Below are 131,550 nucleotides of genomic sequence, written 5' to 3' on the forward strand. Positions count from 1 at the left end.
CGCAAGGCAGAAAAATTAGGCTTAAAAATGAAAATCTACACTGCCCACGCCTGCAAAAGTATCAGAGAAATATATGTGCCACACATGTTCTCTAATGAAAATAGGTCTAGTGTGAAAAAATGGTTGAAAAGTGTGCACAAAATACAGGGCAATATTTTGACATTATTTATATGATTTATTATTATTTTTCCATATAAATATTCATATTCCATTTTTATATTCATTATTATTGGCAGTGACATACATTTTGTGATGGTGATTGCCCTATTAGTGCTTGGAGTTGATCACAACTTTGGCTTCTGCTTGTCCACTCGCCTTTTGAGGATAGACTACAGGTTCTCTATGTGATTAAGATCTGTGGAGTTGCCTTTTTGATTATCACTCTTGCCTTTTGACATGGTCCTCCATCATGCTGGAAAAAAAATGCACAGATCATCACAAAATTGCTCCTGGATTGTTGGGAGAAGTTGCTGTTGCAGGACATTTTGATGCCATTCTTTATTCAAGGAAGGGTTTTGGGGCAGAATTGTGAGAGAGTTGACTCCCTTAGATGAAAAGCATCTCCACACATGGGATGCTTCACTGTTGCCACGACACAGAACTTGTGGTAGAGTTCACCTTTTCTTCTCTGGACAATCGATTTTCCAGATGTTCCAAACAGTAGAAAGTAGGATTCATTAGAGAAAATAACTTTGCACCAGTTTTCTGTCAAATCCTTGTACTTGTCTGTCCTTGATGTTTTCCTTGAAGTGGCTTCTTTGCTGCCCTTCTTGACACCAGGCCATTGCCCAAAAGTCTTCACTCACACCCGCCTGCTGCCGATATTGAGCGAGCTCTGCACTGGTGGGGACCCAATTCCATAGCCGACTCCTCAAGAGGAGACAGTCCTGGCGCTGGACACTCTGGTGTTCTTTCAGGTGCAATAATCTTTGCAGCAATTTCCTTGCATGTCAGGCCATTTTGATGCAAAGCAATGATGGCGACACGTCTTTCTTTGGAGGTAACCATTAACCAAAGAACACACTAGCTTTTCATCCAACTATTTTTGTGCCATTTTTTTAAATACCAAGATGCACATCAATTCTAAAAATTCACATTAAATACTTATGCGCTCAATTGAGGCGGATACATTTTTTTTATCTGATGAGAAGACACACAAACTACGATGGCAACACATTTACCGAATAAATCCCTCAAAGCGCATCAAAAGACTAATGGGACATTGCCTCAACAGAGGATGTCATTTGATAACTGGAATAGCTTGCAGACCAATTTCATTGGACAGCATCTCAAATGCTGGTTTGGTCAACACTTTGAAATGATTTGTTATTCAATTAAGCATCTCACATGATTGTATTCCCAAACACCAGGCATCGGAACGGAAGATAATATGACAGTGTTTATTGCGTTTCGCCTACGCACTCTGAGACGCAAGTCATTTATGGCGTAGGAAAAAACAGCCAGTGAGTGCTTCCCCGATTGCCGCAACTTCCTTTTTTAATACAGATATTTTGTGACAATTAACCAGGAAATGATGGAAACGCTGCTTTATTCACTAATGTTGTAGGCTTATGCGATATTCCAATTTTGCACACAAGTTAAATGTTTTACTTTGATGGAAACATAATGATTGGAAGCACTTCTTTCTTCCTTTTATATCAATTCGTCTGCTCCTTTAATCCAATCAGAATGATTGTGATTGAATGAGTGATTTCACCTGACTTGTATTCGTTCACACTTTCTCATCTTCTGATGATATGATTGGTGAAATGATGAGCTGGTCCTTTTGTGCCAAGGCCAAAAAGCAGTTAAATTTGGGGTTTTGTGATGAAGTTATTTTTTTTTTGGACAATTACATTTTTTTCAATTAAAATGCATCTGATCACTCTGTACAATAATCTAGAAACAATGTGAATCAACACCACAAGTGATGCAGCAAACTTTGCGAAACACAAAATTTGTCACTGCCAAAACTTTTGGCCATGACTAAGGACATAGTGGCAATGATAATTTATTAGTGTTCATTTCAGTAAGCCAATGTGTTGCCAAGATACAGCCTAATTTAATTGGCGTCCTATCAAATGCTAAAGATAGCAAGATCGCTCAGGGTATTGCAACAAAAATACAAAGTAAGTTCAATGTCAATGCATGAAATCATTCCTGATTGGTGGTGTTGCATTAAATTCATCAATACAACTGGTTTGACTTAAATGTTTGACCACAATGGTCTCAAGATAATTTTACCCAAATCTGAGGGCAAGATGTTGAAAATGAATAGACAATATGCAGAAACCAAGGAACCAGAAAAAATAAATTGTTACCACTGCAATCGGTTCAATAGTTATTAAAATGTACATGATATTTTGATATTTTAGCCCTAAAAGCGTAATGTAGAACTATCACCTCAAAGTTATTTACAACAAAGTAATTTTATATTTAACTGCCATTATTCGAACAAATTAAACTGATTGTGAAGGTGATCTTCAGACCAACAGAAGACACTCCGCCTTCACATGCAGGAACGCCCACTGAGATGACATGGTGTCTAGACACGTTCGGCCCCAGACAGTTATTCATGGTGCTTAGCCTTAGACACACACACACACACACACACACACACACACACACACACACACACACACACACACACACACACACACACACACACACACACACACACACAGTGTTTGGTAAAGCTTCTTTCCTGCCCACATGGCACAGCAGAGATGCCACTCTGTGGCAAACAGACATTGGCAGCACACTTTCTCTTCTCTCTCTGCTGTGCCTGCCATCCCTTATTTACACCCTGTTTGAGTGTGTCTGTATGTGTTTGTGAAGAAGGGTATAGAAGGGTGATGATGAGATGTACAATATGTTGTAAACTATGAATATGCCATTGGCATCTGAAGCATAAAATGCAACTATTGATGCAACAGGTTGGAGACAGATGGAATTTTTATTTATTTTATTTTATTTATTTAGTTTACTTTTTTTTTTTCAGCAAGGAAGCATTAAACTGATCAAAAGTGATATTTATGTAAGACTTGATTTTCCTGCTAAGACAAAGACTGAGATAAAACTCATCCTGCAATAAAGCAATAAAATGCACCCTGGACAGAAGATCGCAAAGAAAGAGCATTAGACATTGGCTTGCCCAAACTTATCTCCTTGTTTATATATGCGTCCCCCCTCTCCCTCCTCCCTTCCTTTCCCCCTGATTCAAGTCACTAAAAGTTCAGTGAGAATGTCTATATATCACATAATGATGTAGGCTATCTTGTGAATCTATTGTTTTTCCTTTTCATGTTTGGAATAATTTTAAATGTCTCAGTGTGATTATGAGAAAGATTGAAAACTTAGGAGAATGCTGTTCTCCTCTTTGGGTGGTGTCTCTTCAAGATATCTGATAATTCTCCCCCAAAACCAGGTGTTACCCCCTGGGGTACACGAATAGACCCAAAACAACTATATGAAAAAAATAAATAAAAATTGTTTAAGCCTTTTGTTATGGTCTGGGTGTATAAGGGTACGTGGCAGAGCAGTTTTGGGGAACATGTAACCAGAAAACCCCCATGCAGTGCTGTGTCAGTGTCTTCCCGAGGCTTACACTCGGAACACACTCAAACACCACTGTGTGTCTCTTTATTTAAATTTTTTACTCTCAGAATCATCTTTGAGTAATTGGTGTCATGTAGTTATTATTTCTGAATTGGCTTTTAAACATCGTGTAATTGGCATGATACATTTTTACCTGACAAATAAAATGTTATATTTGATTTATCCTGCATTATTTCAATTCAATTTAACTTTATTCCGGACTCACGGTCCAATATAAATACAAAACACACACACACACACACACACACACACACACACACACACACACACACACACACACACACACACACACACACACACACACACACACACACACACACACACACACACACACACACACACACACACACACACACACACACACACACACACACACACACACACACACACACACACACACACACACACACACACACACACACACACACACACACACACACACACACACACACACACACACACACACACACACACACACACACACACACACACACACACACACACACACACCAAATAGAAAAAACAACAATTTAAATAGGCATTTTAAAAAGACAGCTGTACCAGTGCCTCCACAGCTTGGACTGGTAGCGGACTGGTAATTCGAGCTGTGACAAACATTTCACTCGCACTAGTCCATCTTGGTCGCTTAAAAAAGCAGACGACAAGCATCATTGTAGGCCACCTGCAGCCTTTGCAGACTGGCTTTTTTATAGTTAGTCCAAAGATGGGCCGTGAGAAGTACAATATGTCTTAAACAGAGTCATCTTAACATTGTCTGTACAGTGTCCAAACTTCCGTTCGAGAGTATTCGCTGAAAATCCACAGAAGTGGATTATATGAAATTCCACAGAAGAATACTGACCGTCATGGGGAAATCTCAGAGTCAAAATAAGATAGACCGATGTTGTTTATTCTATGTATCATCTTTTTACTATTTTAATAAATTTTACTCTAATTAATTTTATAACTGTATAATTTATCTCTTTTAATTCCTTTTATAACTGTTTTAATTTCCACTGCTTTTATTTTGTCTATTTTCTATGCAAAGCTCTATGAATAGACTGAACAAATGTTGAGTAACTGCTGTAGCCCAGCAGTGTTCGGACTAAAACACTACAAGATCATCTGCATACATCAGGTGATTCAGAACAAAATCCCCAGCCACACAACCAGTATTACACGCTCTGAGCCTTGTTGACAGTTCGTCCAAATACAAGTTAAAAAGAACTGGGGACATGATTCCCCCTTGTCTCACCCCATTACTAACTTTGAATGGAGCAGACACACTGTTCCCCCATTTGATCTGCATTGTTTGCTGTGCATACCAGTAGGTACATACATACTACATATTTGGGAACATCTTTTTGGATTAATTTAATAAATAATTTTCCGTGATTTACTATATCGAATGCTTTAGATGCATCTAAGAAACACATAAAAATGGAGGAGCTCTGGTTTTTATATTTAGCAATTATCTCTTTAAGAGCATATATACACATGTCTGTGCCCAGCATAGCTTTAAAACCAAACTGGTTATCCGTAGATTTAACTAATTTTGAGATCCTGTCCAGCAGGATTATTTCCATAATTTTTGACACTATGCTGGAATTGTCAGAACTGCCAACTTTCCCAGTTTTGTCTTTGACCACAGGGACTAACATGACAGTTAACAATGAGTCAGGTAAAAAAACATGTACAAGAAAAGCAGTAAAACGGATAGAAAGCAGTGGAGCCAACCTCGCACCTGCAAACTTTAAATGCTCATCAGCAACACCATCCAAACCACTAGCTTTATTATTAGACAATTTGCAAATTGCTTTAAAAACTTCAAGTGACAGGATTATATCTGTACTGTCAACTTCACTTACAGTATAGGACTCACTCTTAACACAATTAAACAAACTACTGTAGTGTTGTCGCCAAAGTTCTAAGATATTATCAGTACCTGACATGCCATCAACCACACATGGTGGAAGTCATGCCTTTCACTTCCTTTCAGAAGTCATGGTGTTTTTACAAAAAAGTTTCCTGGCCATTGAATAGTTCATAGTTCTCTAATTTTGACTAAGAAAATGAACAGCGTACGTACTTATATTGGGAATTGGTGACCCTTTTTTGCTCAAAAACAGGCCCATATCTTGGTCTACCTGCAAGTATCCACTCTTTGGAAGCTTCTCTTGCCTGATCATAATAGTCAGCTACGTATTCCAGCCTGGTTTCACTTTCTTTTTTGTTTTTAATCTTTGTAAGAGATCACTTGAATCAACCAGTGCTTTAACTATATCATCATACATAGAACAAATTTCTGATCTGTGTCTCGAGTTTTTAGTTATAATCTCTACAGGGCAGCCTCCTTTGGCAGGTAGATATCTTTTAGCAAGTTATCCGTTTTCATAGAATATAATATTTCTTCTCTTGAAAGAGTGGTCCAATCCAAGTAAGAAATACTACTTTAATTTTCGAAACTTTGTGTCAAAGGTAAGAATTCATAGTTTATTTGCATCTCTAATGGAATATGATCAGCAGTTGAAAACTCATATGGAATTTTCATGTCTGTTAATGAGGCGTGTGCATCTGCTGTAGCTATACAATGATCCAGCCACGAGGTTGTATGCCATGCTTCGCTTATATATGTAAAACTATCTGTGGGCAAAAGCGCTTTTGTTGACAGGATTAGCCCATTGTCTTCACAAAACTGGTTCAAGTGATTAGCAAAAACTGATTTACTGTCAGCTATATGTGAATTCATATCACCAACAACAAACACATTAGATAATTTCTTGTTCTGTAAAAATGAATTTATAAAAGCAAGTCTATTAAGATATTCAGTTTCATTAAGTTGACACTCATACGGGGTGTACACATTCAAGATAACACATTCCTTGTCATTTTGTTTTAAGTTAGCCATACACCAGTCCACTTCAAGTCTAATTATGTTAATACAAGAGTCAAGTCTCTTATCCCAGAGAATTGCCACTCCGCCAGGAATGCGCCCTCAAATTATTCCATAACTAATATCCACACTTGTCTCCCCAGCCCCATGGAAGTTATCATTTATTGTGTTTAGTCCATTTAGATCCTGTTTTGTCAGAAATTTCTCATGTAAACACAGACATCACACTGATCCAGGAGCTGGTCTATAACAACACAGCGTGCTCGGCCTTCTGCGCGCAGGCCCACGCGCAGACCACGATAGTTGTACGATACTACTTTTATTTTCATCCGTTCAGTATTAAGCCTCAGTGGCATGGGCAGACGAGGCCCCAGTCACTGCCAGACCAGCACGGTTTGCTTCAGCAACACCAGATCTGCTGCGTTGCTCATAAAAGCGGCGTACATAAGCGCCCACCGGCCAGATCTCTGGTTTATACATCTCCAACACATCATTGCATTCCGCCGACACTTTAATCGATGCAAATCTGTTATTAACAGTGGTTATTTTCTGGCACGTAACCTCACGGCCCAGCTGATCCCAGCTGAACCTGGCCTCGCCGTGCACCTCACACGCAGCGGCTCGAGTGGCCTCAGTCACCGGCATGGTCACGTCCTCTACCACCAGCGCTGAGCTGCCGCCGCTGTCACAAGTCACCTCAAACGCTGGTCCGCACATATCCCAGCCACCATCCCGGGCCACGCGCACTCCAGGCTACACACCTGGTGGTTCACATCCATTGTGACCGCACGGAGGTACGCACACACATCCACCTGGAGTTGTAGCGCATTCCTCATGGCACTGATGTCAGCATGCATCTGCTCCACTTTCTTTAGCAGGCCGCACACATCCATATTTGAGAAAGTCACTGGGGGTAAATCTTGTGTTTACAGCCAGTAAAACAGTTTCATCCTGGCTTAATGTTCTAGATTTCACAGCAAGAAAGTTTAAGATTTCGTCCTTGACTATTACTTTACCATCCACAGTCCTGTAGACTTCAGGTTTTAGTCTAGATCGACACAATGCTAGAGCAGCTGGAGCACAGGCTGACGCACCGTCCGCCATTTTTTCTAATTATCAGACTCATTATTCACATTATTCATTTTTTCTAGTATAGATTAATGTGGAGTCTGGTGTTACCTCAAATCTCTGTCCAGGATAGATCAAACTGAAGGCACTAATGAATGGAGCATGGAACACATCATTAAGGAGACCTTCTGATTTCTATCACTGACTTATCAAGTTGCAGCTCGCGACTATTAAGAAATTACACCTTTTGTTATGAGTAAGCAGAGAGCGACCGCTTAAGGGTAAAATAGTTTGCACTGCATCCTCTGACTATTTCAGAACTGTCTAGTTTGTGATCGTGAGCGTACACTCGCGACATGACATCTCAAAGCGATACCGGGTCATTTAATGAACAAATAATTGAAAGTATGGGATGCCCAGAATAATCAAATATCTAAATTAAATCATAATCAATATTTATGATTATTTTCTAATAAGAAACACAATCTAAATTTAATTATCATTCGAAATTGGAGTCAGATTAAGCGTAGAGCTAAAGTAATACTGAAACTAAATTCTAATAAATGAGGTGAACTTCACTGGAGCGCTAAAAAGACATACATTATACCTTCGCCCACACCGTTGGATTCCGTCGTTGGGCCAATGGGTGGCCTTTACATTTATGTTACAAAAACGTTCTATTCATCAAATAATTCTGATGTATCGTGCCTTCCACAGAATCAGCACAACTGTTTTCAACATTGATAATATTAAGAAATGTTTCTTGAGCAGCAAATCAGCATATTAGAATGATTTCTGAAGGATATTCAAAACATTTGACCCTTTGCAAAGTGTTATATATATATATATATATATATATACACTGAAAAAAATGATTCATTGAATTTACTCAATTTTTTTATCGTAAGTGGTTCCACGCAATGCATTTGTTTAAATGTAGGTACAATCAATTAAGTTGGACTTAATCAATTTTATTTAGTTACCTTAGTATAATTATTTTTTGTAATTCCACCCCTATTTAATCATGTTACTTCTACTAAACTCATTTAGTTGAATTTAATCAATTTTTTTTTGTAATTCCACCCGTTTAATCATCTTACTTCTACTTAAATTATTTATTTATTTTTATTGAGTAGTCAAAATTATTAAGCTAAATCTTAACCGTTAAACGTCTAGAGGTATTTAATTGACAGTATGAGGTTATTAAATGGCTTTCAAATACACAGAGAAATTACTTTAATATTTTAAACTTATCTTTAATGACTGCCATCAAATGTAGTGAACGTTTAATAAGTCCTTTTCTTTGTGAATAAAAAAAAAAAAAAATCATAAGTGGGAATAGGCCACAATACATTTGTTTTTGAATCATTAAAACAGTGCCAAAAGCTCAAATGTTGAAAAAAAGTGCCAACAAATAACATTGCATATTCATAAACATAAAAAATACATCACATGTGGAAACAGGCAACAGCACATTGTTTGTGAATCAATAAAACTGTACAACTCCTAAAAACAAAGTTCTCACATTTCATGCAACAAATTTCATGAGGCTGAACACTCATGCATGTTGCAAAATGATTACAGCATTACACTGTTTTTCAGTCTTTGAAATTTTGGAGGACAGCCTTTCAGAATCCATCTGCAGAATGACTTTCTGAACAAATTCAAAATAGTACTTGAGTTCTTTTGGGTATGCCAAATCAAATGCATAGATTGCACCCAGCATCATTGCACAGGCTTGTGCAAAAGATTTAATCTGCTCCAGAATCATTTCTCCTTCAATAACAATGCCGATGTCATCATACTCTCCAAGAACTCCCCTTTCCTTTTTAATCACGGTGATGCCCATGGTGATGTTTGCCAGGTCTTCCAAGAACTAATTTCTTTGAGTGTCCTATATTTAAATGACAAGAAACTGTTATTAGAAATGGTTTTTGATTCATAACTGTTTGAAAAGTCTATACAATAAAAGGAAATTAGGACCACAACATATATATATAATTATTAAAACAGTAAGATGTTTTAATTTTTTTTAAATATAAATAGAATATGCTGGAAAAGCAAAGAATCTGCAAGAGCTGCAGGATTTTTCTGAAGAACAGTGGGCAGTTTAACAGCTCTGGACAAAAAAGGCAAATAATTGTCACACACACACACAAAACAGTTGTGGATCATTTAGGTAGTCATTTACAAAATTCATACATTATATAGTGTTTGTGCTGGTATCTTAAGCACATTGCGTTTGTCTATAATTGTAACAGCTTTTATTGTTATTAACTAAGCTCAGAAAACAACTAGTTTGGGAGTATACCGGTACCTATTTATCGGTGAAAGACCGTCTCGAGAAGACCGCAGAAGATCAACGCCTACTACATCATTACCACTGTGGCCCTGCTAAAACTGATTTGCGCATGAAAAGTAGTAGGTAAATAACATGCTTGACGCTAACACTGGATTGAGCAACTAAGCAATAAACATGCCTTTGAAGAGTGCAAAATAATGTGCAGTGCCAGGTAGTAGCATGAAAACAATCTGTTATTTAAACTGATTAGCGCAAGTTTTAGGTGAGTTCTGAATCTGGACTCTTGCCAAATGTCCCATTATAATCAACTAACCTTTTATTTACATTGTGTTTGCACTGTTAGTTATGATGAAATCCTTTGTGAGCGCAAAAATCAAGTTGCAATGACTAGATCACAGCATTCACACTCTCATAATGTCTGTGATCGGCTACAATGCTCATCGTTAGGCTTGCACGATATTGAAGAAAAATGCAATATGCAATAGCTTGTTAGGCAATCAGTGGGTGCTTTCACTTAAGTCAATAATACAAAATAGGTGTGCAAGTTCCTCAAACCCAAACTGGGCTCAGGTGCAGGACAAAGGAGGCAAACTGAAGCAAAAAACTAAACGTAATGTCTGATGTCTAAGGAGCCGTTATATCAGTGTGCGGACATTACATTTAGTTTTTTTGCTTCCGTTTACACTTAAGCCTCACAGCAAAGCGTTCAAATCAGAGGGCTAGAATCAGGGAAGGAAAAACTGATTTTATTTCTAAATTATGGCAATTTTTGAAGTAAAATCATACTGACATTGCAAGTGGACCTTTGCAACATTTATAAAACAAAATAATGCAGTTCATGACCCCTTTAAGACCCCTACTATGAGTGATGATAATAATAAAATTGTTATATTATAATTATTATAATTTTAATTTATAATAATATAAAATTACTTACTGTGCAAAGTGTTGGAATAATAAAACTCCAGCAACTTAACATCCAATGTCGACCTAAGGTACAAAAAAAAAAACACATCCTTAACCAGTAAACAGATTGTTTACTGTAATGAATGATGCTTCATAATGAAACATTACTTACTGTGCAAATCGTTTGAAAAAAACTCTGGGACTGGACTGAAAACGTGAACCTGGAATCTCTGCGTCACTCATGCGCAGACAGCACCTCAAATGAAAGCATGCAAGCACAAAATGATTATTATTGTTTGTTCTGGAATCTGGATACATTTTCATACCACACCATTAAAGCTAGTGAAACTAGGGGTTGTCTCAGTCAGTAGTAAAGATTAAAAAAGCATAATGTAACCAAATGTAAATGCTTTAGCGTTGAGCATATTATATTATGCTTCATAACCACTATTTTCTTTAACCAGTCAATAGATTGTTAACTGTAATGAATGATGCTCCATAATGAAACATTACTTACTGGAACCTCAGTGTCACGCATGCGCAGACAGCACCTCAAATGAAAGCAAGCACACAATGATTATTATTGTTGGTTCAAGATATATACTGAACTGAACCACACAATAAAACTAGCGAAAATAGGAGATGTTTCAGTAGTAAAGATGTTTGCTTAAATCACAGGATCATAATTACAGGTACATATTTACAGGATCCCTATTGTTAACTTGTGTCACTGAAAGATTCAGAAATCCAATGCTATATTTTGAACTTTACCAATATGAAATTATCCACATATTATAAAATACTACAGCACACACAGTCGTTGACTGACAAAGTAACTTACAAGGAAGCAGAAACACAATCTCCCCCTCATTGCTTCAAAAACCCATAATCGCTAACTGAAGTTTTAATTTTTCGGTAACATGCAAACCGTATAACGATTAACTTAGAGGCCTTTCCCACAGAAGTCGTTTTCCACTCCATAGTTTTTCTATGTAAGCACACGCTAAATTGACGTGTTTGCGCCGCGAGTTCACCAAAGTCTTTTTCAGCCACTGAAAACGCCAGGCGCTCGGCTAAAAACACCCAGCTGCTCTAAAAGAAATAATAGATCAAATATTACCCGTCCAGAACGATTTATATCTCACGTGTAACCACCAAAGACACATTAGAAGCCGCAGCAAATTCTTTAAGGACTTAGGTATAACCAGATTAACCGGGTGTATAAGTTAACGTTAACGTAAACAGTCTGTTCGGAGGATGACGGTCTGGAGCTCAGAAAACGTTGAACAATTTTTAGGAGCTATCTTTATAAACAAAGACCATATTTGAAGTTTATAAAACTACATTCTCGCCTAAAATATCTTAAAAGTACATACCGTGACATAAAATCAGTAATATTTGAACAATTATGGTGTGCGCGCGCAAAGTATGTGACGGTCGCTGTGTGTTTTTGTCTAGCTGCTATAACGTTAACTTTACATGTTCTGAATCTGAACCAGAGCATTTTATACTCTTTATACAACCAACAAACTATGTATTGTAATAAACAGTGATATATAATAAGAATTATTACTTACTGTGCAAATGGAATGAAAAAACTCCACCTCCAAAAAAATTCAACTCCGACTCTTGCACTACTTGAAGAAGCTGACTGGAAAGGCGCCAAAGATGTGCGCATGCGCAAAGAACCAACTTATTTTTTTTTAAGTGACTTTAATTAATTCACATAGCTAGATTCAAAATGCATGTCATTCTCATAAACCACTGATTTTTTTAAAAATTAAAATCAACAACTAAATTTAAATGAGCAAAATTTCATTATGCTTAATTTAATTGGGGCCATAATCATTTTTTTCAGTGTATATATATATATATATATATATATATATATATATATAACATATATAGTGTGTGTGCATATGTAACTTGCTGTAGCCTACCTTCTCTTGCAGATTAATTTAGCAGACTAAAACAAAACCGTCAAATAATATTAGCAATACTTTCTGTTTTTTAAATCTGCTATATCATGCTGCTACTTATGGTTATGGCAACAACTTGCTTCAATGGAAATGGGAAAAACCTGGTGTGTGTCTTGTGTATATTTTTTGGAGCTGTGTGTGTCTCGATAACTTTAATTACAGAGAGTGTGATTATGAATGATTGAAGTTTTTTCCCTTCTCAGTTCTGGGAAAATCACTCCTGTAATTAGTTTCGTGAGAAGGTCAAATCTCAGTGACTGAAGGGAAGCTGCATAAGCCAACATTTTGCACGCTCTTGTGCTTTTTCATGCAGATGTGCAGCTGTGTTTAGACTTCTGATGGGTTAGGCTAAGCAAAGACTCAGCCAAAGATAGTGAAACTATATGCTACACCTTCATAGACAAGTCAAACACATTTGGTTTGATTGTTTAGTTCAAAACAGAGTTCGACTACACCCATATGCCTCCACATGTCTGTTTTTACATTATATGTGTGGGCACAAAATGCTGTATGTGTGTTTATATTTAATCGTGGTTCACTACTTTTTATATACAAAATGTATGGAGATAAAATTGTTTATCAATATAAGAATACAATGAAGTGTAAGTGCAGCATTGAGGTCAAAGTGATCCAAATAAAGCAGTATCTTCCCACAAGCTGTCAGACCGCTGAATGACCATCTGACAACCTACAACTGGACTGTCCACCATCTCCCCTCATTATATTCTCCTTCAGACCGATCTTTACATAGAAGCTACACTGCATTTACTGTCAAGGAATAGTTCAGCCAAAAAGATCATTCCAAACCTGCAAGATGTTATTTTCCAGGCAAGCAGCATTTGATTTATTTTACTCTTTTTCAGTAGTTAATAGTGACCGTGCTTGTCAAGACAAAAAAACATTATTATATTATTTATTATTTATTAATCATGTCCTTCAAAACCTGTAAGATTTTATTTTTCCAGTGTATGTTTTTTCCTGCTTATTTTCATTTAACAATCGTTTTGTCAAAGTCATGTTTAGTTCTCACTGTCTTGTTTAGTTTCAGGGTACGTTTACAACAACGATGTACTAAAAACTGAAACGTTTTTCCCTTTCGTTTTTCGCGTACAGATGACAATGTTGCGCATGATGTCACAGTTTTCACAAATTTGCATTTTTGTAGTTTACATGGAGATGATCAATTTTATTTTACAAAGTGACATCGCCAACTACTGGCCTGGCAGCATAATACAGTTTTTAATTTTTTTTATCGTTTTCGCGGATCCGTGTGAAGGGTGATCGTTTTGACAACGTTGTCGTCTCTACGCAAATAGCGCAAAGGAAAAACGTTTCCATTTAATACATTGTTGTCGTGTAAATGTACCGTAAGGGACCGTTTGGTGAGTATTGAGCACTGAAATTATTCTCCAAAGTTTTGCTTTAGGACCCGGTATAAGTGTAACAGTGAGATGGATGAGTCCGGGACTACACTTCCCATAAGTCTGTGGGGTAGCGTAATATTTATGTCTGCGTGTAGGCTACTATAAATAGACGCACAGTAGCATAGCGCACTCTCGTCTCATCCATTTATTGATTCTTCAAACAAGCTGTGCTAGTATCAGGTAATTTATGCTCAACTGCGTTTTAACAGTGATTTTTTTTTTTTTCATGGATGCATTTTAATCGAGAGTGCTGTTCCTGACCTTCTATGTAAATTTTAAATTGTTTGTCACCTTCACTTAATTCAATGTGGACATGAGGTTGAATATATGAGGATTATGGGGTTTTACCAAGCTAGTGACCTGTCAGGATCCACAAAATGATATTGTATTTGTTTTCAAATAATTATAATATTATTTATTAATCATGTCCTTTAAAACCAGCAATATGTTATTTTCTTTTGCTTATAACATTTCGTACAACATTAGTTTATAGTGTCAGGATCCACAAAATATCATATTTTTAAAAATAATTATTATATTATTTATTTTTATATATTAATCATGACCTTCAAAAAAATATATTTTTCCAGTGGATCACAAAATTATTTTTAAATATCCAAGTAAAGACTATACATTTTTTTGGGATTATTCATTATAATAATTTGTTAAACTTTTATGTTAATCAGTTTAATTATACTCAATTACATTTGGAGTTTAGACAACTTGTAGCCTAGAATAATGTCTGATAGTGTAATGTATAATGTATGTAGGCTATGCTATACACGACAAACACTGACATCCAATAGCTACACCTAAGAATGAAAATAGCCTGAGATTTATGTGTATTCGATCACAGGAGACTGAGCACTTTAACGTTGTTTTCCCTCAGCTCTTTGAGACAGGCTTGATGACTGTCAACAGCTCCTGCCTCGCGCAGTAAACCTACCCAATTTGCACACCTTCCCTTATCCTCTCATTGCTCTTCCTGTGAATTACTCACATCTCCCTCTGGAGCTGTCTGTTTCCGTCAAACACTCGCTGTCTCGCTCCCAGAGCTTCCCGCCTCCACGACGAGCAGCGTGGAACGAAACGAGACGATTTATCCTCAGACATAACACTGAAACGTGGGTGGGTCATTCCTGGGATTCGGTAATATTTCAACTTGGACTTTTTTAATTTTTGAACTACATATGATTACATTTCTAAATACCCCACATTATTAGGCACATATCAAACCTTCAAAAAATCATATTTTCCCATCTCAGGCATTAAAGACTTTTTATTATTTTCAGGGTTTTTTTCAGATGTGTACACCTTTTATTCTCAACCCCGTAACGGACAAAATTGAATTAGTTTAAACAGGATTTTACACAAAACTTGTTATAAAACAAACATCTACCTACCGCTCATGTGTCCCTCATACCAATTCAATGACTTCAAATGTAACATTTATGATAATTTTCACATTTGTATGTGATGGAAGTTACAAATATCCAAATTGTTTGTCCGTGGTCTCTTTATTTTAGTAAGAAAAAATGTAATTTAGATGTTTCACTAAAACCACAATTTTACTGTGTTAGCCCTTAAAGGTGGTATCAGTGATTTCAGGCCCAAAAATATTTTTAGCACATTCATCTAATCTTTCCTAACGATCCGCTAGCTGCCCGCCCCATAAGCATGCCATCAAAAAAACGCGTCTCTGTAGGCAGCCTAGGCTCTGAGATCTGCACACAAAAACAAATGGTTTAGCCAAACACTCAAAACCAAAACAAATAGTGTTCCAACCAATCACTGACAGGGGGAGGGTGTTGTGAGGTTTTGAGCCAGCTTTTTCTTCAGCTCTGACTTCGCGTGCAGCCGAGCACAAAACCTCACAGCACCCTCCCCCTGTCGGTGATTGGTTGGAACACTATTTGTTTTGGTTTTGAGTGTTTGGCTAAACCATTTGTTTTTGTGTGCAGATCTCAGAGCCTAGGCTGCCTACAGAGACGCGTTTTTTTGACAGCATGCTTATGAGGCGGGCAGCTTGCGGATCGTTAGGAAAGATTAGATGAATGTGATAAAAATATTTTTGGGCCTGAAATCACTGATACCACCTTTAACATGTCGGGTGGTAATCAGCAAGAAATGCTTTAATTTTTAATTGTCTTCCTTATTTTATTTCCCAAAAATATTAATGTGACAGGATTGAGAATACTGTGATGGGGTTGAATACTGTAACAGGGTTGAAAGGACACATTGGCCTACTTTTTATTTGTATTTGTTTAATACGAAAATCCCTCTTTGAGACTCAAACAAAACACTATTTTATTTTAGGGAACCATGTAATAAAGACATAGTCATATTTAGTTTTTTAGTTTTTACTTTATTATCTGAACTGCAGTGAGAATTTAAACAAAGAAAACTACTGCAGACAGTACGGTCGTTAGTAACTTTCAAATATTTTTGGTAAGAAAAAACAAAAATAGATGACCAAACAGAACCTTTTATCAAATGGTCACAATACGCTGATTTCACGCAGCCGTTATTTTGAAATCGAAAGCGAGGCTCCGGTGGGAAGAAAACCGGAAGTGTCGCCTTTAATCACAGGAGAGTCGTGAATGCGATGGCGTATTGTTGTGTTTAATGATGTTGTGTCAATTCTAAAAATGTACATACATTTCTTTCATACTTTAGACTATATACAGTGAAATTAATTTATAAATAAAATAAATTTTTTATATATAATTCAGAATGTTAAAACAGAAGCAGGAATGAACTATATACATATCCTATATTGAATATTAACATCCAATAGTGTAAATCGCGGCAGCAGCTTCAGGTTGGTAATCCAAGGCATTGTTGTTTATCTTTACTTCCGGGGTTCTTCCCACCGGAGCCTCACTTTCGATTTAAAAATGGCGGCTGCGTGAAATCAGCGTATAGGTCAATTCACTAGTGTCTAAAACATTCCTCAGTGCTGGAACATAAAACAAAACTGCCGCAGATAACGGCAGATTTGAAGGCCAATCTCTTCCGGCTGGCCTCGTAGAGATTCTGGCAAACCGTCCGGCGCCTCAGGAGAGGGAAGCAGTGCCCTACCAACACTGTCTACAGTGGAGGTGGGCCGCTGTTGACCTCAACTGGGGATGTCGTCGGACGGTGGGAGGAATACTTCGAGGATCTCCTCAATCCCGCCGTCACGTCTTCCATTAAGGAAGCAGAGGCTGAGGGCTCAGAGGTGGACTCGTCTATCACCCAAGCTGAAGTCACAGAGGTAGTCAAGAAGCTCCTCGGTGGCAAGGCACTGGGGGTGGATGAGATCCGCCCTGAGTACCTCAAGTCTCTGGATGTTGTGGGGCTGTCTTGGCTGACACGCCTCTGCAGCATCACGTGGCGGTCAGGGACAGTGCCTCTGGGATGGCAGACCGGGGTGGTGGTCCCTCTTTTTAAGAAAGGGGACCGGAGGGTGTGTTCCAACTACAGGGGGATCACACTTCTCAGCCTCCCTGGGAAAGTCTATGCCAGGGTACTGGAGAGGAGAATACGGCCGATAGTAGAACCTCGGATTCAGGAGGAACAGTGCGGTTTTCGCCCAGGCCGTGGAACACTGGACCAGCTCTATACCCTCTCCATGATGCTGGAGGGTTCATGGGAGTTTGCCCAACCAGTCCACATGTGCTTTGTGGATTTGGAGAAGGCATTCGACTGTGTCCCTCGCGGCGGCCTGTGGAGGGTGCTCCGGGAGTATGGGGTCCGGGGTCCTTTGCTAAGGGCTGTCCGGTCCCTGTACGACCAAAGCAGGAGCTTGGTTCGCATTGCCGGCAGTAAGTCAGACTTGTTCCCGGTGCATGTTGGACTCCGGCAGGGCTGCCCTTTGTCGCCGGTTCTGTTCATAATTTTTATGGACAGAATTTCTAGGCGCAGCCAGGGGCCGGAGGGTGTCAGGTTGGGGACAACACGATTTCATCTCTGCTCTTTGCGGAGGATGTTGTCGTGTTGGCCCCTTCAGACCAGGACCTTCAGCATGCACTGGGACGGTTTGCAGCCGAGTGTGAAGCGGCTGGGATGAGAATCAGCATCTCCAAATCCGAGGCCATGGTTCTCAGTCGGAAAAGGGTGGCTTGCCCACTTCAGGTTGGTGGAGAGTTCCTGCCTCAAGTGGAGGAGTTTAAGTATCTTGGGGTCTTGTTCACGAGTGAGGGAAGGATGGAATGGGAGATTGACAGACGGATCGGTGCAGCTTCTGCAGTAATGCGGTCGATGTACCGGTCTGTCATGGTGAAGAAAGAGCTGAGCCGCAAGGCGAAGCTCTCGATTTACCGGTCAATCTACGTTCCTACTCTCACCTATGGTCATGAGCTTTGGGTCATGACCGAAAGGATAAGATCCCGGATACAGGCGGCCGAAATGAGCTTTCTCTGCAGGGTGGCTGGGCGATCCCTTAGAGATAGGGTGAGAAGCTCGGTCACTTGGGAGGAGCTCAGAGTAGAGCCGCTGCTCCTCCACATCGAGAGGGGCCAGCTGAGGTGGCTCGGGCATCTGTTCCGGATGCCTCCTGGACGCCTTCCCGGGAAGGTGTTCCTGGCGCATCCCACTGGGAGGAGTCTCCCGGCTGGCCTGGGAACGCCTCGGTGTGCCCCCGGAAGAGCTAGAGGAAGTGTCTAGGGAGAGGGAAGTCTGGGCATCTCTGCTTAGACTGCTACCCCCGCGACCCGGCCCCGGAGAAGCGGAAGAAGATGGTATGGCATGGTACATGCTCTAAACTAATTTTCTACTCTCAACTTATTAGTTATGATTTTGGTAATAATTTATTTACTGAAATTAAATTTCTAAATTTAAATCATTGATTCAATTAAATGAATAACTCAACCCTGTCACAAAGTTTACAACCCCGAAACAATGACATATGTGACGGGGTTGAGTGTGATGGGGTTGAGTTTTTTTTGCTCAAAATGGCCACTGCTCTTAATGTGGTGTAGAAGAGTGGGACACATGGCAGCCAATGAAATAAGTATATTTTAGATTTTTATGGATTAAAATAAAATTTTGAAAAGTCATCATTTTCCATCTTAATTGTATGTGATGGGGTTGAGTTGTTAAGTTAAGCTTGACAGTACCCTCCCTGACTATAATACACCTCAAAAAATGAATAAAAAGTGTGATATCACTCATCTTCTTCTGCACCATGCTGTTGAAGAGAGCTGAATGATGCAACTTCCTGTGAATGATGTCACATATGGGTGGAGTCTAAATTCTTATGGGCGGAGAATGGTTGGCGTGACGGGGTTGAGTTCAGACTGAGGGACGTAACTTTATACGTTTTTTTTTTAATCAAATATCTTGCTTTTTTTTTTTTTTTTTTTTGCAAAGAACACAAATACTTGCATTATTGCCGAAAATTATAGACACTGTGCACATTTTATTAATTATTTTCCAAGTACAAATTCAGCAAAGAACCTCAGGGACATGACAAAATGCTTGCTGTAAGACAGAAATAAGATTTTTTTTAATGATTACAATTATTTAAATGCAATAATTATTTGTATTCATTATAAAGGACATACCAAAGTATTGTGAAAAGCTTTTAACATTTCATTTTGGTGAACCACCACTTTCAAAAATCTAGGGGACTGAAATATTACCGAATCCCAGGAATGACCCGGGTATTATCTTCTCTCTCTATACATGTATGCTGTAGATCGTATGCACGATTCTTCCCTCTGCGGACATCTTACTTTCGCAATCTTTGACATTATGATTTGCATCAAATTATAAATATACATTAAACTAGTTTATGTCATATCATGCTTATCCCTTAATTGTCCTTTAAAATAGCTTCAACGTTCTAAACTGTTATCCTACTTCTTTATAGCCTAGTTTTTCTCAATTGTATTTTCTCTTAAAACAATAAGTTCAGATCTCTGAACAATTAGTTTGTTGTTCTCAAAACAATATGTTTTGGCATGTGTGCAAAAGAGTAAGTTGTCTACAATTTGCACAATGACTAAATGCACATTGTTGAACAAAAGTGGTGAGTTGATTCTCAGTGAATTTGTCAAACTCTTTGCAACTTCTAAACATGCATATATTATATAAATATCTGACATGGAATGATTGTTATGTCTGCTAAATTGGCAAGCGACCTGCCATTGTAATTACATCACAATCTTACCAATCATGTTCGGAAGCATGGAGTTTGCCGATTTTTTTTTTTACACTGTAAAAAAAAAAGTTGCTGCCTTAAATTAAGTACAATCAACTTGGATGTTTATGTCATTTCATTATGATGGTGCATTGGTGCGGGCTCACACTATGACAAAAACTCATTGGCATTGGCCAATTTACTAAAACAGTAACTAGGTTTTGAAGCATTAATTCAATTTTAAATGTACATTTTACAGACAAGCAATAGAGTTCTGATGTTCCAGCAAACAGTTGTGACAGTTATACTTTAGAGAATGTTAAGCAATTGAGAAAAACTGTGGTAAACAGGGTAGTGTAGTTTAATTTTAAACCAACCTTTAATTTGAACTTTAACTCTGAAGTAGCTCCCCTGAAATTGGTGAAAATATAAACCTGCAGGGCAGATCGAGGCAGTTAGGATAAAACTCAGGTTTGGACCAAGAAATCAAACTAAATTTCAGAAGAAACACCAATTTGTTGGACTTGCTAGGTAAATTTTGCTTCAAACTAATAAAACAATTGGCTATTTGTAGCCTCTTCCTTTTCCTCTCATCTCTGCTCTGGATCTCTGTCCTACTGTCCTGCCAAGACAGACCCCAGTGGATGCCAACCGTAGACGGTGTGATTTCCACCCATGAAGGCCTCTCACTAAGTGCTATGTAAGCTGTGGTGAGCACCCCTCATCCTTTGGCACAGAGGTATCAGTTTCTGGGCTTCTGTGGAGCCACAGTGAGCGAGATCCATTTGCCAAGCCATTAAAGCATGAATGTGTAGAAACAAGCCTTTAATTCTTCAAGGGATTCTAAACTGTTCCTTTCCTTAGTCTCATATGATTGTCATTCAGGCCCAAAAGAATCCTGTGAAGTGCTGCTTTGAGATGTTCAATGAATATTCAGTGCTCAAATAGAATCTATGACTACACGAACAATTCATGTCAGGATTTAGGAGTAAAAAAAAATGATTTGAATTATTTACAAATGTATGTACCATTATGTAGAATTCAGGGAAAATTTTAATTGCTTTGAAACTTGGAAACTTAATGCAAGACATGCTCTTCCCAGTGTTGTTATTGTAAACTAACACTATTAAACATTGGAATAAAGTATAATACAATTTTTAGTTAAATATTAATTAAATAATCGTATCATCTAATGTATCTCTAAGTATACAAAATGTGCTGTGTATGATAATGTTTATTTGCAATTTATAATAAATTATAATAAAAAAATAAAAAAAATATTAAAAACCTATACTTTTGGTGATTGCCCCACTGAATGCTGGTGAAAATATCATCGACTTCCTGACCAGAGTTCTGCAGCGGTCAGGGTCATCAGATTGAAGATTTTACCATATAGGCTATATAAACAATACATTTCCATGTTGTAAAATTTAAACAAGACAGCATCTCTTACAAACCTCTCCATGTTGCGGTTGTTGTTGTTTGACGTATGCCTACCAACAATGTCATTGCCATAGAAACCAATGCAGATATTCCCAAAAAAACGAAAGAGCGGCATGGACACACAAATCAGATCTGAACATTTGCGATTCAGTGTGGACATCAATAATTTTAGATCTGATTCCAATTGGATACACAAATAATCGGATTTTGACGGACAGTGTGAACGTAAAGCCATAGCAGGCAACTACGCTGATTTTGTATGCTTGAAACACTGCAACTATATAGGCTATATTACTTACTTAAGTCATAATAACCTAGACCATCATTCACACCTGATCATGAACTTTAAATTTAAAGGGGAGAATTCATAACATATAAACACACACAGAAAAATAAATGTATTTCTTTTCATTCTACTTCCTGAAATAATAATAATAAAAAAAATGCTAATCAATATTCAATACAATTATCAGATGAAGTTGTTAAAAATTGTCAATAGAAGATTCAGTGTTTTCAAAATGTGTCTAGTTGTAGTTTGTTGAAATGTTTGTGGTCTTGTTTCAAGGCCTGAGCAGCTATTTTAATGACAAACAGAAAACGTCTCGGGTTACGACTGTAACTCTTGTTCCCTGAGAAGGGAACGAGACACTGCGTCGCAGTGGCAGGGGAAGGCGTGGTGAAGGGACGCAGGGTACGTGGTGTCCCTTCTCAGGGAACAAGGGTTACAGTCGTAATCTGAGACGTTCCCTTTCGAGGGAACTCGCACTGCGTCGATGACAACACTTTGGGAACAAGTACCCACTATGCCACAACGAGCCCTGCCTGTCCCAGTGTGGAGCTGCGCACAGGCACACTTAGAACAAGAGCACTAGAGTGTCTGGCGTAGAAGGGATGTCCAGGCTACAGAATCTGATCAAAGTATGAGGAGTGGCCCATCCTGCTGCCTCGCACACTTCTTAGATCGGGGCCCCTGAAAGTAGAGTCGAGAGGATGCCATGCCTCTGGTTGAATGAGCCCTCACGGCCAAAGGTGAAGGCAAACTGTCCACCTGATAGGCCATAGATATAGCCTTAACGATCCAGTTGTTGAGGGTCTGTTTGGATGCGGGAAGCCCCTTCTTGGGTGACCCGAAACACACCAGCAACTGGTCTGACTTCCGCTATGAAGAAGTCTTGAGAGCTCTGACAGGGCAGAGCAAATAAAGTCTTTCTTCATTCGCCGTCACGTGAGGTGGAGGATGAAAAGCCTGCAGAACCATAGGCCGTGTCACATTAGATGGCACTTTAGGCACATAGCCCGGCCTGGGATGTAAGATAGCCTTAAGATAGCCCCTCACCCATGAGATATAGAGAGTGCCTGAAGATCTTCTACTCTCCTCAGAGAAGTAATGGCTAATGAAAAGGCTACCTTGAGGGAAATGTTCTTGGCCTCAGCCGACTCCAGAGGTTCGAAGGGGGCCTTGACCAGCCCTTCAAGAACCACTGCCAGGTTCCATGTGGGAACTCTGGTACGAGCTGCAGGTCTCATCCTCTGAGCCCTACGGAGGAAACGTACGACCAGCTGATGTCTCCCCAAAGGCCCATCACCCAGAGGAGCGTGGAAAGCCGCAATGGCAGCCACGTACACCTTGAGTGTGAACGGGGTAAGAACAGCCGAGAAGCGATCTTGGAGGAGCTCCAGCACTGAAGCCAACTGGGCAGTTAACTGGGTCCACCTCTCTACACCAAGTGGAAACACATTCCACTTTAGGTCATACAATCTCCTCATGGAAGGGGCTCTGGAACTGAGTATGGTCTCAACCACTCCAGCCGACAGGCCAGCCTCTAGATACTGAGCTCCCTCAGGGACCAGGCCCAAAGTTTCCACAGGTCTGGTCGAGGGTGAATATTGAGCCCCCGGCCTGTGGAAGCAGGTCCCTCCTCTGAAGGATCTGCCAAGGCTGGCCTGCCAGGAGTGCTTTGATGTCTGAAAACCATACTCGGGCCGGCCAGTACGAGGCTACTAGAAGTAGGCTGATCCTGTCTCGACGGACCCTCTAAAGAAACTCCCGGGAGCAGAGCGATGGGGGGAAAAGCGTACAGGCGTAGCCTCGGCTACGTCTGTACCATGGCATCCAACCCCAATGGTGCTGGATGGGTGAGAGAAAAACACAGTGGACAGTGGGACGTCCCTCGAGACGCGAACAAATCCACTTCCACTGGGCCGAACCTCTCGCATATCGACTTCACCAACTCAGTGTGAAGTCTCCATTCCCCGGGCCTCAGCCCCTGCCTTGACAGGATGTCTGCTCTCTGATTCTGGTCCCCTGGGACGTGCATTGCTCTGAGAGATAACAATTTCCCCTGGGACCACAGGAGGATCTGATGCACCAATCTGGATAGAGGGCGCAATCTCAGACCCCCCTGATGAATCAAGTAGGAGACCACCGACACACTGTCTGACCGTATCAGAACGTGGTGACCCCTGAGGTCTGGGGAGAAGCTCCTCAGAGCCCTGAAGACCGCCAGCATTTCCAGGCAATTTATATGCCAAGAATGGTGCCGGTCCTGCCACAGACCTCTCGAAAAGCGGCCGTCCATGACCGCGCCCCAGCCAGTGAGGGATGTGTCTGTCGAAACGGTTTTCCTGCGACATGGCGCTCCCCACACTGGGCCTAGGGACAGGAACCAAGGTTTCTTCCATATGGACAGAGAACGAAGGCATCTGCACGTTACTCTGATCATTCGGAACAGATTTCCCCTCAGGGAAAACCCCTTGGTTTTCAACCACCACTGTAGGGCCCTATCGGCAGCAGGCCAAAGATATCACGTTGGACGCAGAGCCCCAACAGTCTCTGAATCTGTTTTACAGTGATGGCGCTGCCTAGCTTTATCCTGGTCACCATGGCCAGGATGAACTCGATTTGTGCAGGAGACATTCGTGCCCGCATCGTAGACGAGTCCCACCCCACCCCCTGGAACGTAGTCCACTGGGAGAGTGTCAACACGCTCTTCCTCGTGTTGAGTCTCAACCCCAAGCTTGAATGTGGCCAATGACGACATCTCGATGCCAAACTGCTAGTTCTAGAGACTGAGCCAAAATAAGCCAGTCGTCGATGTAGCACACGGATAGGATTGGGTACCGAAACCCGGTTCCAATAGAGAACCGGTTCCGACGTAAACGGTAGTATCGAGACCGAATAAGAACGCAACTTTCGGTGCCTGACTTTTTTTCACCGCCCCCTATAAAACATCTCGCGGCACGAATGATCCAATAACAAAACATCTCCAGTTAACCAGCAGAGCATTCATTTAGTTCGTTTGTTAAATAAGAGACGATCTAGCGCTGAACTGTGTTTTTTAAATGATCAAAGTGCTCGTTGCCGCTGCGATCAGTGGCGCGGATACAGTGTTTTCTCTTGTGGCTCGTGCACACCGCACTTTCTTCACTCGGACGCGCGCTTCAATATGTTGCAGAGATCGATCTATTTATGAGGCGTCCTTTATATGAGTATGTGCGCGGAGAGTTTGTGTGTGCGTGCTCGCGTCTCAGATGAGTATGTGCGCGAGTTTGTGTGTGTGTGTGTGCTCGCGTCTCAGATGAGTATGTGCGCGAGTTTGTGTGTGTGTGTGTGTGTGTGTGTGTGTGTGTGCTCGCGTCTCAGATGAGTATGTGCGCGAGTTTGTGTGTGTGTGTGTGTGTGTGTGTGTGTGTGTGTGCTCGCGTCTCAGATGAGTATGTGCGCGAACCCAAAACCTCTGACACTCTTGACTAAAGTTAAAGTTCAGCTGCAGTGTTCCTCTTCGGGTAAGTCTAGTATTTTAATGCCAACTGCAAATCTTGCATATCAAGTATGAAGTAGGCCTATATCAAGTAGCCTATATTTATATGAGGCTATAGGCCTACTATGTGTGTTAAATATTTCTGCTCAGTGTCAGATATTTCTCTGTTTTGTAAAAGTCTATAATATATAATACGTAATATAATATATATAAATAATATGAGAAGACAAAATTTTTATCTTAACTTAAGTGTTTTCGGCTACATCAGTAGCCTTTTAAACGGCACCATTTTTTATTTAATCAGAAATCAGAAAATCTTTTTCAGAAAACACACACAGGTATTATTTTTTTGATAAAGTGTGTGCGGTTTCGTTTTCTTAAGTACCGGTTTAAGAACCGTTTAAGCACCGGAACCGTTTGAAAAATACCGAGTAGGTACTGGTATCGGATAAAACCCAACCAATACCCATGCCCTGAAGCCTCAGCGGGGCCAGGGTTGCATCCATGCACTATGTGAAAGTGTGAGGGGAGAGTGCTAGGCCGAATGGAAGAACCCGATATTGGTACACTTAAAAAACATATACACTCCCAAAAAGCGAACCTCAGGAACTTCCTGTGAGATGGAAGGATGGAGACGTGGAAGTAAGCATCTTTTAGATCTATCGTGACAAACCAGTCCTCGGATCTGATTTGGCTCACTATAATAGGAATAGTGAGCATCTTGAACCTGAATCTCCTCAGAGACCGGTTCAGATGTCTTAGAACTAATATTGGATGCAACCCTCCATCCTTCTTTGGAACTATGAAGCACCGGCTGTAGAACCCGGACTCCCTGTCTGGTGGAGGAACATGTTCTATGGCCTCCTTTACCAGCAGGGAGTGAACTTCCTGTTCCAACACCCGACCCTGCTGTGGGTCTACTGCAGTCCAGACCACCCCGTTGAACTTCGGTGGGCGGACCTGGAACTGCAGCCTGTACCCTATTTCCACAGTGCATAGGCCCTATGGATATATATTGGGGAGACCTTGTTAGTGCACAAAAAATCTAAGCCTTTTTGACCCTTGCTGTTAACCAACCTAACCATGAAGAAAATTAATTCTGCCAAAACTATTGAGAGATAAAAAGCACACAAAAAAGATAATAGAAAATTCAAGACCAGCTTTGATGTCAGATTCCCAAAACCTTGATTAATTTTTATATTTAGGATGGATTGAGACAGACAGATAGACAGATATATAGATAGATCTAACTCCAGATGTGAACGTCTGGTTGCTCGGCACATTCGGCATCATCCAAATTTACCTGTCAAACCGTGAAACTCATCCAGCAATCGTCTTCGTTTCACCTTATTAATTTCTTATAATGAGTGCCCATGCTGTGAGCTGGCATTCCCTCAGATTTTTTCCCCCCTCCAATTAATCATTCCTTGGAACCTACTGTTTTTGATTAAGCAGCAGGCAGTTTGAGAAGATAAACATAGTGCTGGGCGAGGAAACCTTCTGCTGCACAATGAAACCACCCTCATATCAGGCAAAGAGCAGCTTTATTTTAATCATCTTGTCTACAGGGATATCTCTGTAAATGCCAGACATTCAGAATAAGAAAGTATAACGCCAACGTGCACCTGACAAGTTTCACTATTTCTGTTCCTTCCTGACCAGTCACCCAAAAGGCCAATGCTGAATTCAGGTGGTTTTATTGCTTTTATCATCCCACTTTGTGCATGACTGTACAATAATCCGCTCCTAGAAGTCCTCTTCGTAATACATGGCTCCTGGCTTTATTGTGCATGATTCATCCGTGATATATAAATCACTTTTAATTATGAAATACATGGAATTTAAGATCAAATCTGATTGTACATGCAGTTTAAAACATTTGTGTTACACACCATTTCATTTACCATTTATACATTTTTTTTATATTTTATAGATACATTTATACACTGCTGTTTGTAGTCAATATCTTATGCTCACTGAGGCTGCATTTATTTGATCAAGAATAAAGTAAAAACAGTAATATTTGTGAAATATTACAAATTAAAATAACTGTTTTCAATTTGAGTATACATATTCATTACTCCAGTCTTCAGTGTCACACGATCCTTCAGAAATCATTCTAATACACTGATTTGTCACATTCAGTTGTTGTATCAGTTTAATTTTCTTGGATTTTAATTTGTTTTTCATTGGGCAAATTCCAATCATAAGTGAGTATCCCTGTGCCCTACTCACTTCAAAGGACAGAGTCTTGGAAGTGAGGACTCTGGGTTTTTGTGTGTCACAATGAAGCCATTTGGAATGCATTTGGCGAAGGGAGCAATGAAAGACCTTATAAGCTTCACAAGGAATATTACTACGACAAAGCTAGGCAGTGACGACAGGAATATCTTATTATTGCTGTAAATATGATACACATAAATGTACATTTATAATTAAGTTTTTAAAATATGCTTTGTGTGTGTGTGTGTATGTTCCCGATCTGTTATGAACTTAAAGGAACACTCCGACTTTTTGAGACTTTAGCTTATTCACATTATCCCCCAGAGTTAGATAAGTCCATACATACCTTTTTCATTTCTGTGCGTTCTGTAAGTGTTATTTGACGCACCCACCGCTAGCCTAGCTTAGCACAAAGACTGGATGTAAATGGATAGTGTTAGCATAGTAATCCCAATAAGTGACAAAATAATTCAAACATTTTCCTATTTACATGTTGTGATCTGTATAGTCACAGCGTGTACAAAAAACAAGGCTATATGAGACAGAGACCATTTTTAATCGTATAAATACTGGGAACTATATTCTCACTCGGCGTAGGAGCACAGCTAGCGTTACTTGGGCGGAGTGATCAGCGCAGCACACGAGACGCCCTGTTCTGTTGATGGTTCCGTAAACAAAACAAACGTGACTAACTCGCTAGACGTGACTCATGATCATGGCTGACTTTGAGGAATTGTCAGACTCAGAGGAATTTTACTGTGTATCAAACCAAGATCCCGAACCATATAGGTTTGAGCCAGAATACACAGACGAGGAGTTACAAACTTTGGAAGCTGTAAGACAAGATGTCGAACAGATTGATGTCGAAGGGAGAATCAGAACGAACACGGACTGGTGGTGTAAATGTGGAACATGCCAACCTATGCCCACAGAAACCGAGTGTCTTTGTTGTAATGAATGGGACCGGGTATTGCCATCAATGTCAAGGGCTGATGACAATCAAAATATTTGCGTCACTTCCACGGAAGATTTCTCTGCCCTAATACACCCGGCAGTTGTCGTTTTTTTTCCCCAATGTGACAAGATCAACTGGAAGAAACGCCCCATGCCGAGTGAACCTAATGGTCAGCTGTCCACCAAGTAAGTGATTTTGTTATAATGATCATTCATAGTTCAATGAAATTGTAGTATTGCCATTGCATACAGTGTGTCTCGTGTGGGCGTCTCGTGTGCTGCGCTGATCACTCCGCCCAAGTAGCCACTCCGCCCAAGTAACGCTAGCTGTGCTCCTACGCCGAGTGAGAATATAGTTCCCAGTATTTATACGATTAAAAATGGTCTGTCTCATATAGCCTTGTTTTTTGTACACGCTGTGACTATACAGATCACAACATGTAAATAGGAAAATGTTTGAATTATTTTGTCACTTATTGGGATTACTATGCTAACACTATCCATTTACATCCAGTCTTTGTGCTAAGCTAGGCTAGCGGTGGGTGCGTCAAATAACACTTACAGAACGCACAGAAATGAAAAAGGTATGTATGGACTTATCTAACTCTGGGGGATAATGTGAATAAGCTAAAGTCTCAAAAAGTCAGAGTGTTCCTTTAAGCATTAAACACATAAATCAATAAACACATTTATCTTTTACATTTTATTTTACTTAATATGAATTGCATGAGGAAAATGTGTGTAATATATCACAACAAAACTACTCTTTATACTCAACTCTCCCGCCATATCTGGATTTTAAATGAATCATGAGGACTTGTCACCCTGGGTCACATGACCATAAACGATTAAATAACTTCCCATTGTATGCAGTGTTAATTTTGGCAGCCATTTTTGATTTAGTCTTAGTCTTCATCTTTAGACGAAAATGCTTATCAGTCTTAGTCACATTTTTGTCTTTCATAGTTTTAGTCTAGTTTTGACAATGAAAAGTCATTGCATTTTTTTTTTTTTCAACTTTTAGTCATTACTTTTAGTCAAACTGCAGTTACTGATATACATTTTTGTCTCTAGGCCAATTCAATTAAGCTTATGAGAAATTTGAATCAAGGTAACAGGCTGTATTGACATTGCACTCTTTAGCAGTGCACTTGTGCAATTCTACATATCCCTTTTCCTTAGTTCAGTGGTTCTCCCCTTTTTTAGAGTGCCATACCCCCTGAAGCATTTAACGTCCTTATGCGAAAACCCCCTCTCTTCCACTTAGACTGCAGTCACACCTTTTCCATTAAGGGACAATATTTGCCCACTTTAATCTTTTTTTCCAGTTAATTTTTTACCTTTATAAAATACCTTTATTAAATAAATAATGATTTAAATAAAACAATATTAAATAAATATGCAATGATGGTAAAAACGAAGTGATACTTTTAAATATTAAATTAAAATCGCCAGTAGGTGGCGGTAATTCACTGTCTGAGTGAGTCATTGAGTCATTCAATCATTCAGTAACGAAGTAATAGCTGTATTTATGAACGGGTCATTGAATCTCACGATTCGTTCAAAGCCACAGATTCGAGCCTGCATTTTGATCGCAGATTTAGTCACACAAACAGCGCAAGCGGCTCGTGACAGAACTCAGAAAGAATGAATGACACTTTAATTTAAGTAAAAAATCTCAAATGAAGATCGCTGAGCAGCAGCTTACGTCTCTGTTTTCAGATCATCCGCGTCGCGATATAGATATCATAGAGACGATATATATCGTAGGCTACACCCCTACAGCACTGGGCAAGTGACGGTTCCCTCAACTGTCCCGAGTGTCGTTCACACTGGCTCCGGGCCATCGGGCAGTCCTTATTGTAGATCCCTGTGTTGTCTCTCATTGTCTTGTCTTAGTCAGGGGAAAAAGGTTGTCAACGAACATTTTTCGTCATAGTTTTCGTTAACAAAATTAACACTGATTGCATGTTCCCTTCGCTAACAGTCTTGTGAAATGGCCCTTCTTGAAGGGACTCAGTTGTTCACTTCCATTTGGAAGGAACACACCTATAAATGGTGTCGCCCATTATTTCCTGTTTCCTTGGTTGTCTTTGCTACAAAGTAAGTTTACACTGGTTGTCATGGTTACTCATTGTTTCATTTATTTCACACACCTGATCCTTGTTTTGTTCATTGAGTTCACTCTGTATTGCTCTCAGTTGAGGTTGTCTGGTGTTGATTTTGCTCTAAAACACTGTTTAGTTTACTCTTGTTTAGATAGCTCTCTTTTGTTTTGTTTAATTACTGCTGCATTTGAATCCAGAAAAAAAAATGTCTTATTATTATCAATGTTGAAAACAATTATGCTTCTTATTTTTCTGGAAACCGAGATACATTTTTGTCAGGATTCTTTCAAAAGAACAGCATTTTTTTTTAAATTGATTTTTTTTGTAACATTATAAATGCATTTAGTCACTTTTAATCTAGCCTATTTGTTGCATCATTAGTGAAATAAAAAAAATAAAAAATAAAATGTGTTAGATACCCGCAAGTCACAGCAGCACCCAATGGACAAAGAAGCACAGAAATTTGAGTTTGTTTTTGAAATACAAAACAATGAATGTATGATTTAATAATAATGTTCTACATGAAGCAGCATCAGTCTGCACTTACTGAACACTGGTTTATGAATTCATTGAGAACAGATGAGTCATTTGTGTAAGTGCACTCCATGATTTTCTCCAATTTCTACCTCTTTCATCATCTGAAAAGGACAAAATAAGGCACAATAATACTTGTTCCTTTAGTCGTTGTGAACTGCTCTGCGCAACTGTGTACATCTTGTTTTTGTTCTTTACTGCTGCATCTGATTTCAGTGTACTGATTACACACAGAAGGCCTCATCTGCATTACGTTCTCATAGCAATTATAACCTCTCATTTTCCCTCAGTTCAGGTGTGGGAGTGTTTGCTTTCCACCTTCTCCATCTCAGAGCTTAGAGGCATGAGTATTCTGAATATATTTTATAGAAGCACAATCAAAATGTATGTATATAGTGGCGGATTCATTTCTAATGACTGAAATGCCACAAGCCCAAATTGTATTCGGCTGAACTTATAAGAATCAGTTCTCCAAAATGAAAATCTCTCAGTACTTACTCGCTTGCTTTCATGTTTATTTCCATAGAACAGAAAGATATTTTGAAGAATCATCACACATAAAACACCATAAAAGTGCCATAAAGTGTCAGTAACACTTTTCATTAAGGTTTCAATTGTTAATATTAGTTAACCTTAAGTTAACATGAATATGGCATTCATCAATCTTAGTTAATGTTAATGTCAATAATACATTTTAAGATCAAAACTTGTATCTGTTAACATTAGTTAATGCATTGTGAACTAATATGATTTATTATTATTAACTAGCATTAAAAACAGTTAGAATATACTGCTTTACTGTTAGTACAAAATTAGTTGTAAAGTTTTACCAAAATGTCAATATGACTAAATTATATAGAAAAAAAAATCTCCTTTTGTGTTACATGGGAAAAAAAATATCATGCAAGTTTGGAATGACTGAATTTATTTTGGGGGAACTATTCTTTTAAAAGTAAAGAAAAATACAGTAAAAACAGTAATGCTGTGAAATATTATAATCATTTTAATATTACTGTTTTCTATTATTATAATATAAATATATTCCTGGGATGGCAAAGCTGAATTTCAGCAGCCAGTGTGTACTTTCTAATTCCCATATATTAATCAACCAAAACAACTTCCAAAAAAAAAAAAAAAAAAAAAGAAAGAAAAAAAAAGACCAAATACTTAAATTCCCAAACACTTTGCTTGTATTTTTTATTTTATTTTTTAATTTATAAGAATACATTATCATCTATAATTGATTTTAAATAAGATTGTGTACGCTATATGTTTTGAACATATTTTTGGGAGGATGCACTTTCTTGCCATAATCAACAAAGAAATAACCAATGAAATGTAGAATTTCAGGACAAGTCTGTCCCAGACACGTTCACTGCAATTAAGTCAAAGCAGAGACATATGGAGAATAAAGGGGAGGGAGAGCAGGAGAAAGTGTCACAGGGACTATAGAGAGTCATTGACAGACCATATGAAAGACTGCTCATTATGTCCGTCTTAATTCACATGCTGTTTGTCAATAAAGAGCACCAGGGCAAGTCTCAACGCTTCTGCAGCTTACGATGTCAAAAGCCGTTTCTAACTCATTTTATTCAAATGCAAATTAGAGTAGAGCAAAGACTTCTTTTAGCCAAAATCAGCTATATTTTGGCCAGTATATCACTGATCAATAATAGTGTTCAAGCGGTTTAAATTGGAGGATATTATGGATATTCTATTTGAAGTTTGGTCACGTGAGTTAATGAAGCAAGATTGGTTAGTCCTCCACTATGAACAGATCCCATATAAAAGACTGGGAGATACAGGTAAAGCAGGTGTGTCCAAACTCAGTCCTGGAAGGCCACTGTCCTGCAGAGTTCGGCTCCAACCCCAATTAAACACACCTGAACCAGCTAATCAAGGTCTTAACTCTCAAGAACGTGTGTTGAGGCAAGTTGGAGATACATTCTGCAGGACCGAGGTTGGACACCCCTGAGCTAAAGCATTTCAGGAACATGATACAAATGAAATCAAGAATGGATCAGGAACAGAAGATTATTTTAAAGCAAATGTTTACCCAAATGGCAACTTCTGTCATTATTTACTCACCCTCATCCCAAACCTCAAGCTGTAGTTTTTCTGTGGAACACAGATTTCAAAACACCAAAAAGGACAATAAATACACCATGCATGTACCATACAAGAAGTCCATGTAATAACTTTGTGTAAGGAACAGACAGAAATTAAACTTATTACTGATAACTGTTTATATCGTCAAAATTCTGAAATTTATTTGGAGTTGCGAGATTAAAGTGGAAATGGACAATCATTTTTTTAATGGAATATTGCAGTGTTTATTATGAATAATTTATCCGGACACATACTTTTTTAATTGAAAAATCATGTCTCATAATCCAGCCTATATCAAAACAACTTCTCCCTCTCCTTCTCTAACACATTTACTGGTCTGAGGGCGAGACCTGTCACTCACATGAGATCCACCAATAGCAAACCACAACCCTCCAATCAATTCCAGAAGTCCCGCCCTCCATCTTTTCTTGTTTGAGAAGCCGTTTCACCCTGATATATTCACAATATGGAATATGAAAAATATATGGAAAAAAATATCGCAACTTCTGTTTCATGCCTAATTTAAAAATAAAAAACTGTCCTGATGATTTTTAAACATGATGTAACCAAGTGTGCCACACACATCATGAAAAGTGAAGCCAAAACATTTTGATCGCCCCCTGGTGGTTGGCTGCAGTATAAGTCATAAACCATACCCTCTCCATATAATCGAATGGGACATAAGCCAAATCTAATTACTCTTCAAAAAAAATTTTTCCAAAGATGGTTTCATGCATTTTAGTGACATATGTTCAAGTAAATAAATTTTGAACAAAAAGTTGAGAAAATCGTGTTTAAAAAAAAGAGACTACAACGTGCATAAGCAATGCTTTTATCTCTTGTTTCTGCTCCTTTTTGCTTGCGTTTTGATTTGGTGATTTGGTACTCTTTCAGATGATGCATGTACTCTACTGTAAAACAAAGAAAACCGGAAAATTCGGTCAAAGGCAGGGAAGCATTGTCTCATAAATGACAAAAAATGTTATCAGTGGTGGGGAAAGAGTTAATGTCAGGACAGACTTCATATTTAGCCTTTTGGTATACTGGTTTTTGTAGTGACACCATAGAATAACCATTTTTGGTTCCCCAAGAACCTTTAAAGAAGCTTCTTTTTTAAAATAAAATTAAAGCACCTTTTTCCTCTATAAAGAACCTATATTGGAATTGAAAAGTCCCATGGATGTTAAAAGGTTCTTCATGGAACCATCAATGCAAATAAAGAACCACTATTTTTAAGAACGTCAGAGTTTGGTAAATCTTCTATTGATAAAGATACCTCAAAGCTTTTCTGAAAAGAGTCTGCATGCAAACATTATATGATTTGAATGGACTGCATTCAAAGAGATTTAATGCATTTCATTCAGCAACGGGATCCATATTGTTAGGAATCCTTTGAATTCAAATCAACAGCACTGAAATCATGGTCAGACTGGTCCAGTTCATTACTCGTCTTCATAGAGGACTTCATCAATAAGAATATCATGTTCTCCCACTGGGACTTCAGCACACAGCTGCTCTTTGAAAGCCAAGGCAATGGTGTACGGCTTTCCCTTAGGGTGCGTCCTACAGCGCTCCAGATATGTGTCATAGAAACCCTTTCCTCTGCCAAGCCGATTCCCGTTCTTATCAAATCCCAAACCAGGCATGAGGATAAGATCGAGTCCTCCTGTAACAAAATTAGAAAGGAAAGAGTAATTAAATAAGATTATGTGGATTATGCAGATTTGTTTTTGGAGCTCAAATTACAACATTACAGCACAATACAGTGAATTTTAAGTTCTTAAGAACCAAAAACATGCAGGGAAGCCAAACATTCACTAAGTAGAAATTTAGACAGTAAAGACTAACATCTCTGTGCTTACAGACAGGTGTTTGAAAGATACATGTGTTTTATAGAATAACTTATTTTCATCCACATTCTTTTCTGTTATTTGTATGCATCATGCATGTTTCCTAATTGACAAATACAATAACCAATGCATGTCTATTTCTGACTTAGCGACTTGATAGTTGCAGATGCAATGACAGCTAATTAGTGGATAATTATGGTATTATACAAAAATGTTGCAATACAGACACTGCAAAATATGTATAAACTTCAATTTAAACAAATTTTATTCTGAAAGAACCGTTATTCTGACCTCTTGATTTGAACCTCTCGAGGAAGAAAGTAGCTTGTGTTGCAGTCTATGCATAGCCAAAAAACATTCTCCTTTTCAAACTCACACAATGAGCCTCATGAAATGTGAGCAAATTTCCGTTAACTGTTCATTTGTATGTAAAAAGTTCAGTGCAAAGGTTCGCTTGCGTATAGATTTAAAATATAGCCTAGTACCTACACTATACATTTCAAAATCACTCCCACTGATCATGTAGCCAAAAACACTATACAGTTTCATTTCACAATTTGGGCCACAACAACCATGAGTAGAACAAATGTATAGGTAAACTGTTTGTAAATCAATTTGTTGCAAATGAAATGCAAGTGGAACCAGTTTCTATGGATATCATTCATGCATCCAATTTATGTACAAATGAATTTACTTTCTGCTTGTGTAGTGAAGCAAACAAACATTACATATTAAATTCACACAACCAGCCTCCTAAAACACGAGCAGAGCGAATTCCTGCATTAACTGTTCGTGAACCCATATGTGCAGAGGTGTTGCATAAATGTAGCATAAATGTTACATTCAGTTCAGTACAAACAGATTTGTGTTCTGCTGCTGTAGCCACAAGAACTCTACATTTCTAATGAGCATTCATGAATAATCAATGATTTTCTGCATTTTTGTAAATGCATCCGTATGTAAATTGTTCTTGATTTAAGTACTAAAGGATTTACGTTCTGTCTACATTCATGAATAAGGCTCATTGGATATAAAGGCCTTACAAATTTGCCAATTTTGAAGATAAAACAAATGATAGTGGCCAGACAGTCTGATTTATGGTTTACATGAAATATGTTACGAGTCTGAATTTCAAACACAAGCAAAACCATTAAATATTAATATCAATGATCTCACAATTGCAGCCTGTTCCTGCACCTCATTCCATATTTCACTCTCGGCTCTGTTCTAATAAGCCTGTCTTCAACATTCATCAATAATGCATCCACGCAGAATTATTACATACACATTATTCAACTTGATACGATTGTGTTGATAAATCGCAAACAGTCGCTTTAAATAAAAAAAAGTGTTATTAATGAGCCTGAACCAATTAGATCATCTCCAATATAAACAAGACAAGGTATTTAATGTACAAGCCATCACAGATCATATTCTTATATCAGGTCTGAAAAACATGTTTCTCAGGCCTGCAGGCTTCATCTCAGAGCAATACCTAGGACTGCCCAATACCTCCAAATCAATCCCCGTTTTGTCGCCAAAGTGCATCAGTTCTTTGCAGGATTTCAAAAATTGTTCTGTCTTTTTATCTCTTCATCTCATCTATTTATCTGCCAATCCCAGTTCACGATCCTCTGGTGTAAAAGGTGAAATAGAAAGGATCTGAAGAAACACAGGAGTTTGCCGATGGGGATTCCACTTTTTTTTCTTTTTTTTTTTTAACATTAGATGAAGAGCACGCTTTTATGATTGCTTTCATTTTTTTCCAATGATAAACCTTTAGTCATATTGTGCTGCTAAAATGAGAAAAGAGATAAATTGAGAATATTCTGCTGCTCTTTTTGCTTTAAATACTTAAATAATATGATATCAATAATATATATATATATATAATAAAAAATTATATATATATATATAAAATGTATTTTAAAATGAGTACATTTAAATGCATTTTTTTATAAACTATATATACATTATTATATAATTATATATATATACACATGTACCGATCAAAAGTTTAAAATAATTGGAATAATTAAGATCTCAGACTCACCAAGGCTGCATATATTTGATCAAAAACACAGTAAAAACTGTGAACAGTAAAATTAATAATGGTTCTTATTATCAATATTGAAAACATTTGTCCTGCTTAAATTATTTTGTTGAAACTGTGATGCATTTTTGATCATTTGATGAATAAAGTTCAATGAACCGCATTTATTTGAAATAGAATTCCTTTAGTAACATGCATTTACAGTCAATTTAAAGCAAACTTGATTATTTAAAAGTATTGATTTGTTCTTTTTTTAATCTACTTACCACTTACTTTTGAATGGTAGTGTATCATGATTTCCACAAAAATATTAAGCAGCAATAAATTACAAAATGTAATAAATTGCATTTTAATTATATAAAAAATAAATAAAATAAAAACACATCTGTAATAAAAAAAAAACTAAGTATTTTTGTAATATTGTGAAATATTATCATATAAATGTAGCCTTGGTGAACAGATTATTATAATTTTTTTTAAATGTTCAAAATGAGTGCTCAAACTGTGGTGCATTACAAAAATTAAATAACATTATAAGTAATCCACAAATGGTAACTTACAACTAAAATTAATAAATACATTTTAAATCCTAATACTACCTAAATAAATTATAAACTATTCATATATAAAATGATACACTCAAAAACCTAAAGGATATAATATTGATAGCAGTATTATATCATTAAATTTTGATTTGAAACATCCCTTAACCCTAATTCAGCAGTAACAGTGTTTAATATCAGGAACTAACTCGCTTCTTATAAATAATTACACACAGATACACACATTTTTCAACAGCCACATTTGTGTGAGACTCATTTCATACATGATACTAACAGTTGCATCTATGAGATGGTTTTACAACTGCAAACGGAAATGTGAGAGTCATTTTAACCAGACAGCACAGTTCATTAAGTCCAAATGTTTGTTGGAATCTCATAAAAACTTGTTGATTTACAAGCGGCACCGTTTGACCTTAAGGGAAGACAGTGAGGTATGGAGTGTTATTGCGGGATTAAATGCTTTCGGAGCACCTCAATCAGACACACCAACGGATAGGCAATGAGGTGCACTTCGGTGGATTCAAACCATTCAGTCTTGTTAGCACTTAGTGTCACAGTGATGTACTACCAATACAAGCGTGCAAAGATTGGTCAGTTTACACACACAGATTTAATGCTTGTCCCTCCTTCAAACACACACACCTGACATTTTCATCTAGTCTCAGCTCTCTTTCATTTCTTTTTGTTGGCAACATTTAAAGTCAATGTCAATTTAATCATAATATTAACCTCAGGGAATTCCATACTTTTCCAGAATCAAATATCCAAACCTATCTGTAGATCTTTCAGACCATATTTAACATGGTTCATACAGCATTTGGTATATAGTACGGTCATCCGTAATATTTTTATTTTCTGAACTATCTTGTTCAGATGATTGGAATTAACTGATTCCAACAATATTGTTATCGATATTGTGTCGTTATCATTATAGTAGTTCTTTTATATTTAGAAAGATTTAAAAAAATATATCTTTGTTATCGTTATCGTCCTTGGTGTGAACGAGCCTAGGTCATTTTTTTTTATTTCATGTTGACTTTAAAGGCAAGTAACATTAAAGTCCAAAGGATGTCCCGAGCTCAAGGTCACGGTTTCACTCTGCGGGAACAAAATGCACAAAACACCCACCTTCCTCTCACACTGGGATAGTTCAGTGCGTTTACACCCCTCCTCATGCATTTCACATATCAACCCACATTTCTATCGCTTTCTCCTGAATGGCTGTATTTTTCATCCGCTCCTCTCTCTCTTTAATGCACATATACACAAACACCCCATAAAAATGTGTGTCTAAAACACACAGACTTTAATCTCAGAGTCATTACTTACTCAACAGGGGCGAGAGGCTTTGGTCTGCCTCTGCTGTCCTGTAACACCTGCTCAGTTCTGCCTAGTTTATATTCTCCACCACACTGACACAGTGAGACGGGGTGATTTCTTTCCGATTTGCTTTATAAAACAAGCATTTCTGCTAAATTTACTTAAGCTATAATTAGCCTGATGATAAATTACAGAGATAAAGTAAACAGTACAGTTGTATTGATGAACAATTGGGACAATTAGAAAAAAGCATTTCTTTGGTAAACATTAACAGTCCTCAGTCACAAACCCCATAAATACTAGCTGTGTGCAGGAAACAGCATGATTTATGAATCATAATTCACTTACAGCAAGTGAATGTGGGGGAATAAATGAAATATGATGGTAAGTTCCTGACTCAGGCGCTATAACATAATATACAACACGAGTCTGACAATAAACAACGTGTCAATTAGCCCACTAAATTACACATTAATGAAGAAATGATACACTCATTAAACCTGCTAATGCTTGAATTTCAACATTTATTTTCTTAATACACATATCTGGCCTTATTGTGCATGATTCATTGGGGCATATTATTGAAAAGAAACAAATACACCATCTCTAATTCCCTTCTGGTATTACCCACTTTTCACCATCAATTTATGAAGCAATTTCTGTATTAACTGAACTATGCAAAAATTATAGAAGTGTTTGATATATGACTAAATCACACATTAAGAAAGAATATTTTGGGATTACAGTAAAACTAGGTGCTGCTGTGGTCTTTTAGTCTATTTCTAAGCCGTAAACTCATAAGGGACTTTAAAAAACATGATTCGAGCAGTTTGGTGTAACTACTACTAGTCAGCATATAGCCTACAATTCCTAAACACTGCAATGCAGTAACCCACCTTTTCTATCTTGGAAAGTGCAAATGCTCAACCACAAAATGCAATATTAAAAGATCAAACTAAATTAAATATCCTAATGTTAATCAAATCTTGTGTTCTACTGTACAAAACATCAAAATCTGATTATACTGTAAGTGAAAATGAAGCCAAATGAACCTGTGGGGTGAGAGCACCATCTAATGGTACAATACAACACTTTCCTCACATTATAATAATATATATATATAATTATTATATTATATAATTATCAATTATAATAGCTGTGCGAATATGTGCTGTATTTTGAATTTATTTTTGCACATTTCATTACAAGTAAATTAAATAAGTTCAACAAGTAGAGGAGCTTGCCCACATAATAATAGAAGATTTCTTACAAACAATACTTTATTTAGAGGCCAGATGCAATGACAAAACGTTTGTGTATTATGTGTGTGAGCTCCTTGCCTTGTTGAACTTTGATGTGTTTATTGAGCTTAAGCAAAGTCATTTATCTACCAATTTTTTCAGTATTTGACACGGACCTTCTATGGCCTTTTGGCTATTTTTGCTGTTTTTAAGTAAATTAAATAACAAATAAATTCAGTCTGATGGAATAATTTCCCCTCACCTCAATACATGTTACAAACTGTGTTTTAGACTAAATTAAATGCAATATATCAGCTTATAGTTCCAACTAAAATATGATGAATTAGGTTGAGAATATAACTAGTCAACAACACAATATCTGGAAAAATGTGCAACATCCGGCTGTTTTTTAAACATGCATTTTATTTTACCTGTAATTAAAAAAATATATTGTAAGAGGGTAGTATGGAAACTTGTTTTTGCCACAGAATTAATAAAATATATTAAAGGTAAGTGTTGCTTTCTATCTCACAGTTCTGACTTTTTTTCTTGCAATTCTGACTTTATTTCTCACAATTCTTATTTTATCACAATTACGAGTGTACAGCTCACAATTCAGACATTTTTCTCAGAATTGATATCTAAACTTGCAATTAAAAAAGGTAGCTGGAAATTTTTATCCTCCAATTCTGACTTTTCTCATCATTGTGAGTTTATATCTCACAATCTAACTTTTTTCTCGCAATTCAGACTTTATAACCCACAATTGCAAGTTTATATCTCACAATTCCAACTTTATAACGAAGTTTATAACTCGTAATTCTGACTCTTTTTTTTTGTGAGATAAAACCCCTTTTTCTCCGCAGCAGAAACAAGCTTCTATAGGGCAGGTCTATTGTCTATATCTTCTGGTCTAACCCACCTGTATCTAGGGCTTCCTCTCTGTCTGTGTCCTCGTCTGCTGGCTGCTGGATGTTCCAGGACGTGAGGGGCAGCGTGTTCATGTCCTCCATGTCTTGAAGTCGTAACATGTCCATATGACTGCTCTTGGTGAAGTATCTGGGAATGAAGCACACTTTGCCCCTCTTGAAGATGTCCTTGATGATGTCCTCTGTGCGCACCTCATCATGCATGTTCAGGAAGACAGCGATACGCTGGCTGGACAGGTATTTGGGATGCCTGAACAACTAGACATAAGTTTGGATAGTAGTTAATAAACACAAACCATATTTACAATCATTTATTTATTTTGTAACATGCTTGACATAAATGTTTTACTGCTATTTATGAATACAGTAACATAGGCTGTGTTTCTTAGTTGTATTTTTCTCCATATAGGATACTGTATGTAACTACAATGTCTCTGTATGAAAATAGGTTAAAAAATGCCTCAATAAGGGAGTAGTTTTCGCAAATCTGATTAGGTTCATGAGAGTGTGTCTAACACATATACAGTCATGGTCAGAATTATTAGCACACTTGGTAAATATGAAAATATAAGTCTGTGAAAAAAACAAAAAAACATTGTTAATCCATTTGACTTTTTTTTTCTTCCAAAACAACAACAAAAAAAACAAAAATCACAAAAAACAATTCTTTCATTCTTCCAATTGAAAATGTGGGGAAAATCTCTTTATGAAATAATTTTTCTCCAATACACATTGGCCACAGTTAATGGGATCCTTTTATTGAATACTCCTTGCAACCTTTTGCCAAGGTAAGAGCTCTGAGTTTTCTAATACCTGAAGAGATCAGAGACCATTCCTCCATACAGAATCTCTCCAGATCTTTCAGATTCCCAGCTCCATATTGATACTCTCCTCTTCAGTTTTCTGTAGGGTTCAGCTCAAGGGACTGGAATGGTCATGGCAGAAGCTTCATGTTGTGCTCAGTGACCCATTTTTGTGTGTTCTACAGACCCATCACTGTCCTGATGGAAGATCCAACAACGGCCCATTATGAGATTTCTAGCAGAAGATGTCAAATTTAGATTTTTTTTTGTTTTGTTGATATTTGATAGAATCCATGATACAATGTATCTGAACATGATGTCCAGGACTTCTGGCAGAAATAGGCCCACAACATTAAAGATTCATCAGTATGGATCTGGATCAGTATGGATAAAGTACTTTTTATCCCTGTTTGCACCAAACCAATCTGGTGGGTTTGCTGCCAAAAAGTTTTTTTTTTTTTTTTAAATAAGAGCTGAGGATTTTTCTTGAAACCCTCCCAAAAAACTTGTGGTGATGTGGGTGCTGTTTGATATTTTTTAATGCTGTCTAACCCCAAGACTCAACTATTTTTTGCAATTCTCCATCTGTGATTCCTGAAGAGTCTTTGGCCTGTCAAACTTTCCTTCTCACTGTGCATTAAGACAATATAGACACACGTCCTCTTCCTGGCAGATTCGTAACATTTCCTGTTGTTTGGCACTTCTTAATTATGGTCCTGATGGTAGAAATTTGGAATTTTCAATGCTTTAGTTCTTTTCTAACAGTTACTTTCGGTTTTGTGAAGCTCAACAATCTTTTTCTGCACATCAGAACTATATTCTTTGGTTTTACTGTGATGGATGATTAAAGGAATTTGGCCTTTGCATTTCCTCATATTTATACTCCTGTGAAACGACAATTTCATGTTCCTAGTCACCCTGGAGGGCTAAAAACTGTAAATATGAAGAAGAAATAAACTTTTACTCATATGAGACTTTACTCATAAGAATTTCTAGGGGTACATACAGTTGTTGCCAACGTGTATTCGAGAAAAACATTTATTTCATAATGTGATTTTCTCCCCACATTCATTAGTTTTATTTGAATGAAAGGTTAGATTTTTGTGATTTTTTTAAAAACAATTTTTTATGAAAGATCAAAAGTATAAACAATGCAGATTTATTTTCACAGCATTCATTGATTATATTTACCAAGAGTTCCAATAATTCAGACCATGTATGCGTGTATATTATATATATATATATATATATATATGTGTGCATGCAACAGTGCTGTTAGTATTTTCACACACACAAAAAATGGTTTTAAGTCAGTTATTTATATCTTCTGCTGTAGTGTGTCAGTAGGAAATATCAGTTTACATTTCCAAACATAATCCATTTACGTTTACATTTCCAACCATTATAATCCAGTGAGATTTTTGTATCAGTCTGACAACAGCCGGTGTGATCCACACAGAGATCTGATCTCACCATCATCGAGTCCGTCTGGCATTACATGAAGAAACAGAAAAAAAACTGAGACAGACTAAATCCAGACGAACTGTGGCAATGGCTCCAAGTCGCTTGAAGAAACCTTCCTGTATTTATTTATTTAAATACAATTTGTATTATTTATTTAAATCTTATTTTTAAATGTATTTATTTTTTGTTTTTCTCTAAACATTTCAACCAACATTTCCCCAGCACTCCCTTGTGACCCCCTGGACCAAAGTTGGAAAACCCCTGTGCTAAAACGGTACAGGGACATTGTGCAAGAAAGGTAAAAATAAAAATAAAATAAAAAAGAACAGGCAGGAGACCAGGATGCAAAGAAACTCCTGAGTCATGTGCAGAAATACAGCTTATTTTATATCCAAAATCTCAAAAGGAAATTGGTGGTAGCAAAAAAGCTGTCAATAACGTAAAAAGTTACATACATATTCAACATATAATTAAAAAAGTTAATGTATTTGTGCATATTTGCTATGCTCTAAAATATTTGCAACAAAATAACATTTTTATGGTGGATATTAGGTAAAGTTGCGTATATGTAAGTAGAGATCCTATGTGCAAAGTACAATCTAACTACCGCCCCGTATATTACAAGACCACTGAAAGCTCGTGTCGCTCAGCTGACACATCGATAACATTTACCTTTTGTGAGACAACTCGAGACTGTCTGAGTTTCTCCTGATCGCTCACTGCAGCCACTCGACTCTTGATTTCTCTTCTTAAAGCTTGTTTTGCTGCACGCAAAGCTGCCATAATGAATCTGCACTGCTCAAATCCACTCAGACTGCAAACCGACACATTAAAATACAGATCGTTGTAATCATTGCAGCAGCTCAATTAATTATTAACTCGTGAGAAAGTGATAACATCAGTGGAGTCTGCACATGTGCGTGTAATCTAGTCATGCAGGATAGATTAGTCGTCCTGAGTTGGCGTGGCCAGTGTAAAAATGGATTAGCCATCCTGAGTGGGCGGAGTCAGTTTACAGCTCTTAAAAGTCTTTTGAAAACCCACCCTTATGTTGTTACACACTTGATTTACTTTAATTTATTGCGTGGGACACACAATAGGATTTTCCCCAGACTTTTAAAGACTTACAGCCTGAGTTGCCCTTCTCTTTTACTTCGTCTTTTTTGGCATACAATGAAAGTGAATGATCACAGACCATTTGCCTAACCTTTGGTGGCCTATGGTATTTATTTATCCTTTATTTTACCAGGAAGGTCCCATTGAGATAAAAAGCTCTTCTTCTTTGAAGTCCTGGCCAATATGACTGTACCAAATGTTTCACATAAACACACAACACAAAATACACATTAAAATAATAAAGTATATTTGTTTGTAACAACGACAGTGAGTACATGATGAGGGGATTTTATTATTATTTTATATTGTAATTCAGACTAATGGTATGATTCATATCATAATCATAATATGAAGCAATTTTGAGGGTTTTGTTTATTAAGTCATTTCACAGTTTACCTGGTAATAAATATATTATTTTAAAAAAAAAAATCACATGAAGGTTACATGCATGTTTGGATATCATACTTGGTTTTGTTCTAAAAGTAACTTTAAAAGAATAACAATACAATAACATTCTGGACTAAATATATAAAAAACATATTTTTTTAAGTCCAAAATATGTTTTTATAAACGAACAGTCCCAAAGAGACACATAGTACATATTCATTTGGAGTGTCACAAAGGGCACCTCTATACCTTTTAAACACATTGTTTAAACATGTGAAACGATGATATGTCACATGGGACAGTCTATACTGAAAACTATAAAGTCCCATCATGACGTCACTGGGTAGGTTAAAGTGGGGGCTGGAGTGTCAAAACTACAAACAGGCTGTTTCTCGGTGGGGGAAGGGAAGCTGGTGAACGCCGAAAACAATTCGCAAACATTTTAATAGTGCAAGACAATAAACCAAACTCTCTTAACCCAGCGATATTGATATAGTAATCGTCAGGAGTCGGGAGGTGAGTGTAAATGCGAATGTTAATCAATTGAATCAGTGAAACAGCTGCGGCGTTTTGTGATCTGTTAGCCAACTTGACAAGAGCAAAACCTGTTGTCGTATAACGTACTATGGTCGCGTGGCGAAAGCTACTTAATAATTACTTATTTATTCGTAAGAGAGCAAATAGTCGTTAGTTTAGAAAAGCTTTGTACCTTTGTCACCAACAAGCTAATAGCGAGATCATTAGTTGAAAAATTAAACAAACATTGTTGCAATAGTAACTAGTACGTTGTCCATTTGCTAATTTGTTCTATACTGCCTTTTAGTTTACAAGGTCTGTGCAAAAGAACTGTCTCTGTCTACAAGAAATCTGCATGCCAGATGTTTAAACTTCTGTTTATATCTTTAGGGAAGTCTGTGACGTTAATACATTTTTTTTTTTTTTACATTTCCCATATATTGTGAGTTGTTGCTGCTAATCCGTAACGTTAATGATCCCAACATCGTCCACGACATCAATCAACATGCACCTTTCTTTAACTTTACGCGTAAAATAAAGAAAATAGCGATGTCAGATACCTGACGAATCGTTCTTAAGAGTCGATTCCAATCAATGAATTGTTTAAACCAGTTCACAAAACGGTCTGAACATTTCATTTACAAATCAGACCGAATTGACCTTTAAATGAACTGTTCAAATGAACCGATTCGCAAAAATGAATCGGACTTAACATGACTGGAAGACTATCGTGATGCACGTGGGCGTGGCTTACAGTACGCAGCCAATAGGGTTTCAGTGGGCGTGTACGTAACCCTTTCTATTATTATTCAATGTGTTTTACGATGTCCAGCTTTCATTTAAACAGCTAGCGACGTTACTTTGTAGATAAACAGAGGCGCTCACTATAAACCATTTACCAGGTAAGGAAGGCAAACGTATCGACATATGAGCGAGATATTACGTTGAAATCTGCGTCTTGTGGTGTTGTCATTTACAGTATATGATTATTTAAACAAAGGACAGTGTAAGTAGTGCAAGAGTTACCGTGGAAACCTGATTAACTTACCCCCGTTGCTCAGATCCGACTGTTACAAGTTTTATTTGTAGTCAGTCTAATTGATAATGAAACAGACTCATTGTGATGGTGAAGACTATAGGCTTTGTACTAAACAGTATTTACATGCACTCAATTCTGACTGCAAACCTATTACAATGTAACGTTAGTCACATTTGTTTGAAAAATCCAGTTTCACAAAATTTGGATAATGTTTAGACCTGGCTTTATCACATTTGTTATTGGATCACCTGAGACAGATGTCCATTCTAATTGTAAGTTAAATGAGATTAGTTTCTGACCTTAGGAAATGAAAACTATTTTCATTGAGCAACTTCCCTGTCCCCAATGTAAAGTACAAGTAAATAATTTAAAGCGTGACAAGTTACACCCCAAAGTTTAATATTCAGTGTTAGTAGTTCATATTGAACTCGAGCAGTAATAATTATGATGGTCATGGTTAGCGTTCTTGATTTCTGTGATCCTGTTGCATGGAGCTGGAGAGAAACTGAGTGTCTTTATCTGACCTTTTGATCTAGTGTCAGGGCATGTCCCTTAATAACCTTCTCACTGGGCAACACATGTGAGCACAGCGGCTTACGGTACACTAGCCAGACAGTGTAGGTAGGAGTATGTTTTGAGTAATTTAATTGTTCTGAATCAACTTCAGTTGAATGCTTAGTGGCTTCAGTTTTTAACCTTTACAACAGAATTAAGCTCTTTTTCATGTCTCGTGTCAGCACTAGGTCCAACTTAAACCTGTTTGAAAGTTGATTTAAAGCTGCTGTTTGGCTTAAACATTGACTGAACACTGATATGTTGAAGCCTTGTGTTTGGTTTCACTCTAGTGCTACTGAAATCTATTGAGTGTTTGTGTAATGCTAAAGTCAACATGGAAGCAGTAGTGACTATTTTCTTTTTTGTTTCTAGTGTTATTTTGCATCTATATGGAGTTGTAACGTTACCTGTGTTAAACCAAAAGCATCTAGTGTGATCCGATCTCAAGTGGGCAGGCAAGACAGATCAGTGTTTATACCTGTTTTTTTTTATTTTTTTTATTTAATAATACTTTTATTAAAATGCATAGCCTATTTAATAAAACATCTGTCTGTCTCTATATATCTGTCTGTTTTTCTTTGTCTGTCTGTCTTGGTCTGTCTACCTGTCTGTTTGGATCTATCTGTCTGTCTCTCACTCTGTCTATCTAACGTTATCTATTTTTCTGTCTGTTTCTCTTGGTCTATATTTCTGTCTGTCTGTCTCTCTCGGTCTGTCTGTCTGTCTGTCTGTCTGTCTGTCTGTCTCGGTCTACCTGTATGTATCTTTCTATCTGTTTGTTTGTCTCAGTCTATCGGTCTGTCTGTCTGGATCTATCTGTCTGTCTGTCTCTCTTTATCTATCGGTCTGTCTTGGTCTATCTTTCTGTCTCTCTCGGTCTGTCTGTCTGTCTGTCTCGGTCTACCTGTATGTATCTTTCTATCTGTTTGTTCGTCTCAGTCTATCGATCTGTCTGTCTTGGTCTATCTGTCTGTCTCTCTCGGTCTGTCTGTCTCGGTCTACCTGTATGTATCTTTCTATCTGTTTGTTCGTCTCAGTCTATCGATCTGTCTGTCTTGGTCTATCTGTCTGTCTCTCTCGGTCTGTCTGTCTCGGTCTACCTGTATGTATCTTTCTATCTGTTTGTTCGTCTCAGTCTATCGATCTGTCTGTCTTGGTCTATCTGTCTGTCTCTCTCGGTCTGTCTGTCTCGGTCTACCTGTATGTATCTTTCTATCTGTTTGTTTGTCTCAGTCTATCGGTCTGTCTGTCTGGATCTGTCTATCTGTCTGTCTGTCTCTCTTTATCTATCGGTCTGTCTTGGTCTATCTGTCTGTCTCTCTCGGTCTGTCTGTCTCGGTCTACCTGTATGTATCTTTCTATCTGTTTGTTTGTCTCAGTCTATCGGTCTGTCTGTCTGGATCTATCTGTCTGTCTGTCTCTCTTTATCTATCGGTCTGTATTGGTCTATCTGTCTGTCTCTCTAGGCCTATATGTCTATCTGTATCTATCCATCTATTAATGCCCCCCTTCTCCCAACACAGCAAGGATGTTTCCTGTACTGTATGAGTGTGAGACAGCTGTAGAGGTAGTCTTAGAAACAGACCCTTACAGGCAGGTGCAGGGAGACAGTTAGAACATGTCAGAGGACAATCAGATATTAAGTGTCTTATTCACTCAAACATCTGCACAAAGTGTAATTCAGCCTTACACTCAGTATTCAAAGCACAGATCGTACACTCAGAGCTCTTTTAAGGTGAAACAGACCATTCGTTTCTCATGCATGCAATTGTCTGTTGTTTAGCCCAAAAAGGATAAATTCATGTATTATGGATTTTGCCGTCAAAGTAACTGTTACTCCAATGTGACCAATTTATTGGTGAAAAGATTTCTAAAATTGTACCACATACAATTGTGACTTTTTAATAGTAATCTCTTGTTTTGTTCTCTCCACAGGAAAGGGATATGGCTCAGGAGACCAATCAGACCCAAGTGCTTTGTTCTAATGGTTGTGGGTTTTATGGGAACCCACGTAATAACGGCATGTGCTCGGTCTGCTACAAAGACTCCTTACAGCGGCAGAACAACAGTGGCAGATCCAGTGATCCAGGTGAGTCAGAAGTCTCACAAAAATAGACTCCTTTCCAACTGTTCTGTCTTAGAAAGTACTGTTTTACTTTTACATATGTAAAAATACAATGGTATTTGATCATGTCAGGCAGTGGCATCAGTTCACCAAAAGCTAAGGAATGGCAAACACTGATAACATCATCAACTCTTACTCCCTCTACATGACAGTCCCACATATTTTCTTTCATTCCTGACTCTATACATGCTGCTGCAGCAGCCATCCTCAAATATCACAACAAGTACATCTACACATATTGAAGCCATTTGACAAATTGAAATGCATGAAATTTAAATTCATGCAAAGATATAGCTATAGCAGAGAGAAAAACAACCAAAATGCTGTTGACGAGAACACTTATCTTAAAATACTTAAGATCTTCTCTTACTTTTGATCAATTTAATGCATCCTTGATGAATAAACGGGTTCATTTCTTTTACAAAAAAATAAACCATTTTACTCCTCCTGAACTTTTGAACTGCAGTGTGTCTATCGCTAACTCTGAGATTTTGTTCTAATTACTGACACTCAACAGAACGTTTAGTCTCATAATAGTCTTACGTGTGTGTGTGTGTGTGTGGTGCAACACTGCCCACAATGAAATATCATTGGACCAAAATCCTGCTTATCTACATCAAAAAGTTTTTGATAAGCTGTAATTTCATAATCCTCTACAGCATTTAACCTTCATTCAGGAATGCAATGCCCCTGAAAACTTGTAAGTTATTCCGTCATGCCTGGTTGGGACACAGTGTCATACTGAAACGTGTCCCAAAAAACAAACCCTCACATAAGGAGAAGTTAAAATGGAAGTGTTGACATTTTGGGTTTCCTGCTCTTTCATTGTCTGCAGTGTCTTCCAGCATAAGCAGTAAAGGAGAATCTATGACTGTACAATCGACGTCACAGCATGAACAAAACAGGTACAACATCTTCCTCTTTACCACCCCTCCAACATTTCTCATAGCAGTTGTGTAAGTTGTTGTAATTCCATAGGATCTAGTTTATTTGTGCAACTTTTATATCAGAAGGGCTATTATATCAAAAGCTTGTTTTCAGCCCTATGTATCATTCTGCTCTACCATTTTATATGGGTTCCTACGCAGTTTGGAAAAGTATGGAAAATGTGGAATTTGTTTTGATTATTTTCCAGGTGGATAAGCATGGAAAATATGTGTTTCCAGACTATCAACCCTATTCAGTTGACTAAAATGTAAAATTAAGAATAAAAAAAATAAAATAAAAAAAAATCCTTTTGTGATTGTCGAACACAATTTAATAAATTCAAGGCACACTTTTATTATGCAAAGCTCTTTGTCTTGTACCATAAGCGAGTCTCTTTTGAACTTCACTAAATGAATGTGCGTGTGTCACTCAAACCAGAAACAGATAAAGGAACGAACAATCATCTAAATCAGACTGTACTCTGCTGTTTGGTGATCATTCAACATCAAACCATGATTACAGTATCAAACCGATGCGAGGTGAATATATGCAGTTTATAAAGTGTTTTATGTTTTGGTTACACTTTATTTTAGGTATTTTTTAAGTACTGAGTAATAATAATGAACTACATGTACTTACTATCGGGTTAGGAATGGGGGTTGGATCAGGGTTAATTGCATGTAATTATGCTTAATTTATAGTTGTTACTACATTAACTATATGTAACGTGTAACAATGACACTGTAAAATAAAATGTTGCCTGGGTTTCTTCTCATCATGTAAGCGCATGTTAACACTTCGAGAAAATCAATGGAAAAAAAAACCGGGGGAAATAAGAATATTTACAGATGACTGTCCTATAAACCAAATTTAATGCTGAAAATAATGCTGTATGAACCAACAAATATGGGCTGAAAAAACTTTGAGTGTGGAAAAGTATGGAATTTTGAAATGGAAAATGTGTAGGAAGTTTGAAACCCTGTTTATAACAATAGATATATTTGTATGGTTATCAGTGGGCAGTTCAAAGGTTTTGATTCTTTTGTTAAACTCTGGTATTACATATTGCATAACGTGAAGCTGTTTTTGCCCTGATGCCAGACTTGCTCATTTATAAATAGTCTTATTTTTTCATTTTCTGTCCATCAAATTCCAATTAAATTTGCAAAATATGCCAATCAAATGAGTACCATTTATTTGTAATGTAGTCAATTAACAGGATTATCCACAAATAGGCATTAGAGCATGGTTATTAAAATATTTTCTTATTTAATTTCCAGCTGCGATTATAAAATTATTCATCCTGTGATATAAGGTTTTGGTCATAGCACCCACTCCCACATGTTTTACACTGTTATGATGTATTTTCACTTATATAACAATCTTTTCTCATCATCATCTTCTCCAGTCAGTGTTTCTCAACAACAGCAGCAGTAGCAGCAGTTACACATAAAGACGGTGCTTCAGTAGCAGCTCAATCAGGCCTGAAAATGCCAGGTACCTTCCCTTTTTCACTTTGACCCGTTTATTATGTCATCCACCGCTCCAAAACCAGACACTGAACAGATTACCATGGCACAGAAAGAGACAAAAGCTCTCCAAAATTCCATAGAAACAGCCAGACATCATCTTTCAAATGCATCTGATTGTTTGCTTTGAGACCAGGCTACATTTGATTACGTCTTCGTCTTTTTTTTCAGGGGTAAACAGGCGTACATTTCTTTGTCTACTGATCATAAGACTCTTGTTTGTTACTTAATTAGGTAGAGTTGTTTATTAGAGAGGTTAATGATGAAAGTCACTAAATAACAGAGCACACTGGTTTACCAAACTTAACTTTTGCCACCAAACTAATGCTAGTTGAGTAGTTTCTTTTACATATGGGCTGTCCACATTTGAAATTGTTCATCCAGGGTCGTTCATCGGGTCTAATCCCTCTGCTGCACTGTTTGCAACACTGACACTGTTATTGATCTGAATTGAATCAACATTGAACTGACTTGAGCTGAATAATGGCACCATTGTGAAAAAAAGAAAGTACACCCTAATTTTAAGACCTGCCAATGTCCTGATACGTAAAACCATAGAATTCAAAAGGGTGTGCTTTCTTTTTCACATGACCGTAGCTCAATTAAACTCGTTTCATAATAGATGAACTTTGCAACATCAACACAGTTATTTAACTGAATTGAAACAATAAAAATATATATGAATCAGAACATAGCAGTCATCAAGTTTAGTACATCATGAATAAATATTTTGTAAAACCAACAAAAAAAACCCATTTAACCCAGGGTTAGATCGGTGTATACCGTACTAGTGTTAAAAGTCTTTGAGTTTTTGGACCCTTCATGCAGATTCTTTAGGGAAAATGACTGTGTATTTGTTTGTATAGAAGTATCGTGCAGTAAACTGGCGAGAAACGTTCAGGAATCCACCACGGAAAAGCTGCTTACGGCAGGTAGCTCTTCACTGGAGGATGGCACATCGAGAGGAAAGAGAAAGTTAGATGAGACTTCTGAACCCACAGAAGCAGTGTCCAGTAAGTACAGTTTTCATTGATTCATGCTTGCCATAACTTCCTAGTTATTATGAGAACACGCGCTGCTCCAGCACGTTCTGATCAGTAATATCTGAGGAAAAGTTTCAGACTCTAACCGGGTGCCAACTAAGAATTGTTGATGTTTAGAATCTCATTGAGATGTTCTTCTTGTTAGCAGCATTTCTAAATCTTTGCCACCTGCATTAAACTCTTAACAGCTTCAGAATTAGATGTCTCAGACCAGACCTCAGATGTGCCAGAGCAATCCAAACCCAAGAAGAACCGCTGCTTCACTTGCCGCAAGAAAGTGGGGCTCACAGGTATGCAAAATTATATACTATAGATTATTGATTTATATGTATACTCTATAAATGAATACTCTGAATACTCTATTCTGATTGGCTGGAAGGTGTGCATTAAAACCGTTTGATGCACAGGTAGTTCCAGTCGGTTTAAGCACTGTTCTATATTAATGCACTGCTTTAATTGAAGTGCACACGCACATACGTCACTCGCACACAGAAACGAGATATCGCTGCGCGCAAACTTTTGAAACCTTCAGCTTGACCATTAGTAGAACGATGCTACTCAATCAATCTCTCTCTCTCTTTCTCTCTCTCTCTCTCTCTCTCTCTCTCTCTCTCTCACTAATTTAAGCTGGCAGGATGCTAGATCTAATGAGTCGTAACTGATGAAAATACATTTTTTTTTTACCTTATGGTCAAATATTGCGCTGCAAACATCAATAACAGCTTTAACTTGTCAATGCTGGGAAATGACCATGATATAAGAGAAATAATCCATAGCTAGCTGTGCATTAAACGATTTGAATGCACTCTGTTTGGCGTTGGGTGGTTCTTTGCCTCCACATTGTGCATTAAAATCGTTTGATGCACAACTAGCCGTGGATTATCCTTTCAATATACGCACAAGGCTTTGGTACAAAACATTGTGAGCTACCTAAATGCTTTGCTGAGATTTATTTTATTTTATTTTTTTCCTGTATGAAGGTCTCTTGAGTTAATCTAACTTTTGTTTCTATCTAACAGGCTTTGACTGCCGGTGTGGACAGTTGTTTTGCAGCATACACCGATACTCAGATGTTCACAACTGTAGCTTTGATTACAAGGCTGATGCAGCTGAGAAAATAAGGAAAGAAAACCCGCTTGTCGTTGGGGAGAAAATCAAGAAGATTTGAGCTGAAGATTGCAGTTTTTTTTTTTTACCCTCTTTTCCCCACAAACACCCTTCACAAGATCTTGAATTGTGCATGCTACAATGAAACATTTACGCAAATTTGTTTTGTCCCTTTGTTTCATTTTACACCTCAAATTTATTTACTTACAAAATATGTTGGTATGTAAACCGCAGAATATTTATATAATTGCAGTAATTTAATTTGCATTACTAAATGGGTTTAAGTTCTCATGTTAAGACGACTTTTCAGGGTGGCTGTGTATTTCTGGTGATGAACAAAGCTTGCATGTTAAAACCATTGCCAGAATGTGTCTTTTAATTTAAATTTTCGTTTTTCTCAATAAGGATCGTAAGCAAGAAAATTACTTAATATAAAAGAATACATGTTTTTAATATACAAGTTATTATGTGCGTGACTGCGATCTCTGGTTTAACAGATTTTTTGCACTTCATTACAGACTGTGATTTACATTTTTCCTATAGTTCATTTATTCGAGTGAGTGAAAGTTGCGAGTGATATTATTTATGTTTGTGAATACACTGTGTTCATGTTGAATAAAAGTTGTACACGTCACACTGTAGTAAGGGCTCTAGTGAATCAATTTAGCTTAGTATACATGCCCTGTTTTGTTTAATTAACAGTTAATCTGTTAACTGTTAGTATTAAAAGTTATTGTAAGACTGTTGCTTAAACTACTGAAAAATCTTGCCTTTGGTTTTACGCTGCAGTGGTTTGCACATTGTGTAATATTGCTGTTTGGTTTCTGACATTACGTTGAATATAATCACTATATCTGTGATATCATTAGTAGCAATGGTACATCTTGTCAGAGGTAGATTATAAAACTTTTTTATAAAAGAAAAACAAACTCAGCATACGGAAAGGCTGAAGTGTATTGGTCTGAATGACTGGAGTAGAAAAGTGTGAAACATGACAAATTGTAATGTAGTACTTGCCTTGCGAATGCTGTAAATTATAATTTACATGATTTGTCTGTATGATTTTCACACTATGTGTAACCCTGGCTTGTATTTATGAACCATGAAACCCTCCATTCCTAGGACATTAGTGTGGTAATGAGAACGGGCATTCTGTGTTGGATGGGTGTGTATCAATGTTGGGTAAATTACTCCAAAAAAGCAATTAATTGCTAGCTACTGTTTACATTTTCATCATCAGTGTAAATAGATTACTGTACTAAATAATCTCTCTAAAAAGTAGTGCCTTATTTACTAATTATACTTTCTAAATCTGATATCAACTAGTTTAACAATACAAGGATAGAAATTAAACTACTAAAAAAACTTTAAATATAACGTTAGACAACATTGTTTTTAGGTTGTCATAAAAACAGTTTACCAAAAAGTATGTTCCTAGAACATTAGGAATTTGGGAATAATTGACTGGAGCTTAATTAATTGCAGAAAATTGTGAAATATGTCAAATTGTAATATGATTTGCTTAACCCTGGTTTTTAATTGTAGACCTAAAAGTAAAAAGCAACATATTTAGAATTTTAGGAAGTTAAATGAATAAATAAAAGAACAAGAATCTACATTCAGTATTGGATGGGTGTTTAGCCAATTCAGTCTATCAAAAAGAACTCTGACACTTTCTTTGAACATTAGGTCGCCACATGAAAACCGCTTATGATTGCTAAAATGAACGTTCCTACAACATTAGTAATTGTCTAAAAAATAATGAGAACCATACACTAACGTTGGGGTACCGTTCTGTGGTTGGTATTTTTACTGCTGAGTCACGTCGAATAGACGAAGAGGTCTTGACGTTGGGAGGATAGAAGGGGGCGTCTCTGATTGGCTCGCCGCTTCGACACGTGAGGCGGTAACTTTCATATGTCTCAACTGGGCATCTGGAAGAAGTTACTTGCGCTTTTGTGTACTCTGAGAAGTATTTCAGAATACCATTGTAACTTCAAAATGTCTTTCGTAAAAGTTGAGGAGAAAAGTGACTTTTCTTATCACAATTTGCCTTACGGAGTTTTTTCCACGCCAGATAATGTAAGTACACAGTTTGTTCAATCCCAAAAATGTCAGTATGTTTGGTCGAACCGAATTACTTAAGTCTTGTTGTGCAATGAGAGTGTGTTTAACATTATACAACTAAATGATTATACTTAGAATATTATTACTTGCACTTGCAATTCTGTGTGTGGACACAGTTGGTTTCAAGGGTCAAGGAACACACTGAAAATCAGGATTCAGAATCTAAAGTAAACCCTCTCTGTCAACAAAGCTTTATTTGGCATGATTGTCAGCATTTACAATATTGCCTAAGCATATATAGCATTTAAAGTATTAAAGTAGACAGTGCAAAATGATAAAACTATTTGTGACCATGTAAATTCCTTTGCACACACATCGCCTCCACAGAAGCACAAGATGCTCTTTGGAACGTGCAGAAGAACATTATGATTGTTTTTTGTGCTGCTGTCATAAAAGCAATAGAAAACTAAAGACACTCTGAAATTCATGCAGAAATGTTCTAGTCACAAGATCCTTTCTAACTTTATAACATATTTGGTTATAACAGCCCAGGCGCAGAATCGGCGTAGCCATTGGAGACCAAATTTTGGACCTTAGTGTTATCAAGGATCTTTTCAATGGACCAGCTCTTGGGCCCCACCAGGATGTTTTTGAACAGGTGAGCTTCATCAGTTTAGCTTTGTATTATGTGTTATTCTGCATGCTTACACTTGTTTTTTTCCCCCCAATCAAAGCCCACACTCAATGCATTTATGGCTCTGGGTTACGACGCTTGGAGAGAAGCGAGAAAGTGCCTCCAGATGCTTCTGGCCGCAAATGAGTCCACGCTGCGTGATGACGTCAGTTTAAGAAGCAGGTAAATGTCCCTCCCACATTATGGAGTCCATTTGTTAGTGTAATTTTATTGCATATTATGACTAAGTATGCACTGTATACTGCCTATAATAATAATAAAAATAAAAAAACAGTACACATTATGCAGCAACATTAAACATTTTAAATAGTAGTATGCATTTTATTTTATTTATTTGTATCATTATTTATTTTTATTTTGTTTATTTAACATTTATTTATTTAAATCAGGAGATGACCTTTAGAAGAGAAGCTGAAGAAAATTTCATTATGGCATATATTATGGTGTGTGTGTGTGTGTGTGTGTGTTCGGGCGCGTGTGTGTGTGTGGTCCTGGTAAACCCTACTTTAATAAAGATGGCAATATTTGAAATCCCTGTCTTTATGGGGACTTTTTTTCTGGTCCCCATGAGGAAAAAAACATATAAATCATACAGAATTATGTTTTTTTTAAATGTAAAAAATGCAGAAAGTTTTCTGTGATGGGTAAGTTTAGGTTTAGAGTTATAGTGAAGGGATAGATTATACAGTTTGTACAGTATTAAAATCATTATTTCTATGGAATGTCCCCGTAAAACATGGACACCTAACGTTTGTGATTTTGTGATCTCCAGGGCGTTTGTTCATCAGAGTTCAGCCGTGATGCATATCCCAGCTGAGATAGGTGAGTGTGATGGCCTGTTTTATACTCAAACTTCATATTTCCATATCATAGAACCATATTTCATCTATTACTCGTGTTTTATATCAACTCTGCTCCTCAATTTAGATTTAAAGTCGACATGAAATGCCTTTTGCAACTGTTTTACTTCAATTATCATTTGTATTTCAGAATAAAACAAAATAATCATCTAGAAAAAAAATATGGGCGGGACTTTATTTTATCCATAAGTAATTGATGGATCATCATGACATACCAGAATTAAGCATGGTGGTGTAGAATTAAAACAAAAGGGATCAGCCAAAAACTAAAGTTGTTTTAGAGGCAGAGCAAGTTATTGAAGACTTTTTTTTTTTTTTTTTACTTTGGAAGAACATACACTCATGAATAACACATAATCAACACTTTCATGCTGACTCTGAAGTTAAAACAGTCTTAAACAGTCTTTGACTACTTTATGAATTGGATCGTTTATGATGCATCATAAAACTAGTGTAATTTATGGTTATGTTCCAAAATGACCACTAGAGTGCACTGTTCACTAACTATTGCTTTCAGAGCCATTCAGAAACCTTAAAACCCTTTCTTCTCATGCCATAGAAGATTACAGCCTTGTTGTTTGTGTGTTATTTCTGTATTATTTTGGTATATGTTTTCTATGTGTGTTTAATAATCATATCATTTTCCTCAAACATTATTTTTAGGGTTTGTTGTAATAACTCTTACCTTAAGTATTAACTTAAGTAGTTACCTCAGCTTTTACTTTTATATATAAAATATGTATTTTGATATTACTGTTATTTATTTTAGTGTTTTGTAAACTTTATGCTTAAGACTCCTGTAAGAAATGTTAGATTAAAGATCAGAATTCATCATTCATTAAAGCGGCAGACGACAGAACGGCAGCGCCCCCTTTATAATAAACAGAACAATATCGTCTGCTGGTGTGGATGCTAATAGTTATTAATACAGTCTTTATAGTTACCTTTCTTGGTGTGAACGGGCCTTTACATTGACAGAATGTTAATCAGATTCAATGATTCAATTACCTCATTATTGTAATCAATAATGAGGTCGTCATATTATTTGAATACTGAATTCTTGATTGGTCTTTTCTTTCTTGCACTATTTACGCATATATTGTTTTGAGAGCACATTTAATTAATAAAGAAGGATCGATAGCTGCAGATACATAGCCAGATTGAGTCCCATACAAGTCAAAGATCTAGTGATTCTTGAAGAGAGATCAGAAGTTTCTGGATATGGGAAATTTGGAACCTTTTGTGAAAGGTGGTTTCATAATAACTAGTTGCAGTTCATACAAACATTAAAAGTTACTCATATATTTAATTCAGTGTAAATAATTTACTCTTTGTCCTGTAATTCTGACCCTGAATTATTTTCTTTCTTTCATTAAACTTTCTTCCCTTGCACCGGAGCTCTCAAATCACTTTTAGGAACATTGCATCAGAATTTGCATAATTTATACCACATGTCATTAGTTTTTCACGTGACCAATTACAAACCTAAAATTGTGAATGAGATTTAAGACCGCGAGGGGGCGATTATAAGTGAATAACTAAAATAAATGTACATTTCAGACATAAGTATAAAATTCATTTTCTCACACAAAGCGATCATACATCTTTGAAAAAAATGGATTAGTTATTAATAATAACTAAATAAAAATTTTCAGTGTAGTTTCAGTGAATTCTAACAGATACATGGGGGGACAAATGATGATTTTTCACTCCTGTCACTACATGTGTTTATTCCTCATTAACCCCCTTACTCATTTTCCATCATCTTTTATTCTCCCTTCTCTCCAACAGGCGACTACACAGACTTTTATTCATCAAAAGATCATGCCACCAACGTTGGAATAATGTTCCGTGGAAAAGAAAACGCCTTGATGCCCAACTGGTACGTGACAGGCCATTAATATTCCTCACCCTCTTAAATACTAACATCCGAAGCAATCGTGTCGCCGGAAACACAATCACATCATCACCAGCTCCTGCTGACTTCATATATTTCACTCATCTTTTGAGTTAGCGTTTGAGTTTTAAAGACCCAGCAAAGTTCCTGTAAGTTATTTCCATAAACAGTCTCCTTATTCTTTCCCAGCATACGCCTGTCAGGCTAAATAATGCACCTGCGTATTTTCCAGCTTGCTGTGAAAAACGTATTTTAGCAATAACTCTTCCCTCCAAAACAGAACTGTATTTCTTGTCACATTTTCACTTACAAGGCCCAGAGAGGGGGTAATTCGCCTGGAGACAGAACAAGGACTCGTGTGGAAATGGAAAGGGACGTTTTTTTTTTTAAATTTAATTTCAGTCACCTACCTGAAGTTCCCCTCGGCTCAGTCAATCTGTCACTGGGACTTTTCAAACGCGAGACACTCCTTCAGGAAAAAATTTGAATTTAGTCTGGAGGAAAATGTGTAGTTTGTTTACAAATGCGGGCCTCAGCTGGGGTTTTGTTTTCTGGGTGATTTTTGGAGTAGGATGAAATGTACAAGGTCACCCTGAAGTGTAAATTCTGTCAATATTTACTCACCCTCGAGTCACTCCAAACCCGTTTGCTGGTCATTTTTTTCTGTGTAACAGAACAGATTTTTAAATTATTATTATTATTATTATTTTGCTCTTTTCCATACAACAAACCATGACTAAACTCAAAGTTTATTTATCAAAGTAATTTTTGAGAAGAGGGACAGATATTATGCATTTATGTTTGTTTTGTGCTTTTGTTGTTTCTTGTGGGTCTAATACAGTGAAATGGTTGTTTACACTTGACATTAAATTACAACTGAAACCATACAATACAATAATTTGGGGTGATTATCATACATAAAAAAAACCTTATTAAATTCAAGCATTATCCTAACTGGAAAGGTATATAAAACCAAAAACAGGAATGATTTGAATTCACCTGCATTGAAAGTATATCTGACCATTTTTATTTGTAAGAAAAAAATGACATGACATTGAATATGTAGACTAGAGAATGCTTTTTTTGATTTTAGAGAGGATGATTTTCAGTTAACAGCTGATATTTATAAAACTTGCAATATTTATGAAACCATAAATGCATCAAATAATAAAACGTTGAAAACTACACAACACTGGGCAGTTTTTCTAGATAACTCTTAGCTCTTTTCCATTAAACAGATTATTTTACTTTACTTTCACGACCTATAGATGAGAGAGGTGTTGCTGGTCACATGTTGAGATTAGATAGTTACATGATTAAGAGAAAGAATGGTTATATAGTTCACCCAAAAGAAGATTTTTTTGAAAAATGTCTCAAGTTTTTTTTTTTTTTTTTTTTTTTTTTTCATACACTGAAAGTCAAAATTTTTCATAATATTTTCTTTTGTGTTCTGGAGAGCGAAGAAAGTCATACAGTTTTGTATTGGAACAAAAGAAAGATTATGATGTGTCGTGTTAAAGGGAATGACATATTATCCTGTCCTGTAGGCTGAGACTGCCAGTGGGGTATCATGGGAGAGCTTCCTCTGTGGTGGTCTCTGGAACACCAATCAGAAGACCTCAAGGACAGATGAGACCAGATGCAGGTAACCAAAAGACGTTTGACAAGCTGTGGACTTGTTAACAGAAGTTACTCACCTGTAAAGTAGCTTAGAATTGATACGATTGAAAATAAAATGCATGGTTTCTGTTTGATTGCACATTAAAATGCCATTAAAAATCTTCACAATGATTTTTGTTTAATTGGTCCTAAGTTACCCAGCTAACAGGGAACATTCTCAGAACTTTGGCTGACGTTCTGGCAAGATTCTCTTAAAGTTCTGATTTTTTTTCCCCAGTAATGTTAATAGAATGTTCATTCAAAATTATCTGGTCATTAATAATGTTCTCAAAACATTAGCATAAAAACAAAATATTTTGTTTTCTTTGCAAAATATTTTTGGTATATTTTTGCAGTTAAATGCAAATTGAAATATTCTCTGTTTGAATAATGTGTTGTGTATTAACATACAGCACTGTCAGCACATTAACAAAACACAATATGTGCATTTTTTATTATTATTTGCTTCATCATAGCAATGATTAATGGCATCATGTTTTATGAAGAACCTCCATGTGGATGATTGGGCTGTTTTGATATTTTCACTTACGTTAAATGATTGCTTTCATTGGTCAGCAAACCCGTGCCGTTCATTATTACAGCCTCACTTGAGAACTGATCTGACATGTTTAAGTGAGAGAACTATAAATTTGAGGTAAATTCAGTCTATAATGGACTCTGCTGATTTATCCATTAAAACAGCTGTAAATCTGTTTGTTTCATAACTATAATTCTCTGCAGCTCAGCCGCCCATCTTTGGACCTAGCAAACAGCTGGATATAGAGTTGGAGATGGTGAGTAAATGTTTAATGTGATATAGTTCATTAGTTTATTAGTTGAGCATGTTATCATAAGTTCTTGCTGATTCAGTCCTGTGCAGAAAATACTTATATAGTTCTCATTCCTCCCCCATTGTTCGTTTAAACAAGGCACATAATCTCAGGAGAAATGTCTTTACAATGAATGTACTTTCAGTGGAAATGTTCCCTAAACTGCACTCAATTTATTGATTTCTCCTTGCAGGTCTCAATGTTTTGCAGCTGTTGTTCGATATGCACTATATTGTATTTGCTCTGAAATGGCTCTAACTGATTTTCTATGCAACAATGAAACATTTGAAAACTGTTTTTCAAACTTTTATACACATTGCACCAGGTTTGGTGTTTTTCCTGTCACTTTTCCCCCTCTTAAATATAGTTAAGAAAGATGAATGAAGGATGTTTTTGTGTTGTTTTTCAGGCGTTCTTTGTGGGAAAAGGGAACAATCTGGGAGAGCCCATCCCAGTGGAGAAGGCTCATGAGCACATCTTCGGCATGGTGCTTATGAACGACTGGAGTGGTGAGAACCAGCAATATGTTGTCTTCTGCAATACATATTCTCCCACATCATCTTATATGATTTTATATAAGCTTAAAGTACTCCATTTATGCTTTTTCTGTTATTAACTTTGATATAGTGTGGAATACAGCTGTTTGTGAATGTAAAAGGTCTGCAAAGTTTCAAACATCAAAGTGCACAATAAATGGAGTTAGATTCTCCCAAAAGAATGAACCGATTCTGAACTACCTGAAAGGAGTCGAGTAATTGATCACAGAATTAGCATTTTTGGGTGAACAATCTCTTTAATGCCAGCCTATGGTTTTCATTGGATGCACTCACTCAAATAACATCTACTTTGACCCGCCCTCAAACACTAGTTGTAGCTGAGGCTTGGAAGAGTTTGGTTCGTGTTTTCAACATGTCAAGAAGATGCTGGTTTCTGTTCTGTAAGAAGAAATGCACTTTGCATGCACTTCCAAAGCATAATTACTCGCACTCGAATTGATATGGTAAAACAGACGCCATCGTTACTCATTTTATCGCTGTGCATCAGCTGAAATTCAGATATGGTAATGGCCGTTTCATTTCCAACAAGCGCTATAAGCGGTAGACCAATCACAACAGACAGGGCCGTCTGACCAATCAGAGTAGAGTAGGCTTGTGGAAAGGAGGGGTGATGCTGCAATGTATATTATGAGAACATGAAAAAAAGTGTTGGTAAGACATCATTTTGATGTTCGCTTTTGAACGTAATATCTTTCTTCTAATACTCTACTAACACTCTAGTGAGAGTTCGTAGACATGCAGGTGCAATGTTACTTATAGTCAACAGAATGTGTTAAAGGGAACATCAAAATAAAGTGAAACCAAAGTGTTTTTTGACCTGCATGTTGGAGACTTTTAAAATAGAATAGTAGGGCCACTTTAAAGGAAAGGTTTCCCCCCTAAAAATGAAAGTTTTGCCATCATTTTACTGCCAATTTTTCCAATAATAATTTAATACCCGATTGAAATTATATAATAATATCAAAGTGAAATGTAAGGCAGAATGTCTGAGTTGTAAACAGAACTGGATGATGATTTAAGGACAAAAAGAACCCTAAAAATATCTTAAAGGTGGAATCAGTATGAGATTACAGTATGTAATTACCGCAGTCTCGAGATGACAACACGTGATGCTCTATTCTGAGCTGTTCCACGTCCTCAGACTGGGAATTATGCATTTATATGGCAAAACTATCAGCACCTAAATGAATCTTCAGCGGTCAGGTGGTGCAAGTAGGAGCTCTCAGAAATTTCCCATCTTACAAGCGAGGTCGTGACCGCTTTTTACCAGTTTAAATCTCGTAATTTTGGTATTACAACATAGAATAAATGCACCTATATTCCAAATCTTCTAATGCCATACGACAGCTTTGCATGAAAAATAGCAAAGGTGATTTGAGAGTGACTGAAAAACAGGATAAAATTCCATACAACAGTATTATCATGCACTGTACTTGTATGAAGGACTCTTGTTGAGAAGTTCTTATGTCATAAAACCATATTGGTACTACTTGACAATCTGACAACCCCTATCTCTTCCCAAACCTACAATGGTTCCTTCTTGAGAACACTAAACACATTGCATTTTTATGAGCCGTTGAGCAGATTTAGAAAATGAGAAACACTTTTAGGCCGAGAAGGCACTGGGTGATGCTTGGTGAAGCACGCATACGCCCATTGACACAGCAGCTGCTTAGCTGTTAAGTTTCAATTCACAGAATACTGTGTTTTGTAGCAGAGTGAGTAAAACACAAGTCTTTTGACTTTGTAATGGGGAATTTGTACCAATTGTATTGTATTTTTGTGCAGTGAATATTGGCTGACATCAGTATGAAAGCATTAAAATCACAAGATCACACAGCATTGGAAATCAAACTTGCCCATTTTCAGGATATTTGCTATTATTTTGCACATGCATTACCGAATGTTTCTGCTCTGTTGCAAAACAGTGAACTATTGTTACAAAACTGCTCTGAGACTTGGTGAAAGATCCAAATGCAGCTTTATTTCAGGATAATCCATAAGAGTAGTCAAGAACAGGCAAATGGTAAAAAACACACTGTAGTCAAAATAATTTCATATAACATGCAGAGTCCAAGAAACAGGCAAACAGGGCAATCCAGGACACAGGCAGAAGCTCAAAACCAGAGGACAGGAATCCAAAATACAAGTGCTCAGAAATGTGCTCTAATTAAATTTTTTATAAATTTTTTTTTTTTAATACCAAAATGCATCAATAAGTTGTGCATTTTAGTTGCAGTTTAAAAATGTATTAGTGCATTTTTAATGACTGTCTCAGGAATTTCGAAGACTTTTTATACTGCTTCATTCCAGATTTACTTTACATTCAGCGTTTTTAGAAAACCTCTCTTTCATCTCTAAAGTTACTTCCTCACCCGCAGCGAGCATTCCTTAGAAATGCTACCTGTCTTCTAGTGAGATTCTGTCAGAATTATGCTGAGGGTAGATATCTGTATTTTATATGAGTACAGCTCAGAATATTTTGTCCTGTTTGGAACAGATACTAGAAACTGTCTGTGTACATGCAGATCCAATGACGTCTTGATGGTGCGTATTAGTGTCTCTTTGGCATCTGTTCTGCGTAAGGCCATGAAAAATACTCTGATGCATCAATCTGGATGGGATTTCTGGGCTGTATCAATTTCAGATATATGAATGGATTTGAAACGCAATGAATAAATAAAGAACTGACACAGTAAAGAATATCAGTGTCGTGAGGCGGCAGACTTTATGAAAGCTTGTGGGATATAAATTCAATAATATTGCTCAATGCAATCTAATTTATTTTTCTGGACAAAAGCTTTATAAGACTTACTTTGCTAAGAAATTGTGGGTTGTATAAATAAATTATATTGCACTATAATGCATTATGGTGAAATGCGAGAAATTATGCTGCAGCATATTATTCCTGAAAACAAACCAAATGTAGTTTTGGAGAGTTTATCACTAAGATGCTCTGCTGCAAAAATTTGGTGAACTACATGGGATGTAGACGGCAAGGCAGTTCACTAGGTTTTGGAACACAGCTTGATTGTGCCTTATTAGGGATATGTACAGTGAATAATTGTACATTTTATATGAAGAAACTAATTGAATTTAGTCAAAGAAGAGGAAATGCATACCCGTATTTAGGCAAGAAGCAGAAGAGATAAAGTTTAAAGAGAGAGTAGTGAGAAGCCTGTGTGCATGATCATTTCACTATACAAAAAGGGCATACAAGTTACAAATGTAAATGCATCTAGTTGTTCAGGAGACATACATTTAAGATGTTTTCTTACAAAAAATAAAGGATAAAGGGACCAAATAAGCAGTTTTTGAAGAAAGTTTGAGTGGTGTTTTTCCCTGCAAACCTCACTTCCACAATGCCAGTGCATGGTCTGTATAGATTTCTTGCTGTAGTGTCTTTTTCTCTCTGTTGTTGCAGCTCGGGATATCCAGGCTTGGGAATACGTTCCATTAGGTCCATTCCTGGGCAAGAATTTCGGGACAACCATCTCTCCCTGGGTTGTTCCCATGGAAGCACTGATGCCCTTTGTTGAACCCAATCCTGTCCAGGTAAATTGGGTTAATTGTATAAATATTCTGATAAGGAAATGACACTGTAAATTCAGACAGTTATTTGTTCAAATAAGTTGGGGAAAAAATAACTCTGACGTGCATGCACAATACATTGGCTTGTTTTTTGAGGTTTTGGCCAAGATTTGAGTACAGATGTATAAGGGCCATACCATCAACATCATTTTCATATAAATGCTGTTCTTTTGAACCTTCTATTCAGGAAAGAATCCTGAAAAGAATGTATCACAGTTTCCACAAAATATATTAAGCAGTGCAACTGTTTTCAACTTTGATAACAAAAATAATTGTTTCTTGAGCAGAAAATCATATTAGAATGATTTCTTGATCATCTGACCCTAAAGACTACAGTAATTATGTTGAAATTTCAGATTTGAGTTAACTTTTTTTAAATATATTTGAATAGAAAACAGTTATTGTACTAAATATATTTCACTGTATTTTTGATATACAAATAATTCTTGGTGAGCATAAGAGGCTTCTTTCAAAAAGCCTTATAAGTGACTGATTTGGACCTCTCTACATAGACAACAGCTCTGTGTCATGCAAACTGCCCTTCTTCATGCAAAATGGATGGGTGTCTTTAAAAGGCAGCATAATCATGCTTACCCTTGGTAGTAGCCCTTTGCGATCATGCTTGTGTTGCCTTTGAAATGCTGCCTAGTACCTACATAGGCTTTGGACAAAGTACCCGATCAGCACCTAAGGAAGGGCCATTGCAAACCCATTATCTTTAAAAATGATAGTCATAGTTTGAATTTATTCAACTTTCCAGTCCTGTTACAGCTCTGAGGAACGGACACGTCATCATCACATACGTCAGAGTACATACTTTGCATATAAGCGGGAAATGAGGCGTGCTAAAGGCCATTCTTTGAGTTAACTACTTTCTTCTTTCTGTAAAAAACCAAACCGCTATAAGCGAATGAGGCAAAAACACATCTTTATTCTCTTTTAGGCATTCATTTGTTAGATCAGTGATTCTCAATCGGTGGGTCGTCACCCAGAAAAGGCTTGCAGGTCTGTTCTGATGCTTATTTTCTAATGCCGTTTTTTTTTTAGGAGTTCAACATGGACTTTTTAACAGCAGATATTTTTTTCAGAATTCTCTTTTTCCTGCATAAGGATGTAGTTTCAGCATCTACAAGCAGGGCTATCTGGACCAAGCAAACCAGACAAAACCTTGACCTCTTGATGCAGACATTGAATTCAGATGAATCTCCATATATTGGCCAAGATGTGCACTTACAGTTTTTCTCGATTGCTTAAACACATTTCTTGAAACTATGCCTTGTATTCTCAAAACAGTAAACACAAATCCATAACATCTCACCCAGTTCCCCAAACATCCTATTTTCAGGTCAAAATGAAGCTCTACACCCTTCACTCTTGCTGAAAAGCCAAACTTTGCCCTCAGACATCACACACAAGCCCTCACAAACACACACACTACAACATAGTCTCACACACTGGTGCAATAAATTCCAAACAACATTTCCAAAACTGGTTAGTTATGTTGCTTGTGGAATCTCGTCCACATCACAGGCTATATTGGCCCTAGCCAGGCAGAGGGGAAAAATCCTCTTACATGCCTGTTCCCCACTGGCACGCATCAACTGAAATATTTTGCAGGCTTCTTCCATTTCATCGCCTCTGTGTCCAAGAAAAATAGAAGTGCTTATTACTGTAACTGTAACATCCTTTTTACAAAATGGAAGCATTCAGAAAACTACATCTGTATGTGAGGCAATTTGATGCATTTCTTTTATTACATTAGTATAGTGCAACAGCTACAGTACATGTATGTGTTGTAACAGCACATAGTACCAAAAAATACAGTAGAGAGCAGTCTGAAGTACATCTACCTGTTTTTCTCCCGGATGGTTCTTATGATCGAGACGACGGTGAAGCGACTCAAGTTTGCCCTTACTCGTAGCCCAGCCTCCCTCACAGTCATACCATGGACAAAGACATGGGCAACTAGAGTGGCACGAATTTCATCCGAGACTTGTCTCCTTGCCCTTCACCTTCTTTCTCCTCCTCCTCCTCCACTCCAGTGTCCTCGACCTCTTCCTTCATGTCTTTCTGGATCCATTGTTCCAAAACTGAATGAACTGACTCTGGCCCTCTTATCCATATTGAAGTTTCTGATTGGTGTGTGATAAATTTGGACTCTTAGTGTTTCCACTTGGGTAATTGTGTGCTAATTTAGCTGAAGCTCTGCTGACTTGAGTGAACAATATTGAATGCTAGTGCTTTCTAAATGACAACATGGTGTAGGCAACGAGAAATGAAGGGATTTGTGTGTAGAGTTTTGAAGTGACAGTTCACCAAATCTGACTCATGTGTCAAAAAGGGAATAGTGTTTATAGTTTTGGGAAATGGGTGTGCTTTTTGATAAATGGCGTTATGGTTTAGAAATTTTAGTTCAAAAGTCTGGTTATAGAGTTTAAGCAATCAAGAAAAACTGTAATGTTTGGTGGGATTTTTCTAATGGTGTTTTTTTTATTTTCATATGTATATAATTTTAGGACCCTGCGCCTCTTCCATACTTATGTCACGATGACCCCTACATGTTCAATATCAACCTCTTTGTCTCTGTGAAAGGTCAGCATCTGTAACATCTGTCTGTCATCTTCTTTTGCACATGTGACACTTTTTACCTTTAAGTGCTCAAGTCTCGTTTTCTTCCTCATGTATTTCTCATCTGGCCAGGTGAGGAGATGAAAGAGGCCGCCACCATTTGCAAGTCTAATTTTAAGGTAAGAGATGTTTTGCATTTGTTTTGCGTTTATACGTTGCTGTTTCAAGAGTAACAAACTCACACTGACAAGTAGGGATGCACCATTACCACTTTTTCCTGAACTAGGCCGATACCGATACTTTTAATTTAGTACTTGCCTTTACCGATACCTGTATATTTATTGCATTTGTAACTTTTAATAATATTAGGTAGAGAAAGCAAAATAATCTGAATCATTTTCATTGGTTTAATTTTTGTTTAGCATATAAAGTTATTTTCATGCTTAATTATGCCTGTTAAAAGGTATTGTACGTGCTTCTGTTACTTTCACTGTTCATTCTATTGCTCTATTATATTTTATCTTTCATTTAATAGCACAGCACGTATTAAGAGCTGCATCAGCAGGGTTCAGTGCTAAGGATGTTTTTTCTACTGGCTAGGAAACTCGCCAAGACAGGCATTTTTTAAAATAATTTTGTGTGAATTCGTCTGTTCAAACGGCTTTCTGGGCGCGTGCTTCGGATTTGTGCGCTCACTAAACTTCTTGTCCTGTAATAATATAGGGAATCACTCGTTATACATAAATCACGTAACAGTTCACGTTTTTACTTATATGATTTAGTTTTAATCCAAATAACATGTGTGCTAAGTGAGCGATCAGCAATCAAGAGCATGCAACAGGAGTGCGCGCACGCTCTCTCTCTCTTTACCGTCAGTTAACGTTAGTAAAATGTGATCAAATAAAAAAACTTTCCAGCGATGTCTGTTGAAAAGGGATGCGCTCGACAAACTTGTGGGTCTATGTCGCTGTGTGCTTAATCCACTCCACGTGTTTCGCTTATCAGCTTGTGCACAGCAGATACATAGGCGTGAATATTTAATTTGTTTACCATTCTATTTATTCGATACATTTAGTTCATAGACATCCTTCTCTGGTATATCAATTCTGCTCTCTGTTTGCTCTTTTGTTGGTGTTTCTTTGTCACAAGCACCATACTGTACACGCTGTGTTATATTAGTTGTTGGTATCGGAGCATTTTAATGAGTACGAGTATTGTACTCGAGTGCAGTATCGGACCCTACTGCATCCTTACTGACAAGTGACAAGTTACTCTTACTGTATCCATATGATTATACATGAAGTTCCCTGGAAAAACTCCAGCACAAGCCAGATGAAAAAAAAATGCGTAGAGGAATTGCATAAGGCAATGAAAATTATACTACACAAATATTCTGACTGGTTGACATGCTGTGGGACAAGAAACAGCAAAGTACTGAAAACGTGGGTCAGAAAATATTTTTGCATTTTTATTTGATCACTCTTTGAACCCTTTAGAGATTATTTTTATCCCAACTGGGATTGTTTTTGGTGTCTTTGTCTTTTCATAAATACATCTGTGCATGTGTGGTTTTGCATCTGTTTGCCTCGCCATAAATTGCCCTGTGCAAGATTTGCAACTTTGCACCATTGCCTGATTTGCATAACTCCATTAGCGAATCAGGCATTAAAGCAACACAGGCTGTGCAGTGCAAATAAACAAAGCAATTCATTCTTAGTGAACCCCGCCTCTATCTCTCAGCGCCTGCTCCGTGTGTTATCAGTTCTGGGAAAAACCCATTCCGTTGCAGAAGACAGAAGAGATTACGCCATTCTTTCACATACAGAGAAAGACATTTTCTCTATTTGTAATAGACACCAGCTGCTTGTAATGTGTTGTGTGTCTTCACAGTACATGTACTGGTCCATGAAACAGCAGCTGGCACACCACACAGTCAACGGCTGCAACGTCAGAGCGGGCGACCTGCTGGCATCTGGCACCATCAGTGGACCGGTACGCGTGTGTGTGCGAGCATGTCATTGATATAGAGTATATTTAAAGGAATAGTTCACTCGAAAAAGAAAGTCTGCTGTCTCATGATGGGCCTAAAGAGACAAATTTGTTATGTTATGACCTTAATTTTTTTTTTTAAATTAAAGAATTCAAGTAGACACACTTGAAACCACATTTACATATTTATTTTATTTCAGTCTGTTAAATTAGTCAATTTTATGCAATAATTCACTTTAATTATTCAATTTAACTATAATTATTAATAATAATTTTAAATATACAACCATTTATTAATTTCAGTAACTGCACTGGAAGCCACATTCATATTTAGTTTTATTTAAATCTGTTATATTAGTAAATTGTATAATAATTAACTTTAATTATTCAATTTAACTCTAATTATTAATAATAATTAAAAATGTGTTAATTTAAGTTACTACACTGCGGAGACAACAGTTATATTTTTTTAATTTTAATCTGTTATATTCAGTAAATAATATAATAATTAACAATAATTATTAAATTAAATTATATTTATTAATAATGCATCTCATTTCAATCTGTTAAATTCAGTAAATAATATAATAATGAACTAATTATAATTTTTTCTATAATTATTAATGATAATAATACAACTAATTTAAGTAAATAAACTGTAAAACACATTTATATTTTTTTGATTATTTCAATCTTTTAAATTGAGTAAATAATATAACTTAACTTATGTAACTTTAATTATTCATTTTAACTATAATTGGTTATAATAGTAATATGTCAAGCTTGTTTGTTTTCTGAAAGAAAAAATTTACTAATTTGCATATTTCTGCTCAGAGCTTTATTATACAGTACTGACACTGTGTTTGTGTGCACAAAGGATCCAGAGAGTTTTGGCTCTATGCTGGAGCTCTCATGGAGGGGATCCAAGACTATTGACCTCGGCAATGGAGAGACAAGGACCTTTTTGAAGGATGGAGACGAGGTCACTCTCTCAGGTGGGCTTTTAGAGTCTGTGTGCGTGTGCATGTTTAAAGGGTTTCTGTCACATCGTTTTTACCTGTTGTTGAGTTGGAGAGCTATAAGTTGATAGAAATATTGTGATCCCTATTGCTCTTTGCTAAAGGATATGAACTCTCTCTCTCTGTGCAGGTTATTGTGAGGGCAGTGGCTATAGAGTGGGATTCGGTCTGTGTGAGGGGAAGATCCTTCCTGCTCTGCAACAGTGAAGCACCTCTCTTGCTCTCCCTCCCTACTGTAAGCCAGACAAAACACATGGCATCTATAGTATTATTCATCCTCTAGTATTCATAACCTGTTTAAAACCTATTTAAAGGTCTTTAGGACTTTTAAAAATGACGTAAAACTCTTTTTACACCTGTAATCTGGTGAATTTCTGGGTGAAACAGGATTCATTAAGAAAAAATGCAGGATGGGACTTTTTTTTTTTTTTTTATCGGAACTGGTTGAATTGTGAAAAGTGGGTGTTAAATATCACAATGAAGGAGCTGAAATGTGTAAGTGATTGTCAAAAGTATTCTTTAGATAACTTTTGTGATCTTGAGAAAATGATGGAAAAGCAGTCTTCATGGGCTTTAAAGCAATTAGGCTAGTTACTGCAGAAGTGACACATGAAATGGTTTGTTATTCTGTGTTATTGAAAAATAATTCAATAAAGTTACTGATTCCTTTAAAAATGTCATAAGTCATGCTTTTATTTTGTAACATAATGTCTATAAAACATATGCATGTTGCTGAGCTAATGACTCAATACAATACAATACAATAAAATGCATCGCACCACAAAAATGTAATACTAATAATTAAATTTTGTACTTTCTTTGTATTGATTGAATGAATATATTGTATATAATCTATTATAACAAAATGTTATAGTTGTTGCAAACTCATGACACATTAAATGCAACCTTAAAGTCTAGGATTCAACCAGCATTGTTCTTGGTGGAGTTACAGGGAGTTACAGTTGTCAGAGACTGTCAAACAGGTACAGTGAAAAATGCTCCCAAACGGAGAGATTGACTGACAGGTCACTGCTTGAGCCCTTTTTCTTTGAGTGCAGTTTTGACTAGGATCAGCACAGCATTAATGAGCCTTCTCAATTTGCTATTATTATTTGGTTATTTACTATTGCTCATATTTCAGGTTAAACATATTTTTTGACAGTAATATTTTTTTGCAGGAAACATTTTAGTATATCTTCTCAAGGGACAATACTATTAAAAGGGAACTTGTATATATTTTAGAGTAGTCAATGTGCTGCTTGTATAGTAGTATATATTTACTGTCCTCTGAAAATAACTCAACATACAGCCATTATTGTCAAAATAGCTACAAAAAATTAGTACACCCTAAGTGATAATAGCTGTATGTCGTTTAACCACGCAAAGCCACATGTCCTATTCATCATTTTCATGTTTTTGTCAGTTTGACAGGACCATACAAATTTGTGTATCTTGTATTAGAGCAGTTAAAATTTGAGCTTTGAGTACAATTCTCTCATACTGACCACTGGATGTTCAACATGGCACCTCATGGCAAAGAGCTCTCTAAGGATTTGAGAATTAGAATTGTTGCTCTCCACAAAGTTGACCTAGGCTATAAGAAGATTGGTAACACCCTGAAACTGATTTACCGTACAGGCCAGGGTCATACAGAGGTTTTCCAAGACGGATTCCACTCGGAACAGGCCTCGCAAGGGTCAATCAAAGAAGTTGAGTCCTCGTGCTGTGCATCAGGTGTAGAAGCTGGCTTCAAAAAACAGACGCATGAGTGCTGCCAGCATTGCTTTACAGGTTGCAGAAGAGGAAGGTCAGCTTGTCAGTGCTCAGACCATACGCCACACACTGCAACAAGTCAGTTTGCATGGCCATCGTCCCAGAAGGAAGCCTCTTCTGAAGCTGGCTCACAAGAAAGCTGAAAGCAACCTGTCCAAGAGCATGAATTACTGGAACCATGTCCTGTGGCCTGATGAGACTAAGATAAACTTATTTGGCTCAAATGGTGTCCAGCATGTGTCTTCCCTACAGTCAGGCATGGTGGTGGTAGCATCATGGTCTGGGGCTGCATGAGTGCTGCTGGTACTGAGGAGCTGAGCTTCATTGAGGGAAACATGGATTCCAACATGTACTGTGACATTCTGAAGCAGAACATGATGCCCTCCCTTTAGAAACTGTGCCGAACAGCATGATAATGACCCCAAACACACCGCCAAGATGACAACTACCTTGCTGAGGAAGCTAAAGGTGAAGGTGATGGAGTGGCCAAGTATGTCTCCAGACCTGAACCCTATTGAGCACCTGTGGTGATCCTCAAGCAGAAGGTGGAGAAGCACCATGTGTCTAACAGCTATCAGCTCCGAGATGTCATTATGGAGGAGTGGAAGAGGGTCCCAGCAACAACCTGTGCAGCTCTGGTGAATTCCATGCCCAGGCGGATTAAGTCAGTGCTAGATAACATTGGTGCTCACACAAAATATTGACACTTTGGCAGTTTTGACATGTTCACTTAGGGTTTACTTACTTTTGTTGCCAGCTATTTTGACATTAATGGCTGTATGTTGAGTTATTTTCAGAGGACAGTAAATATATACTGCTATACAAGCAGCACATTGACTAAAATATATCCAAGTTTCATTTCTATAGTATTGTCCTTTGAGAAGATACACTAAAATGTTTGCTGAATTGTGAGCGGTGTACTCACTTTTGTGAGATACTGTATAAAGTAGTCAGCATTTGAAGTGGATCAAACAAGTTCATCAAAGTTGTCCTAAGACAAGAACGGGTATTTTTCAAAATTCATGTATAACTTTGGTGAAAGGTTTTGATACACTTCAAATGTTATCTAATGTATATATGTTTATCATTTACTAGTGAGCGGTGAGAAAATTCCCCTCCTTGTGCACCAGCCTGTCCAAAGCCTAGGAAGGCCCTACACGGCTGACATTTCTGACCGACACATGGCTGCCACCGTGAGATCTCAGCTCATAGATGGGCTGAACAAGATCGACCAAAGCTGCCTCCCAGGGAAGTTCAAGGTCTGGTGTTACCAGTTTACTCTGTATAAGCATCTGATGTGGCCTCTGAAACTGTGCGACATTACCTCAACAACAATCCTGAAAATGGACAGGAAGACAAACAGCTACATCAAGAAATGGCTTGACCTCCCCCACGTCCTTGCCAACATGGCACTGTTTGGGAGGAACATCTTGGAACTCCCACTGAAATCCATCAGCCTGGGCTACAAGCAGGAGAAGGTGAGGCTGCTATTCGAGACTCGCCCGACCCGTTTGTGAGAAACAACGAAGCCCAAATCCGCACAGGACGCAAGCGTAGTATGACCCAGACAGTCGAACAGGCCACCAACCAGCTAAAGCATCTGGAGATTGTTGGGTTTTCACAGCCAGGAAGGACAGGTTTTGAATGGGGATCTGCACCCAAAATGTGGTCCAAAGCATCCACAAAGGAAAGGAAAGACCTGGTGATCACTGAAGTGTCAAAGATGGAGAAGGAGTGCTACTAGATCAGAGTCATGTGTCAACACCAGCAAGGCAGATGGACAACCTGGGACGCTATCAACAGGAACATCAAGTGGGCTGATATGTGGAAGATGCCCCAATCAACTCTTAGCTTCCTCATAAGGGTCACGTATGACGTCCTTCCCAGGCCCCAGAACCTACACTTGTGGTACGGATCGGAGGAGAACTGTCATCTCTGCTCCTCCCAGAATCCGAGCCTCCAGCACATCCTCTCTGGATGCAAGGTAGCATTGATTCAGGGCCGCTACAGATGGTGCCATGACCAAGTCCTGAGCAAGTTTACAGAAGTCCTGGAGACTCGCAGACTGGAGGCAAACGGGGCCCATTCAGCAACATCCTAGCAGCGGATTCACTTTGTCAGGCAAGGGGAAGTGGAGATCACCGCAACCTTCTTACGGCCTGACATCGTCCTCTGTTCAACCCCTGTTAAGACAGTCATCATGGTTGAACTGACTGTCCCATGGGAGGAGGGGCTGGAGGCTGCCTTTGAGAGGAAGAAGGAGAGGTACACAGCGCTGGCAGCTGCGTGCTCTCAAGCTGGGTGGAGGGCTCTTACCTTCCCGGTAGAAATCGTCTGTAAGGGCTACATAGGAGCATCTACCCAGCGGCTCCTGAAGTCTTTGGGTACCACCGGCCATGAACAAAAGAGGGCACTCAGAGATCTGGCAGAGGAGGCAGAAAGAGGGAGATTCTGGCTTTGGCTCTGCAGAAGGAACAGAACATGGGGTAAACAGGGATCCTAGGACCGGCTGCGGGGGGCCGCTCCATCACCTCGAGATGTTCCGGGATTGAAGGAGCAAAACATCAGTGAAGGGTGGCTCCTGGCCGATGACCCACAGCTGGTCCAACGGCACCGGCCGAGGTGCGTCAGGCAGCGATTCCCAGCAGGTAGGCATACCTGTGCTGACAATATCTAAATACCATTTACCATGTTTTTTCCTCCTGGATGTACCTGCACAATCGTATTTTATTTTCTCTCTTATATTTTTGAAATATGCACTATGTTGTTACCATGTCTTTTGGACTTTTTATTTTTATTTATTTACCATATTTACCATTTTACAACGCAGTTCTTTCTGGAAAGACTTTTTCTCACACACATGTACTATGGTGCTACAATGTTTTTGTTTGTACATGTACCATGATAGTACCATGTTTTTATTAAATATATAAATACATCATTTTATTCCCCATTATTCTGGACATGTACTTGTACCATGGTACTACTTTTTTGGCACATATACCATAGTCCAACCATGTATTTCGGATGTGCACCATGGCAATACAGTTTTGCTGTTTTTTGTTTGTTTGTTTTTTGACAAGTTATTCACTGAATTATCTTTGATATTTTAAGTATTTATGGTATAGTATCTGATGCCATGGTATCACCACAGTAAGGGCAGGTGGCAGCGCTGCTCTGAACCACATTTAAACTGACAACTCAAACTGAAAAATAAAACATACGATGTGAAATATGCTTATTATAAATAAATTGTTGTTACAGACCCTTTCATTAGGACTGCCTCTGCATTGAATCATTTCTGTTGTGTTCTCATGTCCTGCTAACAGATGGTGATGCACGTTTGGAGCCGTGCTGCTGGAGATCACGAGGGCCCGCCTGTGAGGCATTGAGGCATCAGAGGTCAGATGGTCTGTGATTCTGTGCTGGCATCCACGACTCTTTCAGCGTATGTGTGAATGTGTGTTGGTTTGGAAACAGAGATGGAGGGATATCTGCTTACTCTTACTGTGTGTCTCTCCCCCTCTGTGATCAAACTTTTATCGATGTGTCTTGTCAGCCTCACAGATGCACTTTAGTGCTTTGACCTTTCACTTACTGAAAGAGGGGCAGGCGATAAATCTCTGAAAACAGTGTGTGTCCTGTATACTACCAATAAGACTGGTACTGTGAGATGGTGTTTTATTCAGGTGAGTAAGGTATTTTATTGAACAGATAAATTGCCATAAGTAGCTCTCTAACAGAGTTCATTGTAAAGCATTATCTATTGTGATTATGGTTGTTGTTGCGCTGTACTAGAATTTATTTTTTAAGAAAGTACAGTGTCTATTAATGGGTATAGCTACAGTAACGTCTTCAGTAGTCAGTTTGAGATCCTTTCCATCTAAACTGGTTAAATCTCTTAAGCCTATAGTGCATGTTTTATGATCATTAGGATAACCTCTCTCGCTCTTTTTTTTTTTAGTTGTGAGAAAGAATCACATTCATCTGCAAAGTCACGCAGAGACAAAGCACAACCAAAATAATGTTCTTCCACAAAAAAAATGCAGATTTGTTCTTTAACCACTAGAGGGCCAAAAGTTATATAGTGCAACTTTTTTTTTTTTTAATGAACTTTGCGTTGGGAAACTACCTGAAATATATCAGTTACTGAAATTTATAGGTTTAAGTTGAAGTACTAAAAATAAGAATAAAAAGTCAAGCTAAATAGAATACCAAAAACATCAAAAGCACATAACAAAATGACTCAAACTTAAATGAAAATGAACACTGTAAATGGTCTGGTATGGTTTAATACTATTTTGGGGTAGTGTGTGTGTGTGTGTGTGTGTGTGTGTGTGTGTGTGTGTGTGTGTGTGTGTGTGTGTGTGTGTGTGTGTGTGTGTGTGTGTGTGTGTGTGTGTGTGTGTGTGTGTGTGTGTGTGTGTGTGTGTATGTATGTGTGTATGTATGTGTGTGTGTGTGTGTGTGTGTGTGTGTGATTGCGTGTTCGTGTGCGCGGGTGTGCGCGTGCGTGCGTGTGTGTGTGTGTGTGTGTGTGTGTGTGTGTGTGTGTGTGTGTGTGTGTGTGTGTGTGTGTGTGTGTGTGATTGCGTGTTCGTGTGCGCGGGTGTGTGTGTGTGTGTGTGTGTGTGTGTGTGTGTGTGTGTGTCTGTGTGAAATGCTTTGAAATGCCACCAATCAATTGGGCCCCCTGGATCAGAGTGTTATAAATGAAATCCACAAGAGGGGTATTTAATCAATGCAGAGGTACATTATAAATGCAAATGTACAAAACATGAATCATTTTCATTTCACACTGCATTTCAAAACATAATAACATCAGATTCCAAACACACATAAAGATTTACAAAGGGCTATAACAGGTGCTAACAGCATAGCTACACAAATACTTTTGAGACTTTTTTCCATTAACATTTTAAGAAATTACCTTTATTATTATTATCATCATCATTATCATCATTATTAGTAGTATTAGTATTATTTTAATTATTATTATATTTCAAATTATGTTCTGTTGAACTTTCTATTCATCAGAGAATCAAGCAGCAAATCTGCATATTATAATTATTTCTGAAGAGTCATGTGACACTGAAGACTCGAGTAATGATGCTGAAAATCCAGCTTTGACATCACAGGAATAAATGACATATTAACAAATATTCACATAAATGGTTATTTAAAAAATATTATATTACTGTTTTTACTGTATTTTTGATCAAATAAATGCAGCCTTGGTAAGCATTAGAGATTTCTTTCAAAAAATGGTACCGATCCTGATCTTTTGAATAATAGTGTACATCGGCCTCAACAGCAGCACATTATTACTGTTAGCATAATTCAGTTAGCTCTGCTGAGAGCTTTTACCCAGCTGCCCCTCATGAATCATGTCCCCATAGTTATTGTGCCTCTAAAGTTAATAGAAGTATTGATTTGTGTGTGTTCTGTGGCAAGTGGAGCAGTGCTGTTGTAGTGTGTGTGTGCGTGTGTGTTTGGCTAAAAGTTCAGTTAGTAGCGCACAGCTAATCTCAAAGCTTTCAAACAATTGCCTGAACACTGATGTAAACACATTTACACTGATTGGAAATCAAATAATTCAAGTATTTATAGAATAAATGGTGACATACTGCACACAGTGCATGTTTTGGTAAGATGATCATTCCTACTATGCAGTACATTTTGATGTTCCTATCATATATTTAATTTAACTTTTTAAAGATTATTTACATGTGTTATTTTATCACAATACCAGTTTAATATTTTTATATATGTCTGTCCTTTCTTCGAGCAACATGTTTTGTTAGGAATTATGTTTTAATGGAAAATCAATTTACCATTATGTAAGTCCCTTTTTATTAATTTATTGGTTGGTTGGTTAAATAGTTAGTTTTAAATATTTTCAAATACCAGGGGTTCATATAAACAGAAAGAAAAAAATCTTAATATAGAAATAAAAACAAAAAGTTAAATAAACTCAAACTTTTAGGTATTGTTGAACTTGAAATCTTTCAAAATTTCTTCAAAAATAATCCCCCATATTTACATTTATGTATACTAAATTATAAAAATTCCATGATGACATCATCCTCCAGGAAAAGACATCAATTTGGAGGGAAAACAGATTATTATTATATATTATAATTATTAACAATGGATTTGATGAATTCTGTGATGTGTTTTGTAGTTATATTGTGTAACTCTATCTGTTCTATAAAATTATAAAAATATGTATGAAAATATGGTTATAAAATTACAGAACTAGAAAACACAACTTGAGCCGCCTCTCTGAAATTCACATTGGTCAACAAATGCATGTCAGAGTGTCTATTTTTTTTTTTTTTTACTGTTTAACTTTTTAAATACATCCTCCTGGTCTTATTATGCAAAATCCATCAGTGCGTGATAAAAAAAATGCATTTTATGTTGACAATTTTAGGCTATGAAAACCAGGTCTGATGCATTAGACACATTGCCTATGTGTACAAGACCTCAAAACAACAATGATCTTCTCATTTGATTACTTAATGCTCCATTTAGTTTCATACTGGAAGTTGGACATTATTGTGAAAAAAAAAAAGGTGACCAAACATTACTGGGCTACACTTGATGAATATTTCCATTAGGCAAATATACTCTTAACGAAATAATTATATTGAACGTAACTGAACCCTTGAAAGCGCTGCTTGATCATTTCAAAAATGTACTTTGCATCATGAACCACCTATTCTAGGGTAGTAATAATGCATTTTTGTTGTATTTCAAATCTGGACTAAAAGCTAAAATGCAATGCAAACATTGATAAAAGTTAAGTAACATGTTGGCCACACTGCCAGGGAATTATTTGTTGCATCGAAAAAAATTGACCCGCAAATAAAAAGCTGAGGTATTCTTAGCTTGATCGATCACCCATATATGGCTAATATAAATATGTTGAGAGGAAAGAAACTTGTGGTTCTTATGATGGACAACAAATGCTGTCACTGTGCTGAATCATCGGGTCATTTTGTTGGCTACGAGATGAGTTATGCGAGGGAAAAACATAAATCAGTTTTTAATGAAAGAGATCATAACGCAGCACGAGAACAGATTTGATGTCACGCTCCTCAATGCTGCTGTATGTGAATTTACAGCATATACAATTTGTTACTGTAATGCCTTATTTTGTTATAAACTCTACATGAGAAAAGTAAAAAATCAACAACCAAAGCACTTCTGGCTGTCTAGATAAAACATTCTTCACAGATAAATGTCTTGAGGCGCTCTGTAGACGTCAGAACTTTGATTCGTTGTGTCAGTGAGGCTTCCATCAGTGGATGACATATAGTCAGACCAATCAGTTTTGAATGGATTTTTTCAATAACTCTGCTTCGTATTTAGTTCACCCAAAAATGAAGATTGATTCTGTCATCATTTAATTACCCTTAAGTTGTTCTAAACCTGTATGAATTTCTTTCTTCTGCTGAACACAAAAGAAGATATTTTGAAGAATGTCAGTAACCAAACAGTTGTGGGCAGGGGTTAAATTGGGATTTATTATGTGGGGGGGTTGTCCCTAGGGGTGTCCGGGGTATGCCCCCCCGGGATTTTTTTTTTTTTGAAAAATAAACCATTATGGCAATTTCTGGAGAGTTTTGTGCAAAGAAATGGAGAAATTGAGACTTACATGATATGTGAAAAACTGCAAGGTTAAGACTGCAGGGTTCGAAATGAGGGGGGTCTGGGGGGGTCCTGCACCCTCCATAAGTCATTAGGGACCCCCCATAAGAATTTATTTTTGGATTTTGGGGGGTCCCCGACAAATATATTTTAACATTAAAAATGATTGTGAAAATTATAGGTCTTTAGTGACGTTTTATATTTATAACAGTAATTAATTTATTTCCTAGCGCGAGGCAGCAATCAGGGCAGCTATTAGCCGAGTGAATTCCTATACAGCGCTTCCACATCCCGCGCAACTACGGATCTCCCAGGAACATTCATTATATATTGCTACGTACATCCGTGTCGGAGTTCTGAGTAGTAGCCTACCTAGATGCGCATGGCATGCGCGAGCGGTGCGCGATCATGGTCGACTGACAACGAGATTAAGAAGCTGAACAAGATGGCCGTGTTCCGATTGTTCTCATCTCAGCTCCGCCGAGACGAAATAGACATGCCATTTCAAAAATCTTTCATTTATAATCAGAAATATGTTTTCAAAGACATCACTTTCATCAAATTTTATGTGACATAAATAATTTCCAGTAGGCAACTGACTGCAAACAGGCACATCAGGGCACAAACGAGCAGGCTTATGTGCCGGGGCTTAGCCCCGGAGAGCCCCGACCCAATTTAACCACTGGTTGTGGGGGACTATTGACTTCTATTTTGTTTCCAAACTATGGAAATAAACTGTGCCCCACAACTGTTTGGTTTATTCAAAATATCTTCTTTTGTGTTCAACAGAAGACAGTAATTCATACAGGTTTGGAATAACTTGAGGGTGAGAAAGTGATGACAGAATTAACATTTTTGGGTGAACTTTCCCTTTAATGCAACACTGAGGTTGAATGCATATTTGACAGAAAAAACTCGGTTCAGTGAGTAAGTGAATTGTTCATTCTGCCTATCGAATATCTGCTTATCATCAAGTAACATTCTCAGTTTTAGGAGTTGTGAGTTAATTGTTCATTTGAGAACCACTCGTCTTGCACTGATTCATCATGAGTCACTGAGATGTTACCCCGAGAGTTACGGATTCAGAACCAGTTCAGTTCATTCATTTGAAAGGTAGGTGCTCTGTTGGCAAATGTTGGAGCCAGCGCGCTATGAGGGAAGATAACATGTTAGAAAGGTAAAAGTTCTCAGACTAACAATGGCATTGACTGACATCATATCATGTGGGTAATCTATTCATATTTATTCAATAGGCCAATATTTATTGAGACTGGCTATATGAGACTATTTTGAATTAATCACTTTTCTTTGTATGACACATTGACATTACAGTACAGAATGGCTCTTCAGTAGTATTCTGAATGTTGTATAGGCTAAGCATTCATTTCATGTGTCATTGAAGGTTCTCGGGAGCGCACGTTAATGTCACATCCTTTGGATTGTCCCGGTAAAAACGTCACAAATCCTTCACACAAAAATCAGTTTACAGGCTTTCATATACAACCTAGGAAGTCGAGGAAGGTCTCGTTTAAGTTTTGTTACAAGCTGTTCACACATTGGCAATACAAAAAAAAAAAAGTGATGAATAAGCTACATGAATATTCTTACATGTAGCCCCTTTTAAGATTTCCAGTGAGAAGATTTGCAGTGTATTCACCAATGGTTGGTGATGATTTACCAAAAATATTGGAATCAATATAATCTTTATTGTGATTCAGTACAGACATGTAGCACAATTGCATTTTCTTATCAGACAGGACACATTGGCATTTTTTCTTTTGTGCCCATGAATGAAAGATACATTTATTACTTCATTTTTATGACTTCAGCTGAGGCACTTGACATCATGCAGTGCAGACTATAGCTCTCTGCAAATGCGTACACTTCATCAAAGACAACAAAATCAAACCACATCAGGGAATCAGATTGTGATTGAAAGAGACAGATGCTCTTGTAAAAACATTAAGATGAATGAAACAGTTTGTGGTGTTTTTCATCTTAAGTATTTTGCCCCAAGGCATTCAGTCAAGGTTTTGTCGTCTTGCAAAAATATAATCACAATTTAGACCAAAAACTATGTAAATGTGAACGCTTCATCAATGAATTTCAAGGATGCAGTTCCATTGTACAAACTGTACTTGTAGGGGTGATTACAAAGTACTCAAGGGGGCGATAGAGTTAACTGCAAATGTGAATGTCTAAATAAATACTGTTTACTAACTTTGCTCCACCATAAGTAAATGAAGACTGACAGTAGAAGAAAGTTCATGTCTGCTATTGCACCCCTTGTGGCAATGCTAAGAATGCAGCTTTGTTTGCATACAAAATTTTGCTTGTTTAGCTAGAAGTGTGTTCAGGTGTGTATCATGTAATATAAAAATATAAATTTGCTCCCATGTTTCTTATTATAAATTCAGGATGCATTGGTTGTGAGAACAGAGCATCAGGTTAGTGTGGTTTAGAAGTGTCTGATTTTGGTTTGTTTGGTCTGGTTCTCTGGCCTTGTGCGCTTTCGGTTTTGGAGTGGTTTCATTGGGTGTCATTTCAGGATTCATGCCTTCTTTGATAGAGTTAGTTGCAAAGAATTAAATTCAGTTTCCATAAAGATGTCTTCAGCTTAGGAAACTTTGTGATCCTTAAAGCAGAAGATGACTAGCAGCTTAAATATCCCATAGTCATCTTGCACTGGTTGAAACATGGTGTTGGTGCACTGCAGACTCGGATCTGTTAATCGTCCAAGTGCTGCTCCTCCCAGGTGGACGTGGGAATGGCGCTGTAGGGGTCCATGATGACTTTGGCACAGCGGATGATCATTGCCACCAGCAGTAGACAGAGGAAGGCTATGCATGCCAGGGTCAGACCCTGGTCCACATCCACAAAAGCAGGGTCTGGTGTTGTCTCCTCCATCGCTTCAGTCTGTCCTCATCAGTCCAGGCATCTGCTACCATCCTGATCACTTATCTGAGGGTGGGAAGATTGAGAGACAAGTAAATCTCTACCTGCCAGAAAGTCCAATAAAATGAGCTGGTTTAACCAATCAGCATAAAGGATTTTAGGCTCAGTACATTTTAGGTTAGCTTAAAGTCCATCAACAGCATCTGTGACCTGTTGTCGAATTACCACAGATAATATTGTAGTCAAATCTGCATTTGAGCTATAAAGGGGCCATTCGCTCAGGATGTGTTAGTTTTTACATTCGGTCTGAGCTATTTATCAATTGTTTGACTTTTTAAAGACTTTTCAGTAGGGGTGTAACGATACCCTCACGTCACGATTCGATGCATATCACGATACTGAACTCACGATACGATATTATTGCGATACTCCAAGACATATGTAAAAAAATGTACTGTTTATTAAAATCCTTAATTTGATATTACATTGTGGGTGTAAATGAATAGGCTTGGACTTGGTGCTGAAACCCAATGCACAGGACAATAGTGAGACCAGAATAAAAATATTGATGATTCTGAAGCTGAAAATACAGAATTATTTTAGATGAATATGCTTGCACTCTTTCACAGACTATAGATATATTTAAAATAATGTAGTGTTTACTGGTAACATAAGACATTTGGCATTACCAGGACCCACAAATATTCCCCCATTGCATTATTATACATTATATTTAGTAGTTTAATGTAGTACTTAGACTAAAACTCGAAACTTGAAATTTTTCTCACACTTTTTGGGTTAAATATACACAATACATATTGTCACCATCCACGATACATATTGTTGCATTTTTGTATTGCGATATATTGTGACACGATATATTGTTACACCCCTACTTTTCAGTGACTCTATGTGGAGTGAGAGAGTCATTTGTGCAACTGTAGAATTAAGAAACCAACAACCATATTTAGCTCTTATGTGTACATGGTTTTGAACTACAAACTTGTGACTAAAAGCCCTAACCCTTTACCCTGGTAAACCAGAGTTCTCGCGAGAGCACAAGTTGAATTTGCTCAGCGAGTTACTCTGGTGTCGAGCAATGGAGCTCATTAAATATGCCCCTCGATCTGAGCTGCACCAATCACATCGGGTTATCTGATATAGGCGGCCCAGAGGCGAGCTAAACAGAAGACGACAGCGCTGTGACGTCGAAGTCATTAGTAAACATTGCAAGATGGCTATGGATGAACACCAGTTGTTTGAAACGGCTTTGGCCGCTACAATGAACGAGTTAGACTTGGCTTTTTCCCAAAAGAGGAACAGAAGACGGCGCTTGAATCGTTCCTTTGCAAGAAGGGTGTTTTTGCTGTTTTGCCGACCGGAAGAGTCTAATCTACCAGTTAGCTCCGCTGGTAGCTAAGCGATAACTTGTTGTGATTGGTCGTAGTGTTATACAATTGCGTGCTGTGAGATTTTCAAATGCATGCTTGGTGCCGCCCCTCGAGCTGGCCGATTTTCATTGACCGACACCAGACCATTAATCTTTTAGATTTAGATCTGGATTTCCAGGCTACTAACCCTTGCCAAACTGATTTTAAATTGCCACAATTATCAGCCGATGCTGGCCAGAGACCAGGGGATAAGTTTGCCTTTTTGGCACATTAACAGTAATTTCAAAAAAAATTCTAACAGGATAGAGCTTATTTGTGTACATTGTATTACATGTTATTAAATTGTATTGTTTATATTAAATTACATTATATAAATTATACCTGGTTAGAAATCAAAAGTTTGGGGTCAGATTTTTTTTACATTAATACTTATATTAAGCATAATGCATTCAATTTAAACACATTTACAGTGTTATTAAGAGGCACAACCGTTGATATAATCAACATCGATAATAATAAGAAATGTTCCTTGCATATCAGCATATTAGAATGATTTCTGAAGGATCATGTGACACTGAAGACTGGAGTAATGATGCTGAAAATTCAACTAATAAATTACTTTATAAAGTATTTATTAAAATAGAGAACAGTTATTTAAAATTGTAATAATATTTCAAATTACTGTTTACTGTATGTTTGATGTGTGTGTAATAAAGTCCACTGAAGACGAGCTTGACGAACCCAAATGCAGTATTTAACAAACGTGTACAAAATACAGACTTGACTACGACTTGACTACGACTTGACTACGACTTGACTACGACTTGACTACGACTTGACTACGACTTGACACTCACCAAACATTGGTTACACCAGTGGTTCTCAACCTCTCCTGCAGGGACCCCCTGACAGGCCATGTTTCTGTTTTAACCCTGAAATGTCACACCTGATTCAATTAATTAAAGGCTTAATGAGTAGTTGACTAATTGATTAATTGACTAATAACTACTCATTAATTGAATCAGGTGTGCCATTTCAGGGTTAAAACAGAAACATGGCCTGTCAGGGGGTCCCTGCAGGAGAGGTTGAGAACCACTGGGTTACACGAACAAAGCTATAAGACAATGGGAACGTGAGGGCTAATTATACACATGGACTAATCACTAAACAAGGAACACCTGAAACAGAACTGAAGAACCGCATGACTAAACCAACCAATGAGAACAACACAATACATGAACCAAGGGAAGCACATGACAGAACAAGTAATCACATGACAAACAAGAACCATAACTATGACTAAACTTAAAAATAAAAGACATGCAAGCAAGAATTAACAAAACCTAACGTGGAGCAGAGGTGGGCCTACATAGCGGAGTCGTGGCAGGCCTGGGTCGTGGAGCAGTGGTCAGCCTTGTCTATGGACCTTGGTACATATAGCCCCCCTCAAAAAAATCTCCTGGGCAAACTCTGGCAACTCTGGCGTGGCGGCTATGATGTGAAGGGGCTCTGGCGTGGCGGCCATGATGTGACGAGGCTCAGGCTTGGCGGCCATGATGTGACGAGGCTCAGGCTTGGCGGCCAAGTTGGCTGAGGACCCTTGCGTGGTGCCCATGGCGAGGCTCTGGCGTGGCATCCATGGCGTGATGGGACTCTTTTGTGGTGGGTACTGCGGGATTGCGGGGCGCCTCATCCGCAGTTTCCACAGAAAATGATGAACCACTGAACAGCAAAGCATAGTGGAAGAATTCGGCTAAAGAAAAATGGATTTTCCCTCCAGGCATCCGGGAACAAATGGGTTCACTCAAACCCACTCACAAATATCTGAGCGCCACATCATTAAAGTCCACCATATAACAGAGTCCACAAAATTCCTCGACAAAAGCCTCCAGGGGACGATCCACCATGTTAGCGGTCTAGCTTTCTGCAATAAAGTCCTCTGAAAGCGAGCTTGACATACCCTAAATGCAGTATTTATTTAACATACCCATGCACAAAATAAACAAAGACATAAGCATAACTTGACTTGACTTGACTTGACTTGACTTGACTTGACTTGACTTGACATGACATAACACTCACCAGTGATACATGAACAAAGCTAGACAAAGACAATGGGAACATGGATAGTGTATGTGTACTGTATATATAGAGAGAGAGAGAGAAAGAGAGACCTTAAACACACCTTGTATAGACATTCCTCATAAACATCTATTTTCTCAAATGTACATAAATACACATATATACCCACTCAAAAACTCATAAATTCTCATAAACGTAGCAAATTAATAAATAAAATTCACAATCCTCATTTAAAAAAAAAAATTGTCACAAAAATTCATACATTTAATACCTGCTCATTTTCACAATCCACTGTGCACAGAACATCATTTAAAGCCCAAATTTCAATAAATCTGTCCATATTATTCATTAGTTTAAAATATGCATTCTAGTTGCTATAAGAGCCTTTAAAACCACCTCAGGACCTACTTCCCCCTCTCCTTTCAATTTCCTTTTCCTGTTTCCCAATTTCAAGATTTTTTTTCCTGTCTGATGCAACATATTTTGGTCCAAAAATGAAAAATGAATTATTAAAAACTACCCCCAAATCTCTAATCCACCCTTCTAAGATCTGAAACAATCCCCTTGACCTTAAACAATTTAAAAACAAATGATCTATTGACTGTTCAGTGCCACAAAAAGGACATTCTTTCTCTACAGTGGGGTCAATGTGTGCCACATGTCTGTTTGTAGCTACCGCCCAGTGAACAACCCTCCATTGGAGATCCGCAGTGTGCGTTTCTCTATAGGAGGTTTGTACAGGGACCTCCAGCAGCCCCTAGGCCTAGGGGATGAGTCTGGCCCGAACAAATCTGACCTCTTTGCAATCTTTGAGACACTTTATTATATTATTATTACAAATATTATATAATGCCTTTTTTGAGACGGTCTCAAAACCTTCCAGCACAGGAGTCCTGAAATTTAGAAGAGAACCTTCCTCTGGCTCTTCATCCACCGCTGCTGAAATTTTCACTTGTGGAAAATGACTCCCTCTGGACTTTTCCAGTTTTCACCAGTCTTTAGGTCAGCAATTCTTGTACACCCCGCTCTTGCCATTACATTCTGAATGCTCCTGGGTTCCAGTGCCTGTGCTGGTAACAGCGGGTTATTAAAGAGAGGTTCATTCTCTGTCCAAAGTCCAATATTTGAGAGAACCCTCTCAAGTCCATTGTAGAAACATCCCTCAAGTCCATGTTAACCAATTTGATCAAAAACAATTGCACATCATACTTGATAACATTCATTTTCCTCAACACCGCATACAGTAATCTTTGTGCTGCTCGAAGTCAAATGTCTTTATTATGTGTTTTTAATGTCCATCAAACCTTGTCCTCCCTATTGAATAGGTAGGCAGATTTTTTCCAATGCTGTCCATCCCAGAAAAAGTCAATTCACTTTCTTTGTAGCTCTTCATCCACACTTTTTGGGGGATCCAGAACATTCATTTTATGCCATAATGCAGATGCAGCCAGATTATTCGTGACCAATACCCTGCCCCTATACGATAGCTGAGGCAGCACCCACGACAATCGAGACAACCGGTCACACTTTTTATCCACCATACACTATACTGATCTGGGCCTGGTTCCCCAAAACGTTCTTATCGCTAAGTAGTTCTTAACCTATTCCTTAACCTCTCTCTTAAAGTTATGGCACGATTCCCGACACGTTCGTACGGTTGGTCTGGACCACTCTTAGCTTTACCTTATCACTGTTGCAGGTCTATATGAAAATAATTCTGAAGTTTTAATACAGACAGTTCATTTAGGCTAATTCAAGTGTTTTCATGCAAAGAATAAAATTGTCAATCACACTGATTGTTGTTAGAATTTTAATTATATTATTATTATATATTATATTATTCATTTAATAAAAGAGCGCTTTTAAAGGCCAGTGAAAGCATAGGCTACTGTCAGTTAAGTTCTATTCGGACGCTAATATTGTTTCTCATGGGCTCGTCCAGTATTTTAAACATTTACAGGGGTAAGTCGGTGAGTTTAGTGCCGTCCGAATCCATAATATCAGTGTTTTTTCTCACCCAACCCGCGTAAAAATCCCTGGCCAAATTAGTACCTACTGTTTTTTGACAAACAGGTCGGTAATGTGGTAATTAAATTGCCGTCTGAATCCACATCTCTGAGTTTACAAGAAGAGATTCAAAATTCACTGTTTAAATCCTTTTTGATCACTGCCGAGCACCGTAAATAAGATGTAAACTTTTATTACTGAAATTCTGGAAAGTATTTACAAGAACAATATTTCATCGCAGCTCCACCTCAGCGAACAAAAATGGGAAAGAGATGAAAGCACGTAAAATGTTTGAAATTGTTATTGTGGCAGCAATATATGTTACAATTTTAAAATATGTAGGCTATGCTATTATAGGCTATTATAGTTTGGATTATTTTTTATAATATCCAATAGTCCTAATAAATGTAATTTCAACTATTTCTGAAGTGCTTCTTTTATAAAGAACACCACTTTCTAGCATATAACAGTGAAACAGCGCCTGGACAAGAGAATAATTGATTCTGGAGTCATCAATATCAACAGATTCAGCACCATCGCCACGGACAGCACCGGGTAACGTCGCACGTAAGAAGGTATATCTTAAGCAGCTTTCTAAGGTATAGTTCGGGGAACACGCCTGGTATACCTTTAGTTAAGTTATACCTTACGAGTCTTCGTAGCGCGCTAAGAGACAACGTTATCGGGAAACCGGGCCCTGTTCTTAAAAACACTCCTGACATCTTCAAACCCCTGTTCCCCATTTAACTCCCCCTGGAAGCACAGGAGGGGCCCTGGCAATCTCCTAATAAATAAATATCCTTCACTCTTTTCCCAATTTACTTTAGCTGACGAAGCCTTTTCGTAAATGTTTAAAGCATTTGTTAAATTCATAACCTCTGTATCACTTCTTATAAAAACAGTTATATCATCAGCATAGGCCGAAAGAGTGATCGGCCTGTTTTCACAACCTTTCTCTAGAAACCCTTGCAATTTCTCCCTAAGTTTGTATAGTAAAGGTTCAATTGCTAAAGAGTACACAGCCTTGTCTTATATGAACTAACACTGGATAACTTAGCCCACCTCCAACCTTTAACAATGTAGAAACTCCAGTGGATAACAGTTTGATCCAAGAGATAAAATTCTCACCAAAACCAAAAGCTTTAAAAGTTTCAAATAAATAAAGATGATCAACTTTATCAAAAGCTTTCTCTTGATCAACTGACAGAAAACTCACATCCTCATTACCAGCATTTGCTAAATTCATTATATCACGCACAAGAAAAAGATTGTCCATTATTGTTCTTTTTGGCACACAATACGTTTGAAAATCATTAATAACATACTCTAAAAATGTTTTAATCTATTTGAAAGACACTTAGCAAGAATTTTGTAATCAGTGCACAGTAAAGCTACTTGTCTCCAGTTCTTTAACAGTCCAAGGTCACCTTTTTTTGGTAATAAAGATAGCCTAGAACCGCTCTTCTACAACTGGTTGGATTAAAAGATTTAAAAGAGTCCAGAATTGCTTATAGAATTCAGAAGGAAGTCCATCAATGCCAGGGGACCGACCATTAGAAAGTTTCCTTACCGCCTCTGATATTTCATCCAATTGAATATCGGCATCAAGCCATTGTCTCTGATCATCGGTGAGCTTTGGCAAATCTCTTAGTAGGTCGTCCATGCAATTAATGTCAGTCTCTTGCTTTGAATAAATCAGTATAGGCTACAAGTTATTTGCATGGTTTCTCATTTCTTTTGGATTGGTTGTTAAAGTCCCATCTGGTAGTTTCAAATGTAACATAAGTTTTAAATTGTCATAATATTTCACAATATTACTGGTTTTTTTTTATTGTTTTTTTATCAAATAAATGCAGCCTTGGTGAGCAGAAGATACTTCTTTTAAAAACAAAATCTTACACATCACACTTGAAATCTTACTGACCCCAAACTTTTGAACGGTATATACAGTATATATATATAATGCACACTCTAAACTCTCTCTCTCTCTCTCTCTCTCTCTCTCTCTCTGTCGGGAGTTTGGGGTGTGCGAGTGTCTCTCACGGGTGAGAGGAGCGATTTAAATGGGTTTTTTTCTCTTTTCTTAATTTTTTCTAGTTTTGGCTTAAATCTTTTCTGATATATGTTTTCTCCCTTTCTGTTTGCAAGGGTTACTTTTTTTGTTGTTGTTGTGGTTTTCTTAAGATAGCATTAGGTGAGTGTTTTTAACATTAGAAAATGTGGTGGGACGGTAAGATCTTTCTAAGTCGTGGCTCTAATCTAAGTGGAGGTGTTGCAATTCTGTTTTCAAAGAAGCTTAATATGACTAATATATCTTCTTATGAGATAGATAAGGGCAGAATTTTGATTGTACAGATGGAGTTAATGGGGTTTCCATTTCTTTTCATGAATGTTTACTCACCAAATAATGGAGCAGATTTTTTTATTTTTATAATGCATATATGGTTCTTGGGGGTGACTGGAATCGTACCTTAGATTTTACACTAGACCGAAATGGTGAAGAACCGTATCCCCAGTCTGCGAATTCATTAAGCAGTATTATAAGGAAATATTACATCACCCAATAGTGAAACAATATACATGGGTTAAAGCCTCTCATGATCATATTAGTGCTGTGAGGTTGGATAGGTTTTATGTAAGTAAAAATTCTAATAGAGTTTTAAAAGCTAATATTTTTTCCAAATGGTTTTACTGATAATAATTTGTGCATGATTGAAATGAGTTTTAAAAAGTCACAGCGTTCTAGTTATTAATGGCATTTTAATTTGAATCTATTACATGACTTGTTTTGGTTATTTTGGTCTAAATGGCAAGAACAAAAAAGTGACTATGAAGATTTAGTGCAATGGTGGTTGGAAGAGCACAAATAAGAATTTTTTTTACTCAAATAGACTTTCTGTAGACTAGTGAAGAATACTATTCAAATACTTGAGAGAAATAAATGAAATCGAAGGAATTATTGAAGAAAATTCTGAAGAAGTGGAACAATTAAGAGAAAAAAATACTGTTTTGGTGTCTCTGTTCAATGAAAGAGCAAAAGAGGCTTTGATAAGACCCCGTTTTTTTTTCTTCAATACGAGAAATAGATTCTCCGAGCTCATATTTTTTCAACTTGGAGTGGAAAGAAGGAGAAAGAAAATGACTGTTTTCTATTTTAATATATTTTAAACTGTAATTTATTCCTGTGATCAAAGCTGAATTTTCAGCTTCATTACTCCAGTCTTCAGTGTCACATGATCCTTCAGAAATCATTCTAATATGATGATTTGATGCTCAAGAAACATTCATTATTATTATCAATGTTGAAAACAGTTGTGTACAATTTTTTTTCGAAATTCTTTGATGAATAGAAAGTTCAAAAGAACAGCATTTATTTAAAATAGAATATTTTCTAACATTCTAAATGTCTTTACTGTAACTTTTGATCAGTTTAACTCATGCTTGATGAATAAAAGTATTGATTTATATTATTTCTTTCCCCCAAAAATAAAAATAAAATTCTTACTGACCCCAAACTTTTGAACGGTAGTGTTTAATGTTACAAAAGCTTTAGATTTCAGATAAATGCTGTTCTTTTGAACTTTCTATTCATCATAGCATCATGAAATAAAAATGTAAATAACTGTTTTCAACATATTAGAATGATTTCTGAAGGATCATGTGACACTGAAGAAGTAATGATGCTGAAAATTCAGCTTTGATCACAGGAATAAATTACACTTTACTGTATATTCACATAGAAAACAGCTGTTTTAAATTGGAATAATATTTCACAATATTACTGTTTTTGTTTGTATTTTTAATCAAATAAATACAGCCTTGGTGAGCAGAAGATACTTCTTTTAAAAACATACAAAAATCTTACTGACCCCAAACTTTTGAACGGTAGTGTATATATATATAGGCCTATATATGTATTATTTGATCAAACATACAGTAAACAGTAATAGTATGAAATTACTGTTTTAATTTTGACTGCATTATGCACACATTTAAGACTATTCTCTTTGCATTGCATCACTTTTCATGTTACTTTCTCTTTAGGGTGTTTTTTTTTCTTCCTTTCATCATGTTCTATTCTCTGTTAAAGAAAAATGCAACAAAAGCACGCACATCAGTCTCAAAAGGGTGCTCGACTAAAAAACCAACAAGTAGAATAAAATATAAAGTCGGCAACACCTAAGCTCCAAAATTATCCAAAATATTTATTTTCAAGACAACTATCGCATAGCGTATGTTACGTTTCGAGCACGCAGGCTCTTCATCAGACAAATTGACTACAGATGTGCAACCCTTTATATCTCCAGGTGATCACATGTCCAAACATCATATTACTAACCAATACAAAACAAAAAAAAAGAAAAATATATATACACACAAAAATATCTAAAAAAAACTATGCAAAATACAACAGTATCATTATAAATATGCACTTCAAAAAACACTTTTCTTGATACCTGCAAAAATACATCAAAATAATTAAATTAAAGTAATCACTCCAAAACCTTTGATGTATTACATGTGTTTTTTGAAGTGCATATTTATAATGATACTGTTGTATTTTGCATAGTTTTTTAGATATTTTTGTGTGTATATATATTTTTCTTTTTTTCTTTTTTCTTGTTTTGTATTGGTTAGTAATATGATGTTTGGACATGTGATCACCTGGAGATATAAAGGGTTGCACATCTGTAGTCAATTTGTCTGATGAAGAGCCTGCGTGCTCGAAACGTAACATACGCTATGCGATAGTTGTCTTGAAAATAAATATTTTTGATAATTTTGGAGCTTAGGTGTTGCCGACTTTATATTTTATTCTATTCTCTGTTAAACAAATAACTGTAAATGTGTTTTATAGTTTGTAATCATGCAGTGTTCTGCATTTTTAGAGTTTAACATGAATCATTGATGAGATCATTAAACAGGTATTATGAATGTGATGTTCAGCCATAACAGTGCCATATTAGTAATTCAAAAGAAGTGCATGCATAGTGATGAAAATGTTTTGCATGATAAGAGTGCACACAAAACACGCATTAGTCCCCTCTGTTAGAGTCACGTTTAGTTCAGTACAGATGGCTGATGTAACAGATGATTACTCACTAAACCACATTAATTCAGATACATCATTGAGCGAAGATGCCAAGTACAATTTTATAATGATTTTATTTCCTCTTATTTATGTCTAGATATGAAGACAGGAGTATAATCGATTCCTTTTCTATTAGTAGCGGGTTGCATGTCAATATCTGCCGCATCAGTCAATTTAATTGTCTGCACACAAAAAGGAAATAAGTACTGTTGCTAATGCATTTCTTAGAAGCATTGATTGTCTTTTTTACCATCCTTTGATTATGACTGGCTGTGAAGTGGGTCTGGTAATGGTTACTGACTCTAGTATATATTGTATAAAAATCATCTGTTTAAGGACGCTTTGCTCACCAACAGGTGGTAGTTAAATATATTTACACAAACATATTTAAAACATTAAATATACATAAAAAAATGCATTCAGATGGCTGTAACTTTTTAAGGGAGCATGGTTGATCTTCATTTGAGAATGTCCTCTTTTCTCATGATCTCAAGATAATAATAATAATAATGCAAGGCCTCTTAGGGGTTCCATACAAAATTTAATTCAGATATAAGTTAGTTTTATTGTGAGGCAATACTGACCCTAAAATAACAGATTTTTTTTTTCTTTTTAATTCAAGGTTTGAAATGTTGTGATTCATCTCAGAGCTGGTTGTGTTGGTTACATGGATCATAACTCTTTATTGAATATTCTTTCATCTCTGTGGAAACGAAGGAATGGGGAAATACTTCTGAAACCAGGAGTGCTGAAAATGTCACAGTTGCGCTCCATTAGTCCTGCAGTTCATGGGCAACAATACTGAACATGTACAGACATTGTCTGAGGTCATTTAAAGTGACATTATGTGAAGTTAATGGGGAAACACTGAAAGGATTTAAACGTCACTCTAAGCCCAAAAACTTTACACACACACTCTCTCTCTCTCTCTCTCTCTCTCTCTCTCTCTCTCTCTCTCTCTTTCTCTCTCTCTCTCTCTCTCTCTCTCTCTCTCTCTCTCTCTCTCTCACACACTCACTCTCTCTTTCCTTTTTTAATGCAAGAACAGCATTTCTTTTTAAATATCAGTCTTGTTAAAATGTTAATTGCAAAAAAATTCCCAAGAGGCCTTAGATTTCTTCATATTTTAACTGTATAGAAAAGGGGTTTTTTTTATCAAAGGTTTGTGAATGTTCATATATTGTACTTTTTAAATGAGGTTTAAACCAGTAATGTTCTGCAATTCAGTTCAGAACATATCTCATTTATCACAGTGAATCCCAAATTCAATATGTGATGCTTCGCCGAATCTTCACGAGGAGGCATGAGAATGGATATATCATCATGATGATAAAGCGCTATTTCAAACAAATTAATTGCCCCCATTTTAACTAAAACAATCTCAAATATAGCTGCAGGTAGCAATTATCGGGGCCAAGCGCAAATAAGACGATAAGACATGCCAACATGGCTTGGAATGTCACACCAACTGCAACAATAAGCAAGACATTTTTAAGTTGATTTTAGGCAAAATGGGTGAAAAAATCATATATACAGTCACTAATAATATGATTTAATGGTTTGTCCAATTACGAAATGGATATGGTGTGGTCAGAGTGAGAAGACAATGACACATACAAAGTTTGGTGTCAGTATGTCAAGGCATTATAAAGCCTGAATAGTCATTTTGGCATTATACTTCATCTTTGCTGCTGCGGTGTATATAAAAACGGTTTCGTCTATCAATACAAAATTTAAAAAAAGAACTTTTGGTCAGCACGGTCAGGAGATGATACGATTCGATTTTTGTGAAAATCGGACAAACGGTCTTGGAGGAGTTCGAATAAGTAGTTTTTAAAAGAAAATCAAGATGACGGAGAGGAAGTTCAGCCAAATACAGCAAACTTGGTATCTATGTTCTCGGCCTGACCCAAGAGATCGATTAAGACCAGTTTCATTGCAAAAGGCTAATTCATTTCAAATTTATCATCATTTTTGGAAATTTCATTATAACTTTTGAGCAAAAGGTGGCGCTGTTTTCGAAATCTTTTGACTACATTCAAGGCATGGTGCTGATGGCACATACTGAGTTTCGTGTAGTGTAGCAAGTGTAGCATTTTATATCACAAAACTTTATTGAAGTCAATGGCAATTTCATAGAGTAACAATTACAGAAGAATAAAATAAAGCATATTTTGTAACCTTTTAAAGGTTGGAAGGGTTCAGTTTGAGCAGATGTTTTATACCATAATCACTGTCCTCGTCAGAGCTAATTTCCCAGTACATTCAGCATCTGGCTCATATTCACGATCTCAAACATATTCTTAAAACTAACATTTTCAACATTTTCAACATCTTCAATATCAATATTTTGATCGCTGACAGCTTCTTCAACAGATCCACCATCAAGTGACAGTGACACTATATTTAATTGTGTTCAGTACTTGCTCTGCTGTAAATCGCTGAGCCATTTCAAGTTTTTCTGAGGATACTTCCTATTCTTTTGTTTTCTGCCTGCAGTAACTATGAGTGGAACGTCACTTCATCATTGTATATCAGACATTGCCACCTTGTGCAATAAAGGTGAATTGCACTTATTCAGTCAAAAAAAAAAGAAAAATATATACTTACACTGTTAAAGACCCAGAATTTTTACAAAAAATGAATGAGAAAACAGGCATTCTTTAATTTTTACATTTTTATTTTTTTATAATGAATTGACTGAGAAATACTAAGAACGTCTAACTTTTAAAAATGAATGAGGAGGAGGCTAGTGAATAACGTCCTGGAGCACCAATGCAACAATTATCTATATCATAATAATTTGTTAACTAACATGCATTCATTACTTTAATGAGCTCATTGTTTCTGCCTTAAATTTTTACATTGTTTAAATTAATACATTTTTAGCTAACTGTGTGAGTTGTATATGTACATTTCTGAAATACATAACTTAGACAGTTACCTTTGATAACAGATCACTCTAAATTGTAATGTGGACTCATGCATTTTCTGTAAAGCTGCTTTGAAACGATGTGTATTGTGAAAATCGCTATACAAATAAATGTGAATTGAAATGTGAATTGAACTAAAGACCCGAGGGATGCGTTAAAGGCTTAACCATTGAATACCAAATAGGCTGGTATAAGTATTTTTATATTGAATTATTATGTTCATAAAGTTATTTATACTTTAAATAAATGTATTAGTGTGTCGTTTTAGATAATTCAGTGAATTAAAGGAGTCTCAGTTGATAGTTGTTTTTTTTACTTGGAACTTGATGGACACAAATTAGAAGATTTAATAAATAATATTGAATTATTTATAAGGTAGCACTTTATTTTACAGTATGTGCACTTACGTGTACTTACAGTGTTACAGCTAAATGGGTTAAGGTTAGGTTTAGGGGTAGGTTCAGGGTTAATTCCTAGTTATTACCCAGTTATTGTAATAACTACAGTACACTACATGGGGAACAGGACTGTAAAATGAAGTGCTATATTTATCATTTTTAATTGTTAAAGCTACAATTTGTTTTAGTTTTTTTTTCGCTGCTAGGGGTCGCTAACCTCTTACAATAACAAAGGTGTAGGTTGATGACGCATAAGCGGAATTATGGAACTTGTCATGCCGATGGATCTAATAATGTTTATGGATAAATGAAAACATTCATGTTTTTTTTAACATTACTGTGGTATGAAGCAGGTCACGATTGCTAATGAGAGACAGATATCAGCGCCACACGCGAGTCCCACGTATAGGAATAAGGACATTTAATTCTATCGAACTACCCGCAAGTGCTGAATTACTACTCACACAGGTTAGTTTATTTGACGAATTAAACTTGTGAGGTAACGCAGCGCTGTTTCACTTGGTCTAACGTTACACTATCACACTAAACTGCATTTGAGTGTGTTGAAAGTTATAATGTTATAATGTGTTAGTTTGTCTGTATGAGGCTAGCAGTAAGCTAAATCAACATTAGAATAACATACTTAGAATAGATCATATTCTAACATTTCATCATGTTGTTGAGCTATATAACATTGATTTGTTTTATGTACATTTGCTCGCCTGTCTAATAAATTTACATGCAAAGGCAGTGTCTCTGTCAAGTCGAAGTTAGTCATGGACATGGAGCTCTCTGAATTTCGAAAACGCCATGCTGATATTGATCCTCATTTTAGTTCTCCTTAATGTTTGAATGAAACAACAACAGCGTGAGCGTGCCGCTAGACGTAACGCAGTTGTCCACATTTGTCGCCATGGTTACTATGGCAGTACAAGAGGAAACCATGGATAATGCGGATATTACGTCATTGACAGGCGACAATGACCAGGGACGAGCCATTATTTAAAATTGGAATTTCTCTGAAATTAAAAATCTTTGGGAACTTTTGGGTACTTATTGTACCTTTAAATGGATACTTCCAATTCTAAATTCTGATTGGATGATCCATGTTCAAAGCTCATATTTACACAGGAATTCACACATCAGTTGTTTCCTATATTAATGTGAGTTGTAACATTGTTTGTTTGTAAGCTCTTCCTCATCTTGACATGTCTCACTCTGTATTTTTGTTACTCAATGTTTTGGCATCACTTTTGCGAGTAAATAATGTAAAGCAGTACTGAACAACCTGATATACTTTCAGTCAATATCCTGTCTCATTTATATGACCCTTGGCGCTATTGAAAAGAAATCTACTTTAATAATGAAACAAATTTCCAATCTGAGAGGCCTTGTCTGGAAGAACCGTACCACATTCCACCTCTGTCAGCATGTTTGTGGATCATCCCTGCATTCATCAAGCCCCCGAGCCCTTTCAGGTCTTCTGTGAGGTCTGGTCTTTAAGCGGACATGCTGTTCGAGAACAGTAATTAGTGTTCACTCAAGGACGCTGGCAACAGTAACCATGGCAACGACATTAGCAATTTAATGGAGAATTACAGCTGTCCCCTCCAACCAGGACACACGGAGAAGGAAACCTTTCATCTCTGAATTAACCCCGGTGTGGACATGGGCTGCGGCTTTAAAAAAGAATCCCTAAATCATTTCGAAACCACTTTGTTTGGGGAATAAAGCGCAAACACAGACCAAACCAGCTAACGACTTCTCCATTTCTCTATTCTGTCCATTTCTGGAATGGTCACGTTTGAAAGGAGATGAAAAGCTGATAAATTAGCTTTCAAAATTGTGACATTTTTTAAAGCACTTATCCCGTTTCAGCGATCGAAGATTAAACTCACCCTCAAGTTGTTCCAAACCTGTATGAGTTTCTTTCTTCTGCTGAACACAAAATAAGATATTTAAAAAAATGTGGGAATGTTTAAGAATAAAAAAAATATACAATGGAAGTCAATGTGTCCCATCAACTGTTTGGTTACCCACATTCTTCATAATATCTTCTTTTGTGTTCAGCAGAAGAAAGAAATTCATACAGGTTTGGAACAACTTGAGGGTGAGTTTAATATCCGATCGCTGAAACGAGATAAGTGCTTTAAAAATTCTCACAAGTTGTTAACTCCATCTCTGTCAAGAGATGCAAGGTCGGACTCGTTGGTGAATAAATCTTTCATTTTAAATGATTATTGTTCATCAGAAATTTTGGTCTTCCTTTTTGTGATTGAAACGTGGCTTGAGGATTTGGACCTAAGTCCTTTATCGGAACTTTCTCCCTTTAATTATTTCGTTTTTTAACTCTCCTAGAATTTGGGCGAGGTGGAGGTGTTGCAACAGTGTACAAAAATCATTTTGTCATTTTGTCAATGTTGTCAGCTGCCATCTGGGACTTATACCAGCTTTGAAATGCAATTATTTAGGGTTGACTCTGCCTCTTCGTTACTATGTGCACTTATTTATAGGTCTCCAAGGTACAATAAGGAATTTATTATGTTTTTGTCTGTTACAGTTCCTACCTGTTCCTACCTTTTCTTACCTTTTCTTAATCTTTGTGGTTTTAATATACATGTATTTTGTCCTTCTAAGCCATTGGTTAGTGAATTTTTGCTGTTTGTTATATCTTTCCTCGGCTGTTGTTAAATTTGTTTGAGATCTTTTACCACTATTCAATCTCTTTTTAATAGTAGCTTGATCAATGAAAATGTTCCTGCCTGTTTTAAACATGTATTACAGCAACTTTATAAGAAACCTAATTTAGATCGTACAGTCTTAAGTAACTACCGACCTATATCGAAATTACCTTTTTTATCGAACATTTTAGAAAAGATTGTTTTATCACAACTTGTTCCAGAATCTATCCTCCTTAAGATTTTTTAATGATATTTTATTAGCAGTTGATTCTGGAAAGGTAGTTATCCTTATTCTACTCGATCTCACGGCCGCCTTTGATACCATTGATTATGGTATTTTATTATGCCGTTTGGAAGATATTGGCATTAAGGGTACCACCTGGTTTATATCACACTTGAAGGACAGATTATTTTTGGTTTGCATTGGAAATTTGCATTCTATGTCAGCTAATTTACATTGTGGTGTGCCACAGGGTTCCATACTTGAGCCTTTTTTATTTTCTTTGTACATGTGCCCTTTATAGGCTTAATTTTTTCGTAAATATTATGTATAATTTATATGCAGACGACACTCGGTTATATATTCCAATAGATCTGAAAGGCTCTCAATCTTTTGATGCAGTTGTACAGTACTTAGGTGAGATTAAAGCCTGGTAGGCAAGCAATTTTCTTCATCTTAATACCAATAAGACTGAGTGTGTTGTCTTTGGACCCTCTTCTGCCTCTAAGGAAATAATAAGTAGGTTGGACTCTATGTCGATAAGTGTTTCAGATCATGTCAAGAATTTGGGTGTTATCATGGATTCGGCTTTGGTTTTAGATAAACAGGTCACTAGTGTTGTTAAGGCTAGTTTCTATCAACTCAGAACTATTTCTAAGCTGAAACCAATTCTCTCATTTAAGGACCTGGAGACTGTTATTCTTGCATCACGCATTGATTACTGTAATTCTTTATATATATGTATCTCACAGGGACAATTATCTCATCTACAATTAGTGTAAAAATGCTGAAGCCAGACTTTTGACTTGTACAAAGAAGAGAGAGAGAATTACCCCAGTTTTGGTTTCTTTACACTGGCTGCCTGTAAAATTCAGAATTGAGTTTATGGTTTTGTTGATGGGTTTTAAAGCATTGCATGGTATTGCCCCAACATTTATTGTTATGACCTTGGTCATACCTAGGATATTCAGAACCACCAAAGGAGGGAGAGCATTTTCACATTTGGCTCCAAAACTCTGGAATAGTCTTCCTGATACTGTTCGTTGCTCAGACTCGCTCTCCCAGTTTAAAACTAGATTAAAGTCGCATCTCTTCAGCCAGGCATTCATATAATCCCACAGTTCAAACTACAATCCGGCCTCTAGATCATAAATGCCAGAGGAGAACTGGCTCCCGACTGAGCCTGGGTTCTCCCAAGGTTTTTTTTTCTCCATTAGGTCACCTGATGGAGTTTTAGGACACCATTAGGTCACTTGGTGGAGTTTTTCGGTTCCTTGCCACTGTTGCCTTTGGCCTGCTCAGTTGGGGATATTTTGGGGATATTTAATTCAATTTTATCAATCAATAAATTCCTCTTGAAACAAACTTTGTTGTATTATTTAAATTTAATACTGTGAAGCTGCTTTGATACAATCTGTATTGTGAAAAGCGCTATACAAATAAACTTGACTTGACTTGACTTGACCTTGTGATACCTTATCAAAACACAAGAAATATGAGATCTTTTAGTCAGATGATTCTTCATGTTACTAAAACTAGATTAAAATCAAAGGGTGATAGGGCTTTCTCTGTGGCAGCTCCATGCTTATGGAACCCTCTACCAATGCACATTAAATCTTCCCCATCTGTGGATGCTTTTAAGTCTAGTTTGAAGTCATATCTTTTTAATGTGGCTTTTAGAACTGATTGAGTGAACATGATTTTTTTTTAGTTAGTTAGTTTTTGTGACTGTATGTAATTGCTTTTGTTGTATTATCTATGCTGGTAAGCACTTTGGTCAATGACAGTTGTTTTAAATATGCTATTGAAATAAAATTTGTATTGTATTGTAAATGATGTCAGAATGCTAATTTTTGGGTGAAATATCCCTTTAAACATCATCACGGCAAATAGGTAAACTCGTCTACTCACTTGTCCGCTTTTACTGCTTCAATATATTTATAATCACACTCTTGCAAACTATTCAAACTCAAACTTTCCAACTTGTAGATTTCAAATAAAGATTGAAAAGTTGTCAAAGCTTAATGCTGGTAACGTTAAAGTCATGCAACCATTGTGAAGATCATTTATAGCCTAACTTTAGCTTTTTACTTCTGGTGATTGTATTTATAGGCTTCAAAATTCATAAATGTAGTGCTCCAAATGAAAGTAATCCAAAAGTCAATGGAAAAATCCTATTGGTTTTGTTTAAGGGAACCAGGTTGAAGCTATTTTCCGGGTTGACCTAAAAATATATATCATCACTTCAGCACTCTATTAAAGTGTGCTTCACAAATGGAAAGCTGCATATCTCAGCTGCCATGTCATCAAGCGCCGCCGAAGGCCGTCTCAATTCGAAGGCCGTCTCAAAGCCTTAGCTTTGTGTCCTTCATTCACTTAATTATGAAGGATGCCTCAAGCATATCCTTCACGTCCTTCAATTACCCACAATCCTTTGCACACATTCCAATTCACAGAAAAGAACTGAGCTTGCCTAAGTTCATTACGAAATGTAAGACAAAAAGACTTAATTCCTGCATCAGGTTGTAGTTACAAAATAAATCATTAGGGATAAAATCCACTGATTTTCATTTTCTGCAAGAACATTATCCGTTAAGTTTACAGACATTTCCTTTAACCCTAAAAAAAATCCCTTCATATTAACAGTACATTGTGAGCTTACACTCTGTATGTTTTTACACTCATCCCATCTTCATGTTTCACTAAGAAATAAAGACAATTGCATTCAGCAAACTATTTAATGGGGTAGTTAAAGTTAATAGTTAAAATAGCTTTATTTAAAGCTGTTCATTTCAGTAGCACAAATTACTTCTAAAGAGTTATTCTTAGAAGTTTGAACAAATTAACAGCTTAACTATGAGCAATGTTAGTGATGATTGCCGTTTTGAATCACAACTTGATTAGCCCTATCAAACACTGCATATATTTGAGCATAATTATGAAACAACAATGCTAAAGATTTGAATTGACTTGCAACATTCAGGTGTGAGAGTTATTAGTTAATACAAACACTAATGCATCACAATCCTTTAGAGAAATCTACCATGGCAGTCTAGATTTTGGCCAAAATACCATAGTTACTCCAGTTCTAATTAAAAAAGTAAAACTGTGGTAACTGTGGTCTGAAACTTTAAAGGGATATTTACCCAATTAAATTTTTTTTTTTTTCGTAAGACTTTCGTTCATCTTCAGAACACAAATGAAGATCTTTTTGATTAAAAATGAGAGCTTTCTGTCCCACCATTGACAGCTACACAACTACCACTTTGACTCTTCTAAAAGTTCATAAAATGATCATAAAACTAATCCAAATTCATTTTGAAGAGACACAATCGCTTTTTTTCCTGCCTCAAGTGGAGGAGTTCAAGTATCTTGGGGTCTTGTTCACGAGTGAGGGAAGGATGGAATGGGAGATTGACAGACGGAGCGGTGCAGCTTCTGCAGTAATGCGGTCGCTGTACCGGTCTGTCGTGGTGAAGAAGGAGCTGAGCCGTAAGGCGAAGCTCTCGATTTACCGGTCAATCTACGTTCCTACTCTCACCTATGGTCATGAGCTGTGGGTTATGAAGGACAAGATCCCGGATACAGGCGGCCGAAATGAGCTTTCTCCGCAGGGTGGCTGGGCGATCCCTTAGAGATAGGGTGAGAAGCTCAGTCACTCGGGAGGAGCTCAGAGTAGAGCCGCTGCTCCTCCACATCGAGAGGGGCCAGTTGAGGTGGCTCGGGCATCTTTTCCGGATGCCTCCTGGACGCCTTCCCGGGAAGGTGTTCCGGGCATGTCCCACCGGGAGGAGACCCCGGGGAAGACCTAGGACACACTGGAGGGACTATGTCTCCCGGCTGGCCTGGGAACGCCTCGGTGTCCCCCCGGAAGAGCTGGAGGAAGTGTCTAGGGAGAGGGAAGTCTGGGCATCCCTGCTTAGACTGCTGCCCCGCGACCCGGCCCCGGATAAGCGGAAGAAGATGGATGGACAATCGTTTTATATGATGAACAGATTGAATTTAGGCTTTATTCACATATAAGCATTCATCAACTCACACATCAGTTGAGGTAAATGGAAGCTCAAGCATGTTCACTTGACGCGCAAGAACCAATGAGGTTCATTCTTGTGTGTTACGCATCACGTTTGAGCTTCAGCAAGAACCAATGAGGTTCATTCTCGTGTTACGCAGCACGTTTGAGCTTCAGCAAGAACCAATGAGGTTCATTCTCGTGTTACGCAGCACGTTTGAGCTTCAGCAAGAACCAATGAGGTTCATTCTCGTGTTACGCAGCACGTTTGAGCTTCAGCAAGAACCAATGAGGTTCATTCTCGTGTTACGCAGCACGTTTGAGCTTCAGCAAGAACCAATGAGGTTCATTCTTGTGTTACGCAGGACGTTTGAGCTTCAGCAAGAACCAATGAGGTTCATTCTCGTGTTACGCAGCACGTTTGAGCTTCAGCAAGAACCAATGAGGTTCATTCTCGTGTGTTACGCAGCACGTTTGAGCTTCAGCAAGAACCAATGAGGTTCATTCTCGTGTTACGCAGCACGTTTGAGCTTCAGCAAGAACCAATGAGGTTCATTCTCGTGTGTTACGCAGCACGTTTGAGCTTCAGCAAGAACCAATGAGGTTCATTCTCGTGTTACGCAGCACGTTTGAGCTTCAGTAAGAACCAATGAGGTTAATTCTTGTGTGTTACGCAGCACGATTGAGCTTCAGTAAGAGGTTTGTTCTCACGCATCTAGCAGGTTCAGTTGAGTTCAATGTTTATATGTGAATAAAAGCCTAAATTTAATCTTTTCATCATATAAAGTGATCAAGTCTTTTCAGAAAATTTGGACTAAACAACTCAATCCATAGGGACTAGTTTTACGATCTCTTAATGAACTTTTTGAAGCATCAACGTATCAGTTGTGTAGCTGTCAATGGAGGGACAGAATTAGTTTTAATGACAGAAAACTATTGACAGAATTAATGACAGAATTTTCATTTTTGGGTGAACTATCCCTTTAAGGCAAGTATGCGAATGCAAGCACTACTATGAAATATGTCATACTGCAATTCATAATGCAAACCAAAGCAGGTACTAGCATAAACTGTTCATCTTCAGTCAGTTTTCTCTTTCAGGCCAACTACTGTCATAGCAGAGCAACAGTCTGAAGAGAATCTTACTAAACAAGTAAGTTAAAGTTCTGTAACATGACTGTTCTGTTGAACTGTCAACATATTACAGCTGACTGAAAAAAAAAAAAAATGTCACAGACATTATCACCACAGCAATGCAAGAGATGCTCACATGCTGTGAGTATATTCAATGCACACTTGCAATGTGTTGGCCAAGCATCCAGGTACTTGCATCCAGAATGTTTCTGGCCTTAGTTGAGTAGTATTGTACCCATATGTTTTGGTGGTTAAATTATTTTAAAGACTGTTATCATTTAATCTGTGATAGTGAGTAACATTTGCAGTATTTTGATAATTGCATGCTGTGATTAACGACTCAGCCATTGAGGGTGTTAAGCTGTCGAAGCTGGGATGGGAGATAGCGTGTGTGTGTGTGTGTGTGTGTGTGTGTGTGTGTGTGTGTGTGTGTGTGTGTGTGTGTGTGTGTGTGTGTGTGTGTGTGTGTGTGTGTGTGTGTGTGTGTGTGTGTGTGTGTGTGTGTGTGTGTGTGTGAAAGAGTGTGTGAGAGTGTGTGTGTGTGTGTGTGTGAGAGAGAGAGAGAGAGAGAGAGACTATAGTGCCACTCAGGCCTGACATGAAGAACAACTCAATTTACGAGTGACTAGCGGGGAAATACATTCTTGGACCTCTTTAGACACTCTTGTGTATGAGACTTTGTGTGTTGGGTTGTGTTGCATGGAAAAAATGGAAGCTATCAGCTAATAATATCATTCATCATGGCAAGGGATGGGAATTGGAAGGAATTTAACCATTATTCTGACTCGGATTAAACTTTTCCATTTTCTCCATTTAAAAAACTAGGCTATTCCTTATAACAATTCCATTATCCCTTTTTTTTTTTTTTTTTTTTTTAAGGAAAATGTTGTCCAATATTTATTTCTAAGTATCCTGAACAAAACTACTGTAAAAAATAATAATAATGAATATAAATATTTATAATTTTTATGAATTAATTCCATTATTCATTTTAATGTATTGTCTTTTTTTTACCTTTTTCCCCCGTAATATCTTTAAATCCTTAAAAAATACATATATTGTTTGAGCTGCAACGCTGCATGCATCAAATATTAAAAGCATAATACAAATTGAATACAACCAACAATATGAAAAAGCAGCTTGTGTCACAAACTTTTAATCCATATAAATCGATAGCTCACCAATTTGAGGGTGATTCATGAGTCTTTCTGACTGATTCAAGAAAAATAATTAGTTCCTAAGGGTCTTTTGTTCACGAATCAGACTACACAGATAATGTTTTATGGTTCCTGTTGTGTGCGACTAGTGAAAACAATGCAATGTAATGTTGTGAATAATTACTGTAGTCTTTTTAATGTTTTGTGGCTAACAGTTTTTTCATTCAGACTGCATGCTCAAACATAGTTTCTTTTGTTTTTTGGTTGTGGATTAAGTAATTCTGCTGGAAACAGAGTATTTTAAACATTGTGCTGTGTTTAAAACCATTTAACACCTTTTGTGTTTCCGGTCAAAAATGACCAGCCTTTTAAAAATTGCTTGTAAATCGTTTGTTATGCTATACTATCACAAAATATTGGATTCAATCTTTTTGTCAACTTGTTTTCTTTCAATTAAGTGACTCTGTGTAATTTTGAACAAGATAAAAGTATTTCAAAACAAACTTCCTGGTTAAACATTAAAGCACACTAGTGTGATGATAACTTTAAAAAAAAAAAAATTATTTGATTCAATATTGCCAAAATTACCCACAAATAATGCTTTTTTTGGTCAAACATTTAGGTGCATAAGCTCAGATAAAGTAGGCGATCAATCAGATTAAAAAAGAAATACAAAAGTTGACAAAAAGATTGAATCCAATATTTGGTGATAATACAGAGTAATTTATAAGCAATTTTTGTAGGCCGGTAAGGAACATCAAGTGTAACAAGGAGGGAAAAACTCACAAAAAATTACCGAAAGTATTTATACCTTGGGTGTGAGTGAAGTCAGTAAGTTTTAGTGCAATGAAAAGAAAATCCTCTCCAGGTTAAAATGACCCGAACACAAATACAGTGTTCCATGCGCTTTGGCAGCAAAATACAGACGTTCAAAACTGTTAATCAAACTGAAAGTCATGGAAATCATTCTGTTCCATTACTTTTTAACAAATGCAACTGGTTTCCAATTCCCAGCTGTAATCATGGCCATCTGTCAGAGATGAAGACCAGAGAGAGCGCATCTGTTCGGGCCAATCCTGCAGCATGAATACGCACTCACACTTTCTTTAGGGTGGATTGTTCAGAATCTCTGGACGCTAAAGTCCTGTTTGATGGAGATTAGATACCTTTCACAATGACAAGCAGTTCCTCTATTACAGTCAGTGCTCAAAGTGGGCCGGTACTGCTTGCCACTTCTCTGTTTTAATCAGTAGCATTACCTAACTTTTTCTTGCGTACCGACAATTCTCACATGTCTACTCTGAGCTATTAATTAATTATGTTCATTGCGCGTCCTGAGCTTTTATAAGCTGTACGAACTGAACGGATCAATTATCTGCACAATATGAGTCTGACTGAATCCCAATTGTTTAATTTTGCATGAGTGGCGCGCGAATCACCATAACTATGGAAGCATACGGGTAGCAATATTCAATTTGAAATGTAATGTGCAAAATGACAATGCAATATGTAAAATGGCAATGCATTTCTCTATTTAAATTTAAATTTCGATTACATTTGTGCAACGTTCGGTGCAAAATGAAAATGGTAATTCAATTATATAATTTACCTTTGCCATTTCATACAATGAATACACGCAGCGCTGTTACACTACGTGAATTCAATCAGAGGCCCACACAGAAGAAAATGAATAGTTGAATAAAGTCGTTATTTTTTTATTTATTTTGCACACAAAAAGTATTCTCGTCGCTTGATAAACTTAAGTTTGAGCCACTGTAGTCACTTGGACTATTTTAACGATGTCTTTACTTACGTTTCTGGGCTGGCAAGTTTCAATCCCATAGAAGCCTATGGAGGAGTGAGACAGCTCTCAGATTTCATCAAAAATATCTTAATTTGTGTTCCGAAGATGAACGAAAGTCTTACGGGGTTGGAACAACATGAGGGTGAGTAATTACTGACAGAATTTTCATTTTTGGGTGAACTAACCCTTTAACTGTAGGCTACTTTATTGCAGTTATGTCATCAACCAATTTGCATGCTTGGGCCATTTTGTAAAAGACAAAAAACAATCAAACAAATAAATAGACCTCACGAGGAAGCATATGCCCTGAGACCCTGTTAAACAGTTCACACTTCAACACCCCAATTTTCAAACCAAAACTATACTGAGGGAGTATCTAAAGTAACCCCCCCCCCCCCCCCCTTTTTTTTGGGTGAGTACTGGCTTTATTTTTTACACTTCAAGTACTGACTGTTTGTTAGTGTGTTTGCATTTAACACCAGGGAACACTCCTCTTAATATACCCCACACTTTTCTCTTCACCCTCCCCTTTTCCTCTTTATTATGTTCAATCTTCTTTCTATTCCCACTTGTTTCTCCCTCACATTCTCTCCTCTTTCCACAGGATATTTGCCTTTTAAAAGTACTGCATCATCATGTGGTTCCAAACTCATTTATTTTTAATGTAGAGCACAATAGGATCATTTTATTAGCACTTTTATGTTACAGTTCTGGGTCCAATAGTTATGTTATGAGCCAAATTGATCCTAATTGAATTCAATACAATTCAACAAAAATCACACCATGAAAAACATCAACAACAAAAAGTTGGGTAAAACAGTGAACTTTGCACATTAATAAATCTCACACATTACAAAAAAATGTAACATGAGAACATATGCTTTTTAAAAACTGTATTTAACAACAGGATTTAAACATTTGTTTTTCACAAAATGAATAATATAAACAGTATGTTAAATACTTGTTTATTTAAAAAAAAATTATATTATTAATGTATGCTTTCCTAAAGCTTAAACAGTAGAGCTTGGCGCTAGCAATGTCAAGATCAAGGGTCTTTTAAAATTTGCAGATCAACATCACAACATACAGAAATAACATCACAATCATAATAGAAATTTCGTATGCACATTCCACAAAACCTCAGAGTATTGAAAATTTGAACACTGGTCTTCTAACACTTCACAGCTTCGGATCATTTGATTTCACATGCTTCTCTGAATCAAGTAAATGGGGGCAACTGAGTTGATGTGATGTGTTTTAGCAGAGTGAGTGAGGAATCCAGCCAAAAGGCCTTAAATCAATTCCTCCACAATCCCAATGGCAATAAGCCCACATGAGTTCACTTTTTCTCACTTTCCTGCTTCTCATCAGGATAAGCGAGCCTACTGTACTGTTCTTCTGACACAGAAAAGCCTACAAATCAAACAAATGGCTTCATATTAGTGTCAGGTGTAGATGTTTAATATAACATCATTTCTAAGTGAATTCCAAGGCGGACGTTGGGATTTGTATACTGATTTGTAAACTTGTAAGTCACTGATTCAAGTCATTTAAGGTCTAAGGAAATATTTAGCTAAAAGCTTTTGGGTCTGTAAGATTTTTTTTTTAAACATTTAAAATAAGTCTCTTATGCTCACCAAGGCTGCATTTATTAAATCAAAAATACAGTAAAACACTAACATTGTAAATTATTATTATTGCAATTTAAAATAACTTTTTCATATACAAAATAAAGTTTTCAATTTGAATATATTTTAAAATGTAATTTATTCCTGTGATGCAAAGCTGAATTTTCAGCATCATAACTCAACAAGATTTGCTGCTTAAGAAACATTTCTTATTATTATCAATGTTGAAAATATTGCTGCTTAATGTTTTTGTAGAAACCATGATACAACAGAGTTCAAAAGAACCGCATTTTCAAATAGAAATCCTTTGCAACATTATAAACCTCTTTACTGTTACTTTTGCTCAATTAAATACATCCTTTTTGAATAAAAGTGTTAATTTCTGATTACTGATCCCAAACATTTGAAAGGTAGTGTATGTTTAAAACGATACTGAAATGTAGATATCTACTTTTAATAGTAGCTTGTAATGTACCTAACTTTATTTTTCAAAGGAAATGTCACCATTGTAATGCATAAGGGCTGATTTAAAGGACTGAGCTGTTACAACGTTTGGCTGCTACAATCAATCCACAAGAGAATCATCTGGGCCAGCACAGATTTTTAATATTGACCATGACAACATGATTTTTCCTAACCCTCAAAAAAGAGATTGAGTCTTTACCCTCTAAAGATTATTGGCTTTTATGCCAGAAATATTTTTATGCAAGTACACAAACACAGACACAATCTCCCATTTTACACCTTATTTTGCATAATGTGTTTTTGTTTGTGTCTGCACAGGTTTTACAAGGTTATTGTTTAGTTGTGGCAAAATAGGAGGCTAGTTGCATTTCAAGTAAAGCACACACACTTCATTTTAATTATAGACTTTAAGTTTGAGTCAATTTTATGTGCTTTTTTTGTAATTTTTATCATTATTTTTCTACTTAGCATGTTGTGTTTTCATGTTTTACGGCGACTCTCCAGACATAATGATTTTATAATGTACAAGCTGTATATTCTATCTCCCCACACTAACCATACCCCTAAACCCACCCATCACAGAAAAATGTCAGCATTTTTACATTTTCAAAAATATCACTTTTATGATTTTAAGCTGTTTTCCCCATAGGGACCAAAAAAATGTCCCCACAAGGACAAAGATTTCGGATATCTCTGTGGAGACATTTTGTCCCCATAAAGCACACACACACACACACACACACACACACACACACACACACACACACACACACACACACACTTATAGACGTGTTTCCAGGAGAGCATTGATCAATGTCACATCTGTTTCCACCTAGTGTTTATTCCAGATAAATCACATGCCAATGTTAATGCGTTTAATCATTTCTAAATAGCAGATGGAATCTGATACAGATCCTCCCATTGGCAGTCCAACGATTTCATTCATTATTAAAGCTGCAGTGGGTTTTACTGCATCCACCAAACAGAAAATACCCTTTTTAGCTGCAATAATAGGGTTTAAAAAAACGGTATTGCCTTATTCTTCATCAACTGCATTGGTTGTATTGTCATCTAAATGACCTACCTCCGTTTCCAATCATTGCAGGAATGTCAAAACAAAGGAATAATTGGTTATGCTATTCAACTTGATGAAAGCACACATTTTATGGTTTCAAGAGTGTGCATGCATGTGTAAATGAAAAAATACAATATAAGTGCAATGACAAGAAAAAGAAAAGCTATACAAAAAAGGGATAATGCAAGCAACATAAGACACTAATATTTCAATATATTACTGATGTTTTCTGGTGACACATTTTGTTTTAGAGGCTCTTAAAAGCATGACATGGACTTTTAATTTAATTTGTAACTGCCATTGAGATGAATGAGAATCCTTACATTTCTTTCTAGATATTATAGACTTTAAGGTAAACAAACTATACCAAAATGTATTTAAAATACATTATTTCATACTAAGTGTATACTACAAAACCATTAACATATTTACTGACATAATGCTTGAGGCTTACTGATAAAAATATTATAATTAAACTTTATTTGGAGTACTTCTTTATTGCACAATACACATTTCTTAATATTAAGCCTCAAGTGTGTTTTGATATCACTAGTAGTAAAGATAGTATGATCTCTGTATAATATCAGTCTTTGAAATTCAAGATATTTAAAGTGTACCTAAAGTATAACAAAAGAAAATTAGTTGTTCCAATTTAGCAGACTTTAAGTATACAATTTAGTAGGTATACTAAAAGTACAATTGCAGGGTATTTATATTAAGTACATAATATGTACATGTGTCGATGTTTATGTTTATGTTAGCATAAAATAAATATATTTCAAATACATTTTGATATATTTATTTTTCACTAGGGTACTGCTCTTATTCTTCCATTCAGTCTCTTATACATTATCTCTCTCTCTCTCTCTCTCTCCTACCTTTTTCTTCAGATCTCTCTGACAGGATAGTTCATATCTTGGTGGGCAGAAAATATTCCGTGAATTAATTTCCTGTATGACCTCCATTCACCCCAATAAACCTCAGGTCTAAACTGGAGAGTTTAAAGCTCAATTTCCATTTTATCATCATTGCTAAAGTCTGCTGACTATAAGGGTCTTTACTTCCACAGGTTTAAAAGACCAACAGTTTTATTTTGAGGAAGGAGAACATTAGAGCTGATTTAAAATTTCCAATGAGATTATTAGCAAAAACCATCAAAGTGTGAGTTCAAAAGAAGGGGGCAACACTTTGATCTAGAGGGGAAATAGTGAAGGTAAAAATTATTAAGCTATGGTTTAATAAATCATATTCGTCATGATTCCAGGCACAAATCGATGAAGTGTGTTTGCCAGTATAATCTTTCATCTTTAATAGTCTGGCACCAACACACGTTCTCTATGAAGAACATTCTTGTCAATATAGGCTCTCTGAAAACTGTAAGAAAATGGTGCTTTGTTGTGGTTATTTCATGCAATAACAGAGTAAATGTTTCATATTACCAGCTATTAGTGGAATTCCGCCTTTCGAATTTCGAAGTGTGCTTTTTCTTTGGGCATTAAGTCTTGTAAAGACTGTGACATTAGATTATTTATGTTTTCCTTCATTATGTTGCTATTCAATTCAAATTCAAGAGCATTTTGATTTCCATCATTTGTTTTCTGATACAGAATAATGAAGTACTGGATATTTTTTCTGACTGGATTGTGAAATGTGTCTTTTTGACAGGTTGTCGGAGGGGAGGTGTCGTCTGCCGACATCAAGAGGAAAATACTTTTTTAAAGGGATAGTTAACCCAAAATTTTTTATTCTGTCATTAATTACTCTTCTCATGTTGTCCCAAACCCATAAGATTTTTGTTTATCTTTGGAATAATGAAGATCAAATGGAGATCTTTTTGATGAAATCGTTCTGTACTCTCCATATTAGATAGCTACACAACTACCCCTTTGACCCTTAAAAAAGTTAATAAAGAGATCGTAAAACTATAGTCCATATAAATTGAGTAGTTTAGTCCAAATTTTCTGAAGAGACACGATCACTTTATATGATGAACAGATTGAATTTAGGCTTTTATTCACATATAAAAATGTATCAGCGAAAACATAAACAGAAGCTCATAACCTGCTTGATGTGCAAGACCAAACCTCTTGCTGAAGCTTAAAGGACAAGTTCGGTATTTTACACTTAAAGCCCTGTTTTCAGATCGTTTCTGATGAAATACAATGGTTAAGATTGAAATTTGGACAAATGCTGCTGGCCCGAGAATTTTCGGTTTCTGTGGTAGGAAAGCATCTTTTGCAGCGATTTTTGTGTGAGCATATCAGTGAACACCCCTGACCACTCGGTGAGTTTCACGTCTTTGTAAACGAAAGTTTAATGCGTTTTAGGAAGGATTGTTCCAGTGCACCTATGCAACCATTGTGGAGGTGGGGGGGGGTGCTACCACAGAAACCAAAAATTCTCGGGCCAGCAGCATTTGTCCAAATTTTAATCTTAACCATTGTATTTCATCAGAAACGATCTGAAAACAGGGCTTTAAGTGTAACATACCGAACTTGTCCTTTAAACGTGTTGCGTAACACGAAAATGAACCTCAATCGTTCTTGCTGAAGCTCAAACGTGCTGCGTAACACGAGAATGAACCTCATTGGTTCTTTCTGAAGCTCAAACATGTTGCGTAACACGAGAATTAACCTCATTGGTTCTTTCTGAAGCTCAAACGTGTTGCGTAACACGAGAATGAACCTCATTGGTTCTTACTGAAGCTCAAACATGATGCGTAACACGAGAATGAACCTCAATCGTTCTTTCTGAAGCTCAAACGTGTTGCGTAACACGAGAATGAACCTCATTGGTTCTTACTGAAGCTCAAACATGATGCGTAACACGAGAATGAACCTCATTGGTTCTTTCTGAAGCTCAAACGTGTTGCGTAACACGAGAATGAACCTCATTGGTTCTTACTGAAGCTCAAACATGATGCGTAACACGAGAATGAACCTCATTGGTTCTTTCTGAAGCTCAAACGTGTTGCGTAACACGAGAATGAACCTCATTGGTTCTTGCTGAAGCTCAAATGTGCTGAGTAACACGAGAATGAACCTCAATCGTTCTTACTGAAGCTCAAACGTGCTGCGTAACACAAGAATGAACCTCATTGGTTCTTACTGAAGCTCAAACATGATGCGTAACACGAGAATGAACCTCATTGGTTCTTGCTGAAGCTCAAATGTGCTGAGTAACACGAGAATGAACCTCAATCGTTCTTACTGAAGCTCAAACGTGCTGCGTAACACAAGAATGAACCTCATTGGTTCTTACTGAAGCTCAAACATGATGCGTAACACGAGAATGAACCTCATTGGTTCTTACTGAAGCTCAAGAGAAGAGAAGAAGAAAGCTCTCAGATTACATCAAAAAGATCTTCATCTGTGTTCTGAAGGTGATTGAAAGTCTCACAGGTTTGAAACGGCATTAGGGTGAGTAATTAATGACAGATTTTTCATATCTGTGTGACAAAGTACAAACATTTAATTCTCTTAAATAATGTGTTCATTTTGATTTTATGACAAGTTTATTAAACTAATCAAGGTTATTAAAGTTAACTTAAACGAAAACCATAATTTTTTTTTTATATACAATAAATGTTAATTGAAATAAAATAAAATATAAAAAGATTAGCATATTTTATTTCAGCTAGTTGCTAAGGCAATATTTCTCATTTTCATTTAGTTTAACTTGACATACAAAAATAACTAAATCTACAACTAAAACTTAATTAATAAAAATTTATAAAAACTATATAAACATAAAAAACCTATAAGAACACACAAAACAATTACTAAAACTAACTTAAATTGTAATGAAAATGGGAAATAAACAAATAAAAACGAATTGAAAATATTCATAAAAATATATAATAGTATCTCAATGATACTACACTAACAGTTTCATGATGATTTTAATAGCGTATCTTATATAATATAGTTATCTACAATTTTGAAGATGATCATATAGTTTCTTTTAGAAAATGTAGTAATATGTAATTTGATGTATTCATCAAAAAGATGTATTCATTTATTATAAATATATATTCTCTCTCTGTGTGTGTGTGTGTGTGTGTGTGTGTGTGTGTGTGTGTGTGTGTGTGTGTGTGTGTGTGTGTGTGTGTGTGTGTGTGTGTGTGTGTGTGTGTGTGTGTGTGTGTGTGTGTGTGTGTGTGTGTGTGTGTGTGTGTGTGTGTGTGTGTGTGTGTGTGTGTGTGTGTGTGTGTGTGTGTGTGTGTGTGTGTGTATGTGTGTGTCATGTATTTCTGTGCTATATGTGATCATTAACACAGCACACCTTGAAAATGTTGACAGTCGCCTGAGAGAATCAGTCATAAATGATTACAGTGATTCAGATTCTGCTTGATCATGCAGGACTGACTGATATGAATCAGTGGGATTAGAGACACGCGTCTGTAGCTTCACCTTCGTTACAGTGCTATTAAAATATTTAGACTGAGAAAGATGATCATAATTTAGAGATTAATACAGTAAGTAATGCGCTCTGATTGACTTATTTGTAATGCCAGAATAATGTGTTTAAAGCAGAAGAAGTCTATGAGAGACATATAATAATGTTCAAGATATTTTAAAGATTAATTCTTTCAAATCAGTCATGCAATTTTTATTTCAAAACTAGTGTTATAATTGTCTTCAAAATCACAGGCATCAGCAGCTATCAGCAACAGTTAGCAAATATTCTTATTAACTATTAACAAAAAATAAAATAAACAGTACAGAAGTTTAAATTCAAAGGCATCAACCCTTTAGACAGGAGAAGAAAAAATAGGTATAAAATCACATTTATACCTAAAAATCACTTTCAATTTCTCACAGAGTAATAAAGTCACAGTTAATTTTCTCAAACAGAAAGATATTATAATGAATTGTGAAATTTAAACGGTTACAAATGCCTCTGGTCTGACTGAACAGTTTTTTATTTATTTTATGGCGGTTGCATGAAAGACTGAAGGATTCACAGGCAAAAGCATCACAGTATGCTTTTTTAATCCTCATCTTAAAGATTGCAAAAAACTTTTTGCATTCCCTTGGCCATGAAAGACAACTCAGTTATTAAAACAAGATGAAGTCGTCAATCCTCAACATCACTATCCAGCTTTAAACAGGTAAAAGTGCTCAAACCACCTCTCATTCAATGAAACATGCAACAATTATTTGGTTCTCTTGGAACAAGACAAGAGACACTGTGACCAGACTCTTTGTTCTGGCTTCGTTCCTACCTGAACTCACATCCCGTGGAGCAGAAAGTGTGGATGAAGTGTTCCTTGATGCATGCTGCAGAGCGTCTGACACTGAGGCTGTGGATCCTGCTGCAGCTCAGAGCTCACCCGTACTGCATTGCTTCTTAAAACAGACTGAGAGAGAAAGAGAGAGAGAGAGTGTGTGTAAGAGCACGAGTATTTGGAAATGGAAGTGAGGGACTCCCACTCCACATACTGTATACACTCACAGACAACATTTTCTGGTTGTGACCAATGTTTGAGCAAGTCTATCTGACTGTCTTGACGTCTGTCTGTCTGTCTATCCATCATTCTATCTGTCTATCCGTCAGTCTCTATCTATCCATCCATCCATCCATCCGTCCATCTGTCTGTCTACAGTATTTATCAAACTGTCCATCTATCTATCTATCTATCTATCTATCTATCTATCTATCTATCTATCTATCTATCTATCTATCTATCTATCTATCTATCTATCTATCTATCTATCTATCTATCTATCTATCTATCTACAGTATTTATCCATCTGTATGTATGTCTGTCTGACTGACTGTCTCTGTCTGTCTACTGCATTTATCAGTCAATCTATCTATCTATCTATCTATCTATCTATCTATCTATCTATCTATCTATCTATCTATCTATCTATCTATCTATCTATCTATCTATCTATCTGTCTGTCTACAGTATTTATCCATCTGTATATGTCTGTATGTCTATCTATCTGTCTGTCTGCCTGTCTGTCTGTATGTCTACAGTATCCATCTGTCTGTCTGACTGTCTGTCTGTGTGTGTGTCTATCTACAGCATTTATCCATCTGTCTGTCTGTCTGTCTGTCTGTCTACAGCATTTATCTATCTGTCTGTCTATCTACAGCATTTATCTATCTATCTGTCTACAGCATTTATCTAGCTGTCTGTCTGTCTGTCTACAGCATTTATGGCCTAGTGGTTAGGGAGTTGAACTGGTAACCCAAAGGTTTTACAGCATTTATCTAGCTGTCTGTCTGTCTACAGCATTTATCCATCTATTTGTCTGTCTACAGTATTTAGCCATCTGTCTGTCTGTCTACAGCATTTATCTATCTGTCTGTCTGTCTACAGCATTTATCTATCTATTTGTCTGTCTACAGTATTTAGCCATCTGTCTGTCTGTCTACAGCATTTATCTATCTATTTGTCTGTCTACAGTATTTAGCCATCTGTCTGTCTGTCTACAGCATTTATCTATCTGTCTGTCTGTCTACAGCATGTATCTATCTGTCTGTCTGTCTACAGCATGTATCTATCTGTCTGTCTGTCTTCAGCATTTATCTATCTGTCTGTCTGTCTTCAGCATTTATCTAGCTGTCTGTCTGTCTACATCATTTATCTATCTGTCTGTCTGTCTTCAGCATTTATCTAGCTGTCTGTCTGTCTTCAGCATTTATCTAGCTGTCTGTCTGTCTACAGCATTTATCTAGCTGTCTGTCAGTCTACATCATTTATCTAGCTGTCTGTCTGTCTTCAGCATTTATCTAGCTGTCTGTCTGTCTGTCTTCAGCATTTATCTAGCTGTCTGTCTGTCTACACTACAGCATTTATCTAGCTGTCTGTCTGTCTTAAGCATTTATCTAGCTGTCTGTCTGTCTTCAGCATTTATCTATCTGTCTGTCTGTCTACAGCATTTATCTAGCTGTCTGTCTGTCTACAGCATTTATCTATCTGTCTGTCTGTCTACAGCATTTATCTAGCTGTCTGTCTGTCTTCAGCATTTATCTAGCTGTCTGTCTGTCTTCAGCATTTATCTATCTGTCTGTCTGTCTACAGCATTTATCTAGCTGTCTGTCTGTCTACAGCATTTATCTAGCTGTCTGTCTGTCTTAAGCATTTATCTAGCTGTCTGTCTGTCTTCAGCATTTATCTATCTGTCTGTCTGTCTACAGCATTTATCTATCTGTCTGTCTGTCTACAGCATTTATCTAGCTGTCTGTCTGTCTACAGCATTTATCTATCTGTCTGTCTGTCTACAGCATTTATCTAGCTGTCTGTCTGTCTACAGCATTTATCTAGCTGTCTGTCTGTACATCATTTATCTAGCTGTCTGTCTCTCTTCAGCATTTATCTAGCTGTCTGTCTGTCTACAGCATTTATCTATCTGTCTGTCTACAGCATTTATCTAGCTGTCTGTCTGTCTTCAGCATTTATCTAGCTGTCTGTCTGTCTTCAGCATTTATCTATCTGTATGTCTGTCTACAGCATTTATCTAGCTGTCTGTCTGTCTACAGCATTTATCTAGCTGTCTGTCTGTCTACATCATTTATCTAGCTGTCTGTCTGTCTTCAGCATTTATCTAGCTGTCTGTCTGTCTATAGCATTTATCTAGCTGTCTGTCTGTCTTCAGCATTTATCTAGCTGTCTGTCTGTCTGTCTACAGCATTTATCTAGCTGTCTGTCTGTCTACAGCATTTATCTAGCTGTCTGTCTCTCTTAAGCATTTATCTGTCTGTCTGTCTACAGCATTTATCTATCTGTCTGTCTGTCTACAGCATTTATCTAGCTGTCTGTCGGTCTTCAGCATTTATCTAGCTGTCTGTCTGTCTACATCATTTATCTAGCTGTCTGTCTGTCTGTCTTCAGCATTTATCTAGCTGTCTGTCTGTCTACAGCATTTATCTAGCTGTCTGTCTGTCTACAGCATTTATCTAGCTGTCTGTCTGTCTACCGCATTTATCCATCTGTCTGTCTGTCTACAGCATTTATCCATCTGTCTACAGCATTTATCTAGCTGTCTGTCTGTCTTCAGCATTTATCTAGCTGTCTGTCTGTCTACAGCATTTATATAGCTGTCTGTCTGTCTACCGCATTTATCCATCTGTCTGTCTGTCTACAGCATTTATCTAGCTGTCTGTCTGTCTTCAGCATTTATCTAGCTGTCTGTCTGTCTACAGCATTTATCTATCTGTCTGTCTGTCTACAGAATTTATCTATCTGTCTGTCTGTCTTCAGCATTTATCTAGCTGTCTGTCTGTCTACAGCATTTATCTATCTGTCTGTCTGTCTACCGCATTTATCCATCTGTCTGTCTGTCTACAGCATTTATCTAGCTGTCTGTCTCTCTTAAGCATTTATCTGTCTGTCTGTCTGTCTGTCTACAGCATTTATCTATCTGTCTGTCTGTCTACAGCATTTATCTAGCTGTCTGTCGGTCTTCAGCATTTATCTAGCTGTCTGTCTGTCTACATCATTTATCTAGCTGTCTGTCTGTCTTCAGCATTTATCTAGCTGTCTGTCTGTCTACAGCATTTATCTAGCTGTCTGTCTGTCTACAGCATTTATCTAGCTGTCTGTCTGTCTACCGCATTTATCTAGCTGTCTGTCTTTCTACCGCATTTATCCATCTGTCTTTCTGTCTACAGCATTTATCCATCTGTCTACAGCATTTATCTAGCTGTCTGTCTGTCTTCAGCATTTATCTAGCTGTCTGTCTGTCTACAGCATTTATATAGCTGTCTGTCTGTCTACCGCATTTATCCATCTGTCTGTCTGTCTACAGCATTTATCTAGCTGTCTGTCTGTCTTCAGCATTTATCTAGCTGTCTGTCTGTCTACAGCATTTATCTATCTGTCTGTCTGTCTACAGCATTTATCTATCTGTCTGTCTGTCTTCAGCATTTATCTAGCTGTCTGTCTGTCTACAGCATTTATCTATCTGTCTGTCTGTCTTCCGCATTTATCCATCTGTCTGTCTGTCTACAGCATTTATCTATCTGTCTGTCTGTCTACAGCATTTATCCATCTATTTGTCTGTCTACAGCATTCTCTCTGTCTGTCATCAAAAATCTGTCTGTCTACCGCATTTATCTATCTGTCTGTCTGTCTATAGTATTTATCCATCTGTCTGTCTGTCAACAGTACTTATTATCTGTCTGTCTGTCTCTCTGTCTTTCTGTAGATCTCTTTCTTTCTTTCTTTCTTTCTTTCTTTCTTTCTTTCTTTCTTTCTTTCTTTCTTTCTGTCTGTCTGTCTGTCTGTCTGTCTGTTCGCCCATCCAAGGTCAAGTTTATTGCAAAATATTAATATATATGCAAATATATAAGTAGTTTGTAAAAGATGTCTGTCTAGCACTTTTTTGCATACAAACACAATAAAAAGTGCAGTGGAATGCAAAAATGCATTCTTTGTGAATTGCTCCTAACGAGTATCATGTTTTTCCTGATAAATTATCTAAACATCATTTAAACAAAAAATTACTTGAAACTAGGGCTGCACGATATTGAAGAAAAGTGCGAGATGCGATAACTCATTAAATAATGCGATATTCGACATGTGATACGATAATGCTTAAAGTGTGTAAAATAAACTTAAATTATCTTTTAAATATATTTAAAATGAGATAACCTGCAGAGTTTATACTGTAGCATAAGAAGTATTATTTTAACACAAGTGTAAACCACAGGGTTTAGGGGTTCAGATAGGCCTACATTAGATTTATTTAACAACAGAAACTGAATAATCAAATGTAAAAAATAAAACACTGCTTAGTTTTCACTGTATGAATTAAATATATACTGATTCTTATTAAAGCTACAAAAGTTATTCAGCCAAGAGCAGTGAGTGATTTTCTCTTTGTCTTTTATTCATGACCCCAGTTATTGCAAGCTATTGCGATATGCTTATCGCGATATAGACATTTGTGATATTTCGATCATTTCTATTGTGCAGCCAAAAGCAATGTTGCTTGATTTCATAGATTTTATGTCAAAAGTACTGCACTGGCAGATATTTTCTAGACATATTGAAGTGACATTCTCTAAAAAAGCCTGCCTTACCAATTGCTATTTCTCAATACTTAGGTCACTTCTTTCCAAATCTCTTCACACAGTGAGCACAAAATCAGTCTATGTGAGTGTAACGGTCACCAGCTGGAGTGCCCTTGAGAGCCACCAGAGGGCACTCCACATAAGACTATTATCACTCACAAACTACATTGAAGGGTCGTCTCCGCCCCGGCCGCCTGAAGGGTCGTTTCCGCCCCGGCCGCCTGAAGGGTCGTCTCCGCCCCGGCCGCCTGAAGGGTCGTCTCCGCCCCGGCCGCCTGCTCAGCCTGCTCCGCCCCGGCCGCCTGCACTGCCTGCTCTGGCCCGGCCGCCTGCACTGCCTGCTCCGCCCCGGTCGCCTGCACTGCCTGCTCCGCCCCGGTCGCCTGCACTGCCTGCTCCGCCCCGGTCGCCTGCACTGCCTGCGTCGCCCCGGTCGCCTGCACTGCCTGCTCCGCCCCGGTCGCCTGCACTGCCTGCTCCGCCCTGGTCGCCTGCACAGCCTGCGTCTCCAGGTCCTCTTCCGCTCCACGAGCCTGGCCCTCCATCCCGCCCCCGGGTCCGCCTCCGCTCCACCTCCCTCCTGGACAGTTTTAGAAGCATCTGGAATCTGCTCCTTAAAGGGGGGGCTATGTAACGGTCACCAGCTGGAGTGCCCTTGAGAGCCACCAGAGGGCACTCCACATAAGACTATTATCACTCACAAACTACATTTCCCATAACTCACTGCCCGGACTCATCATCACTTATCACTGATCACATTCACCTGTACCTCATTCACTGATTGCATTCACCTGTGTCTCATCATCCTGTTAGTCTCAGTCTATTTATACCATGTTCATTCATTCACTCACCGTGAAGTCTTGTTTAAGTGTTACACTGCAATTCTGAGCGTTTTCCCTGGTTTCTTGTCTTTTGGTTTATTTGGATTTCTTGCCCTGTTCCCTGGATTACTCTTTTGCCTCTGGTCCCTGCCTGTTTTGTTTGTTTCTTTGTTGGTTTGTTTTGACTGCCTACCTGTGTTTTGACCTTTTGCCTGTACACTGGATTACACCTCTGGATTACCCACAATAAAGCTGCGTTTGGATCTTAACCCTCGTGTCTCGGAGCAGTTTCGTAACAGTGAGCTAAACAATGGATTATTTATCATTGCTATGTCACAAAGTGCATTCAGTGACTACTTTCAAATTACATGAATTGTTTTCTCACTTAGACACAACACCACCAAAACTTTATGTACTAGGCCAATTTTCATACTCTTTTCAAAACTGTTAAACTTAAGTCCAAAACCTAACATAATACAAAAAAGAGCAAGACAAATAATTTTGCAACATTTCTGCAATAATACCATATTGAAATATATTCTGAATCTAAAAAATCAAACACTATCAAAGCAATTAGATGTATTCAGGTCTAAGTTTTATGATTGACACAGTGTGTTTGCTGTGTTAAAACTTTGTGTTATGAAAAAATGGCTTGATTTGAGACATGTACGAAGTGTTTTGGTTGTTTTACTGCATTTTGAATGTGAAATTAAAGCAACACTAAGGAACTTTTCCTCTTCGGTCGCCCTACAGGTTGGAAGCGGAATTGTCCATTACCGCTGTCGTATATAATTTCGCCGCCCGCAGCCTACTGTTGCACGCACACTCGTTGTTTATCTAGCACCGGCTTTGGAATGAACGATGTCCACAGACAAGGTACAGTATGTTGCATGATTTCATTAAAGTATGATGTATTGCTAGCCTGACTACGATCAGACTTCGTACTTCCGCTCAATTTCAGTTCGCTTCTGTACTCAGTCTGAGATAGCGACCTTTCTCCCAGTTTTCCTCCGGCCTGAAAACAGCCGGCCAATCAACGAACAGAGGGCGGGCTGAGAGCCGTGACGTAGATGCTGATTGTACCGTGGATGCGTAGATTTACTTCACATAATCTGCAAAAGTCGTTCACAGCCATGTTCACTCCGGTATTTCGCTCGATGGTTTTGTTTTCGCATCATACATGTGTTTACAGTGGAAGTTAGATGCGGCTGAGCATGCGCATAACACACGCCATAACCAAACGTTATGTGATTGGCTTACGGGTAACCAATGATTTTAAACTTCATACAAGCACCATAAATGTGTCCTAGCGATTGTAAAAGAAAAAACTGTAATATTAATTTTATGTAGCGATATTTGAAGAAAATTTACTGGAAAACCAGTGGAAAATCACACTGACATAAACAGAAGCAAATCCTTCACTTAAAGAGGCTACATGCGATTTTCTGAAATTTAAACTCGCGACTGACACCTGTGGCCAAAAAACGGAACTGCTCTTCCTTTCTGCTCGCTCTCGTACGTGCACACTTCACAAGTCATCCGCTGCAAAGAAGTCAACATGTTTACAGAGGTAAGAACAGTCAAATACATATATTGTTTGATAAACTAAGTTTGTTTGCTGACTAGCGGTGGTGGCAGAGTGATCTGAAACGTTTAACATGAACGCGCTTGACGTCACATCCGCAGACAGCGCGGGAAAAATCCGACCCGACAGAAAATAGGAAAAATAGGATACAGGCTTATCCGATTGTTAAGTCTGACATCACGCGTGACGTTTAGCCTTTTCCGGGTCCAAGCGCTCCTCTCGTCCAGAAATAACAATGGTGGAACCTGTAAATTTATTTACGATCACGTCCTTCTTAGTGAGGCACCCTTGGCGGTCAAAAAGTGTTTAAATTCCTTTAACACCAACAGAGTGGTAGTGTAGCTCATCACTCAGGTGACATAATTAAGGGTAGAGTCCAGGCATCAATGAAAAAGAAGATTTACGAGGTTGAAGTGAGTTTGCTCGGGACACGGGACACAGCACTGCGGCATTGTAAAAACACTCAATAATAACCAAAACACTAGCGAAAGCGGTAGGTAGGTAGAGAGGACCTGGACTTTGGACCCGGAAAGAGTATTAGCGGAGAGTGGTTACGTCACGACTTAACAACCGAGTCATGAATGGTCAAATAAAAAGGCTATTGTTACGTTTATTTTGGGGAAAAAGTTGCATGTAGCCTCAGAGCTCATGGCAGGTCATGGCAGGTCAAACATTTACACATCACTAAAAATCAGTTTGTCTATGGAGAAGGTGGATGTGATTGTGATTGCTGTGGTCTATTAAGCCCACTGAACATGAGGTTATGAGCGGTCATATGTATCAGTGAGAGGTCTGTGATGCTAATGGAAGCAGACAAGCAGCAGAGGCACTCTCACCATCCTCCTGCATTCTGGATGTTTCTGTCAGCAGATAGCAGTGTCGGTACAGGTGCGCCACTCTGTCTGCCTGTCCCATAAACATGCTGCCTAACAAGGACAAACAAGAGAGCTTTGAGCAAGTGAAGTTGGTGCAGTGTAGAAGATATTTTAAATGCACTTTGTCATTTGCTGGGTATCTCGATCTCATGGTGAACAATGAAAACAGAAACTTGCACTTAGTCAATATCTTTATGGAAACTTGCACTTAGTCAATATCTTTATATCGACATTCAGAGCTCAATTTTCTACCTGACATTATTCAAAATGGCAAATGTGCTTCAGGGACTTTTCAACATTGCTGTTTTCATATATCCCAGACTGATGAATAAAAATGTCAATATAAACTCAGACATTTCTCATCAAATAAAACCTTTTCTCATCTTCCAAAACCAAATAATCGGTGCTCCAGTCCACATTCAGTATACTCTTAATGTGTGTCAACAATTGTTAATGTTCAATACTATTTCTCTTAAGGGATTTTAGGAGAAACCTCTAAGACACCGTTTTATATAAATATATATATACATTGTTGCAAAAACAATCTATTTCAAATTAATGCTGTTCTTTTGAACTTTCTTTTCATCAAACAATCCTGAAAAAAGTGGTTTCCACTAAAATATTCAGCAGCACAACGGTTTCCACCACTGATAATAATATATTATAAATTATTCTTGAGCAGCAAATCAGTATTTTAGAATGATTTCTGAAGGATCATGTGGCACTGAAGGCTAGCAAAAATTATAATATTTCACATTATTACAGTTTTTACCATACTGGCCAGTGGCCACAAACATTTGAATTTAGTGTATAAAAAATGGAGAATGAAACTTCTATAACCTTGACATGTAATAAAGTGATAGCTAAATTTTCATTTTAGGGTGAAGTATTCCTTTAAGCTTATCAGTAGGTGAATTACTGAAGCAAGTGCCCAGAAAGGCCAAATATAGTCATTCAATTGGGATCAAAAAAGAAAAGTAAATGGAATTCCTTTTTGAAAGCTGTTCTTTGATTACTAAAATATAATCTCAAGATTAAAATGCGTATAAAATTATGGCCGTTCTTACAGAGGGGCCGGTGAGATGAAGACATTGATAGCTGATGTAACAACATGCAGTTGGGAATTTCACTTTTGAAGTTTACAGGGATCAAAGTTTGTTCTGACTGCTGAATATTAAAATTCAATGAACACCCCTCGTTTAGTTTGGATTTTCAGTTTGATCTGTCAACCCTGTCTGTTGTTAAAGCACAGGCTAGTTTTTCTTTGCCCGGAAAGCATGTTTAATAAAGTAGAGGTCAGCAAAACGTCTTATGCAGGTGTCTGCAGTGCAAGAGCTTATTAAACCAGGTCAGAGCAGCACTGCAGAGAAACCAGAGGAGGAAAACTGGCACAAATCTAAACACTGCTGCAGAACTATCTATCTATCTATCTATCTATCTATCTATCTATCTATCTATCTATCTATCTATCTATCTATCTATCTATCTATCTATCTATCTATCTATCTATCTATCTATCTATCTATCTATCTATCTATCTATCTATCTATCTATCTATCTGTCTATCTGTCTGTCTATCTGTCTGTCTATCTGTCTGTCTATCTATCTGCAATTCCGTCTCCATGTTATTTTTTACACAGCCTTCGAGGCTGGCCTGTTACAGAGCTGTTGAGAGAGACGGCTCTGGTGTGTTATTGTCGTGTTCTGGTAGTTTATTGTTTGTGGGCAGCCACGCCTTCAGTTTCAAAAGTGTCCGTTTGGGTCAGTTTACACTGAAACACAACCCCGGGGTTTCCAAACTAAAACGGGGTCTGCAGCGTTTCCAAAAGTCTCAGTTTCCGAGGGTCGAAAACTCTGGAGTTGTGTGGACACACCAGGCGTAACCGTAGCAAAAGTTATACCTTTTTAAAACAAAAACGCACTAGTGTAAACAGGGCCTTAGCAACACCCTACTAACATCATAGCGCTCACCCAGAACTCCATAGCAACCACCTAGCAACTGTCTTGCAACCACTTGGAACACATCAGAAAAATGCCTAGCAACACTCCCAAGTAACCATCTAGAATAGCATCTGCCTAGCAACACTCTAGAAAATAATCACAACATAGTAACTGTATCAATGGGATCTTTTTATTGTCCTGATTGTATTACCTTCTAACTTCAAGCTTTTAAAACTAAAAGAGTCAAACATTGTGTCATCATAGTGTGTGTATGCGTGTGTGTGTGTGCATTTTCTTGAAATGTCCCCATAAGAACATCCCGACCTCCTCCAGTGTTGATCACTCATTGTTTGACCCTCACTTCATCTAGAGGGAAATTGTTTTTTGCTCCATCATAAATCATCAAAAGAGTGACTACACTGGAACACTGGAAGATTAATGTTTTCACTTTGTTTGTGTTTCATCATCTTTATATAAAAAGGACACCATCACTTATGTGAGTGTGTCGGGGTAAGAAATGTGCATAACAAGATGGAGTCGACTGAGAGCTGTTTCAGTCCAAAACAATGAGCACTACTGTACCTCACCTCTGTTCTGATAAAGGAGCCTGTGTTTTAAAGACACTGACTTTGATTTAGGATTTAGGATCCTATTCAGACTAACTTGCATTGAACAATTTGTGATGATAAATGATTTTGGAGAAGTGTGATATGTGGGGTCACTGTATGACATAATTTTAAAGCCAGGGGATTCCTTGGGAACTTGACCTCAATAGAAATCTATTCACGGAATTCATCATCAGATCGTCTCCAGGCACATTATTAATCAGGTAAATCCCTATGGAAATAATACTAAAATTATATTACACTCTTGATGTTCTGATCCCTGTCACGATTTAGCTCAATTACAAAAACTAGATCATGTGACAAACAGAGTTACAGTTTTTTAAGAATGCTTATACTCTAAGAGTGCCTTGAGGCCCACTTAGTGAAATCATTCACTCATATACCTAATATTTAGACCAAGTCTGCAAAACTGCAAGCACATTATCTACTTTACACTCAGTTTGAAATTTTGTGAAACAAACTTTTTTCAAAACTCTAAACACAGTTCTAGACACATAATTAAAAACAACCAGCTCTTGTGTTTCATTTGGAAATCACTGCATTTTAAATGTCACACTCGTTTACTGATTGCCTACACTCAGTGATCATGTGTGAAAACATTTGTACCTATTTGTTCACTTTAAAAAAAATCAAAACTCAATGTTTTGAGAAAGAAATAATTTATTTTTACCCGTGCATTTCTTTTTATAGTGTAAATATTCATAATTTGATCAGTTAGAAATCAAAACTCAAATGTTTTAAGAGACAAATAAAATGTTCACCCTTGCATTTCTGTTTATTTTGTAAATATACATACAAGTCAAGTCACCTTTATGTATCACTTTACACAATACAGATTGTTTCAAAGCAGCTTCACAATAGTAACAAATTCAAATGATGCCTCAAAGCAGCTCTAACAAGTGTCATTATACAGTTCAAGTCAGTTGTGTTGATTCAGTTCAGTTCAATAACTGTAAAGTTTATCAACTGTGCTTACATACTATAAATATAGTGTAAATATAGTTTATAATTTGTGCAAATACATGTACACTTATAAATTATATGATCAATAAGTTATGACAACAAATGTTTTTACATTGCTTAAGTTAAGCAATTGTTTTCTTTTTTATAAGTTATACAATATTCAGCTAATTTCTTTACATCAGTTTAATGTAATTAAAGTCTAAATTTCAAATGATTTAAACATCCAAGTTGATTGTACTTAAAAATGAAAGGCAGCAACTTTTTTATACACTCAAAAAAAAATTCAAGCTGTTCCGTTTATTTAAATAAAATAAGTTGAAACAATACATTTGCACTAAATTTTATTACGTTAAATGAAATGAAATTTGTAAAATGTTAAGTTAACTTAAACCATTTGTGTTGGGACTACATGAATCATTTGTGTATCATTGAATGAAACTGGGCAGTGGATTTCTTGTTCCCAGCTTGCTTTGTATGGGGATAGGATAGATAACTTTGTTGTTCTCAATGAACTGTAACTGCTAATGCCAGTGATGAGAAACTTTTAAATTAATCATAACTTGCATGCAACAGAAGTCACACTTAGCATATGAACAAGTGTTGCATTGGCTATTAGTTTTTAAGTAAATAATATTATATAGTTACAGAGCACATAATTTTACACAGTGTGGACAGTCTTCTATTACTCTCAATCAAATGATCATATATATATGTACCAGTGGTGTAGTCTACGTGATACGCAGGTATACGCCGTATACCCACTAGAAAAGGCCAAGGATTTGCGTATACCCACTTAAAAAAGCGTGAGGATACGTAACAACTTCGTTTTGTGTCAGAACTTTAACTTTCATTCATAAATTCACCCCGTCTGTGTTTGCGAAGCGACGGATCGAATCGCGGAATCCAGTCACAAATGGAACTTGCTATAGGGCAGAACGTCACGGATTTTGGCTATTTTTGAATGAATAAATCAAAATAGCTGCTGTACAATGAATCAAATCTCGATATGGACTAGTGTCTATGAATATTAAAGCTAAAAGAGACTGCAATTGTTCTACGCGTCTCTGGGAATGAGCGCTCAATGTGTGCTCCACTACACACACACACACACACACACACACACACACACACACACACACACACACACACACACACACACACACACACACACACACACAAGCACGGGTGACTTACGCTCGTGGTGTTTTCAGCGTTTCACTGTATTGAGACATGAATGATGTAGGCTACAGCCACACATGTGCATTTCATCGCAGAGCTGCTATGAGAGTCACTTCATGCGAATTTCACCATTTCATTTGATAAAACTATCGTCATTCATTCGTTTCATATACACACAGAAACTGTTATGTCTTTACGACAACCTGTCAAAATAAAAGTTCGGTATAACTTGAAGAAATTATAACAGAAATATATTACTATTGCACAGTAGAGTATACTTCAGGCCTAATAATAATAATAATAATAATAATAATAGTTTATTAAAACACACAGAAACTCAAATGTCTACAACCCACCAAAATAAAAGTTCGGTCTAACTCAAATTAATTAGAAAGAAATTGCACAGTAAAATGTATTTTAAAATAACACTTTTTTTTTTCTTCAAAAACACCATTTATAAAAGTAAATTTGTATTTGTGCCTATAATGTTAAAAAATTTTTTTTTTTTTTTTTTAATTGTCAGCTGATAAAACCTGTGCTTCAGGGACCATTATTCATATAACAGTGAAAACATGAATAAATTGACATGTTGATAACACTTAGTATTTCATAATGCTCTCAATTACATGTCGATGCATACTGTATGCATAGTGAGTGTGGTGGTGCTTATGGGATGACGCCCTGGGATGGGTGAGTATGCGGCGCGCGGGGGGGGGGGGGGGGGGGGTATTAGAGTATACTCACTACAAAAAACTAGACTACACCACTGATATGTACAGTATGTGGGTACCTAAGCAAAAGCTCTCCTCTTCACCACAATGGTAACCCCTTTTTTTTATTTTATTATTATTTCATGTTCTACAAACTCTTTTAAATGTTCAAAATAACCAAACATTATACACTAAACACTTGTTCAACTAACAAGTCTGTCCATTTTCTTAAAAACACAGAAAACTCAAGCAAATCTGCACAAGGGCATGAACAGCAACATCACTGGTTGGCTCAACAAGAGTGAATTATATTCAGGAAACATTCACACAATACACGTCAAATGAAATTGGTGTGATCTCATTCACTTAGGATGAATTTTACTCATGCATGAAATTAACCTAGTTTAAGTTCAAATAAATTTGTTAAACTGTGTGGAAATAGGTGTGATAATTGTATTAAGCTATTTTTTTGAGTGTAGTGCACCTGTAAGCGATGACAAACTCCTGTACACTCGACTGCACACTGAACAAACAAAAGACACAAGATAGTAGTGTTTTATATTTACACATCCGTGCGTAGTTTGGCGTGTACGTGACTAATCATTTAATGGTTTGTGTGTAGTTACAAAAACACAATTTTTAAAATAGTTTTGAATGAAGTGTTTGCTTTT

At 37.1% G+C, this 131,550-nt stretch overlaps 4 protein-coding genes and 2 long non-coding RNA genes across 8 annotated transcripts; 3 read left to right on the forward strand and 3 right to left on the reverse strand.

The window, feature by feature from the left end:
* Positions 1 to 8,756: 8,756 nt before the first annotated feature.
* LOC309493419 lies at positions 8,757 to 11,372 on the reverse strand. Its single transcript, XR_014203914.1, has 4 exons — positions 11,305 to 11,372; positions 10,960 to 11,043; positions 10,819 to 10,871; positions 8,757 to 9,473 (listed from the first exon to the last, which is right to left on the reverse strand). It is a non-coding gene; the product is annotated as an uncharacterized lncRNA (long non-coding RNA).
* Positions 11,373 to 32,490: 21,118 nt separating this feature from the next.
* mthfs (5,10-methenyltetrahydrofolate synthetase (5-formyltetrahydrofolate cyclo-ligase)) lies at positions 32,491 to 44,615 on the reverse strand. The gene is made up of 3 exons (XM_082150984.1): positions 44,342 to 44,615; positions 41,396 to 41,660; positions 32,491 to 35,112 (listed from the first exon to the last, which is right to left on the reverse strand). Exons 1-3 carry the CDS (start codon positions 44,450 to 44,452, stop codon positions 34,889 to 34,891), a joined length of 600 nt encoding a protein of 199 aa, XP_082007110.1. The 5' UTR covers positions 44,453 to 44,615; the 3' UTR covers positions 32,491 to 34,888.
* Positions 44,616 to 45,530: 915 nt separating this feature from the next.
* On the forward strand, positions 45,531 to 54,654 carry zfand6 (zinc finger, AN1-type domain 6). Of its 3 annotated transcripts, none has more exons than XM_082155048.1 (7): positions 45,531 to 45,688; positions 49,218 to 49,371; positions 50,243 to 50,312; positions 51,743 to 51,831; positions 52,730 to 52,876; positions 53,095 to 53,196; positions 53,926 to 54,654. In XM_082155048.1, the coding sequence occupies exons 2-7, from the start codon at positions 49,227 to 49,229 to the stop codon at positions 54,072 to 54,074; spliced, it is 702 nt and encodes a 233-aa protein (XP_082011174.1). In that variant the 5' UTR covers positions 45,531 to 45,688; positions 49,218 to 49,226; the 3' UTR covers positions 54,075 to 54,654. The 3 variants fall into 3 exon arrangements, with proteins under 3 accessions (XP_082011174.1, XP_082011176.1, XP_082011175.1); XM_082155050.1 differs by having other exon boundaries at positions 52,733 to 52,876; XM_082155049.1 differs by lacking the exon at positions 45,531 to 45,688 and adding an exon at positions 45,697 to 46,590.
* Positions 54,655 to 55,901: 1,247 nt separating this feature from the next.
* Positions 55,902 to 72,419, forward strand: fah (fumarylacetoacetate hydrolase (fumarylacetoacetase)). Its single transcript, XM_082154745.1, has 14 exons — positions 55,902 to 56,095; positions 56,628 to 56,738; positions 56,815 to 56,936; positions 57,547 to 57,596; positions 59,426 to 59,516; positions 61,079 to 61,176; positions 61,932 to 61,984; positions 62,430 to 62,529; positions 66,002 to 66,132; positions 68,685 to 68,760; positions 68,869 to 68,915; positions 70,627 to 70,728; positions 71,603 to 71,720; positions 71,875 to 72,419. The coding sequence occupies exons 1-14, from the start codon at positions 55,931 to 55,933 to the stop codon at positions 71,949 to 71,951; spliced, it is 1,341 nt and encodes a 446-aa protein (XP_082010871.1). The 5' UTR covers positions 55,902 to 55,930; the 3' UTR covers positions 71,952 to 72,419.
* Positions 72,420 to 73,004: 585 nt separating this feature from the next.
* On the forward strand, positions 73,005 to 77,615 carry LOC309487566. The gene is made up of 2 exons (XR_014201888.1): positions 73,005 to 76,165; positions 76,847 to 77,615. It is a non-coding gene; the product is annotated as an uncharacterized lncRNA (long non-coding RNA).
* Positions 77,616 to 81,935: 4,320 nt separating this feature from the next.
* ctxnd1 (cortexin domain containing 1) lies at positions 81,936 to 117,569 on the reverse strand. The gene is made up of 2 exons (XM_082155232.1): positions 117,375 to 117,569; positions 81,936 to 84,134 (listed from the first exon to the last, which is right to left on the reverse strand). Exon 2 carries the CDS (start codon positions 84,078 to 84,080, stop codon positions 83,901 to 83,903), a length of 180 nt encoding a protein of 59 aa, XP_082011358.1. The 5' UTR covers positions 84,081 to 84,134; positions 117,375 to 117,569; the 3' UTR covers positions 81,936 to 83,900.
* Between the last annotated feature and the right edge of the window lie 13,981 nt (positions 117,570 to 131,550).

This window comes from Leuciscus leuciscus (assembly GCF_965113295.1).
Source record: "Leuciscus leuciscus genome assembly, chromosome: 2".
Lineage (NCBI taxonomy): Eukaryota > Metazoa > Chordata > Actinopteri > Cypriniformes > Leuciscidae > Leuciscus > Leuciscus leuciscus.

Bases quoted from the DNA above. Each gene is read 5' to 3' on its own strand.
- ctxnd1 (XM_082155232.1), bottom strand. From the start codon at position 84,080: ATGGAGGAGACAACACCAGACCCTGCTTTTGTGGATGTGGACCAGGGT.
- mthfs (XM_082150984.1), bottom strand. From the start codon at position 44,452: ATGGCAGCTTTGCGTGCAGCAAAACAAGCTTTAAGAAGAGAAATCAAG. The intron at 41,661-44,341 runs GTAAATGTTATC...ACTTATGTCTAG, and splicing joins CTCGAGTTGTCTCACAAAAG to TTGTTCAGGCATCCCAAATA. The intron at 35,113-41,395 runs GTGGGTTAGACC...ATTTTGTTACAG, and splicing joins AGAGGAAGCCCTAGATACAG to GAGGACTCGATCTTATCCTC.
- fah (XM_082154745.1), top strand. From the start codon at position 55,931: ATGTCTCAACTGGGCATCTGGAAGAAGTTACTTGCGCTTTTGTGTACT. The intron at 57,597-59,425 runs GTGAGTGTGATG...TCTCTCCAACAG, and splicing joins GCATATCCCAGCTGAGATAG to GCGACTACACAGACTTTTAT. The intron at 61,177-61,931 runs GTAACCAAAAGA...AATTCTCTGCAG, and splicing joins ACAGATGAGACCAGATGCAG to CTCAGCCGCCCATCTTTGGA.
- zfand6 (XM_082155048.1), top strand. From the start codon at position 49,227: ATGGCTCAGGAGACCAATCAGACCCAAGTGCTTTGTTCTAATGGTTGT. The intron at 50,313-51,742 runs GTACAACATCTT...CATCTTCTCCAG, and splicing joins TCACAGCATGAACAAAACAG to TCAGTGTTTCTCAACAACAG. The intron at 52,877-53,094 runs GTAAGTACAGTT...AACTCTTAACAG, and splicing joins ACCCACAGAAGCAGTGTCCA to CTTCAGAATTAGATGTCTCA.